Source organism: Echiichthys vipera, assembly GCF_963691815.1.
Source record: "Echiichthys vipera genome assembly, chromosome: 14".
Lineage (NCBI taxonomy): Eukaryota > Metazoa > Chordata > Actinopteri > Perciformes > Trachinidae > Echiichthys > Echiichthys vipera.
The window spans coordinates 9,025,320-9,169,498 of record NC_139839.1 but is presented as its reverse complement, the minus strand read 5'-3'; the positions used below and the strand labels follow the sequence as shown (position 1 = coordinate 9,169,498).

Below are 144,179 nucleotides of genomic sequence, written 5' to 3'. Positions count from 1 at the left end.
TGAGGTTTCCAAACTTACCTTTTCTGCTAGCGACAAAACAGTGCTAGCCTGAATAATGGCCACTTGCTCTTCATTTCTTAAGTTCTATTCAAAAGCAGTAAAACACTTTGATTAATAATGTGGGCATTTTAGCATTGTGTGTTAATATGTCAAACTCCAAATGAATTACCCCGTTGTCTCCCAGGATGTCTAGAAGTTTGATGAGGTCTGGTACACACACATCCTGTAAAGAAAACACACCAGAAGCATACTCATAAAAGGCATCTCCCTTCATTTATTTTTTTTACTTTTCATTTAGACTTATTTCCACTGTAAAATGTTCAGATTTTAAACTTTTACTTAAAACAAAAGAAACTGCGGACTCTTATAAAAGGGATTTCAGAAGCGTGGATCTTCAAAGTTCCAATGGGTCCCGAGGATTCAGATGAACGGTTCATGAGATATGCAAATTACACACACCAACGCACATACGCACACACACGCACGCACACACACACACACACACACACACACACACACACACACACACACACACAGTGAACCCTCTCTTTGTAATTAGATTAAAGCAGAGTAGCCCTTCTCGTCGCCTACCTTGACCCCCTCCTTCATACAGTAGATCTGCAGTGCACTGACTCCCTCCGAGAAGGGATGCATCCTCAGGTGGTTGAATGGAGGTGACCTCCTCTCACGCTCCTACGACAACAGAAGTACACATTTCATGATACAAAAGGACAGTACTGTAACTAAAACTCTCGTCATGAGTCCTTCTTTACTCCGTATTGGACCTGGATGAAACAGTATTTTCCCTTTTAGTGGCTTTTAGACTCCTCAGACACCTTCAAATCAATATTGACATTAGGAGCTGCACAAAATTCCCTGAATCAATCCTTGTCTGCACTTATGTCAGTTTTGTTCAGCCATGAAAATGCTGACTACTCATATTTCAGACAGTCTCTACCACTGCTGCTGCCATCTGAACATGCATCAGACAAACGCCTGATAGCATTAATATAAGCCTTTAAAATAAAATGATTTTGATGTTGCATCAGTTCATTTCAATACCGCACTGAGCAAATTGGAACGATCTGTTCTCCTCTCTGCTCACTAGGTGGCAGATTGGGCCCTTATAAGCTGCTGTCAATACTGCAGCAGGGAGGTACAGTTATCAGCCTGACAGAATGGGTGGGCAGCCTGTCTACATGACTGAATGAATAACTTGACAGGATTTCAACATGGCTTCTTTTAAAACCTTTTGTGACTCACCTCCAGCTCCAGTATCCTAAACTCTAACAGCTCATTCTGGTCTTTGGAGTCTTGCAGCTCCTGCTGCGCCCGACTGCACTCTGACTCTATCTTTTCCACCTGGACACCAGAGAGAGTCAGAATTAATAAGGAGACACAAGAGGTAGTCGTCCACGAGACTGTAGCTACAGTATGTTATTGAATATGATGGGGATATAACTGTAGACAGAACTGAAGGAAACCACCACAAGGATATAAGGCTTTTAGCAATGCTTATTACCAAATGTGCCATTGGTGACATGTGCTATCAAACAAATCAAATAAAAGAGTCTAATGTTAATCTTTAAAAAAAAAAAAACAGAAAGAAACTAGAAAGAAAGTAACTAATAACAAACCTTGAACTTTAACAGTGCAATCCACACAATCGCAAACATTTTAGGAAATACTGAAGCTGTCTGATTATTAGAAAAGGTCTAACCTTGTCTAATAGCTCCTGATTCCTTCGTAAGAAGAGCTGCTTCTCCTCCACCCATTTGCAATCCTGATGGAGCGCAGAGACACATTTAATGCATTAAATCAAAGCTAAAAAATAAAACTAGGATTTCACACATTTTATCAAGAGATATCCCTTGTTAAGCGAAAAAAAGACAGAGAAACTGCAAATGCAGTGATGGCATGGCAGTGAAGAAACTTGTTACGCAGATGACAGGACAGTAGGAATCCCAAGATGTTGATCGAGGGAAGTCATTGGGATAGCTATCCATGTGTGAATTTGTTAATTAAATACAGCATATTTCCCTTAAGTCGGCTCAAAAAATAAGTTATTATATCCTTTGGTTTGATATTCTAGTAAACTGCACACGGAAGATGTCCACACACATGCATGTACACACACTCAATAACTTGAATTGATAAAACTCATCTGCCTTCTTTCATGCATGCGCTTGTGTGTCCTACCTGTCCCTTAAGGTTCAGCTCCTTCTCCAAGTCCTCTATTTTGGCTTTATACCTGAGAACTTCTGCTTGGAGCTGCTCCTGAGCCTGAAACACGAGACAAACAACGACACTCATTAGAAAACACTAGCGCACTGTTTCTCACGTGGGGGTCTGAAAGACCTAGGAGGAAGTGACACCAGAGACCTGACAAATATAATGAGTTTAAAAAACATTTCATTATCAGAGCGCAAAAGACAGTCAGTTTGTTTCTAACTTTATTTCCTAAAGGCCGACAACGGTAAGACAAGCCTGATGCTGAGCCTCCAAATCAACTATGCTGGCTACGTCATTAACTACTCATCCAGGAAGATAGCCTTCGAGAAGCTTTCTTAAACTTACATTAAACACTTAAATTACTTTTACTTGTTGTTTTACGTGTTGCAAGGACTAGCAAAGTCGGCCACCAGCTGATTAAATCAGATTGTATAGTTACAAAGCTTATCTGGGAGTTATTCACTTATTGTTATCACTCTGACATCTTCATTAGCCCAGCACACAACCTACTGTTGCAATGGCTTAAAACCAAACTCTCTCTCTTCTCTCTCTGCCTCATTAGCCAACTGTTTTCTGAAACATAAGTAAAGATTCTTTTCTTCATATTGGAACCATGATAATTGTCCACTTATACAGAGCCTAAATGGATGCTTTGTAAAGTGTGGGCCGTTACTCTCCCACTGAATGCATGCAGCTACATTATGTTTGGGCTTTGCTGTGTCTCTGTCATATCTCTGTCATAGCTTCTTGTGCTTGTTGTATTTTATTAATTTTTGTTTGGGCTGCAAATATATCTGTAACTGAATTAGATCCATCTCTCTTGCTCTCTCTCCCACCTTCATAGTAGAAGCAATGATAAATGCCTCACCTTAACCATCTAACTTTAACCATTCGCGGTCATTGGCTAAACTTAACCATATTATGAGACTTTCACAAATCTTGTGTTTCATTCCAGAGTCACAAACTCAAAAATAGTTAAGAATAACTGCCCAGTCTAATAGGATAAATATGTCAATGTGTTTAAATTTCACATGTTCCCACACACTTACAGCAGCCATATGACCCAACCATGAATGTTCCATCGACCTACCCTAAACACAAGACTTTTTATACATTTGCTTTCACTGGATTGCTAAACTGAGTGATAGTGATCAAATGCCTCTGCCACTGATACGACCTCTTCAAATGGGTTTGTCATGGTAACTTTAAAGTTTCAAAGCCGTTAGCAATTTCATTAAGTACAAGTAGTGCTTAAATACACAGAGAATAATAAGAAATTGAAAATCAGAAAACCATAGATCCAATCTAAATCAGATTTATTTCATCATTTCATAATTGTATCTTTATTAGAACAGAAACAAAAGTTAAGCCTATTTGAGTGCACAAATAGATTGGACATTTTTTTTCTCCATTGTGCATTGTGCATGTACCTTGGCTTCCATCTCAGCATCCAGAATGCCTCCTTTTTGTTCCTGCAGCAGGGCATAGGCTCGTTGTAAGGCCTGATACTCCCTGGTGAGCTGACGGAAACGCAGCTCAGACTCCTCATTGGCTAGGCCCTAGTTTGACACACACAGGTCAGAGGTCAAGGTCTATGGCTGAATTGGGTTACAGTATATCCTTATTCAAGTGCAACTGAATGGATTTTATCATGAATTCAACCAGCATGGTCTAAAACAGAACACATTCAGGTGACTGACTTAATTGTAAATGTAGTGATTTTGACACTCGTGAACTTTCTTGGTGACTTGACAGAAAAGAGGCAAGTTCTCACCTCCTCCAGGTCCTCATCGGGAGTAGCAGGAGTTCTGTCCATCCGAAACGAAGCCACTGAAGACGTCTCCGAGTCCATAGACTCTTCATCGTACCCAAAGAAGGTGTCTACTACAATGTGCCTCTGCAGAGGTGGAAGATGAATGATTTACAGTTCTGAACATCTCTAATGGTAAATGTCCAATGAACAATATGCCTTGTTAACACGACCTCAGAATCTCCAGAGATGTCTCACCCTGGGGTGTCCCCGAAAGCTTTTTCCTTTCCTTTTCTTTTACATTTTTGTAGCTAAACACACCCCTATGGCTCTATCATTTACTCCAGAAACAGATGTGAGAGCAGGTTTAAACTAAGCGGCAGTTTTGAATAAAGTTGTTTCATCACAGAAAAAATAATTGTTGTAATGGATTTTTACAAAAGATGCCCCATACTGTAACTTCTCAAGAATACCTTTTTTTTTTAAGTGATGAAAGATACACTGAAAAGAAACGTTTGGTTTTATAACATAGTAGGTAATCTTAGGACACTTTAAGATAAATGGCTCAAAACCAATTTTAATTTCCTCCACCTTTATTGGCCTCGAACTTCTTTTATGCCTTTTCTTTCTTAGTAGTTTTTCTCGGTCCTGGGAAAACAGACATATGGAAAGAAGAAAACACACCACTGTAAGATTAAATTCAGTGAATAGAAAAATGAATCAATGACAGCACAACACTGAAAAATAACTCTTTCACACAGTTCACTGAGGATGTTAGAATTCACAGGATGTTGAGGGAGTTTCACATGTTAATAGCTCATGGTGACCTCATGGTTTTTGAACCTGAACTCCACATTTGCAGTCTGATCATTAGGTATCTTGCAATATCATGTTTTTTAAATAAATTACACAGAGTGCCTGGTGACATGTTTTTCAGTTGGTGCAGCTTCATACCTTTAGGATGATAAGGGATCTGAAAATCTTAAATTCCTACACTTTTATCAAACATAAAACATGCGAAAAAGATGTCTCACATTATGTGTGTGTATGTTTTAAAAGTTGTTCTTATAATAAGAGTACAGGAGCATCCCGTTTACACATTAACTACATGGGTCAGCCCCCATGACTCAAACTGCCAACTCTGCAAATGACTGAAAACATCTGCTGATTTGCACCCTTGTTATATATTAAAAAAAACATACTCTTGTCAGCTCATCAATCATGCTTTGCTGCTCCAGGACTTGAAGCTTGAGAAAGGCTATTTCCTGGTCATCGTGTGCCTGGTCCAGGTCATTGAGAGACTTCAGTTTTTTCAGTGGAGGATGGGAGCTGATCTTTTCCTTCTGAAGACACAGAACACACAGAGAGGAAAGTCCTCTGAGATCACAATATTCACATGCAAATCAGTCCGTCCCTCTAGCCAAAAAAACTTGTGTGACTTTGTGCTGACCATCTCGTGGTTCTCCTTGGCCAGGTTCTTGAGTTTCTCCTCCAGCTTCTGGATAGTCTGAGTCAAATCATCATTCCTCTTACTAAGCAGCTTGTTCTTGTCCAGCATTGGCTTACATTGCTTCTCTGACTCTCGAACTCGCTTCAGCTGGCGGGGTGAAAGAGACACAAAGTCATATTAAATTGTGACTTACGAAGGTGGACAGCGGGAGATAGAAGCTGGGAAGGAAGAGAGAGCAGAACATCCATCTTTATCTGATTCATTTGGTCATACCAGTTCATTCCTCTCATCCCCCAACAGTGAGTTACGGTCCTCTAATTTCCGTATAGTCGAGTTGAGATCGGAAATGCGCCTCTGGTTTCTTCTCAAGTCCTGAAACAAACAAACAGAAAAACAACTATATCATTCCACTAATCCAATCACTAGCCAGGTGTAGGGACAATTAGAATTACACTTGTTGTTGTATGCCACCCCCAATAAGTCTACATCCATGTCCGCTGGGACTCGTATATAAGTGAAGACTGAAGGAATTTAATAAAAAGTATTAAGTGTATTCTTTGGCGAAATGGAAGTTACCACTGTATTAACATGGTCGATTCCAGTGAATCATTTCCAGTGAGCAACAACAGCAAAACCTATGAGCTTATTGTGGACTACCGGAGGAACAGGATAGAACACAAAGTTAAAGCCAGGGCAGTAGACAATGCCTCAAACATGGATGTTGCTGCAAAGAAGCGAAACATTCTTTAACATGGACACGTCTAGGACATTTCTCACCGAAACCAAAAGAAAAGAAACCCCACATGCTTAAGAAGAAAGTAGATTTAAACAAGAACTAAAAACCAAAATGTCTAACTGAAGAGACAATGATGTTGCCAAAACAAATTTCCACAATACGTCTGAGTATGTCCCGTAAGTGAAAACACATCTGACAAGCACAACCTCCTGCTGTGAGCTACATATGCGAAAGTGAAATTCCAGACTTTGTCTACAATCTGATTCTCCTGATGGAGTTTGAGTCCAAGTGGACGCTTTGCCAAACTTGAAGAAATTCCCTCCAGGCATTTCTGAGAAGGGGATGGACGGACAACCAGAAAACCTAATGTACGTCATTAAATAATTCAATTAACACCACCCCATTAAGTTAGAGCTCAGTATTACCAGCATATTGCAAGAAGTGAAGTGCAACTGCATGGAAATGAGGTCTAAATAGCATGGGTTTTCATATTAGCTACACATTAGCCATGATCAGTTTGTGGGTTAACACACTTTAATCGTGACAATTAATAGATTTCAGTTCTTTTGCTATTTTGATCTGATCATGGGACTTCCTGATGAATCGCTGCCTCACATCTCTTATGCCTCAGATTTGAAGGTTGACCCAATCGTCTACATTCCAAATCAGCTCTTTCAGTTTTCTCCAGGTGTTTGGCATCCACTGAGCACTTGAGATTGCAACGATATTTTACAAGCAAGCTGCAACAGGACGAACCCACATCCGGACATCAAAAGTTGGCAGCATTATGACGCTTTGATGATGCTGTTCTCTCCGTATGAGTTTGAGCTTGGGGGATTCACACTGCCAAAAGTGATTGCGATCGCCTTAGATCATTATGAGAATCCCTACTGCGGGCTCAAATGTGGTTACACAAGTCCTCTCGCAGGCTCAGATCATGAGTTACAAAACCTGTAATGACACTTTGGCACTTAAGCTACAAAGCGGTATTGAAAGGCTAAAGAACTTTGAGATTGTTGAATGTAAAGTGCAAAACAAATAAAATGTATTATTATTATTATTAATGTGAGGAGGAGAGAATGGGGTAGATGAGGTTGGAAGGCTCCCAGTTTCTTTCAAAAGAATAGGTTGGTAGTAATGTTTGACATGACTGAGCGGAGCATGGAAGATTCCTCTCTACTTACTGGGCTACCACAGTGCTCAGCTCCATCTCCCGCTCTGCCCGGAATCTCTCTTTTTGGGCTTCCCAGGCCGCACTCTGCCTCCTTGACGAGGAACAGTTGCTCGTCCAGGGCGTCCTTTTGAAGCTGCAGCCTCTGTAAGAAACCACTTGTTGACTCCAGTTCCTTCTCCAGAGCAAAGATGGTGCGGTCTTTAGATTTGATTTCATCCACCTATAGTAAGGGAGAAGAACATAATGGTGTACTTCAGAAATGGCTGAGAGGATATCAAATACTTCTGTTTTATTCCAGTGTGACTCAGTAGCAGCACCATTCAAGTGATTCAAGAGAGTAAAATCAGAATTATAATGTGGTTCCTGTTCTTCCTTTTTCAGTGTCTTGTTATCGGGAAATAATATTTCAATACATTTTATCGAGTAAAATACTAGCTAATTCAGTTGATTCACTGGGAAATGGTTTTGCTAGATTAATTTTTGAATGAAATAATACTGACAGAACTGTTTGCAGGGCTCTCAAGTTTTGAAGACAGGCAGGAGTGACATTCTCCCGTTGACAGGTGGGGGTATGGGTCGGGGGAATGGGGGTGTTTAACTCAACATTGAAAAGCTGCTGCTAATTATCTGCCACATTCTCTAACAGCACTCGAGTTGTCATTGTTCAAGTTGTTAATTTGTTGTAATGTAACATTAAAACAGGACATGACTACCTCTGTGTTCAAAGTTATGCCCGGACCTCCAAGATGTTTGCAGTAGAATCACGTGAATAATTTGAGGTGAATAAAACTATGCTTTTTCTCCCATTGGTTGTGTTGGTTGGTGTTCTTACCAAGATACAATACTACTACTTTCTGATTGGCTTTGTGTGGCCCCTCTCGTTTTTTGATTTGCTGGTGTCACCATGACTGAACCAGACTGAACTCCAAGAGAGACGTGCTTGATTCCTGCCGGTTCCATAGTGAGAGTGGCGCTACTGCACTGCAGCGTATTATAAAATGTTTTTCTGCGTGAGAAATACAAAGTGTGGCTGGAGTGCGTGACCAAAGACCGAAAAGAGTGACTATCACGCTCCGTGCGAGCCGTGTGTTGGATAACTGATTAGTTTTAGCCCTCATTTCAACAGATGTAGCTGCACGAACATTTATGTTTATTTCTGGAAACCTACAACATCCTTTAAAAGTATATATCAGGAACAAAAGAAAGTAATAAATAAGGTTTCCCTGTAGCTCTACAATTGTATTCTAGTAGCAGGGAATGTGCCTACCAGTCTGCGGATGTCTCTCTCACTGTCCCACTTGATCTTAGAGATCTGCTCCTGGTGCTGCTGGTGCTCCACCCGCAGGTCACCGGCCTTCATCTTGTCAGACTGGATCATGTTGCTGAGAGCCTCGTCGGTCTGCTTCTTAAGTGACTTCAGTTCCATTATCTCCTGCAGGAGCTTCACTCTCTCCTGGTCAAAGAAGCGCCGTGCATCCTCCTTGGCTTCCAGGGTCAGTGCTGTGCGCACCTAAAGAAGCAGGGGGGAGAAAGAGGCAGGGTTTTGATGTGGTTGTGGCAGGATTTGAATTTTTAGATTATCGGGGGAAAAGGAAATATGAATAATGATCATTTTTTTTGTAGTGCTTCCCCCAATCTGGAGATATTTCTCAGAAGTGAAGGTGACTGTCCTGTGCCAAGCCCCTCTGTCCTGCTTTTGGGATACGAAAAATGAAAACCCACTCCCCGTTCTTAAACGCACCTTCTCTCCACTGCCATCGCGCATGGCGTTCAGTGCGGCTTTGAGCCTCTGGTTCTCTTGGTCTTTGATTTTGGCGTGGCGGGCCAGCTCCTGCTCATGCTGCCTTGTCAAGTTTTCCCTGAGGGCCTGGAGCTCCTTTTGCTTTTCCTCGTGCCACTTGGCCCGCTGCTCTGTCAACATGGCAGTGTGACGGTGCTGCTCCTGCTCTCGCACCCGCTTCACCTCCTGAAGCTTGTCGCGTTCCAGTTTGCTCACCTTTGGGAGCGACAGAGGAAGAGGATTAAGGAATTAGGTCATTTTACATACCTACTGTTGTACTCCGAGTAGGCAACAGTCATTGCTTTTTCAACATTTGACTCCCCGGTTTATCTTCCTGGATTTAGTTTGATTGATTTAGTTGAGGTTAAAATGTAAATATAGTCTTGTGTTTTTGACAACCAACCTTTACACGAAGGGTGTAGCAATAATGTAGTGGTAGGGTGGAATTTAATTAAAAGTTCTTCAACCAAAAAAAAAAAGTGAATGGTATTTTCTACAATTAAATACATTTCAAGGGAATCTAGGGCATAACTAATTACCGCTATAATTAACTTGTTCATAGTTCTATGGAAAACGCTGCATTAACCATTTAGTTACATGTAGTGTTCCTGATCTGATACTTCATGATAAATGATGAATTACCTGTACTACAAAGAGCATGACCTTTTACTACCCTATCTTTGACTGAAGTTAATTTGCAATTTTATTTTTTTCAGGATTTTAACTGCAAATAAAACTCATACGGAAATATATTTTTAAACACATTTTGCCCTTAGCATTGCCTGCTGTTTTCCTCTCAGGCTGCGTGTACTGTCCCCACAACCTCCACAAATAATGCTGAATCCAAATGTCCAATCCCCCGCGACTTGTGCACCGAACCCTTCTATCATACTGTATGTACCGTAATATGTTCACATTGATACGTTAACAATTATTATTATTTTCTTTTATGTCGTAACATCTGTATTGGTCTAGAGTTTAGGTATTCTTCCAAACATCCAGGACTTTGGATAGCTCTTAGCACTCACAGACTTCCCAATGTGTTGAGATCCAGATATTCCGACTTGGGACTTACCTGATAAAATGAAAGTTTACATAAAAATAAAACACATAAATTTAGATTCAGCCAAAGATAGAACAGCCTAAATGTAGCATGAACGGGGATAACCGGGGCAAAAAAGGGCCATAGATCTTTGAGGGCTTCATTCCCCCTGAGGATGGGAGAGATGCCCCCCCCCTATGCCCTTCCTCTTGAATCAAAGAACATGATGATGATGAAATTGTAACAAAGGGAAATGAGATGTCTTCTTATAAGTGGAGGAAAATCATCCACTTGTCCTCACCTTCATGTGACCAGTTTTCTACATGGAACACACAGCTAACTAGGTAAAACATGCTGTTGTGTACAACATCAACATTTAACCTGATCGGCCAGCTGTAAAGGGCATAAAGACAAATATTAACATGTGTTACATGTGTTGTGGCTGTGTATTAACTCCTTTGGTAATATGATAGTTTGCTGTATGAATGCACAGCGTATAATGCAGTACAAGTGTAGTGCAGCATTTTACCATTAACTGAACATATGCCAAATAGACAGGACACTTAAACATAAGAATAACACATGTGGGGTCATGTCACAAGATGTACAGTATATGCACTTTTAAGACCTAGGTCAATCCTTTGCATCCTGGAGTGGCCAAAGGTTGCTGTAAAGGTTTACTTATGCATGTTGAAGTTGTACCGTACCTTGCATTTTTCTTGGTGTAGCTCTATCTGAATGTCGGTTAGCTTGGACCTAAGATCTTCATTGGCTGCCTGGAGGGCAGAGATGAGCGCCTCAGGCTTCTCGCTCTTTGTACGCCCTTTCTTGGCCATTGAGTCAAATACTAGAGGGGCTCTTTTAATGCTTTCATTGAGACTTCACAGAAACTTTCCAAGGCACTCCAAATGTTTCCAGTTCCTCCTCTTCCTCATTCTCCTATCAGAAAAAAGGGCTTGGGTGTGGAGGAGAGACAAAGAGAGATATATTGAGACATAGTACAGACTGCAAAAGTGACATAAATGAGACACATGCTCAAATTGTTAGCATGCTGGTGTTTAGCAGGTATAATGTTCGCCATGTTTACTGTCTTAGTTTAGCATGTTAGCATGATCCTCGTCTCTGCTTGGAGCTAGAGGCTCAAGGCCACATTAGTCGCTACCAGCCAGTGACGTGCAGTCAGGGGAGGCAGGTGAGGCTGTGCCTCCCCTGTCATCATGAGAGGAAAAAGAAACGAAATAATAAAATAACAAAAGTATTACTATTTGTCCTCTGGACTATGATTTTGGTGTGGTTCTTAATGTATTTTGACCATTTTTATAGTAAAAATCGCAGAAAAGTCTGTATTTCCTGCATAAATAAACGGAGTCTCTTCGGAGACGAGAGGTGAGGCACGGACAGCTGAGCCTCCCTCCAGATTGCGCAATCACTCACAAACTGGATTGAGCGTGTGCCAATGGCGCGTGCTTGTTCCCATTTCTGTGTATGTTTCCAATATGATGGTTGAGGACACTTTTATGTAATAAAAGCTTACGTCTTCTTTTCCATGGTGTTCAGTAATGTATTTTACATATGTGTGTAATATTTACACCTTATTGATATGACATAATAAGGTGGGGAATAGGTACTGTATTTCATAATACACCCAAATCTCTGACTGAATTGTCAGCAGTTGGGCTGCAGAGGCACCAGGGTTTGATGAGGAAGAAGAATGCATGGAATATAAAATACACTGACTCTGGTTCTGCTGCATTAATTTTGATCTCTTTCCAAAAAACTGTCCATTTTGAGGCCAACAAAGTTTCTTTAAGTACAATGCTAAATCAGTGCAGCGTTCCTTTGAGGGCTCACCAAAGAAATACAATTTATTCTGTAGGGAACATGAATATCTGAACCAAATTTCATGCAGTAACCTCATGGTACTGCTAGAGGAAAAGTCAGGGATCACCTTAGCCTTCGCCCTCTGGAGGCCATACAGTAAACTTGATTTGACCCAAATTTCATGGCAATTCACCCAACCGTTGCTGATATATTTATGTGTTGACGAAAGTGGTGGCCCATAACTGACAAACATTACCAACCCTAGAACCATTCTGCTAGCTTGGCCGATAAAATGTAATGTTAAAAAATTATAAATTGAATGAATCGTGAAAGAGGGAGAAGAACACATTTTGAATTAGAATTTTGTCCAGAAAAAAAGAATACAAAAGTATACAAAATTTAATTAGTTTAACAAATAAGAGAGAAAAAATCCAACAAAAAAACCTGTAACAACATATATACAATAAATTCTGTCTGAAAAGGAGTAGGAAGAAGTTTTCACTTATTTAATCCTACCCCATATTCACAATTGAGTCATTGCTGTAATCTGTATCTTTTATCCACTATAGGTACAATTTGTAAATCTAACTATACAATAATCAATATTTCAACGTTTTATAAATAACATTTAATATATATAAAGTAACATAATATAATACAATGTTTTCAAGACTGTGGTGCGGGGCCTGCAGAATCAGAAACCTGATTTTCCTCAGAATGTGCTTGTATTTGATGAATGGATGGAGACACAAAAAGCATAACTTAATTTTCCAGATCAAATTCTATATTGCCATATCATTCTGTTGCTAGGTATTTAATATGGGTGACAATAATCAACAGGAGTTAAGAGTCAGGAAAAGACATCACATGTACATCATCCGAGTATCCCGGAGGAAATGGTTACAGATGGTATTAACTAGATCAAACGACTGTCATGCTTTTTTAGTTAATATTATAAGAATGGTAGATGATTCCATGGCAACAAAAAGATAAAATCTACAAAAATATGTCAGTTCACCAACACACAACATTGTATAATAGGAAAAAATGAGTGATATTGATCCAACTTTGTGTGTGTGTGCCTTTTGATACTGTATATCTGTCTGTGCTTTGTCTTGGATATAGAAGATTACTTTATCAGAATAAGTCTGCACACAAGTACAGAGTGTACTTGAAACCCTATGAGGAAATTACAACTTGTGAATTCAAATGTGATTATGACATCATGATACTATAGTCGTTTAAGTAAAGTTCCACTGGAAACTCTTGACAACTCTGCAGCAATAAAACACTGTTTAATGGCACTTCCTGAAACCGTACATGGAACCGTAGACGTGTACTTCCAATGTGATATAATGTGTCACAGCTGCTGTGGATTTTAAAAAAACTTCTAATTGCATCTACATGAAATACTATCTGTTGTGTTCAGTGTTCAGGACAATGAGATTAAAGTCAAGGCTATTTAGGGAATAACGAGAACCGACGATTCCTAAATGAAAGAAGCTATTATGGTAGTTGGAATTTTACATAACCCTGCTCTGCCCTGTAAAACTAACGGAGATTTTCCTTTATCAACTTTGCAACAAAAACAGAACAAAAAAGCGGCAGCTGCTGCATGATGTCACCAAGCTTACAACACCACCTGTCTGGGCTTATTACAAAAAGCAAAATTTATCCGTGCATCCTCCCCAAAGTACAAGGCCAACAGGTCCTTGCAAAAAAACGAAGAGAAACATAATGTTTTAGATAGGATGCCAAATGACTGCAGTAGTGGAGAACCCCAATGTGCTATTCATTCATTCATTCATCTTCAACCACTCGTCCCATGTGAAATTTTATTTTAAATAGAAAGAGTGGCCAATAATAATAACACATTCTGATGTTGAAGCCAGTCACCTAAGAAATCTCATTGTGTTATTAAGGCCTGAATAAAAACAGATGCTATTGCAATGGTAATGATCGGTAATAAAGTTAGGCTGTAAGAGAGTTCTCTTGGGACCCTAATGGATATGGATCAGAACAGTGTTTTTTCGGAACACCTTTTTCTTGAATCATCAGAGGTTTGTTTCAGAGAACCATCTGTATGAAATATCCGTCTTTCCAAGTCTCCCCAAAGTCAGTTTAGAGAAGAGCAAAAACATGTTTTCCATCTAGAAAAGCCTTTAATGTCGTTCTCTTCTCTCAATGAAGAAAAACTCCCCGGTTCTGACAAAACTGATGCTATTTTAGTTGTTGTTTTGAACAAGTGGTGGGCTCTCTTGTCGTTGTCACGCCCTGACATTTTTAAGTGTTTTAAATCTTTTTACGTGTTTTTTTCCCCAATGCTTTTAATGTTTTATGTAAAGCACTTTGAATTACCTTGTTGTTGAATTGTGCTATACAAATAAACTTGCTGGCTGAATGACTTCTAGCTGAAACACACATGCATTACTTTGAGCCTGACAAGATGGATTTATTTTTGGGACAAATTATCTGCTGAATTATTGCCGCTTTGTTTGTGACCTGCTAACAGATTTACAAAATTCCACTGGAACAACTTGCAATGTAATGTGGTTACAGACAACAGATTATTTGATATGAAATCCCCACTGTTTCCAAGAAAGGAATGATATGAGTGTAATTTCAAGGGTGGAGTTCCTAGAAATGACTGTCATTTGATTCTATGACTGCAGGAGAAAGGTCTATAAATAAGATTACTTCAAAGGAATTATTCTGGGAATTAACATCTGCTCTATCCAGCTATGGAAGTACTAAATGAAAATTCCCTGGTTATTTCTTCAAAACTCAAATTATACAACGCGTGTGCACCATCTCAATATATGATAATTTCCCTACCAAAGGCCATAGTGAAATAATATCACGGTTACATCATACTACTTAGTGCTTGCTTAAAAAGACTGCATTTGGCATTTGCTGTGATTAGGGTCAGTTAATTGATTCAATTTACATGATTGACTGTGATGCTGTGACTGCTACTGGCAGACTGTCTAAATGTCGTATCTAAAAGACTTCTCTTGTGGCAAAACTGTCTACATTCAACCATTTGAACTCTGTGATAAGGTCGCTGGAATCCAAAGACAAAAATACAGTGTGTTCTTGTTGATTTCAGATGTTTATATGATTGTATTAAACTTGCTGTCATATTAAAATGTTAATAAATTACAGAAAAATGATTGCATTGTACACGCAAAAGTTTGGTTTTTACATGTTGATGGGTTTCAATACTGTTTACTAATGATTAACTAACTACCCACAATAGTGCACATGCATATGAACGTGCACACCATCCTGCACAGCCGTGATGACTCAGGAGAAGTTGGACGGTGTTCGTTATAATCTAAAGGGATGACATAACATCGCTTAAAAGATTTGCAGATTAGAGATGAAGCAGTCATGAACATCACGTTTAGTCTGCATGGGCTCATCACGTTGCCATGTCATGGCACCTTTGTTGTTAAAGTGCTGCTGCTATTTTGAAGTATCTCTTATGGAGGTTGTTTAAGGAAACATTGATGAAAACCACTGGACCAGTAACTGTACACAAGTTGTTGCATATGTCAGCACATTATGCACATGATTTGCAATGTGGAAAGGTTCAAACTTCAATATTGGGCAGCTTTTACCAGCTAAAAGCCTATTCAGTGTGAACTGGTGAGGTTTAGAAAATGTTGAACTATGTTATATTATCATTTGGGATTTGTGTGCTAATATAGGACGTGCAATCTTGGTGTGCTGATAATTAGATCATACTTCCTCGAGATTGTCCTTTCTCTGAACTCAGTGATCGTTGATTCAAACTCATGATCAAACTCAGTGGAATATCTATTTTAACATCACAATAAAATGTTGAAATTGCATAGGATTATAGACTTAGAGACTCAGCTTAAAAATTGAAATCATTACTGACACTGTCACAGCACTTCTCGCATTGCTGCAGTAGGTTTGCATTGCACAAAGGATAAGAAATACTGACATAGGCATGTATACTCTATGGAATGCATTTCATAGTTACTTCCATTGTTGAATAAAATGCTGGCTCATCATTTAGCCTACTGGGACAAACAAGTCCGGCTCACAGATGCCCATGTACAGTAGTGTATGACGAAAACCATGGCTACATTGAATAAGCTACAGATGATTAGAAATGAATCAATAACAATGAAACAATAAAGTTAAATATGTATTAAAGGCTACATGTTAAGGAATAATGGGTAAAAAAGGAACTCTATAGAGTAAACTCAACTCTCAGGAAACGGATGCACAAAAATCAAAATTCGGCGAGGGCGGGTCATGGCAGAAGTGCATTGTGAAAAAAAAGATGCTACCTGCTACTTCCGTACCTATGAGTTGGCGGAGTTGTTCAGAAGTGACACAGAGGAAGAAGAGTTCATTGGATTTACTGATTAGGCGTGACGGATTGTTTGGTAAACGTTTAGCATGTTCTTTATGTTATATTATTTGAATGACTCTTACCGTAATATGTTACGTTAACATACCAGGCACGTTCTCAGGTCGTTGTTTATGCGTCATATAATGTACACTTATTCAGCCTGTTGTTCTCTATTCTATTTTTATTTTAAATTGCCTTTCAAGATGAAATGTCTGTTCTTGGTATTGGATTTTATCAAATAAATTTCCCCAAAAAAATGCGACTTATACTCGAGTGCGACTTTAATCCCAAAAATACGGTAAACCTTATGGACTTGTAAAAAAAATGAATTATCATAAGGTAAAGAAAGTGATGATTCACTGATGATGACTTATATATAACCATCCCACTCCAGCCGAATACATCACCATCATGTGAGGCCACCCACAACTCACCGTGACGACTAATACTGTATTAACCTACAAACCATCCCCAGCAGCCAGGTACTGTTGTGAAGGGGTAGACTAGATATGAATATGCTGTGAGCCTACTCAATCTGATTACTGTCATTTTCCATTTTCAGACTGCACTGAGAAATAATCCGCTGGCTCGTCAAATGAACATGACACCACCCCAGACAGGCATCATAGGCAGTACGGGCCATGCACTGGATGTTGCCTCAACTGTCTAACCTATTTTGACTCCCATTTCTATTCTTAAATGTTAAATTGCATAAATGTTAGTTTCACTGCATTGTCCTTTTGTTGTTGAGTTTCACAAATAGCAGGAATCCTTATTCATTTCTATTTCTCCCAGGAATATGCAAGCTTACTCAGCACTCCGTTCTGTCCACAGGTCAGGCTGTGCATAGCTTTAATATTTAAAAACAGGAAGTCATAGCAGGAGATATCTCTTGTTTTTAAACAAAGGAAAACCCAAAGGATTTAAAGCAACAGGTTTGTTACGTACTAGGTCATATTTAACTGAGCTTGATCAACCTTAGAGGCATCTTAGTCACACTGCAATGTTGTGATCTTCATCTCACAGACACAATGGTTGTCATATACTGACTCACAGCAATATACAGTATTTTAATAGTTCTTTCTCTAAAGTTTAGAAGTAGTCTAGTGGTTCCAAACCATTTTGCAACTAAAGCTTTCTAGCAAACATAATAACAAACTCTGGACCAAGATACAATGACAGGGAGAATTGTTGAATGCACAAATTTAGAAAAAGTGAAGAATACAAATACAGCATATCTCCAGAAGCATCATCATGAGTCAACATCAATGCAGGACTTAAGAAATGAGAAACAATATCAAAAAGAATAAACATGTTACCTTTCACAGCACTCCTTTTAAAACAGATGAGGACATGTAACAGCTAGTGTGGAGTTCGCACTTCCTCTGACAAGAAATGGCAAAGAACAAAACTGAGGACCAATTTATAAGGACTTTGAAGAAAGCTCTGAGACTGAAACAAGTTAATGAAACTGCTACTGTCATGCCAGGAAGGGTTTAAGGAAGTGAATCTTGCAAAAGCTGGTTACAGCATTCCTCTAAGAAGAAAGTTGTTCCAGTTAATGCATTCATTACCTAAAGGATTTTCAGGAATCATGCAGAGACTTAAATGTTGAACTATTCGGAGTTACACACTGCATCGTGGATAAAGCAGAATGCCTATGGTCGAACACACATGGTGCATATGTGTACACTTTTGTTCCTAGACTGTTGTCTATGCATCTGTAGCGATGTTTTCATTGACATAAGTTTATGCACATGTTAAAGTAATGTCACGTGTGTGTGTGTGTGTGTGTGTGTGTGTGACCCTTGGTCATGTTGAAAACAATTCAGCCAACTGACAACTTTGACAGTTTGATCGGAGTTCACAAGCATCGATTGACACTGTGTTAGAGACTGAGAGACTTCCTTTAGGCGCAGTGGAGTCATGCAGATGCTATTAGGAGCAAAGGAAAGCTCCCCCACCCCCCACCCCTTTCTATCTTGTGTTCAACCAACTGAACCTTTAAATAAGGTATTTGTTTTGTGCCAGAGACTTTCAAAATTATTTTCTATTTACAGTACCCACATGCTGTTGTTTTTTCCCTTTTCTGTCGTGTCCAAGCAGTTATGTGTGTTTGTGTTCAAAAGAGGAATAAAAAGAAATCATGGTGCTAACTTTCCCAGGACCAACGGTAGTTGAACAGAATACTGTTTGTTATTCTGTCCCGGTCTCCATTAACTTCTGAGAAAAGAATATTTGGGTGTTGTATGCTATTTAGTGAGCAGGTAGCATACAGTCAGAGGGTTTATCAGAGCTTTTCACTGAAAAAGATGTCTGTTGTTGGAAAGGAGGTTGTGAACAGGGAACTTGCAGACTGTAAAAGCAAAACAATAAGCTCAAAGATGTAGAAATGAATGATACATTTATTTTACATGGAGCACACTGGCACCATTACCCACTTTCAACTCCTCAGGTATCAACTTAGAGTGTTGGTTGTGGATTTTCCAGACATTGTACTGGGATACTCACAGAAAGGCAAGCCTCGCTGCTGCCTGTCAGCTTAAGTCTGATGGCCCTCTGGGATCTCATGGTAAAAGCCATATGTAAACAGTTTTTGTTGAGTTTTAAGGACATACTTTTGCCCTTTTTAAAGACTTCCAACATTATTTAACATTAATTCCAACTGCATGCCAACACTCCATTTTGCTATAACAGTTTTGCCACTGCTCTTCCAATTGTATAGATCATAGGAGAATGAAATGAAATGTTTTGCAATGTTTCAATTTGCATCAATATCAGGCTATTAACATTTAGAAATGTAATTCGACATAGGTGGGCTTGTGAACAAAGTGCTAAACGTAGTGTTCTGTAATGCTTTAATTTACAAAATAAATCCTTTTTGGATTCTACCTAGTCTTATGCCAAGTGTTGAGAAAAAAAAAGCCCAAAAGGCAAAGCATCTCTTAATATGTACAGTAATCTATTTATGATTGATGCATTTGATTTATTACATAACAACTGAAAACTCTGGCAGATATTACATAGAGGTAATGAATCCCGCTGTATTTGCAAAGGACTTAATATGATGCATACATAGAGACAGACAAACACTCACATTCATACCTACGGGCAATTTAGACTCATCAATTAACGGTAGCATGTCTGAACCCTCTTGCTGTGAGGCGACAGTGCTAACCACCACACTACCGTGCCGCCATTATACGATATACAGTACAGTCTTTATGTCATGTTTGACTGTATGACTGGAACCAGCTAAGTTTTAAATTCTATACTTCCGCCAGCTTGTCTGTTTGTTCGTCAAATAATCTTGAATCTTGAACTGCTCAACCATATATTTCTGCTGTGGTGTTTTGTGTGTGTGTCTCCCCCACAAACAAAGTTTTACAATTCTGTTTACTAATCCAGGTTATGCAAGCCGAAGCAGCAAAAGTTAAAGCAACTTAAATCTAATCAGCCAGGGGTCTAGTTGTGACGTAAGTTGTTAAAATAGTGTAATGCATCGGCCGTGGTTTAGTTTAAGCCAAAAATGACTTTTAATGCATCAACCTAAGGTCAACCGTGTACCAACCGTGTATGAACAGAGCTCTACTAATACTAGAAAAAAGCAAAGTGCATCAAAATGGTCTTTATTTTAATAATTTGCATGATCCAACAACGCTCCAGAGATGTTCTGCTTGAGACTGTGTTTATGCAGTTGAGTCAGCAAAAGTTATTCAAACTGAAGATACGAGCGATGCTCCAATGTCAATGAGCAACTCAAGTTCAATGGGTCTCAGGCTGGTTGTGACATAAGTTGGTTCAAAGTGTCATCAAGCAGCACTCTCCTGTTTAATTTTGGATTACATTTGACTTCTTCCTAGTACCCGAAAAAATTATACTTATAATCCATTGATCAAGCCCACTGAGCAATGTGACGTCGGAGTGACTTATTTTCTATGTCATGATTGGATGTCCAATTCCGGACCAATGAAGGTGTTGTTTTTTTAACGCGATGTCAGCAGCTGTAGCAACAGGTTGTTTCCTGCTAGCAGAGGCGCTAACTTTAGCTTGTTGCTCCTTAACCTGCATTTTCGTATTTGCCTGTTGAAGAGTTCTGTCATAGTAAGGTGGATAGGCTACCATGAAATTTTCCGCAAATTGCAATTACAAATAAAAAAAACAGATAAATGCAAGAATACATATAAGCATAAATTAATAACTTGATTACTCAAAATAAACCAGTTTAAGAAAAACACACACACATCATGTATATTCCCTACACCTGTAAAAGACGTCCAAAAGACGTCCAAAAAATTGTACCTCATTCAAGGGTCAAATGTTGAACGGCAATATGACGTCCAAGTTGGGTCATGGTTGGACGTCAGAATAGTGGACCTAGTTTGGACATCTCAGAGATGTTCAGAATTGGCCATGGACTGACGGAAACAATATGGACATGATCTACACGTCTATCCAACGTCCAATGTTTAGCGGGAGGTGAAAATACCAACAGTGTATGAACAGAGCTCTACTCAAGCTGGACAAAGTGCAGGAAAGTGCATCACATGTAACTCTGATTACATGAATAAGATTGTCCACTGATGGTAGATGATCAACTCATGGAGGGCAAACTATGATATTATATAACAATATACTGCAGTACAACAAGACTTGTAGACACGTCCTGGACACTGTCACCTCTGCTCACCTGGCTCTGAGTATCAGAAGGCCCCTTACAGATCAATGTCACATTCCAAAATCTAATCAAATTGTGATTTGTGACAAATGTGGAGAGTAATATTAATATGGCAGCACTAATTTAAAGGCAGAGAAGCATCATGTCCACATATATATCATACTCCCTCACTGTATCAGGTGAATTACCATGACAGAGCTCACAACCCCTCAAGAAGTGATTAATCTGACTTTATTCTGGTCATTTTTATTTAATCCTCTGACTTGCTCCATCAATATATGCTATTGAGCGGCCCCTCTTTTGCAAGTCAATCTATAAACTATTAACTTGTGGGCGGTCGCTAGCCTACATCTGTGCTGACCCTGAAACAATAGTGTGACAAATGCTATCCCAGCAGGGGTGATGTTTGTTAAATCAGGCCAGTGTAACATCCTGAGGCAGTTGGAGGCTGCAGACTGTGTGCGCCTCACAGTCTGGAGGCCCCGCCACTCAACTGTGGACTATAGCATCCTCTTGCAACATCACTGCAGCATCCTTTCAAAAACATACCCAGTTAATGTGGGATGACTTGTCCAGGAGAAAAATGCACATACTGCATGCAAACCGTACGTGCTCAATTATGTTTAGAAGAGCAATGCGCATCTGGCTTTAGGACATCTGAGGCACAATCACGAACAGCTGGGAGGCTTTACTGCACAACGAGTACGGCTATAGCGAAAGTCCAAGCAGCCTGCACCCTACCACACACAGATGATGCTCGATGCAGCGTGAGCATCCGTCCTGTGTAAGATGGCTCTGAAAAATCCCCACAAGCTCAACCCTCGTCATCTTCGAGGGGCTCGCTAGTGCAGGCCGAGCTCTGCCACTTCCGACATGCACGCCGAGCCGCGTCTGCACGCTCTAATAAGACTCGTTCTTTTACACGATGACGGCCATCATTGTTGCAATGTTACCTATTTTTTGCTTCAGTGACATTCAAACGAGTCCAATGAGTATCTGAGACGATCAACATGACTCAAACCAGCAGGCCCGCTAGTCCCAGTAACTCCCAGTTCAGACGATGTCACACCGAACACCAAACAGTATAAACAAACAGCTGTCCTTAGCTTACCTCGTAATCGATTCTCATCGTTTGTGGAGTCCTAATCTGCTTGAAACTGTGTCCATGACATGCTCTCTTTTTTTTTTTTCTTGCAAAGGAAATCGCCCCGTCCGCTACGGTCTCAGCAGCATCAGCAGCAGCCCCGTACAATGAAGCAGTGATGGCCGGTGGTGATGATGCTGGGAGCCCCGCCCTCCTCTCCATGCAGCCAGAATGAGCTCACTGGTTTCCAGCTCCGCCGCGGCTCCAGTGCCGCCGCAGTGAGTCCGCCAGCACCGTAGACTGTACAAATGATACACAGTACAGTCTATGGCCTCCATGTTCACATAATGACATGAACGCTCATTTAGACAAACTGTCCATAACCTATCGTAAAGTTCTGCAAATGCTGTGGCATATGCAACGTGTCGAATATTAATAAATAATAAATAAATCAATCAATCAATAAATACATACGTGATTAAATGAATCAAAATAATTTTAAATTATTGAATTTAATGTATAAGATTTTCCTGAAATTACCATTGGTTTTTGTTGTTTTGTAAAAAAAATTATAAAAAAACTTCTTGGGAGATTGCCCCTGTAACATTGTTCATCATAGGCTGGTGAATGCTTATAGTTGCCTGATAGTTTTAGTTTTTGTCATTCCTAATTAGCATCTTTCCAGACAAGTGTATAGGCTACAAGTGTGGAATGACCTGGCTGTATTATTTATGTTTTTTCTTCTTAATAACTGTTTAAACAGGGATACAAACAATAGGCTATAATTCAGGCACCAAATGGGTGAATCAGGTCCGTTTTTGAATTTCCACCAAGTGAAAGCTTTCTATCCATACAAAAAAAGCCTAACACATGAGATATTACATAGTGAATATGTTACTTATCTATTTAAGAAGGAAAGGTTGTATCATATTCCAAGGAGGAGTGGCACAGGCCTAGGTTTTGTGTAAACTGGCCCAAAACCTTTTTTCTTGTTTTATAACCTTCAAATGTTTTGGACAGCATCTTTATTGATTTAGTGTAGTGTAATATCTCATCTCATCTCATCTCATCTTCATCCGCTTATCCGTGGTCGGGTCACGGGGCAGCAGCTTTAGCAGGGGACCCCAAACTTCCCTTTCACGGGCCACATTAACCAGCTCTAACTGGGGGATCCCGAGGCGTTCCCAGGCGAGTTCAGAGATATAATCTCTCCACCTAGTCCTGGGTCTTCCCCGAGGCCTCCTCCCAGCTGGACGTGCCTGGAACACCTCCCTAGGAAGGCACCCAGGGAGCATCCGTACCAGATGCCCAAACCACCTCAACTGGCTCCTTTCAACACAAAGGAGCAGCGGCTCTACTCCGAGTTCCTCACGGATGGCTGAACTTCTCCCCCTCTCTCTAAGGGAGACTCCAGCCACCCTCCTGAGAAAACCCATTTCGGCCGCAATTTAATTCATACTTTATCATTTCACATGCACAATCCCTTTTCATGTGCATCATTATGAATTAAAACTCCATGTTCTGTTGAACTGCATTACTGAAAGTTTTAAAATCCATCCACAATTCATAGCTCCATTATAAAGCTGTCTCTCCCCACGGTCACCACAACCCCCTCGCTTGCTTAATTCCTCTACTTTTTGATTTTTTTTTTAAATTAATAACTTGCTGTTTGTTTGTTCTATCCTGTGCTCCCTTTTGTTGTAATCCTGCATTTCTCTTGTCACTACAAATAGACTACAGCCTACTGATGCTCACACAGGTGCTGTTACACCTGTGTGAGCATCAGTAGGCTGTAGTCTATTTGTAGTGTAATGAATAGATGTTGCTAGATTTTTTTATTGTGTCCTTTCACCTGCCCACAGAATTGTGCTAGGGATTGGTTAAGAGGGTTAACCTTAGTGTTATGTGTGGCTTATTAGGGTAGACCTGGTGTGATGTGAAAACATTAAAAAAGACTTAGACTTATACTTAGACTTAGACTTCTCTTTATTGATCCCTTTGGAATGACTCCCGCAAGGAACTTTAATTTCCAGCAGCTTAAAAAAACACGAGGGGGGTATAAAAAAAAAATACAGTATAGGATATCCAATAAACTCTTAGCTAAATAGATACAGAAAGTATGCAGTATATACAGTAAACGATAAACTCTTGGTCAGATATAGATGAGGTAGATGTAAGAATACAGGTAAAATAAAATTCACGGAAAATTAAATTTAAATAAGTTAAATGTAGAGGAAATGTGTAAGATAAAATATGTATGACTGTATACGACAGAAATGAGCAGTACGATTAATTTATTGCACTTAAGTGGTGGATAAAGTTGTTGCACAAAGAAAAGAAGAGAAGTGTCCAGGTATGTAAGAGTAGATTAGTAATTGCACAGTGAGTGGCTCCCACTCCTTCCCTTCTATCCTCTTTATTATAAAACGTCAACTGGTTCTGCACACAGGAAGAGTTTGGAACCATTTACACACAATGGCTCTCTAAGGTTGATCATTTTCTCCCTTAGCAAAGCCTTTTACCACTGTCACCCATAGGCCTTATCCTGCTGACACACTGCGTGAATATGATAAAATAAAATCAACCTAATTCCAAAAACAGGGTACAAGCTGCCGAAATGGGTTTTCTCAAGAGGGTGGCTGGAGTCTCCCTTAGATATAGGGTGAGAAGTTCAGCCATCTGTGAGGAACTCGTAGTAGAGCCGCTGCTCCTTTGCATTGAAAGGAGCCAGTTGAGGTGGTTCAGGATCATCTGGTAAGGATGCCCCCTGGGCGCCTCCCTAGGGAGTCGTTCCAGGCACGTCCAGCTGGGAGGAGGCCTCGGGGAAGACCCAGGACTAGGTGGAGAGATATATATCTCTGAACTCGCCTGGGAACGCCTCGGGATCCCCCAGTTGGAGCTGGTTAATGTGGCCCGAGAAAGGGAAGTTTGCTATTTTCACGTTTCCTGGTTTCGTTGTAGCAGTACATTGTATCCATGGCCATTATATTACCTATGGCAATTGTATCACTTCATGATGAAAACTAGCTTGTGTCATTTTCCCTCACCCCATGCGTTTCGGGGTAAACTCCCTGTTTGAAGCATGCCTCGCCCTCCTACGTGATGTCACACAAATGGGGGCATGTCATTTTTGATTTTGTGGTTTCACAGCCGGGAAAAAGATTACCAATAAGAAATGTTTTTTAGAACTGTTTTAAAAGAAATGTAACAATATAGCCCACTTTTTAATTTGATTTCTTTGTATGTACCTTTTTTGGCCTTGTGCATTATTTATTTATTTTCTCTTTTATGCCTTTTCATTTTATTGTGTAGCTAAGACTCTTACTTATGTTTTGTCATTATAATTTAAAATTGTGTTGTTTATTGAAAGGAGAATTGACTGCCTTTACTGTATATACATTGCTCTCTTTGTCAAGTATGATGCCAATTGTTCTATGTTTGTATATTTGTGATAATATACAAATAAAGTAAAAGAAAAACACGAATGTTAACAATAAATAAATAAAATGTATGGTTAGAATATAATGATTAAGATTTTAGCCGATGTAGCCAGTAGTTTTCCAGAGAAGCATTCGTGACACTCCATCATGATTGAACCAGAATGGTGCAATTAGGCTCTAAACATATTGGGAAACCATTTTTCTCTGGGCCCTCTGCAGTCTATTCAGTGCTTAGATGTAAGAATATGTTCAAACTTTGATTTGTCAGTCCATATACCTTATTCTCTGACCCACCTCCAGTAGTGCTAACATAACTATGCCCTATTTTTATTGTGAGGTTTTAAGAACAGCTTTGCTAAAGCAATACACCTGTTAACTCCAGCTTGTCATAGGCAATATTGTGTATTTGACACTGAAACAGGAACCTGCTCCTATTTAAGTCTGCACAGATTTGGATGCTAAAGTCTAGATTATTTTACCAATGGTAATTCCTAATATTCTTATAAATGAACTTTTGTTGCAGAGGTCTCTTTCTGACATTTCATTTGTCAGTCAGGTTCAACCATTGCACAGCGGGTTGTCCTCCATGTACAAAACATTCGGTTTTTACAACCCCTCCATACAAAATAAACAGGCTTTTTGTATTTGTCATGATTATTTTCAATAAAAAACATTAAAGCATTAAAGCATTCAAACATATTGTGTAGTCCTCTCAGCCATCTGTCTATACCAACCCAAGTATTGGTACCTGGCCATTCCAAATGTTTGAACTGTATATGCAACATATACAGTATATCTATATAAAAAAGAATAAATTAAGTGTCCTATTCAAGAAGTGAGGATCATATTGGTTCCCATACTGGAGGCCATCAAAGAATGATTTTCATTTTTGCTTTGTTTTATTTATAACAATCAGTAGAGTCTGAATGGTTGCACTGAATATGTTTTGTATTTCTCTATCATTGATAGCAGTGTCCAAATCAAGTGTGCCAAGTCCAGAATCAGTAGCAGATAGATAGATAGATAGAAAGATAGATAACTTTATTTATTCCCGAGGGGAAATTAGGTCATCGTAGCAGCGGTACAAAGCAACCAGAAGTACTAAAAATAAGATAAAATATAAAATACAAAATATGAACAACAATAAAATAAAAAGTACAGTATCACAGATAAATAGATTGGGGTCTCATTTTCAAGAGAGACCTGAGTACATAGAAAGACATAAAGCATCTATTTAAAATGTGCAGTACCGATGGTGATAGTTGCAGTAGTACAATAAAAGAAAAATGAATATAATACAATAAAAAGTCAATAAAAACATGTTTTAGAAAAAGGTCACAGCTAAAATCAACCAGGCTTTTGACTCCAGTTCTGAAATGCCCCCTGGATCCATAGTATCCAACTTCAGCCACTGAGTTGTAACATAATAACCCTGACCCCATTTAAAAACAACTTCAATGACAATTTTTCAAAAGTTGCAATTTGTCCAACCTAAGTAATCCACTCATGAGCAAGAGGTGTTTTACAGTTATTGGCAGTAAGTCAACGTCCCACTATCAATATAGTTTGACTCCACTCTGCATTAAAGGGAGCCTCGTATTTGGCGAGGGATCTGATGCTGTGGAAGAAAACATGATTGAGACAGTGAATAACAGGACAAGGTCACAGTGTAATGGGGACATAGGCCTGATAAGCACACATTCTGTTCAGAGGATAATAGAACTAGATTTGGGCATGATGACATCTGGACACAACATAGACTCTACTGATTGTAAATGTACGAGCGTGTATTGGAAAGACCTGATGGGGCATGTAAACGTTGTTGACACACGGACCTCCGTATAAGAGGGGAAGTTCTGTTAAGAGACACTTGGAATTTAGGTACTTAGGATTTGAAATCTTGGAATTTGTGTTAGCCTTGATTCAACAAATTCCCCTGGATTGCTGTGAGACTTCTCTGCTGACTCCTTCTTGTAGACCTTTCTACTTCAATAACACATTGTTCTACCATAATGCTAATGCAGTTTTATATTATATGGTGTTGTTCGATGTGCCAGCCATAGGGTGCAGATTAAATGTAGCATTCACTCTAAGACCACCAAAGCTTGCCAATAATACACGCACAGAGGATTGTTTTTATGTGTGGATGATGCAGCACAAACTGAGTGAGAGGTAGTGCCACCTAACGGTCGCTCGCAGAATTGTCCGTGAGAGTCCTTCCAGTGGCTGAACACAGATGGACTACTCATCAAATTTGAATATGTGTCATATGTGTACATGCATGCAAAGATATAAGAAAACAGATAAAACACATCCACAGATGTGTTGCAATAATGTTTTCGGATCCATCGGACATTATAATTTTTCTCCCGTGAATGGGCAAGCTCTTATTTAGCACATATTTTTGGAATATTCATTAATTTTTATTTCCTGATGTATCTAGGAAAAAATTACACCTTTTCGTAATTTTTTCCCCCAAAAAGTCACGTTTATTTTCCAAGTAACACTGTGTTTTCCGATATACATTGTCCGTTTAGTGTATACATTGAATATTTTCCCCTTTAAAAGTTAATGTGCCAACTTTTAAAACATTTTAGTAACAATTGATCAGCTACTTTCTTTCATATTTTGCACACAAAGGTTTTAAAAAGGGAAAAAAACCCTAAACAGCAGTTGTGCACATCATTTTATTAACGCTAGACACAAATAATAATATATGAATAAACAAAGAGCTATTAACATTAACATTTTCAACACACATGACAGAGGCCTGTCCATCCTGGCACATCCTGCATCAGCCTTTCACTAACAGGATAGGGAAGATGTTAATCCCATCATATCTCAAACCATCCACAGGCCTGGGGACCTTTGGCTGTTCGATTACTCTTGGTATTCAATAGCCATCCTAGGGCAGCATCCAACATAAAGTCCTTGTATTGCTGCATCACGCCAGTGGCAAACCATGCCTTATCAACAGCCAGAAAATGCCCCATGTGAGTGTTGTACTCAGACACAATGAGGGCAAGGCAGACTTATCGTATGCTTTTCTTCTTAAGAATTATGTCTAACTTGGCCAACAGGGTTGACAGAAGCACAGGAACTCACCAAAGGGACAGTTTTGTTGTCTGCCCATTTGACCATAGCGAGCTTTCCATTGTTGTCGACATTGAAGTCAAAGCTGTCTCTTCCTCTTCGTAGGAGGTCTCGATCTTCTTCCAATCTACAACCCATCAAGCCATTCTTTCGAAGGGTATCCAAACTTCAGAGGACTCCAACTCTTTAAAAGGATTTGTTTGATGAATGGTTTTGCACTGAATATGTTTTGTATTTCTCTATCATTAATAGCAGTGTCCAAATCAAGTGTGCCAAGTCCAGAATCAGTAGCAGATAGATAGATAGATAGAAAGATAGATAACTTTATTATCTGTCTTTATTATCTGTCTGCTTTAAGTACTTTATAGTATTGCTGTAACCTGCACTATATTATTATAGTAGCCCTAAATTGGGTGGCAATGTGAACAAGAATGTTGTTTGAGGTAGAAAACTACAAACAATACACCGTCAATAAAATACAGTAATTGTCAGAGGTTGAAACAACAATGAATGTATTTTGTGAAGAAGTGTAAAACTGAAGTCATGGACATTTTATAGCACTTTTGTTATTATGGAGAGGATGGAAGAGCTTTGTCAATGGCCTATGTTCCTAGGGGAATTTAAAGGCTTAACTAACTTGTTATTATGGGAACTGACTGACATTCAGGGAAAGGTATGTTTAAGCACTCTTTTGAAAATTTTGATAAAGAGGCAATCTGAAGGATGAACAGAATTTCGTGTCTTCATGCACTTTATTTTACAGATTCTTCCTTTGGTTGATATGGTAACAATTTGCAGCACTCCTCTAATCATTATGTACACATCCTTCCTAGTTTAGTCAGGGTTGCACCTGAGTTACCATACAAATTGCCACCGCTGCTGTTGCCATTATGGATGGTTGCCATCCTTACATTGTTCCTCTGTATACAGCTAGTCTTCCTCGTCTTCCTCCCTGGTTCCCTCCTCTGAGTCTGATGAAGCATCAAGTGGCAAAACTACAGACTTTACTCTCCCTTTCTTGAACTGTATAAACTGCTGACAGAAAATTCCTGAAAACGTGTACACTGGTGAATTAATAATAATAACAATAATATAATATACACACTTTAGAGTAAAATAAAGAGTAATCCATATTTCACACCTTAAGGCCTACATTATTGATTATCAGTGAAGTATATGCCCCAGAAGAGTAAGTATATCTGTGAGTCATTATCTCTGTTAAATAGCCTTATCTGCACTATGACTCCTCCAGGATACACACATTCAATGATTATTCAATAAGATTATGAAAGTTGTGAAATGGTCTGCACGTTTCCAAGTTTCCTTTAGGTCTTCTCAATAGAATCCAATCCCCTCCCATTGCACATCTACATATCTGCAGCGTATATACAGTAGTCTCAGCCTTTGCCATTCTCACTGACAGACCTACCAGAACTAATAGAGCAGCTAACACAACTGTGCTTACTTACAAAAAAAAAAATTTCAACACGTATCTACGACCTCACGTGATGCGCATGAGGTCTGTGTCAACAGGCAGTGTTAGAGGTTTTGGCCAGAACGCACGAAATCTCGGGAAGAAAGTTCTTTAGGAGCCTCGGTTAAGTGGTCAGTGAGAAGGTAGAGCCATTTGCAGGAGGGACGGATGGACATGAAGAAGAAGAATGGCACCTGCGCAGTTTCTGTGCCAAACGAACACCCATCGACGCCAAAGGAGTTGAAGGCACGGGGGAATTGGAGTAACAAAGCCGAGTTCATCCTGACTGTGATGGGCGCTATCATTGGACCAGGCAACGTATGGAGGTTCCCTTATCTGTGCTACAGAAACGGCGGAGGTGAGTGAGTTGACACTATCGCACCTTCGCTCACTTTTCGTGTTTTAATCTGAGGGACTAATCTTTTTTTTTACCGTTACATTAGATGGTTAAGATCCTCTGTCTCTTTTTTTTGCAGGTGTGTTCTTCATCCCATACATCTTGTTCATGCTTGCATGCGGAATACCCTTATTCTTCCTTGAGACTGCCTTGGGACAGTACACCAGCCAGGGCAGTATAACGTGTTGGAGAAGGATTTGTCCGCTTTTCGAAGGTAAATAAAATGGCTTATTTCTTTTTTAATTTCCTTTGCAAGTGTTGTCGTCATATGTTTCACCAGACTTGGGATGTGGGCTAGACGGCGCGCGTAATTACGCACAAAGAATATCCTTTTCTCCATATCACAGTTGAACATCTAGTGGTTTTGCAGCAGATACTTTCTGCTTTGTCTTTACTCGTTGCCATGGGTGCTGGCAAGAATTTCGGGCCCCGTGAAAAGATATCATATTAGGCTCAACGCCATGAGCCTGCTGACTCTGCTGTTACCACACCTCCAGAAGTTTTCGTTTATGAATTATTCACTTTTTGCGCAGGTCACTGTACCCAATATTATCTGTGTGCCACCCTCACCTGTACCCAATATTATCTGTGTGCCACCCTCACCTGTACCCAATATTATATGTGTGCCACCCTCACCTGTACCCAATATTATCTGTGTGCCACCCTCACCTGTACCCAATATTATATGTGTGCCACCCTCACCTGTACCCAATATTATCTGTGTGCCACCCTCACCTGTACCCAATATTATCTGTGTGCCACCCTCACCTGTACCCAATATTATCTGTGTGCCACCCTCACCTGTACCCAATATTATCTGTGTGCCACCCTCACCTGTACCCAATATTATCTGTGTGCCACCCTCACCTGTACCCAATATTATATGTGTGCCACCCTCACCTGTACCCAATATTATCTGTGTGCCACCCTCACCTGTACCCAATATTATCTGTGTGCCACCCTCACCTGTACCCAATATTATCTGTGTGCCACCCTCACCTGTACCCAATATTATCTGTGTGCCACCCTCACCTGTATTTTCCTTTTTTTATTATCTTATTTCAGGCATGGGCTATGCCAATCACTTAATCATTGCATTCAGTGCCACCTCCTATATCATCATCATTGCATGGGCGTTCTTTTTCCTGTTCTCATCCTTCAGTGCAGATTTGCCCTGGGCCACATGCGGTCATGACTGGAACACAGGTAGGCTGCTTTTGACGTGTGCTTAGGAAGATTTTAGGTTTAAAATATTTGCTATATATAATAAAACCAAACACTTGCTACAATACTTTCTTTTTAGGTGAGATAGTGAAAGATAGGATTTGATCACTAATTTCACTTCAATATAGGTAAAAAACCTACAGGTGCTGTGTGCAATACTGAGACTTTCATGTTTGACTGTTCGAGTGGTAGGACAAAGCAATGAAGTAATTACTGCTGTTTTACAGGAAATGCAATGTTTTCATTCAAATATATCATTTGCATACTATTATGTGTTGGGGGATGTGACAAAGCATTTTTAAGATCCCCTATTACAGTTTTTCTCAATTGCTAAGTCATGCTAAATGAAATTAGGATCAACTTGATCTTCATCATCACTTTCTAAGCACAGCAGAAGCTTGCCCTTGCACTTGTTAAGACCTTTTTATTAGTTGCACACATTTTCACAACTTTTTCAAAACAGTTCAGACAGATCGAAAGACCTAGAACACTATTGGATGAACAAAATGAAAGCATCTTTTCACAGATTACATACATTAATCTTTAAATCATGAAGCTACTGTATAATTTATGTTTTTAAAAGTTAGAAATGTACAGTACGGGTCCTCAGCAATCATAAACTGCCAGGTTCATATGTTAGACATAATTAGCAATGATTAGCATAATCACCTATATGGTCAGTATTTCAGCAACTGCTTGACTGATTTGGACACTAATGGAGTGGTTTTGGGGGTTATTGAGAATGCTGAATACATTTCTTTTTTTAATGTCCATATGGCTGTTTTAACCAGAGCTGGACACATTTCAGCGGACTGATTTTGATTATTTTGATTGAATCTCTCAGTTTAGGTCTCTGTGTGAACTGTTTTGAAAACCAATTTTTTTTTTAATGGACATATGTGTTCAATCAAATGAGAAAACCTTTTTATATTCAGTGTTTTTCTTATACTAGACTCGTGTGTGGACTTGAGCCATCCAAACCTGAGCCTCAGCATGACATCGAGACTGAACACCACCCTTCCCGTTGTGGAGTTTTGGGAGTAAGCAAACTCACAAAAGTTAAAATAAAAATGCACATATCTTTTTCAGTCCTTATGTAGGTTTCCACTGGATGAAACCTTAGCTTGATTCTTGACCCCCGCCCCCCTGTCAATATTTTTTGCTCTCCCTCAAACCCCCACCATTGCTCCTTTTCTCTCTCCAGGCGCCGAGTTTTGAAAATATCTGGTGGCATTGAAGAGGTCGGTAACTTGAGATGGGAATTGGCCTTGTGTCTCATCCTGACATGGGTCATCTGCTACTTTTGTGTTTGGAAGGGCATCAAGTCAACAGGGAAGGTTAGCTTAACCCCTAGTGTCTTCACTTTCAGAAAGCTCTGGTATCCCTCGGGTCACATTTATTTCAATTTAAAACAATAGAGATAACATATATGATTAATGGAATGTGTGTGCATGTCTGTGTGTGTTTGTGTATGTGTGTGTGGCCATTTTTCTGCGTTTCTCTGTGTGGGTCTGGGTCAGACCTGAAGACTATATGAAGGATGTAAATGTGTGGGGGATAGTAACATGGGTGCTCTATTATTATGTTTTTCTGTGGGAACATGTTTATCACATAAAACAAGCTAAGGGTTACCATTTTTCTTCTTGTAAAAACTTGAAACTGGTCAATTTGACCCAAATACTGTACAACGGTTGAAGACTGAACATTCATAAATGTTTCCTACATTTTAAAAAATCACCCTAAAACATTTGTCCAAATTAACTTTTTACGTTTTTGACTTAACCCATACTTATGTTCACGATAACCCCCTTAGAACCATTTCCAAGCCTTCAGTGCCGTTCTCCTCTGTCATGAAAAAAAACTCTTCAGTTCTGATTTATGATAATGATTATGTATATGCTGCTGTAGAAATAACGTTCAGAGCAAAGAAGGAGATCAGGTGACGTATGTGGAGCACTAAAATCTCCATAGGGAGGAAGACATGATCCAGAAACACGTAACGTAGTTTTGGTACAGTCACCTCCATTTCACTGCGTAAAATAGAATATCATATTTTGTAAGATATCATACGACCCTCTGTCTGTCATGTTTCGTAAAATATCATATAAACCTGTTTCGTTCATATTGCGTAATATATCATACAAACTTGTTTCACAGCGTTAATAGAATGTCATATTTAGTAAGATATCATCCAAGCCTGTTGATGAGAAAATGTTGGTTTTGGCCAGAGCCGGCAGGTGATTTTGTGATTCTGTAACTGTCAGCACGACAGGAAGTGTCTGAGGAATTCATCATCATCCACACTTGAAATGTTTAGCTCTCAATATCCCCAAAGCAATTTCAGTCAAAAGCAACTGGAATTGGTTATTTGTCAACGAAGACGTTTCACCTCTCATCCAAGATGTTTCATCAGTTTATGTACGCGTGAACCTGTCCAGAACCAAGTCCAGTTGCTTTTGACTGAAATTGCTTTGGGGATAACGATGACCTGGACAAATGAGAACAATCACAGGCTTAGCTCTCAATAATAGAAGCTATTATCTGGCTACCATTATGTCCACCTTTTAAATGTAGTACTATTACTATTCATTTACTATTACTACAACTATTAAGTCCCACACAGAAGGCTAGTCCAGGCTCTAATTTCCTGTTATCATCGCAGCTAGGTGTTTTAGACTCAGGGTGAGTTCAATTTAAGTTATAGTGGTTGTTGTTGGCAATAGTCAATGTTGTTTCACCTCTAATTATGACATGAATTGTCACGAACCGTTACGGGGAAAACACAGAGGATTGGACCCAGATGCAGACACAAACTTGGGAGTCAGTTTTAACAGATTTAATGAAACTTATATAACACAAAGGGTGCACAGAGAACAAGGGGAAAACACAGAGAGGACTGGGAAAACTGTTCACGGGGAATGAGCACAGGAGGGGGGTACGCTGGGAGACAGGCTGGCAGGTAAGCAAGCAGGCTGGCAGGCAGGTCAACAGGGAGACGGGCATCTGGAGCAAAAAAACACTAGGAATAGTCACTGGTTGACAGGGAAACGGGCAACAGGAGCAAAAAACACAAGGCACAGTCACAAATAGGTCCATGGAGGAGTGAGAGGAGAAACATCGACACAAGGACGAAGCCAGCCCTGCTACGCGCTACCGCTCCTGCTACTGAGAAATCTGGAATATCTGCAATAACGATTCGGCCCCGAATGAGACTCAGGACCGGCTTAATATACAGGGTGGCAGGTGATTAGTGCCAACGAGAAACACCTGGATCAGCCTGCCCGGATAACCAGCTCACAAAAACACAGAGAGGAAAGCACATATAGAAAAACACAGACAGGGGGAGACAAAAACACAGAGACTAAAAAGGAGAGAAGGGCTGCCCTGATGTAATCATGACATGAATAGTATTTGAGATGTTTAGATTACCCTCCAGCTGAGTTCACTTCAAACTATGTTTGGGTTGTGGTTAGAGGAAAGGTTAAGATTTTTAGGGTTCGGCCTATTGAAGGAACACAGTCAATACAGGCTCCCCACAAAGATAACAAGGCAAGGCTGTTCAGAGTTATCTTAGGTTTCCTCTGGCTCCACACAGGTCAGTTTGGCAGCCAGGATAATAATATTAAAGTGAACTGCTGATCCAGATCACATCAAAACAATCCTATAAACATACAGTAGGCCTTCAAGTTTAATTTAAATCTGATCAGTGTTGTTAAAGTGGCTGCAGCTAATATTCAGTCCAGTAATCCAATTGGTGCTACGTTGCTACGGTGCTTTAGATTTGCAAATAATCAATTTTTTCAAAATCAGATGCTATATCATTAACTATAAGATTTAACTAGACTTGAGTTCATGCTTATTCATATGTTGAAGAGTGATTATTAAATTTTGAAGCAAACTGGCAATAACTTGCTTGGCTGTTTCTTTCCTTTCAGGCCGCTTTCTTCACAGCCACCTTCCCCTTCGGTATGCTGTTGGTTTTGCTCATACGTGGTGTTACCCTACCGGGGGCAATGGACGGGATCTCTTACTACCTCTACCCTGATGTCTCTCGCCTTTCAGATCCCCAAGTAAGAGCACACATACAGTATGATCTTTGGAGGAGAACTGCAACAAACAGTGTTTCCTGTAAACAGTACAGAGTCATGTACATGCATGTGTTTGTTTGACCCTTTCAGGTGTGGATGGATGCTGGCACTCAGATCTTCTTCTCCTATGCCATTGGCCTTGGATTCCTAACCTCTCTTGGGAGTTACAATGCTTACACAAATGACTGTTACAGGTAAGCATAGGCCTATTCTATCAAAACTATATCGGACCCTTTCTTGTTCTTTATCATTAGGCTACTATACAGACTTTTATGTGGTATATGTGGATGTCATATCCTTCTTCTTAATGTGTTCTGAGCAAAATTGACTAATTACGTCTTTCTTCTGTCATTAATATGGTATATTTCACCTGACTGAAGGCTTCATGTATTCCTCCATGCTAGGCATTTGAACATATAAGATGAATGATAACCACTTTCATTGAATTTTTAATGTTTTTATTCAATTTGTATGCATCTGTGGTGTTTCAGGTCAAAGATGATATTGGACATGAATGTGTGGGACTATAAATCAACAGATGTAAAACTTGCCTTTACACCCCCCACACCACATCTGAACGTCTCCTTATCCATTTTTTTGTCTATGTTTTTAAATAGATTAACCTTTAGAAATAAGTTCTGGCTGTTCTTTCTGAATAAAATCATGTATCTAATGGCAGCCACTGAATTGGACTTTTTTAGATGGTTTTGAAATAGGATGCTTTCTAACGAGGCACTAGTCTCATGATCCCTCGATATGCTTTCCTCTGGTCTTAACTATGGTTAAAAATGTAAAATGTACCTATTTTACCTTGAGTTTTATTATTTCACATTAGCACACCATAAATTCAACTTCAAAATAATAATGACTAACTATAAAAACCTTAATGAGTTGGGATGGGGTAGGGTAAAAGATTGCAAATGCCATCTGGTAATGATTTGTGCTCCATGTTTACTTTAGCCAAGAAGAAAACAAAGGATTTCTCATCTGAGAACCAGGGTAATCTGCCAAAGTCATATTTTATTTGCCCTAGGTTCCCTCCCATTCACACAGATTTCCACCAAACCTTGCCAGAGCCCGATCAATCAGAACAGCTTATGTCATATGGAGTTGTTTTAGCGGATGAATGAGCATTATGGTTGAACAAAGTTACTGAATGGCGCAATTTACCAGGCTCACGAAAAGGTCAAACTAGGTGGTGCAGATTCTTTTTCTGTTATGTTTTTTTTGCCTAAAGTTTTTTCAGAAACACATTTCAGTGTACTGTTTAGCTGTAATCCATCCATCCACCCACTCCTTATACATGTCTACAACTGTATTCATTTGCTTTCAGGGACTGTTTCTACTTGTGTCTACTGAACAGTGCCACCAGCATTGTTTCAGGCTTCGCCATTTTCTCGGTTTTGGGTTTCATGACCAATGAACAAGGAGTGGATATTTCTGAAGTAGCCAAATCAGGCAAGTACTGACTCAGATAAGTTCAACTTTATAGTAAGCTGTAGAGTAACAAACTGTTTATTAGACAACAGTTAGTTCCTACAAGGCTTTTGGACCCTAGCCTGGGAATGTTCTCATGTGTCCAGGTCATCGTTATCCTCAAAGCAATTTCAGTCAAAAGCAACTGGACTTGGTTATTTGTCTAGGAAGACGTTTCACCTCTCATCCAAGAGGCTTCATCAGTTCATGTATGCATCTGACCAGGCTGGGACTGGACCAACTAACTGGTGTGAAGATCTAGGTATTTAACCTCTCACAAGGCCGATGATGTCACTGAGACCCTTTGTTCTCCAAGTACCAACGACCGTCGTTAGAGTGGCAGTCGTTGGAAGTTGGTTTCGACTTTGTTAGTGCTCTATTGAGTCTTGACGACAGTCGTTGGAGTCACAGGAGGCCGTGTGTGAACAGTTGTTAGATTGTTGAATCTCCTGGGAAGGGATGAGAGGGCCGCATTGTAAAAGGGAGATAAGTGGTGTCTCAGACCTCCTCCTCTGTTTAGCGGTTGTTTCTCTACTTTTGCATAGATGGCTTCTTTTACTCCTCTTTCAAACCATCTGTCCTCTCTGTCCAAGATTTGGACATTGTTGTCATCAAAGGAGTGGGCTTTCTCCTTGAGAGGAGAGGAGAGTCCAGGCCTGAGGAGTTAGCTCTCCTGTGTTGGGCAATGCATTTATGCAGTGGTTGTTTTGTTTTTTCAATGTAGAGATCTTTGCATTCCTTGTTGCATTGAACAGCATAAACCAAATTGCTTTTGTGGGTGTGTTGTGTTCTGTCCTTGGGATGTACTAGTCTCTGTCTGAGTGTGTTACTGGGTTTGAAATACACAGAGATGCAGTGTTTGTTGAAGATCCTCCTGAGTTTCTCTGATACCCCAGCCACATATGAAATGACTGTGTTGTTTCTTGTCTCTCAGGTCCTTGCTTTCTTCCCCTTAGGCCTGTGAGCTGGGGAGTACGTTATCAGCTCTGTGTGGCATTGTTCTGATGACTTCAAACTTGTTTTCCAGGGGGTGGTGAGAGTCAAACAGTATTGATCTGTGTGAGTGGGTTTTCTGTATACCCCAATGTGGATACTCCTGTCATTCTCCATATGGACGCCACAGTCTAAGAAAGGAAAACTATTGTCCTTGACCTCTTCTCTGGTGAACTTGATGTTTCTGTCCACAGAGTTTATATGTTTGGTGAAAGTTTGCACCTCTTTGGATTTGATTTACATTTGCAACAATAGGGGATACTAGTGAACCCTTGGCACAGCTGTGTTTTTGTCTGTCAAAATATGTGGTGTTCAGGCACAAATCCAGAAGTTGGCAAATGTGGTCTGGTTTGAGATTTGTTTGGTTGTGTAATGAGTTGTCCTGTGTGAGCCGCTCTCTTATTGTGGCCAAAGCCTCCATGGTTGGAATACAGGTGAACAAGGAAGTCACGTCGTAGGATACCATGGTTTCATCTGGATCCATTTTTAAGTCTCGGACTTTGTTCACAAAGTCTATGGAGTTTTGGATGTGGTGTGAGGTGTTGCCCACCAGTGGTGCCAGAATATTGGCAACGTGCTTGGCAATGTTATAAGTGACCAAGTTTATGCTGCTGACAATGGGCCTGAGCGGGGCCCCTTCTTTATGGATTTTTGCGAGTCCATATAAGCAGGGGGTTGAGTCCTGGGGGTAGAGCCTGTAATATTGTGATTTGCCAATGACTCCTTCTTTTTGTAGTTGCTGTAGACATTCTATCACCTTCTTTTTTAGTAACCGCTGGTAGGGTCTCATTTCAGAGTTTCATAAGTGTTAGAGTCACTGAGTAGTGCAGATATCTTTGCCTGGTAATCAGTTTTATTGAGAACAACTGTGCATCTACCCTTGTCTACTGGAATGATTATGTTGCTGTGGTCTTTGCTCATTGCTGTTACTGCTTTTCTCTCCTCAGTGGTGAGGTTGGATGGGGCGACCTTAGCTTGGGACAACGCTGCTGACACTTTCAACCTTTGCTGTTCAGCCTAAGTTCCAGTAAGGTTGTTTTTATTTATAGCCGATTCTATAGCTGTAATCAACTCCACTATGGGTACCTCTTTTGGTGTCATGGCAAAGTTCAAGCCCTTGGCTAAGACCTCCATCTCTGTTTTGGTTTGGTTTGGTAAGATGTCTGTCCGACAAATTCTTGACCCATCTATTTTGTGTTTGTTCCTGTGCTGGAGTGTCAGTTTTTTGCCTCCAAGTGAGTATTTCTGTGTTTCCAATATCCCAGGATCGTAAATTATGAAATTTCTTTGTTTGTCTTTCTTTGTTCTTGATGCGTTGAGATAGTTGGGCTTTCTGGGTGAAATCCACAACTTTTCCCATGATAGAAACGGATAAGATTGATGTCAGTTTCTGTAGTGAGAGGTCCGCTTTCTCTTTAAGTCCTTCAATAGTACAATTTACCTGTCTTATTCACTCACTGAGGAGTTGGTCTTGAGCCTTTTCTATGATTTTCTCCACTCTATGCCCTCTCATAGTGGAATTCAAGCATAGGCTAGTTGGTGTAAGCCTTTGTTGTTTGCATTTCAGACTAAACCGTAGGTGGTTTCTGTAATCTGCAATTTTCCGGGCCAACCAGTTCATGCGTACATGAACTGATGAAGCCTCTTGGATGAGAGGTCTTCCTATACAAATAATCAAGTCCAGTTGCTTTTGACTGAAATTGCTTTGAGGATTGTGGACCCTAGATGTGCCCTTTGTGTGGATCACTGTTTGGAAATGTGAAAGGGCTCTCTTGAGAGTGAGACTCTCGATCCCCGGCTCCTCCGGTCCGCATGTCGTATCGCCTCTGGGCAAGACACTGAACGCTGAATTGCTCCCCGTGCTGCACATGGCTGTGTGAATGTGGTGTGAATGATTAGATTAGATGGTATGTAGATTTCCTCTGCAAACAGTGTGAATGTCTGTGTCAACAAGTACAACTACAATTTATTTACCATGTTATATGTTGTTTCATTCTGTGCGCGCGCGTTTAGGTCCAGGGTTGGCATTCATTGTCTACCCACGTGCTGTAGCCATGATGCCCATGCCTCAGGTGTGGTCTGTGTGTTTCTTCATCATGATCATTCTGCTTGGACTGGACAGTCAGGTACCAGTTATACCTTTCTGAATAAATAAATGATGATCGAATGAATGAATGCATGAATGAATGAATGAAGCCCTGAATCTTTTTCCTTCCACTGGTTCCTTCCAGTTTGTTGGTCTGGAGTGTCTGATGACATCACTGACGGATTTGTTCCCTACTTACCTGCGGAAAGGCTTTAGGCGGGAGCTGGTCCTCCTGGCTATCTGCAGTACCTGCTGCTTGCTGGGACTGTCCCTGGTCACTGAGGTTCGTACAGTACACTCAGAGCTCAGAATATTATGAATGTCACAATAAAATGTTTTAGAAAGATATTACAGAAATTAAAGCAGAGAAAGCCACTTTTAAAAGCAACTAAAATGAACAAAGTAAGTTAATCCAAGTAACAAACTGAGACTTACAAACAGGGAAACGGAAAGCCCGACTGTCTGACAGTAACAAAATCGACCCTCCAGTACCTTATTTCACTGCTTCAGTCATAAAAATAAAAGTAAAAAGTATAGAAATCACAGGTCGATCCAACATGGTGTGTATGGCCCTCGCCTGCCTGTATGCACTTAGGAAAGCGTCTTGGCATGCTCCCGATGAGTTGGTGGATGGTGTCCTGGGGGATCTCCTCCCACACCTGGATCAGGGCATCCTGTGAGCTCCTGGACAGTCTCTGGTGGCACTGGCGTCAGATGCACCAATACAGGTGCTCAATTTGTATGCAACATGTTTTAAAGAAGTTAGGACACTGAGAACTAAACATTGTGAAAGTTGTGAAATGCAAAAGAAAACACCTTGTGGAACGTATCACAATTAATTAGGTTAACTGGCAACAGAGTCCATAGAGTCCACAGATTCATCTGGCATCGTGACATGAAACTGCGGCTTTTCAGTTAAAACCACACACATACTAATGAGCATTGCGGGGGGACTAACGATTAGCCAATCAGCGTCATGAACAGACTAACGCTGTGGTCATGCTGTGTGTTTACTTCACTGGTCTATCACAAGCAAGTTAGGTAAACATGCTTACGTCATACGCCCCGCCGTGCTCGTCCGTAGACTACGCCATCACTACAGCTACAGTCTATGGTCACAATTGTTGGGGCTGTGACATCAAGCAAGAATGGGAAAACATTACACTTTCAAAATTACAGCAATTGGTCTCCTCAGTTCCCAAATGTTTACCGAGTATGACCTGCATTATGCATTAACAAAGAGCAGTGGCACAGCTGTCAAAGGAGCTCAGATTGTAAAAATACTATAGGCTGATAGGACGAAGCAGTTTTAGTTGATGTTACTTTTGTCCTTGTTTCTAGGGAGGGATATACCTACTCCAGCTGTTGGACCATCATGTCTGCAGCGGCACCACCCTGCTTTTCTTCTCCCTCTGCCAGTCTGTTAGCATTGCCTGGGTGTACGGTAAGCCATTGACAATACAACCAACCACGCCGAGACTATATCCTCTTGACAAAACTCTTCCTCAGATTATGAGAGACTTGCTGTTACAATTTATTTTAACCGGGGAAAACTACTGCATGCACGTTTGGTATGTCAATACATTTATCACTCTAATATCTCTCCTTCCCATAGGTGCTGAACGTTTCTATGGCAACATCACAGACATGATAGGTTATCGTCCGTACCCATTGATGAAGTACTGCTGGAGATACATCACTCCCCTCTTTTGTTTTGTAAGGACTTAATCCCATTCCTGTTTCGATTTGATGTATGATACCATACAAATGTGCACATACATTCATGTGAGAAAAGGAGGAACAAGCTCTGAGAGAATTATGTGCAGATCAGTCACAGATGTCATATGTGGTGAATGTATTGGATGTATAGCACTTGTTTTACCTCTTCCCCTTAAGATCATTTCAGGCCACTTGCGATCCCTCCCAGCAGAACTGTACACCAGTTTATTTCCTAACTGTGTGCATAAAACTTCAACATTTTGGCTCCTTTTATTCTCAAGGATTAGGCTATGTAATTAGTATAATAATATAAAAAGTGAAAAGGGCAATGGTCCATCAGACCCCCTACTTCCAGCGTCCCTGCTTCACTCCCAAAACACCCAACTTTAACTACTACCATTGCAAGTTAAAGATAATACATATGACAAAGTGAATGTCTGTCAGATCCACGAGAGGAATCATATTTATGTTCTATTTATATTCATTTCCCCTTGGTTCTATAGGACTCGTGGGGTTAGAGTTCATTTAGATGGCTGTCTTTCATTTTAAGTTTCACAGTTACGTATTAACATACTGTAACTCTCAACATTAATCCTTTTTGTCTCCTCTTATCACAGGGCACCTTCATCTTTTCCATTGTCAAATACTCCCCGCTGAAGTTCAATAACACTTATGTTTATCCACTCTGGGCTAACATATTGGGTTGGTTCATTGCCACGGTCTCCCTCTCCCTCATCCCACTGTTTATGTTATTCAAATTAAAGCAGGGAAAAGGAACCCTTCGACAGGTGAGCATCGTTTCCATCTTTTCCATCTGAACGGCAAAAATACTGTTTTTTAGATTTTGCTCCAAATCCACAGAGGGTTACAAGCTCAGGATCTAGCAAAAAATGACTGACTGATAACTCAAATTTTCAACATCTAATACACATAGATTATGTTCATGTTCTGCTTACTGGAAGTTACAATCCAGCTGTCGTGCAGTGAGGGATACATGCCTGTTTTAAGTTTTGTAAGTTATTTGAGGTCAGTGTCACTATTCATTAAGATCTCTGTGATATGTGTGCACTCAAATCCCTGCTGTACATTATTGTGTATACAGTCTCTTGGCCTTTCTCCAGCATACACAACAGGGCCTCTTCTATATTAACACTTTGCAGAGGCTGCTTGTGTGATAAGATTAAATGTATATGAACTTTTACCTTTGAACGTAAGCAGTCATTCATCGCTTATAGGATTAATCTGGCAGTGGTGGTACTTTTTACTTCTACTTCCCTACAAGAAGGAGTTATTTTTACTCCACTAAATTAATTTGATATTTGAAGTTACTTGTTACCTTCTCATAATGAGTCCTTCGACTTTTGGTAGTCAGCATCTGATCATGGTGGTACTGCTACTTATACAAGATCCTAGTAAATCTTTCATCACCAAAGTCTGATGTTATTCTAAATTATTCTAATTAACTTATCGCATAAAAAACATCAAAACCAACAATGAATTAATGCTCTTTTTGAAGATGTAAATACTCAGCTATACACCAAATCAGACTGAAAGTAGTCCCCAGTGCAACAAATCATAGTCTTGATTAAAAGTGCTATAAAAATTGCTGTGTTTCCCCCTCCGCAGCCACTGAACTTAATAGCACTTCACTCTTGTGTCTTTTTTCCCCAGCGATTCTTGCTGCTCTGCCAGCCTGTGGATCTCCCCTTGGATCAAAAATTGCCTTCGCTGGGAGCCAATGCCTACACAGAGATCAAACTTTTATCCTTAAATGTGGATATCCCAACACAAACAGGAGTTCATCCTGAGTAACACTAGTTTGTGAAGTCATTCCAAAACATGCTTCTCTTAACTAACTTTGTCAAAAGACATTTGACATGCTTTAATTCTTAAGTTTGAGAGCAGGAGTAAAGTGAAATCATTCTGACTATTATATTTCATTTTAATCCAAAATGTCACTTTAAACTTTGAGGGGATAAGGAGATAAATATTACATTTATTCTAAGGAATATGGACAAGCAGTTTGCTTATCACTGTCTGATGTGATGCATTTCAATGTGTTTTTAAAAAAAAGAAAAAGATTTTACTCCTGTTTTTGTAATTTGAGCAATAGATTGATGAAAATAATATTATGCTGTACACAATACATTAACCCATTTTGTATTTAAAAACATTGAAAATGTCAGTAATGTTGGCAACCTTGTCCTGCGTAGTGCTACATTATTTTTATGTCTGCATACCACACATGAATATGCACTCCGTACATCTTTATGTAACCTTGTATATCTCTTAAAACTATAATATGTGCCTAACGATATATTCAGGTTAGATCACTTTGATATAAAGTAGTCTAATGTAACTGTCTTTACACCTAGAGCATAGAACATTTACACAGCTACATGGTTCTTTGTCTTGTGTTTTTTAAAAGTTATGTATTTTGTGTACTGTATTATTATCGATGCAAACGATGGATAAAAAATTATACACATACAAGATGAAACAGATTCATTTCTACAATGTTCAAGTATCTTTGCTATCGACGAGTGCATTAACCTCATGACTCGTCACAGCAGGAAAAGCATAAGTGTCACTGAGCCTTAACAATAGCTTAGTTCTATTCAGATGCCCCAGTAAGCCAGGACATGGTGAGAGGGAGTCATTTCCTGTGACATGTCAAAATTAGTTGGGAGTCGGAGCCCAAAGACACTTTGAGGACAAGAGGTCACCATTGAATCTCCAAACCTGTGGCTTGTCTCACCATTATCATTTTTAATGTGTATGTGTATTTGTAATGTTTAATGTATTTAAACCTAAAACATAGAGCATTTACACGTCTTGTGTTTTTTAAATGTTATGTATTTTGTGTACTGTATTATGTATGCAAACTATGGATTAAAAAAAAAAAAAAAAAAAAATATATATATATATATATATATCTCACACAACCCATTTCCTGGCTGTCCTGTAAAATAAAGGATTGGAAAACTGCCAAAAAAAGTAAGTTTCTTGCAGGCAAAATCTCTTGGTTTGTGACCTGAAGAAAAACCACCATCTTGCTCCACAGGAGAAAAAAAGATAATAACACCCCCTCCGCCTTTATCTTCTCCATTGGTGCACCCCGTGCTGCTCATAACCATATGTTAAGCTGTTGCTTAATCATGTCCTAATGTCACATTCCAGTTCCAGTAATTCTATATTTTAAGCCAAACCCACAGTCCCTGAGCAAAGCAGTTAAATAAATAAGTAACACAAAAACATTTCAATAAAAGACACTGTTTATTGACATGCTTATTTGCCATCTTGTAGAAAGAATACAAAATGTAACCGTGTAATAATTTAAACACTATATAAATAAAAACATTGGGATCATGATTTGGAGGAAAGATGCATCACTGTCAGGTTTGAAGAAAATTCAGTAATAGTCCAATCAAGGTATTAGAAATGAAGATACAGAGAAAGGTTGTTTAAATCAACCTCTATAGAGCCAATACCAGCCCTTAGCTTTACTTACCAAGGTGTTTTTGTAAGCTCACACAAACTTGCTAAACAAATTGAACATGTGTTCACATTGTAGCATTAGGTAATAGACAACTGCTAAATTAATAAGCGTGTCTCTGTAACACCACTAACGCTAATGCTCTCACTTTGAAAACTCAAAAGTCTCTTCTAACTGTGTAAAGACAGCGCTTAGTGGAACAGTCAAAACACACAAGTGTTAGTTATTGACATCAGTAGGGATAGAAATTCTTTGACAGAGGACTCACACATTTGGATCGACCAGAAATCTAGATTTGATTTAATAATAATGGGTGTATGCTGGAAAACAAATATAGCACTGATAGAGCTTTGGTTGAGTGAGTTCATTACACATTTGTATTAAGTCCTTGTCCTAATTCACTTATTTAATTAAGTGGGCGTGGTGTTTGGATGCAAGCCGGTATCTTCTGGTAAAGAAATAGCCAAGAAATGATCCAGTAAGATCCCACAGCAGTGTCACAATTTAACACTATCAACGTGTCACTGAGTTACGTCATTGCTAGAATGAAGGCACTACTGAAGACGTGTGGATGTTTGTTTTTGCATGTTGCTTAGGTGTGGGTCAAACTTCAGTCCACTTCTGTCAGACCACAGGGTCTCCGGAACTCTTGGCCTCGCTCGTGGATCCACTTGTTTGAGACTGTCAAAACAGAAAAACATCAGGACCAAAAACAGCCAAGCCAGTTAAAGCTAAAGTCTGTAACTCTTTATGAAAAATATATTTTATTTTTTAATATTTACTGCCTGCCACGATATCATCTTCTGTTTATGACTACTCACATAGCTATCCCTGAGTCTCTGACAGTGTCAATGACCGCTCTGAGCTCCGATCCAACTGGGAAACTAGGCAGCGCTGATCAAGTATGAATCAAGATTCTGTTACTGTGTTGCCTGTTTCTCGCATAAAGTGTTTTCAGAAACATAGCTGTAAAAAAGTTTGTGACCAAACAAAACCAAGCCCCGCCCGCCAGCCGGCATGGACTGTCACCTTGACTGTCGGAATATAGTGAGTTTCAGCAAATATGGAAAAAACATATCATTTTTTTTTTACAAAAAGTTACCAACTTCAGCTTTAATTAATGCCTTTGCTATAGAATTCACCACGTCAGCATTGTGAAAATCTTGGTAACACACCTACTAAAATAATACATAGCAATACTATCATAATTAATTGCAGCGTTTCACAGTTTTCCTCGTTCAAGTGGAGTGATTCAGTCTGGACGCCATAAACTGGGCTGCAACATAATTAAACAGAGCATCTGCAAACCAACAATTTACATCAACTAAAAGTATTTTGTTTTCTTTAGACCAGATGGTCCGCAAGTACCCTACTAACTCTGGATACACTGCTGCGCCTTGAGGACCCGATGGTCTGATGGCTATGAAGTTATCTTGCAGTGTATTGGGCATTATTAGGATACGCTTAACAATACTCTCCCTCTCTGAAGTTCTACTCTGAGCATGTCACGGAAATACATGGGGAAATAGGGTCCAGGTTAAAAAATACAGTAATTCCCCTTTATGCCACTTAGCAAGATCTGAGCCTCTCAGACAGCACTGTGTACTCATCTTGCCTCCTTCAAGTAGACTGACAGTCTGTGTCAACAACACTGTGAACCCTAATGACCTCTAATGCCCCTTTTCCACTGCATGGTATCAGCTTAACTCGCCTCGACTCTACTCTACTCTACTCGCCTTTTTTGCCTTCCATTTCCAAAACTTGGTACCTGTTACTGTTTCTGGAATCACCTATTGTCGAGGTTCCAAGTGAGCCGATTCTAAAAGGTGACGTCAAAAGACTGCTGGCCACTGATCGGCCAGAGTGTGTCGTGACTGGAAAAGTCATGAGCGAGACGTCCAAGTCCGACCACGTCCACATTGAAGAGGTACTATGAAAAACTCAATTGAATTGGAAAATAAAATGCCTGGTTCCAAAACTAAGTCGAGCTACACTTTGTAATGGAAAAGAGGTATTGGTCATTCTAAAAAGTGCAAAAATATATTTGCTCTGTCTATGCCGAAAAGAAAAAACAATAAGAAAAATCAAAAGAAAATATACAAACTATACATATTCATTAATATCCTCTCCACATCAAAGATCACAAGTCAAACAAGGACACCATGGATGCCAGATATGTGCTGCAAAGGCCATAACGTTATTGAATAATACTAGGAGCATTTCTTTCCTGGAGAGTGGGCAGAAACAGATAAACAACAACATCTTGCCTGGGCTGGCATCGATGATGAAATCAACTTCATCAAAGGTTTCCCTCCCTGGTCTGTTTTAACCTTCTCTCTCAACTATGTCTGTAACAAACATGGTTAGCGATAAATGAGAAACATGGTGTTCCTGAATCCCAGAGTGCATATTTCAGGACTGACAGGACAGAACATTTATCGGTTTTTATGTGTTATACTTAAACCACATGAAAATTAAATAGAATGACTGCATTGTAGTTGTATGCCCCGCAAAACAGTCAAGTTTAAGTTTATGTCCAAACTGTCCAGACTGAAAAGATGTTGAGACTTTTAGGCATATTTTTAATTTCTGATTAACCACACACACACACACACAGACACACACACACACACACACACACACACACACACACACACACACACACACACACACACACACACACACACACACACACACACACACACACACACACACACACACACACACACACACACACACGTTATCGCAGTAAAGTCAAAATTTGGATATAAATTCTATCACTGCCTCATCTTATCCCATTAGACATTTGTGTGAAATGTTGTCATGATTAGTGTTGGAATTCTTGAGTTATTATGCATTTTGTGAGGTCACAGTGACCTTGGCCTTTGACCTTCAAAATCGTATCCATTCATGCTTCCGTCCAAGTGGACATTTGTGCCAAATTTAAATAAAATCACTCAATGGGTTCCTGATATACAGTGTTCACAAGACTGGGACAGATGAGTCACAATGCTGCCCACCATATAAACACAAGAATATAATGACAGTAATGTTGCCATCAAATCCATCAATACTTAATCACGATGAATCTAAACTTTGACTCACCCCATTTACTTCCTACTAAGACAGGACAGGCTGCATGCCTGGTTCTGTAGTCTCCCTCCCCGCTCTTGAACAGATTGTACCAGAACACTGCTGTCCCCTGTGGAGAATATGAAAAATATTTAACATCCAATCTGTACATGAGAGAAGGAACATGAGAAGTCGCTGGTTTAAAGAACACCTGGTGTACAAGTGTGCCTGTGGTTCTTTGCGTCAATATGACCCAAGAGTTCCTCGAGCAGACTTTTGTATGTTATTGATTGAGAAAATGGCAAAAAGCGGAGATTGTGTGTGTGAAGTAATCCACGAACATCCCAGGCCAGTTGTAGGTTGTTTTCAAAGCTACAACGCAAAACAAAGTGCTTTGTGCTGCCTCACAGAGCAAGAAAATTAAGTGAATGACTGAAGGAGATTCCACGATGTCTTAGTACAAGGAAGTAAAGAAACAGCTTCATGATAGAAGGACTCATTCTTCTTCCCTTTTTGACAACCGCAAGCTGCAAAAGATGGATGGAGTTCAAAGTCAACTTAGAGATTCAAGTGAAGGAAAGCAGAAAGTTCTAAAGTTGTTAAGGTTAAGAACAAATGTTTGGCAGACCTTATGTGACAGACCTCTCCCTTTTCGCTCATGGAATGTGTCTTATGTTAATGAAGATTGTTGCTTATATTTTGTGTTGGAAGTAAGGTTGCAACAGTATGAGATTTTCACAACATTAAACAATAATTATGATTATCCGTTACAATGACGCTTACATGAATGAAAACACAAGTTGACAATATGTGGACCACTGCTGCTATAGCTTTGTAGGTTGGCTAATGAAAAAAAATCTTACTATATCAACATGTTAGAGTAAGGGGCGGCAGTAGATCAGTCCATAGGTGACTTGGCTGGGAACCGTAGGGTCGCTGGTTCAAGTCCCTGTGTGGACCATGTATGGAGCGTGGACTGGTGGCTGGAGAGGAGCCAATTCATCTCCTGGGCACTGCCGAGGTGCTGTTGAGCAAGGCACCGAACCCCCAACTGCTCGGGGCGCCGGTCACTGGCAGCCCCCTTGCTCTAACATCTCTCCTTAATTGCATGTATAGGTCCTGTTTGTACATGTGTGTATTTCGGGCCTGTGTGTGTAACATGATTAAGAGTAAAAAAAATTAAATTTCCCCGTTGTGGGATAAATAAAGTAATTCTTCTTCTTCTTATACTAAGGGCAAAAAGTTCTGATATGCTGTATAGGCTCTATAGGTAAATGAAACACATTACATCTTGCATCAAGTAATGTTGTCATATTGCCAGGCAAAACAGAATACTGTACAGGGGGGCTCACAGTGCGATCAATCATTCTGTCAGGAGCTGCAGTCGCAACACATAAATCTTTAAACTGACAGCAACACCGGATTAGATAAGTTTCCTGCTGGGGCAGTTTACACACTCAACACATTATGAATTGGTATTTATTCTTATGTGTCTTCACAAATGCGTGCACAAGGAACACACACTCTGTTGTCATCACCTTTCTAGGAAAGATTGCTGCTCCGAAGTCAGGGAAGACTGTGGCACCTCCCGCCTCGACATCACTCATCTGCGAAAAGACAATAAACTTGTTGAAAACTTTCTCTGTATTTTCCCCTAAAGGACATGCTCTGACGTCCAACAATCCTCAAAGGATGCATGTGGCTTGAACATAATACATTGTTTTTACTTTTCAGAGCAACATATAACAAGTTTGTATGCACAGTATATGTTGCTATTTAATGTAATAAAGTAACGTTACATATTGTTTGTTATAAAATTGCAAATACAGGGTTTGTACACCTTTTCCAAGGTCAAATTCAAACACTTTTCAAGCACTTTCAAGGTCAATTTTCAAGCTTTTCCAGCACCTTACAGTTGAGGTAAATTACATAGTTCTACAAATACACTGAAAATGATTATTTCACTTTATTTTTTCATTCAAAAATCACGTAAAAAGATATGGTCTTATGTATGTATATAACAACTAAAATGGTTTCGTAATTCCATAAGGATAAGAAATGAAATGATAGCTCTATTCTATAATTATTTATTATGAAAGAAACAGGATACAATTTCAAGCATTCTCAAGTACTTCATACAAAATTCAAGCCCTTTTCAAACATTGAAAATACATCAATAAAATTCAAACATTTTCTAGGATTTCAAGCACCAGTAAGAACCCTGGAATAAAAGGTTTTTTAGTATGCGTCCAAAAATCCAGGCGGATGCTTATTAACTGAAAAATTAAATGTTTTCATGTCATTTAATTAAAAAGAAATATACAAATTATTGCTTGATGAGTGGTATGTGATAAAAAACAAGATCCTGTTAAGGTCTTGCAAGAAAAAAGGTGCACACAATTACAAGTCACACAAATTTACACAACAATGACATGTAAGGAAGTTGCACTACAGCGAGGGAAGACTAGAAAGACTAAAGACATACTTGTTCCAGAGCAAAAGAAAGAGAAAATATGGTCTACCTTCAAACTGACCGAACAGTTGTTCCATGCACCATTTCATCACATTCTTTGATTAGGAAATCTATACCTTGTTACTTAGCTGTGATGATGAGTTGTGTCTAACAACAATCTATTTCCTAAAAGTCAAACATGCTGATCTGAAGTGATGGTCTGTTATCTAAAATATGCACTGTAACTTATTGCGGTGTTCCCATTGTACCACATGTTTAAGTGTCATACAAAATATTATCTGGATCGTTCTTGAACAGTGGAACTGTTGAGAAGTTAACTGGTTTCTTATTATTTGTACAATGTTTTGACACAAGAACCACTTTATTTTTTGTGTAGTATCTGCTCCTAGAGTACCTGCTTACAATTTTCCTGCAGGAGTCCCTCTATTCTGTCCTGTTTTAATGTTATATCCTGTCTATCAACTTCATTTAGAGAAGTTATATATATATATATATATATATGATATAGATTAATAATGCACTGAAGCACTTCCACATCATGTATCAGAGTGAATTTCAAACAATCACTTGGAAAAAAATAGTCCACACCTCATTCAATTACTTTTTTTCTCTTTCTCTCTTGGGGTCCAACTCAGTGTTAGCAAGGTTAAAAGGCTTCTACATCAGCATGTTAATGGGGGATGGGCAACAAACCTCTCCACAATATGTACTGGAACTGATTGACAGAAAAACTTATTCCTTAGATTTTTGTCTACAACGCTTCTTAGTCATCCAGGTGATGGGATATTTATCCAACACCATTCTTTATCTGTATCATCTCCCCCAAATCACTAGAAATATTACAGCCGCCTGCCCCATTACATCAAGTACCTCTAGATTTTGAACTCCACAATTGTAAAGCCAAACTACAGGCCAAATGATAGTCAATCAATCCAAGTACAAGATTGAACCAGAGCTTATGCATTTCCTGATGTTACTACATCAAAAGGAGGATGGAGCGTAGATTTCAGAGGTATGCCACGACCGGCCTTCAATCAACGGCGACTGGACGCACGTACTTACGTAGTTCAAAAAAGTTGCCACGCGATTTCCAGTGCCTAATCTTTTGAAAGCATCAGGCTCATCTTTCTACAAAGATAAAATTAAAAAGTGAAAATACATGAAAACACTGCTCGCTCACCCATGTGTACTTACATAGTTTAGGAAGGTAGCAAGTCTATTTCCGTCACGCTGCAAGTTGCTGTCAAAAGGACGCTGCAACAGATGGTTAGATAGAACGTTTAACCCATCACCATAAAGATGGTCTGCCACTAAGGGCACTAACTACGCACATCAGATAAAATCTACTCTATTTTCTGCTAGATACATTATACAAATTAAATCACAACTGAATTTTATTTTGTACATTTCAAAATAGCTTCAAATGATATGCTTTAAAGAACATAATGCACTTAAGAACATAAAAATAACATGGGGCACTTCATCACTGGATTAGAAGATGCATTCAAAATCCAGTTTCAAGGTGTATCTACAGAAGACAATTGCCATTACTCGTCTCAGTTTTGTACGGTCTTAACCTCATATAATGACAAAAGAACATTTGTTTTCAATTCACAGATGGTTGCCAGATCAACACAAAGGGAACATACCTCAGATATCCAAAGTATAAACATCAGGGAGATTGTAAAGATATAAGGTTTTTCATTTTGTACAGATACAAGAGATACACTGTTCTACTCGCAGAATAGATGTTTTGGTAAAATTAAAACAGACCTACAGAAATGAAGTGATGGAACCGAGTGTGATATTTTTTTGGAAACCCACACATATAGATGCACACCTTTTAAAGTCACAACAAATGCACACTTATACAACAGTGAAACCCCTTAAGTAGCACAGAAATGAAAACAAAAGGAGTGGGATCAAGCACAGATTAAAGGAAATGCGGCAGAAGTAGTAGGAGGACGAGAGAGTGTGGTGGTGGTTCTATTGAATTCAAAGAAAAGACTGAGAAATGAGAGGCACAGGAAGAGGCGGGAAAAGAGGTGGCAATAATATTCAGATTAGGATTTGATTAGGGATGAAATGGTATGACAATTTCATATCACTGTGGTCACTATCAATTATAGTGGCCAAGATTATCTGTAGTAAGTTTTATATTGAAAACCACAAATAAAATTAGTAGCACTGTGCAACTTTTACTTGAATAAACATTACAATAATTGCAGTGAGTGTCAAAGTTTACCTTAAGCACTCTTAGAAAAAAAGAAATATGACTACACTTCAGACTTAGATTCTCTTAGAAGGCTGAACAATCTCCAGAGTGCTGCCACTGCCTTTTGCCATGTTTTTCTTTGATTCAAAACAGTAAGAAAGCATAGAAGAAAAGAAAAATTTGTGATAATTCAAATATGAAACAGTGATATAACTTAGTTCAATGAACCGGTAACCATTCCATCCCTAGATTGGGTCATATAGGACGAAAGAGCACAGTATATGAAATAGGAAACCACAATGCAGAAGGGTGTGACTTTTGTGAATAAGAAGAAACTTTCAGTGATGATTAATTGTCAAAGATATGAAGGTGAAAGAAGAGACCTGAGACAGAAATTAAATCAAACTTTGCAAAGACGTTAAGGAGAGGAATGTTACATATTTGTGTTTCACTATCTGCGGAGAACAAAAAATCTGATTGAGAGGATATGATAGTTTTGTGTTCCTGGTTTGGAGGGAACAGGTAACGTGGACCAAAATGAGAGTGGGACATACCAATCTGAACAAAACACATAACATTTTGGGGTAAGCACCCGACCCAGGTTATGCAAGAGGCTAGAGACAGTACAGTTTAAGTACTTCTGTGTATGTGTTATGTAGGAGGAATTGATGCTTTATCATGGTTTGGTATCTACTAAGGCCTCATCCCTTTACACTTGGCGTCCTTTATATGAGGAGCCTTAGGGTGTCCATAACTAAAGATAACATGAGAATTTTGTAGATGTTCCAGACTCCCATGATAAATATTCTGAACTAACATTCTGAAACAACATACTAAAGTTATGAGATTCTGCTGTACAGACTTTAAAGCCCCCTGATGCTCCTTCAATTGAGCCGACTTGAAGCATTTTGCCAACTTGCCTTTTTTATGTAGCTGTCCTTCATGGCACAGGTGTGTATTGAATTACAAGTGTGTTCTGTCCGTTGCTAAAACAGCACATTTATCTCACTATATCAGTAACAATAAACTTAGATTTATTATTGACACATGTAGTCAAGCGTACCCAAAAGCAGCAGTCTGTTAGCATATATGAAGTTGTTTTAGGAGAGCAGAAGAGATATGACAGTGTTTGAACAGAGAGGTTGACGAGGATTCATGAGTTTGAGAAAAGTTTGAAGAATGGATCTCTGTCATTGATGTATTTCACCATCTTAAACTGTGAAAGTTAAGCATGGACACATGAAGGTAAGGAGGATAATGTTCCTATATATGGCCTTCAGTTTAAGACAATGAGATTGTGGCTATACAACATATTTTTTATTTATTTATTTATTTTTAAGAAGAAGTAAAAAAACACATATTTTGAGCTACAGTGAGATGGCATAGTCATAATGTACTCCTCTTAATAAAGAGTGCCAGACACTGGACTTAAACATTAAAAAAAGTGATCACATCTATTTACAGTAATCTCAATAAGCCACTTCTTAAAATGTCCCACACTTACTCACACTCTTTCATCCACAAATGAACTCACCCTTGAGAAGTCATAATGTGGCTCGTACTGTCCTCCAACTCCATAGTTAGCGACCTGGTCAGCATTGACAAAAATTGGTTTATATATGTGTCTGTGTGCATGTGTGTGTGTGTGTGTGTGTGTGTGTGTGTGTGTGTGTGTGTGTGTGTGTGTGTGTGTGTGTAAGACTAAATCAAAAAAACCATTGGTGAACTACAATGCATGTGCATGTATCTGATACTATGCATATTGTTTTAAATTATTTAGGGATCTCCAAATTAGGCAAAATATTACCCGATAACAATATTATTCCCATGGTTCATTGTCATAGTTGTAACCTAACATAAACTAGGTAATACATTGAGAATAACTACTGCATACCTTGTTACAATTCCCAGCAAATAGGGACTATTTCTTTAGAAGAAAGTAGATCCAGTGAGTGTTGATGTTTGCTAATGTCATCTGTACATGCTTTGAACAAAAATACGGTTCTGCTTTATTATACGTGGGTGGGGATCTCACAAGAGAAGTGAGAAAACATGAGCTTTTGTTAATCATGTTCTTACTGAAAGGTCAGAATGTGTTTTTTGCTTTACAGTCCGAAAATCAAACCAAATCGTTTCGTCTTATTCTGTGATATTCTGTGTTTGTGGTGTCCATTTTTACCAATTTTCATGCCTTTTTGTCCACTGTTGTACTTATTGTGCTCTACTTAGCATAGTATTGCGTGTTACCAATACTTTCATTATTGAGTGTGAATATCTTCATATTGTCTTAAAAGTAGATGAGTAAATATAAGATTTCTGTGTAAAGAAACTGTGCGGCATGATAATAAAGTAATTAATGATACTATAGTATGCATTACATTACCTGTAGTAACTCTGCTGTGTCTACTGTAAGGCCTGTGATATCTTCTATTCTCTGGTTGACTCTGTCAATAACAGGGTCATCCTCTTCATCCAACCATGCACTGCAGAAACACAACAGAAATGTGAACATGTATAGAAGCACATAGTACCACGCACACACGCACACGCACACACACACACACACACACACACACACACACACACACACACACACACACACACACACACACACACACACACACACACACACACACACACACACACACACACACACACACACACACACTTTGTGGAATGAATGGAAAAGTCATCGAGTGTTTAGCATGGAGATTAGAGATTGGATTTTTACTTTCTGTCACTGCTCACCTGCTCCTCGTCAGAAATCAGTCCTAGTATTCAAGACTTTGTAACAAGTCAACAACAAGTACGTTTCTTTACTGGTGTAATTACTTGTCAGAAACATGGTGACACCCAAAGCCAACTTGTTAATACCACTGTTACTGAAACTATCAATTGTATAAGCCTCCTCATTCTTAATTTTTACAACATGATATGCTGAAAGAACACTCAGAAATGGTCACATTTTCTGCTCTTAGAACACAAGTTTTCATAGCAGTTTACAGTGGACGCCCTTGTCAACCCATAAATAATAATGACCTCTCACCCTTAATGACTGAAATCCATAATACGGAACCCAAAGAACCTTTCTCCTGAATGAGTTACCTTTTTGATACTCTGTAGTTGGCTGTGGTCAGGACGCCTGTTTTGGGGTCACGGACAGTTGCTCTGGCAAGCTTAAAAAGCAACACACAGAAATAAATTAAGAAATTGTCATTGTGAACATTACACATCACTTTTCATTTATTATGTTTGTAGATTCAGTTACTTTTCTCTATGAGAACAGCTTTTATACGTTCTGAATGTGAGAGGGATTGCTCTGTACAACTTATTTTGAAAGTTTCTTTAATACAAGGAAACTGAACTTTATCAGCACCACTTCCTGTGCCTGATAATATAAACTCATGGCCAAAGGATTTTCTTCTCTCTATTGGTCTTGTTTAGCTTCTAAAAAATGTCATATTTTGTATCTTAGAGGGGTCAGGCACAATGCTGTGATTACATTTATAGTAGATATTCAGAAGATGGTTATTAACAATAGATCTGCATTTTGTTCTGCACTATTTGCACAGAGAAGATACATTTTAAAGCCAGCATTTCCACATGCATATAAAACCTGAGGGGGAGAGAGTCACAAAATGTATGATAAAAAGAGGAAATTAAGAACTATTTTATAACTGAGCTTCCAAGTCCACTTTACTGTTGTAGGTACAGCAGGCTATGTTTGACGTAGTACTACGATTACCGGTAATAATGAGCCATTATCTAACAGAGTAATTTTAAAAACCAGGCCATCCATAAGGAAATTTTAGTATCGGTATTGATTAACTTTATAAGAACTATCATCTGATTTTGTTTTATCACTTAAGTTAAGTGCAGAAATAATATTACTTATTGCTTCTCGTCTCACCCTGGGTTTAGCCAGCTCCTTAATCTTCTCAGTCTCCATGTGTGACAGGACGTCCAAGTAGCGTACGATGTGGGGGCTGTCCCACTCATCCTCCTCCTTCATTGGCTTCAGCAGGAGACGAGGGTTCCTCTTCCCATCCTGGTAGCGACAGAACAAACGGCTGCGCCTTGCATCGTTCTGGTAAAACATGCAGATTAAATGGAAGATGATAATATATTAAGGGAGGCTTGATTTAGAGGGACTGGATCCTGAAAGTTTCTTCTAGAAGCTTCTTGCACGGTGCTTCTTTAATATCATAAACATTACTTAATTCATTGTTTAAGCTCTAATCTAACATGAAATGATCCATCTACCTAATTAAAATTAATGTGTTTTAAAAAAATAAACCACTTAATCACTTACAGCAGAAGATCATACTATCAGTTACTTTACAATTGAATGTAATAAAATGTTAACACTTCACACTGTATGTAATGTATGAGTTATGTGTATTTTCACTGCCTTTCTGCTGTAGGTCTTTACATTACAGACTATTACAGTACTTCATATGCCTTTATTATTTCTCTTGATGCCTCACCATTTGGAGCCCCTCTCCTCTGCAGAGAGCCTCATAGGCCTCTCTCTCTGGGAGATGGTCTTTAGGTCTACGGTAGGTTCCCAGCTGAATGGGCTCCTCAGAGGCAGGCTGGTAGTCCTGATTCAGCTCATTAAGCTGTTTGGACAGTAACCGCTCAAAATAACGCAGGTTTCCTCCTGCCCTCTGGTGGCTGGAGTCTGTCAGTACAAGGAAAATAGAGTAAGTAGATCGAATCTCAACTGAAAAGTGGAATGACATGTAGAGCTGTGGAAAAAACTGCATTAAATGTTTAACAAAATAACTCATTTAAAAAAGCATCGTGCCATTAATGTCTGCTGACACCATATGTGCAAATACAAGTTATTACCTCTACTCAACATTAACTATTTAAAAAAAAAAACAACATACAGTACTGTATGGTTTAAGACAAAACAATTAACTATGATAGCAGCTGCCATATACAGAATCAGTTGTTTTAACACCTTTTAACCCAGCTTCAATGTCCTCCACAGTGGTGGAAAGTACCTTTACCTCAATTTTTTTGTAAATGAGTATTTAAATTTTAAGATGCTTAATATTTCTTCTCCACCTTAAATATTGTATCTTTTACTCCACTACTTTTATTCAGCAGCTATAGTTACTTTATAAATTAATTTAAATGTATTTGAGTAAAAACATAAATGCAGGACTCTGGCTTGTACTGGATCATTTTATGTTGTGGTGGTGCTATGTTCACTTACCTAAACAATCTTAATACTTCCAGTACAGCTTATCTCTCTCTCTCTCATGTCCTTTGTTTAGTGTTTGAGGTACTAAAGCAATTACATAGGGAAAAGTAGAGCAGTGGAATAGTGCCATACTGTGCCCCCGGGTCATTTTCATGTAGGTGCAAAGCTGCATCATGAACCAAAATTACAGGAACACCAACAGTAGTGCATCCTAATTATTGACTTGTTAAGGTTCTTGCAAAAAGCAAATATTACAGTACAAAAGTTCTCGGGAGGTAATTGCATTTCAGCAGTCAAACTCCCTTGTTTCAGACTATGTAAGTTCTTTTCCATCATTGCTACTTATGCAGACCTGCTATAGAAAACCATCAAGAACTTGGATTGAAAGGATGCAACTGGCACTAGATGCAACAATATTCTTGTGGGTGACAAAATCTTTTTTTAACTGTTTATTCTTTTTTCTTGATTTCATACATTATCTAACTTGCATTATCTAACCTAGCAGTTTGGTATACTGTACCATTAATGTATTTGTACATCTATTACGTACATCTTTTCTTTACTGAATGTCTTTGAGTTGTGTCTATGAGTCGTTATATGTAAATGCTCATTGAACTTTCATGTTTTTTGTCACATGAAATTGTACACAGCACAACATTGTGAAACTGGCCATCTGTATTTACCCATCCTAAGCATTAGGAGCAGTGGGCGCTTTGAGGGCAACTTGGGTTTAGTGTATCGCTCGAGGACACTTCAACATGAGGACAGGATCAAACCGCTAACCTTGTGGTTAAAGGACCACCGGTCTACCTCCTGAGCACCACCCCACCCTTACTTTTGTAGCAGTAAATGGTCTAAGTCTGCTCTACTTCAATTCATTTCACTTTATATGTGAACAAGCCTATCTAAAAAGATGGCCTGCAGTTGTCAACACAGCCTTTAATGCAGAGATCGAAATAACAGTTGCAAACCGTAGGTTATTACTATGGATGGACAACACCCTGCTGAGCACCACTGCAGTGAGAGAAGAGGTTGTAAAACAGTAAGACAACCCATCAATTACCCCACAGTAGAGGGCTGCCGCTGTATTGGTCAGCTAACTGGGGTCTTTGTGGGAGTCAGCAGTGCTCCTTAAATACAAGTGCTATTTTAAATTTGAGACCATGAACCCAGTCACCCATCCTTTATGCTTGTAAGAAAGTCTGAGATGTGTGTGATGTGCATTTGTGTGCACACTGTTTTGAGCTTATATCTTTTGTCTGTACACTTGCGTATGTTGCACCTTACCAATAGCCACCAGGCGTCGCGTCAACTCGACCGCTCGAGGTAGGTCTCCCATTTGGTAAACAGAATAGCTGAGGTAGTCCAAAATGTCTGACTTGGAAACCACAGCTTCCTCCCCGCTATCCAGCTGCTTCAAGGACTGCTGCATCCACAGCACAGCGTGGTAATAGTCAGCATCATTATAAGCCGTCTTTCCCATATCGAAGCAGTCATCCACCGTCAGTATGGCATTGGAGTGAATACCTGGGGCAAGATTCAATACATTTAAATAATGACCATACTGTACTGTAATATCACCTACCAAAATATTATACTTACATGACATATTTATCACATTTTATTCATGATTGGTGGATCATGTTTGAAGTGTTTCGATTTCATTCAAGCTCTCAAGTTCCAATCCAACTATAGTTACTATTTTTATGATGTACCTTTCTGTCAAGTTGTAAAGATTCATTGTGGATATCATTTGGATTTTCTTGATACATTAAGTATTTTAGCGTAGTTTACGAACGGTAACTTTAACTTGAGCCCTAACCCTTGAGGACAAGTCCAAAACGCAAACTGTATTTCACAACGACAGTAGTATAAACTCACACAAGCACATTTCTAATGGGTAGGTCCAGTTTGCCTTCGTCTTTCTTTCAGCATAGACACTACTCTACCCCTTCTAATATATTCATGTTTACTCCGCGGTTACCTGGCAGCTTTCCTTTGGAGAAAGCCTCAGAATCCAGTTGGTACGTGTCCTGAAGACGCATCAATGCCTTTGCTGCACCCGTCTCATCCTCTTCATCTGGGAAGTACTGTCTGTGTGAGGACATGTTGGAAACGAAGCCTGTAAGAACATTGGGAAGGACAGGATGGAAGTCAATCAATGACTCACCAAATTAAGTATGACACCGAACATGTTTGTGTTGAACTTTGCAATGACTTGACTACTGGAGCTGAACAAAATTCACTGATAATGAGACAAAACACTAGTGATAAAATGTGCCAGCTGAATCTATAAACAACCAAAGCCACGTTTAAATATAATGCATGTACACAGAGGTGTCTTGGAAGGGAAAGTCATGGAAATAGACTTGATGTGAGAACATGCATACCAGCATTTAATGCCTCTGATTGATTTCATTGTATATAATTTTGGCTTTTGTCAGCTTTGTAGTTCTCCTCTTTCATCCTGTCTCCATGTGTTTGCAGAAAAAATAATAATAATGAAAATAAAGGTAACAATGGCTACTGCCAATATCTTTGATGTTTTCAGGTTTATAACTCATGGACAGTACAAACTTTTCTAATGCTCTGTGAATACTTTTTGCACATAATCAGAGCCTCTGTTCTTCAATATTATCTTTGTCATACTGCCTATACCAATTCATCAAATGTAGCTGTCTTGTGTGTTGCTTATGGTGACAACTAACAAGAACAAGGTTTTGGAGGATTAGAAATTAGAATAACTTATTGTGTGGTACTCCATGTCACTCTTATTTTATCAGTACATATCAAAGATCACCATCTGCTGCTCAGTCAATTCTGAGAAACCATGAATTAATTTTTGACGAGGGCTGATGTAACATTTTCAATAACGATTTTTGTTAATGTGTACATGCTCGGTGGTATTCAGCTGAGACACCTGTAATCTAAATAAATGAGCTGCTGTTAATCGTGTATGATAAGCAAAGCTCCAAATTGTTTCCAAATTACAAACAATAAGCTTTTTCAGCATATGCTGTAAATCGTGTATGATAAGCAAAGCTCCAAATTGTTTCCAAATTACGAACAATAAGCTTTTTCAATTAGCAAGTACTGTTTCTTCTATCTACTTTAAGATTTAAATCCAGTCTCTCTATTTGCACTCTTTCCCTCTCTGACTCATGGCCACGTATACAGATTCACTTGTAACACACACACAAACAAACACGCACACACGCACACACACACACACACACACACACACACACACACACACACACACACACACACACACACACACACACACACACACACACACACACACACACACACACACACACACACACACACACACACACACACACACACACACACACACACACACACACAAAGACAGAGAGAGGACATGACCAAAATATGCAGAGATTAGTAACAGCTGTAGCTGAAACATGACAGCTCCTTTCTCTGTGTTCATTTGGGGAGCAGAGTATTTGAGCAGTTTGGCAAAAAATTCCACACTGCAGTCAAAGCTGTAATCACTCTGCTTACACCTACTCTGGATTTTATATTTCTCTCTGCTTGTACTGAGAGAAGCCCCATAGAAAAAGCGGTGAACCCCCCCCCCTTCAGACTTGGTTTGAATACATACAATGTCAATGGAAAGGCAAGAATGAACAGATGCAGCATAAACTGATGCAAAAACGTATCATTCTGATCTGGTTGAAATTGTTTCAAGTTAACAGTAATATCTAGATGCATCACTTATAAATTCAGAGAGTAAGAAACAGGAACTTCTCTGTTTTTGCTCGGTAAGCTTTGGACTGAGCTGTTATAGAGTCCAAAAAACACAAACTCCAGGTGTAGTAAATCAATAAAGCATGGCCAACTTTTTTTTCTTGCCCCATCTGAATTCAGCTTGCTAATAAGATGGAATGACTATTCACACAGAGAACATCACTACCCCAAAGTCAGACCACACTCCTCCAGTTCTACTCCTCCTCCCTTCCTTCTTTCTTCTCCTTACCATCAGAGGGGTTCTGAAGCACCAGAGTCTCCAGTTCAGACCACTCTGTGTTGAGTCTCTTCATCAGTTTGTAGGCGTTTACTGGGTGGGCCAGGTAGCCCTCTGGGTCAGAGGTGGACACTCTGGTCAGAGCATCAAGCTTCTTGGCCCAGCTAAAAGACAGACAAAGTGTTGTCACTACAGTAAAAGCTCATACACCAACACACTATAAAGACATTATGAACATGGTAGGGTAATACAAGGTAGAAATGGTCAAGGACTACTAATGTAAACTTTGTTGATTGTTGCTAGAGCAGATATACATGTTTTCTTTAATTTGCTAGTGTTGCCTAATTCACAAGAAGGGATATATTTTTTTAAGATTATTACGATGGTATCTATGTTTTAAGACATAACACAATAAAGCATAATATAGACAGCAGTTAGCAGTTACAGGATTAAAAAAAAAAGTCTTGTATTCTACTTGAGTGAAAGTATAAAAGTTTATCAACACTATATTTAATTCAGCAGTAAAAAATAAAAGTCATAAATATATATTTTCAATATTACATTTACGCACAGGTCGTTTAGTGCTGTGATTCGAGCCCCTCCAAAGGGTCACAGACTAAAGCTGATGGGTCAGGAGATGATTAAGGGGATAGGGAAGCATTTATGTTAGTCTTCTTTATCTGACTTCTTCTCTAATTTTTGCTTTTTAGGTCAAATAATGGATGCTTATACCTTTTTGGACCTTTACTGGACAGTTACTGAAATGAAAATCATCTGAGAAGTTTGGAGGGGAAATGTCTCTTTGGTGTAACTGCTAATGACTCAAACATCTAAAACTTGACAATGAGCCCCAAGTAGACACTCCTCTTGGGGGCCACACACCCAAAGGGCCACACACCCAAAAAGGTTGGAATACACTGGTTATTATTATTATTATTATTATTATTATATTTTGTTAATTAAATCTTAATCTGGAAAGTAACTAGTTGTTGTAATGTCAGATAACTGTAGTGTATTATAAATTGTATTTCCCTGTAGTAGTGATGTAGAAGCATACAACAGCATACAATGAAGTTCATTCATTCATTCATCTTCAACCGCTTATCCCTATGTTGGGGTCGCGGGGGGCTGGAGCCAATCGAAGTAAATTACAATCATCATAAAATTGCACTCAGAGTACTTCAGTAAGGTTAGTTCACAGTTGGGTTGTACTTAAGTCACAGGGTCTAAAGGTACCTTTTGACAGCAGCAAGCTTGGTCTCCTCTGCTTTTATGTATTCCCTCAGAGACTGGACCAACTCTTTTTCTGTGTAGATCAGGTCTGTCATTTGGCCTACAGAGAGGGATAGATGGACAGACAGATGCTGAGGAAGAATGAGAGGTGTCACAGAAGAGTAAAAATATATAATATATCAAAAATATATCATCTTTGTCACTTAAAAGATGGTGGGGCTCTGTTTGTACAGAATTGCTCTACAAATTCCAGCAGGGCGATCATCCATGAGCCTGTGAGCCGACAGTGGGAGTGTAGCGTGCATCTGAGACAACTCCATGGAAACGCTCAGCCATTATACATTCACAGGGTTTGCCAGGAAAAAGTAATAATGAAACACGTCCATTGTTTCCGCATGCAACCAGCATAACTAACCAGCCGAATGTAGTAAATCAAGATAATTTAAGTGACTCATCAACTCCTGTGATGTGATGCATCCAAAGCGGATTTTGTAAATTAGTGATCCTCTTCTCACATATTAGATGAAGAAAGGTAATTGAAAAAGAGGGATTTTTTGTTGTTTCTTCTAACATGAGGTCAAAAGACAAAACAACATTCTTTTCATTTACAAATTCTATTGAAGGAATCAGCTGACCACAATTGTTTCTCTTAAAATTTGCCTTAAATAAACTCAGACTTAACTGCCGTCTTTACCACTTCCTCGGTTTAAAACCTTTTTTTAATGGCGAAAGGAAAGACAGAGAGCATTCCTGAGGTCAAACATGTTCTCCACTATATGTGGCACTTTGCTGATGCTCCTATTCAGTGCATTTCCACAGTATGACAGTAAAACTAGCTTCTCAGTTGAGGTTTTGACTCATGGAGCAGTTTTATTCATAAGTGAGTCTTGTCCTGTGTACAGGCTGAGGACTAATGTGCGGTGATGAAGAAAATTTGTACTATTCGATGATCCTTCCAGATGATGAATTAAGAAGTAACTCCAGAGCCTCAATTGTCCTTACAAGAATATATGGTTTAATAACTGCAACCATTTCAAGGACCAAGGTCCTGTTATCTGTTATGGCGCCAGCATAAAAAAACAAACTCTTGTGCACACATTGAAGAGGAGACAGCCATCTTTCCACTCATACATGTAAACCCACATATTTAAGATATCATAGCATATTATATTTTTCTCCACCATGCTGTGAGTGTGTGAGTAGGGCGATACACAGTCCTGCGAATGGTTCCCATCATTCGACTGACCTAGACATAGTGGTAATGCACCAAGAAATGCACCATTGCACCAACAAATGCAGGGAAGAAGAAGACAGTTACATGAAAAGCCTGTCTACGTTTCGCCAGTGTTCTCCATCAGTGAAAAAAAAAAATAGTTTATTGTAGCTTACAAGGGAACATTCAAGGTATTAACACTGTATTAAGAACCTTCAATATACAGTACATAGTAATTAGAGATGCACCGATCCATTTTCTTCCGATCAAATCTGATACCGATACCTGGGCTGAGCGTATCAGCCGATACAAATAAAGTGGCAGCAAAAAGAAATAAATAACACTGACTTCCATGTGTAGTCCACTGCAAACAGATATTTTAAAATGTAATAAATAAATAAATAAAAAATATAGCAGCTAAAACCCAACAAACAATGGCTTAATTAACTTGCTGTGTATGATATTAATAAAAAAGAAATGACTGGATCGGAATGCTGGATCGGCCTCATTCATCCGATATCCTCATCTCATCTTATCTTCATCCGCTTATCCGGGGTTTGGGTTGTGGGGGCAGCAGCTTTAGCAGGGGACCCCAAACTTCCCTTTCCCGGGCCACATTAACCATCTCTAACTGGTCTCCTCCCAGCTGGACGTGCCTGGAACACCTCCCTAGGGGGGCGCCAAGGGGGCATCCTTACTAGATGCCTGAACCACCTCAACTGGCTCCTTTCAACGCAAAGGAGCAGCGGCTCTACTCCGAGTTCCTCACGGACGGCTGAACTTCTCACCATATCTCTAAGGGAGACTCCAGCCACCCTCCTGAGAAAACCCATTTCGGCCGCTTGTACCCGCGACCTTGTTCTTTCGGTCATGATCATCCGATATCCGACCCAGCTAATTAGTCAATATCGGAGTTGATATCCGATCCGATACCCTATTAGCAACATAATAGCTAAATATTGGCCTCAAAGTAACTTTTGATGTGTGAAGAAAGAATGTATCAAAGGGGGTCATGACAAACAGTCGAGAAACTCTCACAATGGGCCAAATGAAAGCTCAAGGAAGGAGAACAATTGTGTTAGTTTTTATGTAACAAAAATAACAAGGGTAGGGAAAAAAAGAGTTTGCATAACTCTTTAAACCTACTTATGGAAGTGAAGATCTCTCCCTGCGTTGTCTGGCAGCAGCAGAGCAGAGCCCAGAGGATAAAAGACAGGGACTTCCTCATACTGTCTCTTTCAATACCCTGCAAGGACAAACATAACCATATCATGTCACAATAGATTTGAAACAATCTGGGCTCATTTTCATGTTACGCCTGAAAAGTTGAACAGTATTTTTTACCCTTTGCTGTCTGAATAAAGTTTTGCATATTGTCTTGTTCTTCACTATCACCATAAGCTGAGGAAAACTTCAGCTAATCTCTGATTTAATATCCCGTCCATCCTTAATTGACACTGTGCTTTGCTTTCCTAATGGCCACTAAAATCTGACAAAGTCTATTTGGTCACAAAATGATCTTCTTATTCTTGAACCACACACATAAATAAACTGGCAGTTTGCATTACCCTGGGTCAACAGTTTATGGAATGAAAGTGTGTTTCCATGCTAAATTAGATGAAGTTCTAACAATATTCAAATTTTCCAGTATGTTTCCTATAAATGAGTCATTAATCCTCCTGGGAGGCATGCTGTCATAATAGCTTCAATGCCCAGTTCTCATTGAGAGAGGAAGGAAGGACAATGTGGAAAAAGAATAGTGTTTCTTTCTAATATACGTGCCTACAAAATATATGGAGTATATATGTAATTTTCACATCACAGACACAGGAACAAAATATATAATAACACAAAGAACAATTCCCAAACATCTGGTTTATGTAAGGTCACACTTCCGTTCATTTTCCTTTTCTTTATTCCACTCTGGAGTTAAACGTGGCCACCACATGCCTAATGAATAATGTTTATTGAGTGAGGCCTGAACATAGCTTAGTGTCCTTTGTGATAGAATTATAAACCAAAGCAGCGCAGAAACTCACACACTTTTAAAACGATAACTTCAAATCAAGTACAACAGGGTATGTCCTTCACATACTGAACAAAAATTGTAATGTTTATTTGACTAGAGCGATGATGATTAAATTGTCAATAAATATGTTTGGCCAACAGAAACAAGATGTGAACAAAACATTGACATACCATCCCTTCTTTCAGTTGATATAGCGAACATAATAGCAAACAGTTACCTTTTTATGCATCCAGTAGCTAATTAGCTCTCTTTAGCTAATAAATGCTCCTCTATGTTCACCAGCTAGTTGCTAACTGTGTGTAAAATGGCAAATATACACTAAACATTAAGTTAGATTGATATTATTGATCTTCCCTGGAGTTGTTTGTACTTTGTCGTCTCGCAGGTCTCTGCTGATCGTGGCGGTGCCTGCTGCCGTGGTCCTGCATGACGCTTCCTGCTGCTCTTATAATCTATAACCTTAGCTGTGATTGTTTCTACTATTCTGCTGTATTAACTGCCATAACATATAATTCATATTCACATTATTATAGATATTATTAAAGTTACTGGAAGTGTGTTTGTCTCTGTCTTTGTGTCTGTCTTTGTCTCTCTCTGTCCATCTGTTCGTCTTTTCTCTCTTTCTCTCTCCTTTTCTTCCTCTCTCCAGTGCAGACAGATGGCTGTCCTCCATAGAGCTGGGTCTGTCTGACGTTCCTGCCTGTAATAGGGAAGGTTTTCTTTGCCACCGTACTCTACGGGGGAATTGTTGGGTCTATGTAAATCATAAATAAGTCATAGAGTGTGGTCTTTACCTAGTTTGTAAAGTGTCCTGAGATAACTTTTGTTACGATTTGACACTATAGATAAAATTGAATTGAATTGAATTGAATATTACTAAGCAGCTGTGTATCGATTTAAAGTTTATTATAATTCATAGTTACCACATACCCGTGAGCAATATTTGAAAATATAAAGTTGTCAAGACCAAAGCAACATGAGGTGTGTGGACTTTGAGCTACTGTAGAGCCGACAACGGAGCTGAAGTTCAAGAAACGGGGCTAAACAATGATGTATCACTTGGCAGGAAGTCCAGCACTTAGACCAGCTTTGTTTGTGATCTGGGGTGAAACTGCTCCACTTTCTCCTCTGGGATAATCTAGCTCTGTTTTACCACATCTCTCTGTGATGAGTGTTTACTATTGCCTGTGTAAAACATGCACATCCATACTTCATACACATACCTCTGTCTTCACCACTAATCAAAGGCTTATTGAGACAGAGGTCCTGAGGCAGAAAAGTGGCATGCTACCTGTTGGTGTGGAAATAATCTGCTCCAGGTGAAAAAACAAATCGTTTCACTTAGATGACACCTGCTGACAAAGTACAACTTGACTTTCTATTGTTGCTAAAATAAGTCATGACAAAGTGAATGCATTAAGTAGAAAGAGAGTTAAAGCCTTAAGCCAAAAGACACAAGTGTCATGTCCACATAAGATTATGCCCTCGACACCTACAACATAATTCCGGGATAAAATGTCAGTTTACACAGTTTAAGAAAAAACTGCTGTGGTTTGTAAAGTAGTTTGTAAAACAAACAATGATGGAAGGTAGAATTTGGCTTATTTGTGACAAATGGGTCCTCTTAATGAGGCAAACACCAAGACGACCATGCCATATGTCACTAACCAACAGCAGGGGTTATTGGTGAAGGGTTGTGAAATGGCTTTAAAATCTACAACAAGTCACTGTGAATTTGCCATGGCTGAAATCGAACTGATTCCGGACTAAAATACTAAAAAACTGCTGGATGAATCTTAAGAAGAAAGAAAAAGGCAGAGAACTGAAACTCAGTTTTAGCATATATAATTATAGCTATTTTGCTGGAATGTACCATATTGGGTGTAAGTATACAGTTCAGTATTTATATCAAACAGAATAGGACTGCACCAAAACTCTCAGAGCAACACATATTTGGTTTTACTTTTTGGCTTAGGATACATCTTTGGCATAAGTCGTTGTGTCTCCTACATGAGGAAGGAGAGCTGCAGAGCTGTCCTAACTTGTTTGGAGTTGCCAGCAGGTGGGGAACATACTGACATGCATCTGCTTACATATTTAACATTTTAAAATGAAATCAATATTTTTTTGTGTATTAAATGTTGTAAAAAAAAAAAAAGATCACACCAATCACTCAAATGAAAAAATAACTGTAAACACCAAAAATAACTTAAATCTAAGGGAAGTGTATTACTGGTGGTAATTTAGTGTTATCAAAGAGTGCTTCTGGTTTACGTAATGAGTGCCAGCCCAGATACTATTGCCACAGTCCTAAACTACAAATGAAAGGACCCAAATCTCTGCCCTTGTAATTTACAACCTCTATGGTTGCTCAGCCCAAACAGTTTGGTCTGTTGTTGCAGGCTGTAACACCCATGTCACATTCCTGGAAACAGGCCTGTTACATTCACTAAACCCACGCTCAGGACTCCGGACCCTTGCCTGGCATTTCTGGCAAATGTAGTGAATAACATGGAGGACAGGATATGATATGACAGGTCATGAGAGGACAGGAACTTGGACACATGCAGAGCACCATGTTGTCCTGTGCTGCAGACCTGTGTTCTATGTATTTAAAAAAAAAGCTTGTAGACAACAATAATCTATCTACTTCCTACTAAACTATTAGGTTTAAATGTATCCAGGCTTTTACTGTTTTACATGAAGGGGGGGGGCTCCAGATAAGAGATAAGAAACCACAGTGGCACACTCTCTGGCAAAGCAGTCAGAGGATCCAAGGTCTGCAATGGGGCAGGGGTTTCTTTGGAGAAAACATTTACTCAGACAGGAACATTTCCCACCTCTGCAGTTAGCAGCATGGTTCTCTTTTCTGTTTATTTTCTCACTTGACAACAAATCCACAAAAACAGCTGTCTTGGGCCACACAAGTGCTGGAGAAGTTACTATAACATTCTGTTTTCCGATTTGTTGGAAAGTAGCCTAAAACATAGAGATCTGAAAACTGATTCAATATAAAACTGATCTTTTTTCATAATTTTTTCCTGGATAGTTTGAAAAATATGACTTCATAACAACAAGAGCCAACGCCAAAAGTACTGGGCTGATATGCTGACCTGTCCATCTGAAAGTGGTTCCCAGAGCAAAATATGGAACTATTTAACTCACAGCACTGACAAAGCCAGGCTTTTAAATTGAACCATGTTGCTCTTTGCAAAAGTTGTTTAAAAGTTTTTCAGGTCAAGTGTGAGAACACCCTGCTTGGGTTCTTTTCTTGCTTGTAGAGATATCACGGCATATCACAGTACATTAAAAAAAAAATTCTAGTATTTTAATTAAACTAGTCAGGACCAAGAAAAAAAAAGTAATCTATGTGACAAAAGAAAAGAGAGCTGAATGCCGGAAAATTGAAGCCCTCACAGGATAGACAGGATGCTTGCCAACTGTCTCCACCCTGTGGCGCCTGTATCGCATGTACTGTGATAAACACCAAATGGTTGATGCTACACAGGTATTTTTCTGACTGATGTTAATCAGTAAGCAGGACTGGCATTTACCCCACAGACACACACGCAGGCATAGACAAAATCGTGGCACACAGTCATGCTAACAACACACGTGTGCAGAGTAAAACACAATGTTACATAATACGCTGCATACATGCACACGCTGTATCCACAGGCTGTGAGCATGCTCAGACAACTATTTCAGATTCAAACTTGAAACGTGTCACTGGTGTTGCTCTGTGTATTTCAATTTACAGAGTGGAATAGTTGCTCAGTACTTAACCTAGATTAACATAAAACTGTTACAGATAATGTGATATTCAAGATCTTTGGCTTTGCTGAAAGGATGGTGAAGTTTTGATCAATTATTTGATAAGACAACAGATGTCCTAAATGGTTGGTTTCTGCTTAGTATCAGTGGTGATCGCTAGATTCACTCTAATCTAAACACATTCAACTCTTTCTCTCTCTAGCAGAGTCGAACTAAGTGCACATGCATCTGCTTTGACTTCCACTTAACATGATGAGAGGTGAATAATAAACATCATTTTTAGTTTGGTAGCAATTTCGAAACTTCATACAGACAGTCAATCAATAATAACACTGTTTGGCTTATCATCTCTCCCTACTCCCTAGACAATCGCTTTGCTGTCTGCTAAGTTAATGTAATATGATGTTTCCTTATCAGGGAGGACAGTGTAGAAAATCTCTGAATATGAAATGGTTGAAACGTGTTCCAAGTGCAAGATCATTTCTGCTGACAATATGTGGTTGACATTAATGAAAATTTGTTTCAGATGCAATGGGAGTGGAAAATAACTGCAGCCATATTGCAACTAAAAATAGGTCAAATCTATTTTACTTTGAGGGACAAAGATGTTCTTCTGAGCCCCTGACCATGACTAAACATCCCAACGTGGCAGCACCGGTAATCTATTACCATATCGCTGTGTTATACGTACATTCATCTCTATCTGGTAGAAGAGCTAATTCGTTCAATGGGGTCACTGTTTACTCATTTTAAGCCACGTATTAACATAAAGTGACAGACAAGCTCAGGGTTGCATGAATTAGTTTACATAAGCCACAAACACACACATTTTTTATGTGCAAAAGTACACAAACTCACCATTCACTTACAAAAGTTCTTCTGGTATGTAAACACTGAATTCTCATATGAATAATGTTTATTAAAAGACACTAACATTGTATTTCACTTCACACAACACAAATCTCCCAGGCATTTACATAATCATTGGTTCAATATCTAAGATAAAGAGACACAACAAGACTTGAACACAGCGACTTACTTGATAGGAGCCGAAAATAGACATAGAAAAGGGCAGCTCATCAAACAGAGACTCCCATAACTTAATAACGTAGTTCTCTTGTTTCAGATGCATCTGGCAAGACATCACCCTCTTAAGAGTGCGTGTCACCCTTCTTACAGCCCAATTACAGCTGACATTTACAGCGTATCTCCATTTGTCGCCTTGTATTTATACATCAATCCAATGACTGCCACAGCCAACTGTTACCATGTTGTACTACATATAAATCACTGCAGGGCACTAGTCACCTGGTGTGCATACAGCCCTTTATTCTGGGACTGTGTGTACATTGATATTGTGTATTATTTGCCAAGGGTGGGCACAGCTGCACAGCTTTATCTAAGGACTATTTCTTTGGTAGAAAGTAGTTCCAGTAAAAGAGTTTTCATTCTTTCTAAGTATTATGAGTGAACCGACTCTTTGATAAAAATAAAAAAAACACTTATAGTGAAATATATAAACAGCACTAAAACGGTCGGGAAAGGATTTGGCCCTGCATCGGCCCTTGCATTGCAGACCCAGAGTCTGCTCATCATCTTGAGCTGGATAGTAGCCGGTGACGTCAGACAGTTGTTTCTAGAACTTCCCTGCACTTCAGCTCTTTCGGTTCTGTGAATGTCCATACACCCTTTTGCTGCGGACCACATGTGGAGACATTTATATTTTGCTTCAAAAAAAACTCACGTCACCGTCCACTTTTCAATAATGCGCGTAGTAAACAATGTCATGCAAGCAACGCCGCGAGAGTTCTGCCACAAAAAGTTCGCGCAGAGTATCGAAACTTTCTCCCTTTTTGTGGCGAAACATTGTAACCCGACAGCCTCGCGGACTCTTACAATGTAACAAACATGTCGTAAATGAACACAGACCTCACGAAAAAGAGCGAGCCGTGTTTACTTTACAGTCTCGGTACCACGGTGTTTTACGAGTCTGGTATCACGCTCCCCTCCGAGGAAAAATACCTGTTGGACCCAGTTATTGACAACCATCCCAGCATGTTCGGTAGGCACGCGAACTCGACCATTCAGCCCCCTTTCAGTGGTGTCAAGAAGGGCTTAGAAACCATATTTAACGGTATCTTACCTTGAGTCTTATCGTCACTATTTGGTATATGGACGCAATTTCCCTTGGCACCCCGGGGTTACGAATAGGACAGCGAGGGGTTTTCGGTGTAGACGCTGCCACGTACAGAACCTCTCAGAGAGCTGACCTTAATACTGCAAATAAACGCGCAGGAACATTCTTCCTCGCGTGCACCTCGTAAACTCCAATTTCTGTGCTCTTTGGGGTTGGGGATCTGACATTACGTTACAATAGGTTTGTGTTATGCTTTATTAAGAATTAATAATACCAGGATACCAGCCAGCCAGTGGTGGAAGAAGTAGGTACTCAGATCCTTTAAAAAAAGCCAGTGTAAGAAATAGTCCATTAAGCCCTGCACTAAAAAAACTACAGTCAGCTACTCATTAAGCAGACTTGTCGATTCCAGAAGTCTGCTTAATATAATATAATATAATATAATATAATATAATATAGTATAAAATAATATAATATAATACAATGTAATATAATATAATATAATATAATATAATATAATATAATATAATATAATATAATATAATATAATACAATATAATATAATACAATGTAATGTAATATAACACAATATAAAATACTATAATAGAATAGAATAGAATACTATGTAATGTAATATAACACAATATAATATAATATAATATAATATAATAAAATACAATATATACATTATATTATATGTAAAATATGAACCTGCAAATATCATAACTAAAACGGCGAAAATAATTGTTGAGTAAAATATTAAAATAATTCCCTCTGAAAAATAGAGAATTGTTTGAAATTACATTTAGATAATGTATGTTTTTTTATCATCCTGCAGGGTCCAGCAATATTTATGTGTAGTGAACAAAACATAGCGAAAAAAGACTTTATTTTACTTTTATATGGACCTACGTTTATTCCCAGTCCTTATATGTCATGTGTTATTATCACTTAAACCCTCTCACAGAAAGCAGAGAATATTAAAGTGACAGAGAGAATTCAAAAGCCTTTTTGACACTACAGTTGAATCTTTTACGGTGTTTACGGTAATGTAATCCATGCAGTCCGTCACGTTTACAGTTTGGATCTTGGTTCCCAGACTTGTTCTCTGGATGTGCTCAACACCATGTGGAGAAAAGAAACACTTGGACATGGTTTTTCAATCATCTCCTGTTCTTGGGAGTTTCTGGGCTTTGTGCTGTCCCCGTCTGTCATGTTTCCATGTTCTGTGCAAGTGGGACCAATGGGAGGAATGGGACATAACACCAAATCAAATTGAAGACACCATAATTGAAGCTAGTAGAATTGTAAGGAGAGGGGAGGACCTAATGCCTTGCTTAGCAACGCACTGTTGGAGGCTACAGATGTGACAGGCTGAAGCACATCTGATGAAACACTCACAGGCATAATCTCTGCAGAGCAAGGGCATTTTGGTCAGTGAGAGCTTATTAATGTGATATTTTTTCTATTTTAAGCATAATAATGCACAATTTGACACTTTATAGTATGCTGCCCTAGTTCATCATTAGAAATATAATATGTTATTATATATTGTTTAAGATATAATGTTTATGATTGTTGTAAAGCTGCTGCCCCCGCGACCCGACCCCGGATAAGCGAATGAAGATGAGATGAGATGAGATGAGATGTTCAGTAATAGATTTATAATACCAAAAAATGTGTGCACTCTTGGAACGGAGTTTGGCCAGCATGTGTCACTGTGGTTCAACACAAGATATTTGAGAAATGTCAATTCAATTAGCATTCATATAGAGAAGCATTCACTTCATCTCTGCTTGATGTCCAATATTTATAGCTGTGCACTCATGACATTTCCATAATGTGAAGTTACATTCCCCTTCTTGCAACCCATGACCCAATTCTCTAGGGGCTTGAATGTTCTTGCGTCATCTCTTCCACATCATTACTCGTCATTATTCATAAGGAGAGGAGGCTGATTGTGTTTGACGAATAAGAGCAGCAGACACTGCTAATATGGTGTACACAAATATGTTGGTGGATTTACTTTACCAAACAGTTTAATATGAGCACTGATCTGCTTTTTAATTTTTAATGCTGTTTTAATTTGTTGATTTATATTTTGTTAAGTTGTGTGTCATGTTTAGTTAGTGTGTTGTTTTGGTTTTAAATGTGATACTTGTACGTTTATGCTGCTGTCTCGGCCAGGACTCCCTTGGAAAAGAGATTTTAAATATTTTTAAGAATATTCCTGGTTAATTAAAGGGTAATGAAAAATGAAAAAAATATAAACCTTACCTAACCTGTCCTGGGGACCGTGGGCCATATTTAAAATTTATTTGATTTATTTGATTAATACTTTGAACTCCGTAACTAATCCTAGCTTTATGAGAATTGCTTATGACCATGATTTTGAACTGATGTGTCAGAAGTCTGCTGTACACGATGAAGCAATACTTTTGTTTGGGACCCCAGATGAAAAACAATGGATTTGAATTGAGAGCAACTTTTAATTTTTGGTGGCATTGGCAGAGTTACTGACACAATAACTAGGTTTTTAAGCATGAATCAAATGTTTTGGGAGAGTAACTATTATTACACGTATAGTTTAGAGACTGCTGCTAAAGAACGATAGCTGCACTGTTCACTAGTGTCCACTACGTGTCAGCAGTATTCAGTGGATAAATATGTGACATAGCTTGTGCTCGGATTCTGTATAATATGCAAAATAATGTGTTTTTTCAAAACAAGTTGCTGGTTTTGCTTATAACATCTTATGCTCCATGCTTTTGAGGGATTTTTTCTAGTTGCCTTTTTCACAGTGCGTGACTATTTACTAGCTGGGGTTGACTGATATGGGTTTACCACCCTGGGGGTCAAGGCGGTCCCAAGATACATCTGAGGCACAATGATAAGCAGAATGGAAAGCAATTCAATTCAATTTTTCAATTTTATTTTATTTATAGTGCCAAATCATAACAAAAGTTATCTCAGGACACTTTACAGAGTATGTAAAGACCACACAGAATACGGTTGCAACGAAAACCTTCCCTTTAACAGGCAGGACCGTCGGACAGACCCAGCTCTATGGAGGACGGACATCTGTCTGCACCGGTTGGGGAGGAAGAAAAGAAGAGAGAAAGAGAGAAAAGACAGATGGATGGACAGAGAGAGACAAAGACAGACAAATATTGCTAAAGCAATGTGAATATGACTTACAAGTTATGGCAGTTCATACAGCAGAACAGCAAGAAACAGGCACAGCCAGGGTGACAGAATATGGCAATGATAATAATTATGGTGGCAAACATGGAGTTGAATTAGTGAGCATTGATGAGAAGGAGAAGCAGAAAAAGACAAACATGTCTGCAGCCTAAACCTATGTTTTCTTATGTTCAACCCCCTCTTTTGATCTTCTCTTTTTTTTTTCTTGTGAAATACAACGTAATTTATTTCATTCCTAGTCACAGGTAAAACGATGTTTGGGATACCCCTGGTTTATAATATGTAAGAGAGTGACCCACAACCGGTTGTCATGTTGTTTATGCTTTGGCCCCCAGGTGTCACTCTTTGCCCACCTCATACTGTGGTGACTTATAGTGCATTGAATGGTATCACTATCTCACATCATTTATATTTTACATACATTACATCCAATAGAGAACAGGAGAAACAGCATATCTGTTTGTGTTGCATTTCTGCGGTTGTAGTAAGCCACCTTTCCCGCAACCACCACAATGAAACAGGAGGAATGAAACCTATCATAAATCTGGCCTTGTTGACTGAACAGGGCGTCTCTGTTGAGCTACACACAAAGGTATTTTGTTTGCCATGCTGTCAAGGTTGAGGAACAGCACACCAACCATCAGGTCATTTTCACACCTGAGCAGAGCTTTAAAAAAAAAAAACGGTGAAACTATGATTTCATAATTACATGGAGAACTGAATGTCTGGCATGTCACAAATCCTTATGTACGAAAACCAGTCAGAGAGTAGAAAACACGTCATAAATCAAGGTTGAGGAATGTGTCGTCCATGTTTAATGTATAGTGTCAGATACATTGTCTGGCGAACGTGACATCAGTGCACAAAGTATGTTTTCTGTCTCCGTCTGGAATCAGCGGCATCGCGAGTGTCACACGATGACAAAATGACTACAGAAAACCAAGCATGGACTTCCACCCATTCATTTAGTCAAGGTTAAGGTTTTCCAGATGTTTCAAGTGCGTCCGTGCATTAAGCCTCATCCTGTGCTTGGCTCAGTCTGGTAAATGGGAAAGGTCACAAGGTCAAAGATGCTCCCTTGTTTTGCAGAGATGATTTAAAGAGGACACACACAGGACAGACAATGTAGTATACGTACGTGGGCTGTACTATCTGAGCTTTTGCATGTGTGCAAGCCTGAGTGAATGAAAGCGAACACACACGGAGCAGGTTTGGGGTTTCAGCCACTTTAATCAAACCTCATCAGCTGAACTCAGGGGCTTGACAGCGGACTCCAGCCTTAGTGCCATTTATTCCACCCTGGTGGGAGTTAAACAACACAGTAAGAGACAGAGAAAGCAATTCAGAGTGTCTGTGTGTGTGTGTGTGTCTGGTCCAGTGACTCCAGCCAGGTAATGAGGCAGGAAAAAGACGTTAAAAGCACAAAGGACAAATCATGCAGTCTGCTTTGTGAGAGGGAGCCTTCCCATGAGGGGGTGTTTTTGTTCTATCAGGTAAAGACACAGCTGTTTGTTCCAACCTTCATGTCCTTAAACCGGTAGTGGCTTGAAATAAAGCATTAACATTTTTGTATAGCACACATGTTTTTCTGTGGTGTGTGTGTGTGTGTTCTGTAACTCCAGCGCAGTAGTAATGACTCAGGGCTGGCTGCAGTACCTGAGGATTGGGTTACATGAGCTGTCTGTCAGCGCAGACAAAATGAGCCCCCTCGGGACAGAAGAGACAAAGTGTTGTTCACACCACACTGATGTCTAGTACTATTTAAAAGTAATCCTTCACATTTGTTTTAGGGAGGTTGGACTCCCAAATGGGCTGTGTTTGACACCAGATACCCTTTAGAAATCACAGGAATGTATTGTGAAGTATGTTTGATTTGTGTGTTATTGACAACTCTGCTGACAGCATGTGAATCCATCCATTTTCTATACCCACTTATTGCGTTCAGGGTCACAGGAAGCACATATGAGCAAGAGTTCCACTCTGGACAGATCACCCTGGTCTATCATAGGGCTGAAACATACACACAGACAACCATTCACATTCATATTCACAGCTACGGGCCATTTAGAGTCACAAGTCCTCTACCTTTCTTTATAATTTGCATGTCGGTGGACTGTGCACTGAGTCATCATGCCTTCTAGTCTGAGAATGATGGAAATTGAGCTTCAAGCTTTGCCAATGGTTGAAAAATAAAGGCTGATGGATTAAGCCTGAAAAGCCAAAAGAAACAGAATAGTCTGAAAAGTACCCCTAAAAGTTTGGAATAACATTAAAAACTGAAAATAAATCAGAAAAGTCATAAATAACGTCTTATATAATCAGGAAAGTAATAAACCTATAAAATCATTCTTTCATTAGTGGGTCATATGATCAATCACCATTGTTTTAACTCACTCTTTCCCAGATACAGTAGTAATTTAACAGACAATTAACTAGATGAAGAGCTTACAGATAATATCTTTAATGAATAGCATAATATTGAACTTCTACATATTTCTCCCACCCTGTTTCTTTTTATTGCAGCATATCCCCTTCTTTCTCTGTGTACAAACATGTAAGTACACGTGTGTGTTTGTGAGTGATTGCGCGGAAGTGTATCTGTTTGCACACACCTCACGCTCCTGTCACCGAGGCATTATCTAACCATTCAACGTATCAGTGAGTTACGACTTCATCAATATTGACACAGCTCTTTGTAGTGAAAGAGTGGGCAGATGCACAAACAGGTCACAGCCTATTATGGTTGTGAAATACAGAAGGAAGGACGCACGGGTGAGGCTCGTCCCTGACCTTCCAGGCTCGCGCTGGTCATTTGTCTTAAAGAAAGTTTGGAACATATCCCTCCCTCGATGATGCATTTGAAGCTGGGCTTTTTCAGGAGGGGGTCTTAAAAAGACAGGCGCTATAACGGAGCATTTTAGATGGAGGGTGTATACAGGTAAATTCAGAAAGACCGTATGAGAAAAATGGGTTTTTTTTACACTAAAGCATGTTAACATGTTCAAAAAGCACTCCAAAATCCAAGTATGAACATGAAAATTAGCACAATATGTCCCTTTAAAGGTTTACAGTAGACATGTATAAAACCCATAGATAAAAACAAGAATGATTATATTTTTGATTCGTTTTTTAGCAGATGACAATACACCAATAGCTTGTTTCTAATGTTGCTCTGTAGAATATTTGCATAGCTGAAATTTAAAAAATAAATATTTAAAGTGACGTTATTGTTAATAATTGTATGACATTTTTAGGCCGGGTCAAAAAAAAACAACCAAATCATCAGTCATCAATCAAATACGAAAAAGAATCACTTGGCTCAAATATTTGTAATACAAAAAAATTAGATGACCTGCCAATTCAGCTTTTAGCGTTAATCTTCACCTGAAGTACTGAAGAGTTCTCTGTCCAGGATCACTGACAAGGTCACCTCCACCTATACATCATCTATTATGATCTGAGAGACACTAAAACCAACACACCCTGCTCTCCAAGAACTGGTCCCAAGTCGGTTTATAACACAAACAAGACAGCTGTCGCTCGAGGGGAAGACCGAGCGAGTGCAACAACCTTTACAAACACAACCCTGGAGGTTGCGTCTCCAGAGAGAGCTACTCTTGGTCCAGAGAGGCCCATGGTGGTTGTGGACTTCATACCGCACAAGGATTGGAAATCTCACTCCTGTTTGCTATTTCAGTGGTTCCCACAGCAATAAAGGATACGAATGAGAAAGGCAGATTAGCAGATGCTGGTGGTGAGGGATGGATGGTGCTTTATTTTCAATACGTTGTACGTCTTTTCGTGTTTTATAATGTGAGAACTATAAAGTCCTATGAGACCACCACCTTCTATGATTTAGGGCTACACACCTGAACCCGACTCACAGCTTTGCAGTCAGAAGGGTCCCAGTCAGGAAGTAGGTCAAATCATCTTCCCTGTGTAAATGATATGCCCACCAAATCCACAAAAACATAGTTTTTGCATGACCTTTGGCTTGTAGTACTGCTGTTGCATTGACGTCCAGAGCACTTTGTTCTCAATTGGAGATGGTGGTTGACTGGTAACAGCACAGGGAGGCATAGAAAAATACACTCCCTCTGACATGTGCTGAAGCAATCAAGGAGCCGAGGGAGGATGGTAACCTTTCAAATAGGAGCTTAAACAGAGTGAGAGAGAGAGTGCAGCCTTCCTTGTCTTCTCCCCATTACATACTGAATCACACTTGATCACTTCAGGCCAAAAACCGCATGCATGTCAAAACCACAGCCTGTTAAAGGAAGCAAGGCCGATTCCTGGGAGAATGACACAGACAGAGAAAGAGAAAAGAAAACAAAAGACTTCAAACTACACCAATCAGATACAGCGGTGTGCATTCAGGCAGTCCAGGTACTTTCTATTGATCTGATAACATACGTCTGCACCCCTTCAAAATAAAACTGAAAATATAATGTCTATTCTTGTTCATGTTTTTTCAGGATTACTTAAAACATATCCAGACCAGACATGATGTCACTGGCATCAGCAGAGCCATCTCAAGAAGCTAAAGAAAATTGAACCCCCCCAAAGGGCAAACATTTATGCACCTGTAATAGAATTAGTTCTTCAAGGTAAAGGGATCGGAGATTCAGTAACTTGATTATGTCTCGGCAGAAGCCTGGCTAGTGAATGTAATGGGCCCAGAGTCGCCCGCTTGTTGAAGTACAGCTACTGAGAGGTTTGCAGAACATTTTGAGTCTGTGTACTGTGGGCATCTCTGTATAATGTGTTTATTTCTGTCCTTGTTCTTGTTTGAAGAACTTACTTAAAAAATTAAAGTCCATTGGAAATACGTTTGAATTGACTGGAGTTGACCTAAATTTGAGAAACTTGGTCTCTACTGGGAGCCAGTGCAATGAAAATATGTTGTTACTCTTGGCAGGTGGGGATCCACCACAAAAGCCAAACTCAGCTGACCCATTTTAGCTCCTGACAAAACGCTGACCTTTTCAGTGGAAAGGAAACAAATCCTGCACCCTATAAATTTTACTACCCCTGAATTTTAATCTGAAAATCTATCCATCCATAACTTAATAGCGCAGAGGGCTGAACATTTTCATATCTTAACTCACAGATTTTTGTGTCACTAATCCAGGGGGAGCAACTTCATTTCTGGACTTGACTTTTTATATCAGAAAACAGCCGATTCCAGTTGAACAATGTGAATTTAGGTTTTTAGTAAGTATTCACTTTCTCATAAGATTCAAATCCTTATGCCCTTTTCTGCTTCGATAACTTTGTACTTCACGTTTTCATTGAAATATTTGTCTGTGTTTTGTTGAGCCACAGTTTAATATATTTAATATTACCAATAAAAGTTGGATTGATGTCTCATTTGGGCCCAGTATTTTTTTTGTCTGAGATATAAATCAGTCAAACCTTTAATCCATGCCATAAAAAGTTAGTTTCACAGCAGGATAAACCTGATGATGGACTAATGTGATGGTCTGGAAGTCATCAGGCAAACAAGGTTGAACTCTCCCTGTTTTAGTCCCCCTAAAGCCACTGAAGTCCTTGAATCCCCCGGAAGGCTGTAAACAGGTCTAAAAGCATTCTTCAGGGTTGTCTCAGAAATATTCAGCACCCCTCATGCAAAACAACATTCACAAACACACCCACACCGACAAACACACACACACACACACACACAGACAAACACACACACAGACAAACACACACACACACACACAGCTGGTAATAGTGAAAAAAAACGGGATGAAACCAATCTGTTTTTCATTGTATTTGATGGCTTTAATTGTACTCATCACACAATAATTGTGGCTTAAAAACACTTTTACTACATGATGAAAGTAAAGCTCTAGATAGAGAATGATCTAAAATGAAGTTCATCCAAACACATTTCTGTCTATTTTCCCCAACTGTGCCTGGCAGAAATCATTTATAATTGTTGCATCAGGTAACACTAGACGCAGATTGCACCCCCAGTTGAGCCAATAAATCCACCGCAAGGTGTGTAGGACATTTTTCACACTGATGCTTTTGGTGCAAAGAGAGGAAAGCAGATAAACAAGCTTTCAAGAAATGAAATGAAACAAAAGCCAGACACAGGGTAATTTCCTGAGAGTAGTGAGTGGGTGGCTATAGAAGTTTGTATGAGTAGGTGTGTGTCTGTGTGTCTGTGTGTGTGTGTGTGTGTGTACTGTTTGGTAGACTCTTTTATGTTTCTTTCTCACAAGTGCTGTTTGACATTCCTGTACAGGGCTAGACCAAAGTATTTTGTAAGGATGAGAAGAAACAGGAGGGATAGGGAGTAGAAAAAGGGAAAAAAATAGAATTGTTTATGCAACCATATTTATATAAACCTTCAACTTGTGTCTTCCAAAACCTCACAAATGCTTCATTTTTTTTCTTTTTACATGTTTTGGTTGGGCTGGTTTTAAGGGGAATCAAAACTTCTTAAGTGTGGCAGCATTATACTCTATCTAAACAAGGACTCCCACGGTGTTTTAATTGGTCTGCTCGTCAGTGTGTGTTTGTTTGTGTGTGTGTGTGTGTAAGGTTTTGTTTAACAGCAGCTGCTGACCAGTAGCTGTAATTCATCCCGCGTTCCAGTGCTCCTCAGAGGAACACTGTGATCTTAAAATGTGGACACTGCCCCTGCTGAACGTACCAGTGAGTGCACGCACGTTAATACAGTAATTTACGAGTCTTGGGGGAAACACACACTGGTCCACTACAGACCCAAAAAAGGTTATACTAGAGTTCAGTTTCAGGCACACAGACAGGGCTACACTTATTGTGTCTGTGAAAAGGAGAAGAAAAACAACCGATGAGTCTTAAACACAAAAGTAAAACTGTGATCCCAGATTCAGGCAGTCGTATTTATCCTGCTTGAATTACTTTTTTGTCTCAGCGCTCCCTTTAGCTGTGCATTATCATTGCCTTGTATGGATGAAATGAACTCACGTGGACTCACCTTTTAGGGACTTCCCCTTTGGTTTATGATGTGTAATCTCTTAGCTCTGCTTCAAAACACCTGCTCCTCATGGGAGGCCTTTGATGATTGAAGATTGAAGATTTTTGATGATTTGTGATCGCCTTTGAAGCGAGGCGAAGTGAAACACTGATGTGGTTTTAACTAAGAATGCACGCTTTTAAACACCAGAAAACAAACCCTACTCCTTTTCTTTAAGTTCTTTATTTTGAAGTAAACATGCTGCACACTTATTTAGAATTCTGCAGTTTTACAGGCAAATGAGAATCCCCACTATACAGTACAAAGCTACGGAGTGAGCTCTGTAACATTCCCATAACAAATAAAGAAGTTTCCAATTACTTACCACAATTAATAGACAGAGGGATCACAGAGCATTGAGCTCGTTAAATCCACTAAGACTCATTTACTACCTAGGATCGCAAGCACACAGCTACTGTTAAAGACCTCACTCAAAGACACCAATACAGCATGCAGTCATGGAAGCAGTGTTCGAGTGAAAATAGCAACTCAAAAACAACTAAAAGTCCTGCATTAAAGTGAAGTCAGTCTATCTCAACACATACACACAGATGGAGGGTGACTTTCTCTGCTCAGGGTGCCTGGTCACATGGTGAGTGTGAAACAAAGCTTTTGGTCATTGTTCTTTGGGTGTGAACAAGTCCTAGAAGTAAAAGTATGGAAGTATTAGCAGCCGATGCATCAATGATGTATTTGGTTCAGCTTATACTATTGGATGGTTAAACGTTCACCAATGCAAAGGGCAGTATTTCCCTTTGAAATGAAAGTGCAGGTACCTCAAATCTCGACACTGGATGGAATTCTGCATGATTTGTTTGATAAATATTGTATCAAGTCCAGGATTTGAGTCCCTCTAATTACCTCTTTGGTTGGGTTTAAACCTTTGGCTTGTGAACAAACTCATGAGCCAATGTCCTTGCTTTATCAACATGCAAACTTTCTATCAAAATATAGGCAACAAAACACAGTTGAGTCATTGATTTGAATTCATTTGTTCTTGTTTTTCCCCCGTAGATTTTGTTTTGTTGTTTTATGTTATATATGGCTATGTATACTATATGTATCAACAATAGATGGCTTACCAAATATGGATATAGACAGACAGGCAATCACAGACCTAAGCCTACTAGCTGGCATGAATAATGGTGGCCTTAAACTCTGTAGTATTGTACACCGACTGTAAACATCAGTGAATGTGCTGAGCCCAGTTGTCAACAGCTAACATGTGAACACGTGGGAATCGTTTGTTTGTCTTTCCCAGGTCAGAAACATCCAGCACATCAGGACAAGGAATGCATTGTTACAGTGCTGATCTGGTGTAATGTGTGTGTGTGTGTGTGTGTGTGTGTGTGAGTGTGTGTGAGTGTGGGTGTGTGTTTGGGTGTGGGCGTGTGTGAGTGTGGGTGTGTCCTGGGTTATTGCCTGGTCGTGTCACAGTGGGCCAAAGTTCCTGCAACCCCCCGAAACACACACAGAGTGAGTTAAATCACCCCATGAACAGCAGTGCATGAATCACACACACGCACAGCAGTATGCCAAGTGCCACAATGTGTGTGAGTGTGTGTGTGTGTGTGTGTATATGTGTGTGTGTGTCTGTGTGTATATGTGTGTGTGTGTGTGTGTGTATGTGTGTGAATCTAATTCAGTCATCAGCACTGATTGAATTAGATCTTAATTGAGATCAGGTTATTTATAGCCAAACTCAAGGCCTGGAGCGTTATTATCCTTCATTTCGCTCATCTTCTCCAGGAGAGGTTCAGTTCCTGTTATTAAAACTGTTTGTTTCTATTCTATTCTGTGAAACAAACAGGGATATGCGCCTAAAGTCATTTTTTTCATGAGGCAGGCACAGATGTAATCCCAACCATCTCGTCAGAGCACTCAGCCACGATAATACACAAGCAAAAACATCCGGAATTAAGTCAACTTAAAAATGGCATACATCAAACTAAAGTAATGGGGATAAACTTGAGTGGTGATGTAGAGGCAGCAATATCCATTACCATAATTCCAATTACATTTATTATGGTTTCCTTTGATCTCAATATCTATTTATTCACTGTGTGAGAGCTGATGTAGCTCAGGCAGCAGGTTTGGTAAAAGAAAGAAGTTGTGTGTTCTCATCCTTTCTGGATTTATTTGAAAAAAAACCTCCATGTTCTCGTGCAAACATGGAGTCATTCTAACCATTAACTGTAATTGTGACTATAATTATACTGTCATGAGCACATACAGAGAGAAAAATACATACATCTAGTGTTGTTCAACAAGCCCCTGGATATTTTATTTAATCTAATTAGCTTCCCCATACATTCTACTTGCCGATCCTGTTGCTGTGGGCTTGTCCAATGATTGCTCTTGTTACCTGGATTGTTTAAAAGAGAGTACCACACTGCCTGAGTACTAGTTTAAAGGCTTCGTCAAGGCATCAGAGTGTCTCATTCTCAGTATAATGAGGGGGTTTGGTGTCAATTAGGGTTTTTGTTTGTGACTCTGGAGAGGAGTTCTATATAGGTTGTTTAGGTTTAAATGGATGGTTTGGTGGAAATTGTATGATGATTCATCCTGGTGAGCTTAATTATATACTCTGTGTGAAAGAAAAAATTGGAAAGAGAGAGTGTGTGTAAGAGAGGGGGAGAGAAGTGGGACGAAAAGCGTGAGAAAGGAAGAAAGCGCTGTTTCCCTGCAAATAAAATCAGTAGAAGCAGTTGCACACAAATGCCAATAAAGGTGCATTTAAGGTGCATTAGGAGTATGTGTGCCCCCCAATCTGCATCAGTGCAGTCTGTAAGTGCTGGGTTAGGGTTTAGGACTATAAAGAGCAAGTCAGGCAATCATTTGTTGGTGCCTTACAAAACTGTTACAAATCACTGTTGGAAAAAACATTTCATTTTATGATGTGGCAACACTAGGGTTAAAGTTTGGTTAGGTTTTTTAGACACATACATGATGGAAAGATCATGGTTTTGGTTAAAATTACTACTTTATTAATGTTAGGGGACCTTTGTTGTGATGGTTACAGTAGCCTTGCATTGCCAGGCGATTATACCTTAGCGTAGTTTAACATTCTGGAGCTGTTTTGACTGATGAACCCCGGACGATGTCAGGAGAATCAGGTCCGGAGTTTCTCTTTGACACATGCAGCGCACAAAAGGAGATAGTTCGTCTCGGGCACGTTCTCACTTACTGGAAAGTAAGTACTAGGGAGCTGGGAGGGTAAACTCTGTCCGATTGAATCAGACATTTGCGTTCTCACTTACAGCCCTGCCGGGTAATGTCTAGATAATTTCAGGTTTGCAGTGCATGTGTAACATATGTTTGTATTTCTTTAAACCAACCACAATCGTCTTGGACAGCACTAAGCACCGGATGCAGCAATGGTGCACATGCAAAACACAGAGGGGACGGCAGAAGGCGATCATACCCGCCTCTCTATATCCGGTAATCCAGACTATGGTTATAGTTATAACTGCTTGTTAAGGTAGGAGAACGACATGGTTGGGAAAAACCAACATTGACTGTTAGAAAGAAGGAAGAAAGAAAGAAGAAAGAAATCTGTCGTCTGTGTTTTAGTCCGACTTTTTGTTTTTGGATGTACAACACTGTCACTACTTCCTCCTTTTGCTCCCAAAGGACAGCGTCATAATTGCTTTGACTGCTAAAACGTTTTCACTTGAATGTGAACACTTTTAAGGCATTTGCTGGCATGACTGATGCTGTCGTTTTTCTTGGGAGGACAACAAAAAAAAGGGCTACAAGTTCAGTACTGTTAACTCTTAAAGCTAAAGGTTAGCACTTAAACCTCAGCCACTGTTTAGTAGTTAAAACAATGTGTTGGAATACAGAACCAACACAGCAGAAAATATGTAGGCCTTGATATACTTATGGACTGAAGTATATACTGTATTAAGAATGTAAATCAGATTGATTCAGGTCCGGTTTGAACACAAGACACAAGATTATGAAGCTGCCTTGTGATGTGCCTATTCAGGTTTGCCTAATGAGATGTGACATGGATAAAACTACATAATAGAACATTTTAGGCACAAGCTGACAACACGTCTCTGCATACCACCTGCAATACCATGCCTCTTTACGATGAGCACGTGTCTGGAATTCTTTAGCAGTGTTATCGGAAAAATCCGTTATCAAAACCCTAATGAGCAGATCTGGTTCCTGTTCTTCCGGCCTGAGAGGGATCAGTCTATGTCTGTGATCGTTTTGCAATTTAATTTGTGACCACTGTTTCAGTCAGTTGTCAGATGCTGAATACGAAAAGCTCACTGTTAAATTATGGGCCCAAGCATGTGCAAAAAGGGCAAATTCAATCATAAAAAAATGTATCACATTAAGGCATCAAATAATTTAGCAATAATATTTCATAAAACGCAATGAAATACAAGTATTTTGCCATTTAACTCAAGGGCGGTTTGGTTAACTACACAGCCAAGTCTCTCTGACTTTCATGTGAACACACTGCCTCAACAGTGAGTGAATACAGTATTCATATTAGACTGTATCTCATATTTATGGACTGCACTTGAAGAGCCATTCACATCTGTTTGGTATTCAACAACAGTAAGGCTTCAGCACCACATTAAATATTCATTGCCAGCATCTGGTCAGTGTGCATGTGTGGTCGGGAAACATAGCCATTCAATTACACGCCTGATGATGGATAACTGTATTATGGATTGTTTTTAGGCTTAGCAAACTAAAACATTGGCTTTTATGAAGCAATTACTTTCGGTCAGAAAATAACTAAAATTAATAAATTTGTTTTCATTTTCAGTTTAATTTCATTACAGCTTCCATCCTGACATTTACTGAGCATACAGAGACGTTTGAGCCAATCTAGTGTATGTTCATACACTACCTGGGCTTCATGTGTAGGAGCTGCTGCCATTTAGCAGCTTAACTGGAACATTTAGGGTCCTATTTAGAGATTACTGTGAAAGAAGTGGACGCATACTCTTCAGATAAAGATGACTATTTCCTCCGGTATCAATTGTTCTTTTCGATCAATTATTTATAATCACATCAACTTGCAGATGGTTAGTGTGTAACTCTTTAGCATTCTTATGGGATTGCTTTGGGCCTGTGGTGGTCTTATGCTATGAAATCATCTGTTTTTCATTTGTGACTCAGCAATATTGCAACCACATAAATTAAGCTTCATGATTTCCCTACAACTATTTACTTCCCCATGGGGTGCTCCAGGCACATCTTTCTAAGTGGCACCATTGTTTCCAGCCTGTGCCATTTAGCAACAACTATCCATTTTCATTGCAGGGGACATTAAGCTACCAAATGTCGTGTGAGCCCAAAAAAAAAAACGGTGAAGAAGCTTTGTCGTTTTGTTAATGCAGCAAAGATGTTACCAATCAGGAGTTATTTCTGCTGCTAGATTTGCCTTCAGCAGACTTTTGGACGTCACTCAAAGTCATGGTAGTGGCCCTGCATCTGCTGGGATCCCAGTACTAAAGCATTGTCATACTGTATTATCATCATATCGTGGCAAAGGTTTTAGTTATTTACACATATTTGTCGACACATTAGAATTCATTTTGACAAGTTCAATATTACTGGCCATTGTGTGACGACATTAATAATTATTAGACTGTATTCACTACGGGCGAAACAGCTGAGAAGTCAATGATTGTGCAACACTTTAGATGACATCACTCTCCCAGACATCTGAAATAATCCAGACTGGAGGCAGACAGCTTATGATTACAACACCACTCATCTTACCTGCTTCCCCTCAGGTTCTTCTCGTCTAACGTAACACAGAGGCGCAATCAGAAAGTAAATAGATTTGTAAGATTTAGAACCACTTCTTAGACACTGCCAATGAATGATGACCATCCGGGGAAAAAGAACACAGGGATGGCTCTCTGTAGTTAGACTCAGATTTATTGGGAACAGGCTTTGAAGAAAACACATATCCAAAACGTCAGCCTGTTCATCTGCTCAATAAATCTCCGGAGCAGACTTCAGCCCTCTCATCCTTTCTTGTTCATTGGTTAGTCATCCTTTGATGTACTCTGGGTAACAAGTGAAGGAGCAGTCTGTAAATACTGTTGGATCACACAACATGCTTATTTGCTTTGTTTACATACAAATTGCTGTATGGGCATTATTGTTGTTTTTGTTTTTAACTCTTAAATGTTCTTCTTTAAAATGAACAATCAGCATGTGATTATGTCATTTTTGATTTGTGTTTAAATACAAAGTCCAGAGAGGGTCCTGGGTTTGTGTACACTGAATTATTGACTTTGGAGAGACATCATGTGACTCATATTCTCTCTCATTTGTTTTCTTTTGTTGAATCAATCACACGGCGTGCATCATTTCATCATTACAGTTCTTACTTTGTCAGCATGTTACGCATGCTCTGTTACGTCACAGCAGCTAATTTTCCAAGTTTATACTAGACTTTGGAAACAGTGTGCATTGATGATGATACCTGATGTTGAGATCCAGTCGGTTTGACATCAGTGCCACTGTTTTTACACAGTAACTGGGCTAGGTTGATGTCTGACTCAGATTGACTCAGACCTTCAGACAGAGCTCCACATGCCTGTCGTTGTCTGCAAAGCAGATTCCCAGGAATGTCTATGAGATCATTCCCTCTGCTGTAGAATATCGTACTCAAGCTCAGTGACTCACTCTGCAATCGGCTGGGGAAATGAAAGAATCAAGAAGTCGTGCAGAGAGGATACTATGATATCCACTGACAAATGGGAGAAGTCTTTTCTGCCAGTGAGCCGTCCAAATTACAGCACAACATCTTCATTGTTAAAGATGATACTCAGGTCTTAGGGCTTTTTGCTTAAGACCCTGATCAGTGAGTTATTTCCTGGCTGTATTTTTAAGTGTATGTCCAGATTATCTGACAAGCTCCAGCATCGAGGATAATTACGTTTTCATTTCTGTTGAGTAACGCTAGCATCGTGGCTGTACGTGAATTTATGTGAAATGTCTTGACAACTGTTGGCCATGAGAATGTTACAGATATTCATGTCCTCCATAGGCGAATTGTAACAACTTTGGGGATCCAGACTTTTCATGTGGCACCATCCTCAGGTTGAAATTTAAATTTGTCCCTTACTTTAGTTTATGAACAAGCTCCTGCAAAATGAATGGCATTCCAAACAGCCTCAGCTGCGCATTGAGACCATTCTGTTTAAAATAAAATATGGTCACCAATAGGTTTCTGAAGCACCAAAATGATTATTCTCAGTGGCTCTGGCCATTGCCATCTTGGTATTGCCCTAACTACTGGCTAACCCAAAACTGGACAAACAGGTGGAGGGTGGATGGAACTGAGGTGGGCTGAATGAAGCCTACAGTCAATGCTAGTCACCTGTCACTCAAAGCAGCAAAGCGCTTAATTATTTAAAACTTTAAGCCTTGATATAATTTAAAAGGGTGAGTTACAAAAGAAAATCATTCCCTGTACAGTCGCCATGAGCGATAGAGTCCAAAACTTTTTGTTATTTGTATCAGGCTGTAAACATGTTTATTTCTGCTGTAAAGTTGGGCCTTTTAATGGGAGTCAATGGGGATTGACTCGCTTTTAGTTCCAGCCTCAAGTGGCCATTCGGGGAACTGCTGTTTTTTTTGGCACTACCACTTTGGCTCAATTGAATATCCTATTATATATAATTTGCGGCTTTATTAATATTCTGAATATTGAGTACAGTGCCTTCATAGGTAGGCTACAAGTTTTCATCCAAATTAAAGATGAGTTCCCCTGACCAAAACTCAGCGCATTTTTGTTAACCTGAAACTTCCAAATTAATGACCTGTCACATGTATAAAACTTCAGGCAATCATGCATAGAGCAATCATGAAGGTATAACAAAAGCTATGGATAAATGCTTTTTCATGAGATAGTTCAATTACTGACCAGTAGACCTAAAAAAGGCTACTGTAAACTACTCATCAGGATTAAAAGCCATTCATTTGACCTTTTAAATTGGCAGTTTCAATACACAGGATAAAAAACACTAAATCTTTATATTATATTGTATTGCTGCATAAATAGAGCTGATAGCTTTAGTCAATATTAACGTTATATAAAGTTCCCCTGTATGATTTGCTTATTTCCATTGAAGTTTCAGTTTCCAATGATGTGATTAGTTAGTAACTTATTCACTTTTATTGTAGGCTAACACAGATCAGAGATTAACAGGGTAAAGTCAATAAATCTTACCTGTGTGGCTTTGTTTACTGGTGGTGCAGCCAGCAAGAAGGGGAACTGACAGAAAATGAAATGAATGAGGAGAAATAAATAGGAAACACATAAAAACACACACACCACCCATCTCATCATCTGCTGATGGGATAGCCTGTATGTTGAATATATCTAACCCCTACAGTAGTGTTGAAAGAAACGCAGATTTTAACTCAGAGTTGACATGTGACAGCACACACTGTTGGCTCGCTTTCCCCCCTGTGCTCCGTCCCCTCCCACTCCTTATAGTCCGGGTGAAGGCGGGTAGGAGAGCCCGTCATCTCACGTCAGAGGCGGCTTGTGTTATTTAAACTTGAATCAAAGAGAGGAGGAGAGTCTTTCGCAGACGGACACCGTTGCCTAGCAGCTGGGCAGACAGGGGACTCTTGCTACTTCACGTTGCTTTTTTTTGAGTGTTAGCCGACACTTTTATCGAGGAACCGCGGATATTTCTCTCTTTCGGTCTGCCCGGCAACTTTCTGTTTCCCTCTCGCAGTCTATATTCCCAAACAATGACCCAGACCGTGACACTAAAGGGACCCTCTCCTTGGGGTTTTCGACTGGTGGGTGGACGGGACTTCAGCACACCGTTAACCATCTCCAGGGTAGGTAGACACTTCGTTGCCCGCTGTGTATCCATCCGTTGAGCCGTGCGCAAAGTGGAGTTTTCTTTCTACGTTGGAAACCGTTTTAATCAACTCAATTAACAAAAAGTTCAACACTGAATGACGCTAATTCGCAGTTTGAGGTTTTGACGACTACTTTGCCCAATTAAATCTTAAATGAGACGTCGCCAAGGTGTGTTCTCCCTAATAGCAATGTAAACAAGAGCTTTACTCTAAAAGCTGACAGACGGCGCCGGCTAATTCCTGGCATACTAAAGTTGCAAGTGCAATTTGTATTAGTGAGTCATTGCAATTGGCCATTAGCTATTAGCGTCAGTAGAAGCGTGAGAGAGAAAAATACACACTAGTGGTCTTTTTTTTTGGTGTTCCTAATTTGAAAACCTCATATTAATATATGAGGTAATGTAGGTATATAGGTAAATACATTGAATAGCCTGCATAGGGTACTTGTAATGTATAAATAATGCCATTTAAAGTTATATTTGCAAACATTTGATTTATTTAGCACATGTTTAAAAACAACAACAAGGTGACATTTAAGAGGCATTAAGTAAAAAAAATAGGACGTTAAAAAGAATGCCTGAAATCCCACAAGGGGCTTGGCATGTTGGACTATCGACAATTATTCATCAATATACAACATGAAAGAATGCATACATCATATATATGATCAAATAAACGATAAAGGACAAAAGAAATGGACCAACAAATAAGGCTAGGAAAAGTTCAACAAACAAAGGAAAGGTAATCATAACAAGACAAAATGATATTAGGCTGTTGTGTCTGATGTGTCAGTAAGTGAACTCAGGTTGTAGGCTCTTTTTAAACAGATGCAGGAAATGTCATTATGAGGTGAGCCTTATTACTTTATTATTGTTTAATCGTTGTTAATATTATACTGTTGGACATGGTGAGCAACCTGGAAGTAAAAGTAGTGGTAGTAGTATTCATGAACTTTCCTGACCCCTCAGAATATGGGTCAAGAGCCCGTGTGCTGGCAGTGGATCTGGCAGTAGTCAATAGTTCATCCTGACCAGGGTAAACACAGCCCGGTCCTGCTGCAGGGCTTGCAAAAGGAGGGAGGGGGGGGACGGGTGCTGACATTTGTTTTTCATCAGAGCTCATTGGTGCTGCTGAGGGATTCCAGGTGTTGTGCTCAGCTGTATCACCAGCCCCAAACCGACCATTTAACTACAGGGCCCTAGCACTTCAAACTAGAGGTGTAATTTTTAGATTTACGGCGGGCTATTAACGACTTTGAGAGAAGCAGACGATCCCCTGAAGGTCACCTGAAGTGCTCTCTGTTTTTAAACCTACCATTCTCTCACTAAAAAGAGATGTGATGCAACGGTGAGGCATATTTTGACTCGCAGTGTGTGCAGAGAGTCAAAGGTCTTAACAGTTGTCCATCTGTGGTTTCAACACTTCAAAGAGTCACTTGCCTGCCTATAGTTCTTTTGCTTCTCCAAATCACAGTGGAATGTAACTGAATTTCGCAACTAAGTCCATGCTTGACCTTAATGTCTGGTTTTTCCTGGAGTAAAGTTTCCAGCAGGGACCATCCCCAAGACCAGAATTCATTTGGAAAAAAAGGAAAAAATCGACACTATTCATGTTGAATTTATAGTCAAAATGCTGGCAAGTCCAGCTTCAGGGTATCTCAGGTTCTTCTCAACATCTTTTAATTAATATCTGTAAGGCAGGCAAGTTGCAGTATCAATATCAGCGATTTTACAATTTCTGAATTTTGCCATTACAGTGTGTACATAGTACGTGCACGACTGCGAATTTTGTGTTTGCATTGTGAACATTGCGTTAGTCAGTAATGATGGCATCAGTGGAAATAACTACAGGTTACACTTTACAGACAGTTATGTAGCAAAGATGGCAATAAAACCCAACGCTGACATGGAATAGCTGCTTGCAAGAGGGAGTTTCGGCTAATTCCTAAATCTTGGCTAGAAAAGTTGAGAAGGAAGCAGCTGGTGAGATTCAAGCGTATTTATCAAAATATGTAATGTCAGAGGCATAATACATACACACAGTGTGCTTTCTACATGCCATTACAGAGAAGGTCAATGTCCACGTCACATGCTCTACAACGTCAGCTGACACAAAATGTGTTTTATTGGCAGAAATTGATAATGGTTTATTCTGGTGTCTAACACACTGGCTTTATGAACAAATCACAATTTTATTGAGAAGTGATACAATAAAAATGTAAATGTTGGGAAAGGAGTCCTCTCCCCTCACCTCAAGGGAGGCGGTTGCTTTCTGAGTTTGAAGCATGCTGTGATTCATTGCTGCTGATACACTGGAGTATCTCCTAAACTTGCTATTTATCACATGCTTGCAACATTCTTGCTGTGCAGTGCATGCCCAAGACAGCAATTACAATGTGTTGAATGGTGGCGCAGAAAGAGATACATGGAGGGAGAGGAAGAGTGTTTCAGAGAAGCATGGGTTATGTTGCAAAGTATCCAAAATGTCTCTTTGGGGGGCTTTTTCGTGTACTTATACATGCCAGAACTCTCTGAAAGTTGCAACAGGGTCTGCTGGCTCTGAAGATAAGGACCTTAATGCTAGTCCTCATGGTTGTTTAGAAGTATTTTACGTGATCCTTACAATCCTCTACGAATACCTCTACACACGATTGACAGATCTCCTCCCCTCTTCCTCCACCTCCTTCTGCATAAATACAAGTGAATGGCATGAAACACCTGCACTTGGAGACAGTGAAAGTTGTAAATACCAGAAAACAAGTTCTGATGGCGGCAGCTGTTTTTTCCCTTAAGGTGATAATGTCCCAGCATAAGCCCATTAGTCCCCTGCCAGCCCATTAAGACCTTAGCCAGTTAATGACGTGTCTACTTGACTCTGGAAACATTTGCCCTGTGTGTGTGTGTGTGTGTGTGTGTGTGTGTGTGTGTGTGTGTGTGTGTGTGTGTGTGTGTGTGTGTGTGTGTGTGTGTGTGTGTGTGTGTGTGTGTGTGTGTGTGTGTGTGTGTGTGTGTGTGTGTGTGTGTGTGTGTGTGTGTGTGTGTGTGTGTGTGTGTGTGTGTGTGTGTGTGTGTGTGTGTGTGTGTGTGTGTGTGTGTGTGTGTGTGTGTGTGTGTGTGTGTGTGTGTGTGTGTGTGTGTGTGTGTGTGTGTGTGTGTGTGTGTGTGTGGTTCTAAGTTGTTGGAAGAGAAACAGAAATGTAATAAAATCCTTAGTGTAACTGCTGAAGCATTTAGAGAGGATACGTTGAAAATGGCAGCTGGGGTGTAAGCCCTTTTGTAAATCTGTGTCAAACCGACATCCAGGCAGAAGGTGACGCAGGATGCTTGTCAGTCCTGCCAACCGGCAGTCATCTGCTTGACGGGAATTCACAATTGAGTGTTGGGTAAATAATGACCAGAGCAGTGCACAGAATCACTGTCCAGCTTCCCTTCAGACACCTTTTAAACTATTTTGTGGTCTGTCTCGTCTATTCCATGCAAGATGGGAAATAGTTTGCGCAGCTTACAGACAGCTACTGCTATTACAGTAGAGGGTTTGTTTTTCAAAGGCAAAAAAGTAATTTTTTGTGATTATTTGATTCACCATTTCACCAAGTGTCGAAGCAAAGTGAAAAATATCATTCTTATATTCTGAACTTTAAGGTGTTTTTTAAAATTGCTTGTCTTGTTTGAGACATAGTCAAAAATAATAATCTATCTATAAAACAATCAATGACTAATCGTTGTAGAGCTAGTCAGATTTTTTTTGAAATGGGAAGACATTTGACTTTGCTAATATATAAACCCTACCTACCACAAAAATCATAGTCAATTTAGCATACCTTGAAACTTATTCTTCATAACGATCCGTATAGCAACTGTTTTATTACACCATCTGTAGCTTGTTGAAGTAATCAGCTTATATTATCTATCTTTCTGCTTTCTCTATGGTTTCCTTTGTTTCCATCTGAACGGGATCAAAATCTAACCTTAGACAGACTGATACATCATCAGAGTAGGATGAACATGAATCTGTTTTAAAACAATACTGACATGCCCATACGCACATTTATGGCGTTGTTAGTCGCTCTAAAAATTCCTCTCTTACCCATACTGGCCGCAGAGAAATCCTTGCTTTAAGTGATTTCAGTGTAAGTTATGGGAGACAATAATAAAGGGACCTCTTCCCACCCAGTATGGACAGGAGAAAAGATTAGAGACAAAACATTATTTCCATATGGGCATGTGAGCATTTTTTTAAGACAAGCTTGAGGAAAATGTAAACCTATCCTCTGATGAGTAAATAAGAAAGAAATATAGAGAAACTCAGAGTCCTTTAGAATCTGTGAAATTGTTGTCATCTGTCATAGTCTTGTGGTTGTGGAACTTCAGGAATTTGATAGAGTAAAGAGAAAAACCTCAGCTCATATCAAAAGCTCATGTTTGGTAAGCTGATTTTACAAGGGCATTGGAATGACAGCGCATGCACTAATAACAAATATAACTCAGATCATATCAGTAGTTATTCATCCAATGAACTTGGTGTCCTTTGTACCCGTTAATCTCTCAGTGCAAGTCTGACCAATTCCACCACATACCAGAGGCAGGACATGTGACCTTAAGCCACATGGGTTGTTTCTCTGACGCTGCTGGTTATAATAGTCAGCATTAGGCCACTCTTTTCTCCAGGCTAGAATTACCGATCCTATGAGCTACATCTCCACAACAAACTGAGCAAAAGATAACAGCTGGTACTCTCGAAGAATTTCCTGTTGTCAGTGAAGCTGCGGAGGTTCTGAAACCGTATGGGCAGGAGAACAGTATTTCCTGCTCATCTGGTTATCTGATGTAGGAAACTGAGTCTGTGATTGATGTTTATATGGAAATGTACAATAAATGCCATTAGGATGAGCAGATATTTGGTCTTTTAAGTGTCATAAATACTGTTTTATGGATAAACTTGCTTCAACATCAAGATCAAATGGAACACAGCAATTTCTTTGTGTAGTTATTACACTTAATTAACCACCCTGCCATTCAACTCTTTATTCTTTTGTTGTATGAAGTGAGTTTTGAATTATGTGCTTTTCCTTTTTATATCCTCTTAGTCCATTGTATTGCCACAAATGCATGTTTTTTTATGTATTTGCTGCAAGTACTGCCAAGTATCTGAGACATTATTCTAGGGTTGGGATATGCGATCATATCAAACAACATAATGAAGCATGACATGGCGAGAAAGACATACAGGAAACTCTTCATAAGCTGATTCCATGTGCAAGAAACAGTCAGAAGTATTACTAAGCTAGTCCGACTCACTGCATGCACACTGTTGGGATATAGCCTGCTATTGGCCGCCTATTTCAGTCGCATTCTCGATTTTGCAAGGCAACTTTTGCTGCAACTGGGGCCTTGTGCTGCATAAGACTATTGTGATTGGTTTAAAGACATACAAACAAGCCAGAATTCTTCCCCTATCCCAAAATGATAACTCATGCAGCCAGACTAGCGAGACTATTAGCTATCTGATTACAAAGGTTTGCTACACACTTTTTGATGACTACTATTAATGACTAATATCAGGCCTATCCTAGACATACACAAATGCATTACAGACTGTTATTAATTCAAGGTGACTCCCCGGGTTTCCTTACCCTTTGTCCCATGTATTTAATCATCAGCTGCAGGATTTCTTATTGGTCTTGGCAGGTTCAGTCTCTTTGTTTTAGTGTGATAATCACACAGCAGTCAGAACCTCACACCCCAGGCTATGTAATGGCTTTCCAGAGAGTCACCAAGGTCATATCCATGGTTATGGTTATTGCAGGTCCAACAAGCAAACAAAGGCTTCTGACACGTCGCCAGCAATTATTCTCTGTGTTACTGAGACATGTTCCTCAGCACACACACCCAGCAGATAGATCTCTGTGGGGTTCACACATAAGTAAAACATTTGAAAGTGACAGTTTTCCTTGCATAAAGCTTATAAATAACTAACCAGTAAGTGTTGATTTTTTTGTAGTTTGATGGTCAAAAGACATCTAGATGTTACTCAGGACTGCTGTTTCAGCTGACAGAATACTTGCCCTGAGACGAAGTGTCAGTACATCTTTATCACGTACAGTGCACACACACACACACACACACACACACACACACACAAACATTCATAGACATTAATCGTTTTCTTTGCCGTCTCATTGTGTTTCATGCTCAAACAAACAGAAAAACATGAGTTCCCACAGTGAAACCACACTGCAGCACACATTCATCTGGCCTCATCTTTGCTACATGATGACTCTGTATGACATGAGGCTGTCATATGTTAACCGCTCTATCTGTTAGCAATTAACTATGTCACTGTTGGTGGAGCAGCCCCTTATGGAAACAATGTGACTGTTTAGATTGCCCAACAACCAGTGGAGTTGCTTTCTGCACCATCACCATCAAATCCAACCGGGTCACATATTATGTGACCTAATCACAATTGAGTACACTGAAATTCATTTTCTGTTAGCAGCCAGATTAATCTATAGAATTTTAACTCTCAGTTTGTCAGGGTAACAGAACACATCCTGTTTAGTTTATTGTAATATCTGCTGCCAATGAAAGAGCATTTATTGGGTGAAAATTAGATTGAATTCATATTGTATGATTTTAAGCTGCTGTTTCTACCATTTAAAAAAAAATGTATTGTCTTTCTTTCTTGAAACAGTTCTAGAAACCATTTCATTATTCACAAGTTTCTCTTCCATCCTCTCCCTCGGCATAGATACTTTATTATCTGCAGTCACGCACAGCATTTGTTCTTAGACTGTCGTCGCTCATTTTTGAGCTGTATTCTTATTTTAAACAACATGAAACTAGTAGAGGTGGATCACACAGAGAACGTTTCTACAAGTGGTTTCATATGAGTAAGAAGAGAAAAAACACCCATTAGATGGTTAAAAAAAGAAATGTTTGTATGGTCTTCAAAGCCACTTGCCCATGCCATAGAGTAAAAACCAAATTAGAAAAGTACATTCATCTTTAAAGCTCTGTAGATTAAAGCCTTTATGTCACACTCCATCCGCAGTGCAAATATAGCAGATTATGATTATGTCTGAACCACGGTACTCTATACTACCCTCCTTACATTTCCTTGCAGACGGGAATGTTTCTCCTCTAGTCATGACATTGTGGCACTTGGCATACCGCTGTGTGTGTGTGTGTGATTCATGCACTGCTGTTCATGGGGTGATTTAACTCACTCTGTGTGTGTTTCGGGGGGTTGCATGAACTTTGGCCCACTGTGACACAGACCAGGGAATAACCCAAGAAACACACACACACACACACACACACACACACACACACACACACACACACACACACACACACACCAAAGCACACACACACACATATTTTAAACGCATTCTCACCATGGATGTTGGGCTGAATAGTTTGGGTTTACTATGACCTCCAGTTAGTGACTGTCGACGAATTGCTTGTGTTCATAACTGCCTCTTTTAAAAGACTCAACATTTAACTTACCTTGGATTACAAAAGTGAGTTTACTTTCCCGGAGACTCACACATATTTACACATTTCCCACAGAGCCCCCGACCCCTCAGTTTACCGGAACTGAGTCAGGGACATTGAGGCGGTCAGAGGCTGTAAATTAGGCATTCCACATCTGAACCACACGACTCAGCTATTAGTGCTTCATGGAGCGTGAACTTGTATTCCTTTGCTCTTAAAATGCTCTTCCCAGTTAGTGAGGCTGCTTCTTTTGCGCAAGCAGAGCCTTCCTCTGTTCTATTCTTTATTCCGAACTTTTAGATAACCATACATTAAGTTTATTTTGGATTAGATTACAAATGTCTGTAAGAGAAATGTAATTTCAACGCAAGGTTTCACTATTCCAAAATCAACACATCATAATGCTGCAGCTGTCAAGATAAAATGCCTTACAAGATTTCATAGGGTCAGACAGTAGGTGCTCAAAGAGGGGTATCCACTTAAATATTGGATGACAGGACAAAGATTAATCACAGACACTTGAAATGCAATGGGTTCCTTAATAGGAAAATCACCCTACAGCTTCTGTTCCCTGTGAATTTATGGATACAGGTAGTCATTTTAGCCTTTAACCTCTCAATTCCAGCACTTTGTAACATGCCTGAAACACCTGGCCGGTTCAGATTTGTGAAAAAAAAGCGGCTCTTTTCTCTGTTTTATTCTTTGGGTGATGGACTTTTGGCTGAACAAAACAAACGGTCTGAAGATGTCATTTTAGGCTCTGGGAAGTTGTGATGGACATTTCTCACCATTTAATAGACGGAGCGTTAAATGAAATGAAAATAATTGCTGCCGCCCTTCTCTTGTCTTGTCTTTGCACTTTCAGCCAGTTGCTGTTGCCAGCTACAAACAGCTGTTGCTGCTGCTAAATTATACTCAAGGCAATGTGTTTATAGTAAAGCACGAATAGTAAATCAATATTTAGTCACTGCAGTGCTTTGTTTTTAGGAAATAGATCTGCATCAGAGTTGCAGATCTATTTCCTATTTAGGCAAATTGAAAATGTCAGATTATTTCTTAAAATTCCTCCAAAAACTGTGTAATTATAGCAATCACATCCAGCTGACTCACATTTAATAGTTGGAAAAATACAGTCAAAGTAATACTCACACATGTCACAGCTTATTGACAGCACATGGAGCGCACAATGAAGACCGGAGACATGATGACAATTATTCGCATTTCATTCGATTTTTGTTTCATTGCTGGTTTGAAAGTATTTTTCCTCTGCAGCTTGCTGCCACATGATAGGGACTGTTATACTGTGGATGTATTGGTTTGATGATGGAAAGATTTGATTGGTAGTTTTTCTTCTTATTGATGTCAGCCAAAACCATATGACCGGTCAGAAACGGGTCTGGAAATAGCAGGGACATTTGTGTGTATGTGTCATAATGGAAAATTGTTATCATATGTTACTTAGTGTGTCTGTGAAGGTGAAACATATGCACTGAGAGACTCACCTCCCCCTTTCTCCTCAGCTCCTCACCCCTCTGCCTCACTTTGGCGCTCAAATGTCCACAGACCGCTGTGTGTCCGGGATAAGGGATCACAGGGGAACCGGCTCACGTTCCAGAAACTCAAAGATAATTTTAAAAATGAAAGCGATGTGAACATGTTTTACAAGATCAAAACAGTCCAATTTAGAAAAAGAACATATTGAGCAGATGTTTGCCATTGAATCTAACATTACGCAGAGACAGTTGTTAAGGTTCAAGGTTAATATGCAAACTGTTCCAAGTAGCTTACTCCTGCACTTATTATCCAAAGAGGGTTTAGGCTGGTGCAATTGCTGAGTGATCATAAAATCACGCATTGTTAATTTTTTTTTTTTTTATACCGAATTTTAAAAGGCTAGGCGTGTTAAAATGTTCCAGTTCATTTTGAATATTTCACCACCTCCAAAGATCTTTGTGGCCTTTCACTTCCCACTGTTGTTGTTGCTGGCTTTTCAAAGTGTAAACCTAGAGTGCTGCCCAAGGCAATATTGCATCAATCAAAAGAGAACTGCTTTTGTTGAATTTGGCCTCCGTGTTGACACTCCCATGCTAATACTCTTTTCTAGTTTTCTTTTTGTCTTTCTTCTCTTCACTGACAGTTTGACACCACTTATAACAGCTCTTTCTTTTCTTCTCTTGGGTGTGCTTGCGTGTGTGTGTGTGTGTGTGTGTGTGTGTGTGTTTTCTTCAGGTAACACCAGGCAGCAAGGCGGCCCAAGGTGACCTCTGTCCAGGCGACACCATCTTGGCTATCAATGGCGACAGCACAGAGCTCATGACACACATGGAGGCTCAGAACAGGATCAAAACCTGCACTCAGCAGCTCACACTCAACATCAGCAGGTATGGAAACATGAGACTGTCCTAACACTAGCCTGGCCTTACCAGACTTATTAGCAAATGGGTATTTCTCTGGAATCTCTCAGTTTTCAATTTCCAAGCGGAGTTATCAACAGTGAAGACTAAAATGCCCCTGGACACAATTGGATAGACCTACAACCAATCAGAGCAATGAAATTGGACCAACCACCAATCACAGCATGTTTGTGTGGTGCTTCCCCTGTTTTGAAGCAGGGCAAAAGCAGTCGGCACACAAACGTTCTCAAATTACAGCTTAAAAGTACACTAAAATGTGTTTCTGAAAACATTTAAGAGAGAAATAGGCAACACAGTAACAGAATCTGGATTCATATTTGATCAGCTTTGCCTAATTTGACAGTTTGATCATAGTTTTGTGCATTTATGCTCTACATAAGATACGCATATAGATACGGACAGAGCCTTCTGTCCGTATCTAAACGCATTCTCACCATGGATGTTGGGCACGCACATGCACACACACACGCACACGAACACAGGAAAAAGCCAAAACGCTTATGTACTGAATTTGTTTATACTCATGAGATATCCATCATTAGAATGTAGTTTACGGTTTCTTTTAATTGCCTGCAGATACTTCATGAGCGCTTGTTTCTTCGGAATATGTGAAAAACTGTGATGAATGATGATGACTGAGGATGAATGATGGCAAGTATGACGTATATGAGGAAATGATACAAACATTAGTCACTTGCTAATCAGTCGTCACTGCTTAGACCCTCAGCTGTGGCTGCTCATAGTTTTTGCTCTTTGGCTCATTAAGTGAATTGAATTGAAAAATATCTCTGTTTCTTTGATTTTGTCATTTACTGCCTTTCGTCCAGGAATACACATTGTTTCTATTTTTGGTGGTTCTGTTCAGCTTGGCAAAATCCAGTAATACAGAAGCGTGACAGTTTTACGCCAGTTTAAATGATTGGCTCTGCGCTCATAGTGAGCTATCAAAGCCAATGAGGCTTGTACATACATACAGTGAGGCGGACAGTGACCTTTTGAAATGGACTCCACAGCTCGATGTAGTGCCTTTTTACCAGTTCATGAGGTGGAAAATTAGCTTCAACTTATCAGCATCATTTTAAGGCCGAGAATGTGAGGAGGATGGATGGTTTGGCCTAAAGCGGAGGACAGGAGCAACATGTTCCTGTCAGCATAGCCAAGGGGAAATCATCCATCCAAACAGTTAATGACAGAGAGAGAGGGGGGCGGGGGGTATGATAACCAAGGAAAAACTGAAATGTCAGTTGCTTTCCACATTTCTATTAGATGGTTACTGAGGGTTAATAGAGGACTGGAAATTGCAGAGTGAATCTGGCAACCTCTGAATCCCGACCTCTCAGATGAAGAACACTGTGTGGTTTCATCCTCAGTTACAAGTGACAACTGCCAACTGGTGCTTCAGCTCTCTCCTTTTAGGGAAGCAGACAACACAATCTCTCTCCTGTAAGGGGGTTGGAGCATGAAGTTGACTTTCAAATGCAATGGAATGGAAATAAGCATCGCTCTCGAAGTAATCAGACCCGTCAGTTAAGCAAAGATTCACACATGCAAGAACTCAAACTTCAGACAGAAAAAGCATGTTTTCTTCTCTCTCTCTCTCTTTGCACTCTGTGTGTTTTATAGTATGCACTCTAGCATGCAACAGCCCTCCCTTTCCCCGCAGCCTGTAGTAGAAGCCATCCATCCATATATCAAGCTGAGCGGCTGAGCGTTAAGTGGTTTGTCCACATAGGGATAGTAAATTTATTTAAGGATACATAAAGTAGTATTCAGCGCAAAGACCATGGGAGCTCCTCTGCAGCTGCAGGAGCACAAAAAACAACACTTCCTCACTTACACTTGCTGCCAATGTACCCAAACTCCGCTTAAATGTCCCTTTTAAGTAGGCAAATTGTTGAACACATTAGAGAATGTAATTTAGTGTGATTAAAAAGCAAGAGTGCTTTATAGTGATGGATATGGGATCTTATCAGCAGGTGTTTTGCTCCACATGAATTCTTTCCTGCATGTTCTGCCACTTCATTGGAGCTCTATCACATTTATGCAGTCAAACCTAAGATACCATGTTCTTATAACGTATAATGGAAGAGTCCTTGTGCATCATTTTTTCACACATTTCCCATGCAAATTTTAGGTAGACATATTTGGGGTTTTAGGAAACAGATTCAGTGACTCTAGGCCTGCTACCTAAACATGTGAAGGTAAAAAGGAGGTAGACAAAATGTAAAGCAATCTAAATCTGATTTTGTTTTATTAATAAGTTGAATTATATGTGTTGACATCATGTCAACATCATGTTTGGTTTAAATTGATTCCTCTAAATTATAACTACAACCACAAGGCATGGTCATGCTGATCAAATATCCACCTTAAATTTCCATTGGAACTGACAAGATAGCGACATAGCAAAGGGCAGAACAAGGCGTGCCGCTGGTGTGTGACCTTTCGGCAGTATATTGATTGACTAATTACAGTCTGAACTGCCCTGCTGCTAGAAAGGAGCAGAGTAAGGCATGTCTTCATGCACCTTTGGCTTCACAGCACAGAGCTAAAATGAACTGCTGGTTAAGGGCAGAGTAGAAGCAAGAGAAGTTCAAGCAGAACAAAAAACAGAATTTAGAAATGGATATGAAAGTGGAGGATTATTTGGTTAAAAAAAACACAGCGCACATATAAAAGTCTTAAAAAGGGGACGAAAGAGAACAAGAACAATGGTGGAAAGAGAGAAAGACTGAGAGAAAGACGGAGAGAGGGATGCTGAAGCCGAGTAGAGGAGTGGTGGATCAGAGAGACGTGAGAAGTGAGAAATCCACATGGGTCTCAATTGCTGTTTTACAGCCAACTTTTTTTGCTGGGCGCTTTGCTGGAAATTCAATTATGCAGACAACACAGTGTAGCTCAGAGTTGAGTTTCTCTCCCTGAGATAGAGGACATGTCACCTTTAGTTTCCAAAATAATCCTTCAATATTCCTGCTGGGAATTGTGGGAAAAAAGGAGAAGAAGGGACAAGACCCACACTCTTTCAAGTCAAATGTAAATCAAGGTTTGGTATGGGTAAAGTCCCATACCCATATTTTCCAATTCTTTTCAACCTTTTAGTGATTAAAACACTACATTTGGTGTCCCAAACACAGAGTGGGAGGTAGCTATTTCCCAAGAAAAATGCTGCACAGGAAGTTGTGTTAATAAACAGCAACGGTCACTACGTCTGCACGGACAAACAAAAGAAAGCCTTGCACATGAGCTCAAACTTCATCAACAGGATGAAATAGGTCACAGTTTTGGCTTCCGCTAATTTACCAAAGATAAATGAAAATAGTGAAATGCATAAGTATACAAGGCACAATACAAAGCCACTCGGGAGGATTCAACATTTCTCAAAACCTGGAGAAGGTTAGCTTAGAAATAACATGGTAGTCTGTTCTCTGGTTGGTGAATAATGTCCAAGCCCTATGTTATTTATTATCCAGACAAAGGATATGTCATGTTCATATGTACAATAAAATGTGAAAAATGGGATTTTGAGTTTATTGGAGACACTCAGTTGTGGCCTACAGGAATAACTGAGGATTATTAAATTGCAACCATTGATTCTGGAGTCGAAAATAAAGTCGAAAAAAAATTGGCTTGACTGGAAGAACTCGCGCTGACTCAATAGAAGATAATATTTTAGAGGACACCAGTTCTCAACTCTCATTAAATGACTATGCCATAAAATACAGTCACAGAGTCATAGAGGGAAAAACCGAAGACCTGTAATTTTGTGTTGCTGCTGATGGACAAATATATGAGTCTACACGTCTGCTGTGAACCAAAATTATAGTAGCCTACACTGGGTGCATGTGAACTTTAGGTCTTGAGTAACACAAGAATGTTTCTTTGTAATGTCTCCACATTTATTACTTTCCTAAACCCCTTTTTTTTTCATGATTCCTATTATGGAGCATTTTCCTTGGAAGCTTGTGAAGAAATAAATAAAGAGGCTTCAGGAAAATTTGGGCCGGCAGCTGTAGTTGTTATTTCCTCAAGGAAGCAAGAATGCTGTCATTAAATGAAAATTCAACCTTCAGATGCTCATGTAATTTTAGATGTTTTTTTGTGATTAACTGCTTTGCCTGGTCTGCTTTTACTGCAAGATAGCTCCAATAGTTCCAAAATATCTTTCAGTAACTCATTGGAAAATCTGTCTGAGCTACCGACACTCAGTGAGTTTTATGTCAAATTCTGTACAGACATGAATGCTTGCCTCACAATGATTCCTAGTGATCTTGGTGATGCCCTCACCTTTCCCTCAAATGCCACCATGATATTGACATTTGCTGTTTTGAGTAAAATATATCGACGACTAATGGATGAATTGCTGTGAAAATTGGCACATACATTTGTGTCTTCCTTGGGACAAATTGTATCAACTTTGGTGATCCTCAAGCACCATTAGAAGGCTCATCTTTTAATTTGACCAAATGCTAAAACTAACCAAAACTAATGACAATTAGAACAATGACTGCAGGGATGAACACGATTCTTCTGAAACAACGCCTCATCTGGCGTTCCCATAATAATGGCAAGGAGTGATGTTCAGTTGTGTTGATATATGATTCACATCCTCTTCATACTTGGCCCCGTGCCTGTCAAGCATCTTCATTCAGTGTGTTTTTACGTCATCATCATTGGTTCCGATTTTTCCACTAATTTTCCAGTAACACCTGCCGTAAATACTGCCGTAGACCAAAACTGATGCAGAAATGTCACACAGAACATTACCAAAAATGCCGTGTTGCGCTGTTCTTGGGTGGATTTTTTGTTTTCAAGGTGAAAGATAAGAGAATAAAGGAAGCAAATGAATTGGTGAGAAAAAAGTGAGAGCCTGAAAGAGAAAAGAAAGAAAGCAAGGCAAGGATAAGGAAACAGAAAAAAAAGTTCTCTTAGGTCACCACTTTACCACAGCTTTCCATTTTCCATCAGGCCTCCCTACTGATGCAGGCCTGTCAACGCTCCACTGTGAGGTGAAACACCCTTGCTCGTTTCTATTAGTTCCTGGCATCGGTGATCAAATGGAGCTGTGTCATCTCGCTGAGAAGGAAAAAATGGCCGCCACCCCCGCCACACACATGGTCCAAGTTCACTGTAATGTCAGAAGACCTGGACAGACACACACGGCCCATATTCGAGTGTGTCATGTCTGTTTTGCTTGGCTTTATATCCTTAGACCTAAACAGAGTCTTTGAATACATGAAGCAGCTGTGGAGGAAACCATTTTCTCCTCCTTCTTCTTTTCATCCTCTTCCTTTGACCTCTTCATCGTCCCTGACCTCCATGTACCATTCTGCCATCTCCTTCTCCAGACCCAATTCCCACTCCACTCGTCCATTATTTCTTCTTTTTATATCTCCTCCACATCTGTCTCTTTTCCACCCCGCCTTCTCCTCCCTGCAGTTTTCCTCCTTCGGCCAGGGCTTATTGAAAAAAAGCCATGTGGTCGCAGAAGCCTGAGAGACATATGATGGTGGTTTGGACGTGTGTTTCCACCGCTGTTCAGGCTGTTCGGAAAGAGTCCTGCTGGGGTGGCAAGTTAAATGTGCTGAGAAATGAGTCATGATGCCTGGGCTGATTGTGTTACTCTGACTGTGTTTCTTGTTCTTGTATTCTTGTGAAGTAAGGACACCCTGCTGTCCTGTTTCAATTTTACTTACTGTTGAAAAGAAAATTTAGGATTATGTTTGGCTGGAAGGAAGCCTGTGCTGCAGATGGTTTAGAGTTTAAAGGGTCAGTTCACAAGAAATGACACAAAAACATGTTTAAACATACATACAGTTTCGGTTTTGATCTCTCTCTGGAGTCTTTGGTTCTACTCCAGTACAATGGAAGTGAATAACATTGCATTTGTGACACTTAACGTTGACAAATGACATTTAGAAAACAGCAGTTTTCAGTACTAATGCCTTGGATAGTCAGGATAATTCGCAGACCTCACTTTAAAGCGTTTGCATTGGAACTTAACTTTCTGCTGATGAAATAGAGCATCATAAATTATAATTACAATAACAATTTTATTAGGGTCAATAAAATTGGGTCAGCAATACGCAGGGCAGAGGATTCAGGGGGAATCAGAGAAAACCGGCTCAGAAAAGACACTGCTCCATTGAAGGATTTGCCCCTGCTGCCTCACTTTGACTCGAGGACTTGTGACTCACATCTGAGGAATTATGCACAAGGCTGCATGGGACCAAAGGGACACAGGACTCCAGCTGGGGCAAAGACAAAAAAACCCTTACACACACACACGCCCCTCCACTACCAATACCACTGCCTGCTCCTTCATCCCTTCATTGCATCATTCCTGTCATGCTCTCCCAAGGTCTCTTTTTTGTGGTGGTCATAAACGCAACATCAAACGTAAACCTAAACGAGGCTGTGTTTCAGAAAGGGAGGATGGTGGAGACCACAAACCTCCCTCTCCCTTTTGCTCTCTTGCATTGATGATTGAAGGATGAAAATCTTTGTGACCACCCTCAGGTCTGCAGATGAAGCCCCCCCAGAAAGGTGACCACCTCCTTTTACTCTCCAAGAAGAAAGCATTTAAACGCCTCTCACAATAATGGACTTCTCCACGGGTGTCTGATGTATCATATGGCTGAGAAATGTCCTTTTTCTGATGGGTTTGACAGAGCGAGGCAATGAGGCACGACTCTTCACTGAACCCTAAAATGTTCCGTGATCTGCTGCATCTTAATTTGAGGGCTCTTGGTTGTCAGCCGTCTGTCTCATGCTCCTCCTCAAACATGGTCATTCTGTGCGGACAAAGTAAACTCATCCACCACCCCAAAAACCAGATCTCCCCAATCAGAAAATTAAACCTGGCAGGGGGAGGTCAGACAATGGAAAAAATGACCAAAGGAAAGAATAGGAAAGCTGTCTTGATGACCTGAGACTTTTTTCTTTCTCTTCTGTTTTTGCATGTGTTGTCCTTTCCTTTCGTGTGCAGTCTTCTGTTGCTGGCTTGTGTTTTTTTTTCCTTTCATGCGCTTTCCTTTTAGAATTCTACCAGTACTTTGAATGCCTGCGCTGTCACTATGATTTATATAATTCTCTTGTTTTTTTAAGTTCCTTACGAATACACAAATTGCGGCCATTTGAAAACCAAAACTAAGTAACTTCAGATATTGGTTAACAAAACGAGAACATGTGGCTCCTCTGTATTTCAGAAATCTTTTCTCTCTTGACTATTCTTTTTCTTGCACTTTTCTTTCCATTTGTCTGTATTCAATCGTGTTTGACATTGATATATGCTGTTAAGAGCAGAGGGGGAGTTGGTAGGTGAAAATCAAAGACAACACTCAAAGAATCATCCTGGAACTATTCACCCCTATCCTATTCATCACTGGGAATCTGTATTAAGAAAGTGCACAGATCTGTCCTCTCAAGGCACTCTTGGCATAGCAGCTAGACAGAGGAGGTACAAGTAAAGAAGAGATAAAGCCGCTCAGTCTGCAGCGAGATGATCTGGTTAATATATCATTCAATTTGAAAAGGTATTTCCAGGCTAGGAGGGAGTTTTATGGCTCAGGCTAGATTTTACCTTGGACCAGGCAGAAAGACAGACAGACGAAATAGGAAAGTAGAACAAGGAGAGAAAGCAGAGGCCGAGAAAAGCAAAAAAAACTTAGCAGCAGGTTGATATATCTGTAGCAATCCTGATCCTTCATACTTCCGGAGGACACGCTAAAAGGAACAGAAGATAACAATACAGTTCATTGTCCCTGACCAAACTTGTGTGCAGCAGATTGTTTCTGTCTGCTGTGCTGCTCCTCTTCTTACAAAACAATTTCCTTTTTTGAATAAACCACAACTGGATTTTGTCTATTGCTCAATATTTGAAGTGTGAGGTTTCATCCAGTTGTATGCATGAAACCTGAAAAGAAGTCATGATTGCAATATATTTGAAATTTCAAGTACATTGCTGACATCCCTCTTCAGACGAACCCACAGAAGAATAGAAAGTGTGATGCTATAAATCTCCAGCTGGTCTGCCTCTCACATTTTCCACTTATGCCTCGGCATTCACATCTGCATTAATATGGATGAATGCTAACTTCTGTGTTTCTGTTTCGCACTTCCAAAATGCCAATTCAAATAGGCTAGTTCAAACTGATCTTTCACTCATTTCAATAGGCTGTTTGTGCGGTAACCATCGAAACCAAACAATCTGAAAACATGAAGGCTTTCTTTCCCAGAATCAAGTGTGAGGGGGGGGGGGGGGGGATCATCCTACGCAGTATCTGTTGCTAGTAAACCAGACACTTGCCGCCTCATAAGAGCGTCCTTGATAGCAACACCTCCGTGGTTCATATCTGAAGCATTGCCTCAGCTCAGCCAACGTGCCAGCTGTAGCCGGATGACCTCAACTCTTTAGACGTCAACACAGTGGGGTCAACAGATCCATGCACTACACTTGCAGTTAATAGTCATGTCTCTGTGGATGGAGGTGTGAAAGAAAATAGAGGGTGCTGTAGATGGGTTAAGAGAAGCATACACACAAAGACACGCAGTGTCCTTGACCTACTCTGCTTGATGTCCTAGTGTTACCCTTTTGAAAGTTGGATGCTTTCCCACCATACAGCCAACGCCATGGCAACAAAAACCCCAACCTGATGAACCAGTGAATACGTGTGTGACATGCAAACTGCCACTACTTCAACGAATCACTTGAAAGTGAAAGAGAAATGAAAGAGAGCCACTGAGTGATGCCATAGTGGACTATTCATGATGTTCATATCAGCCTGAGAAACAAGTCGCACATCATTAACTTCCCCAAAACATTTCATTATCTGGAAATAAATGGTGTGAAACCCTGCTTGATGCATGCACAGTAGACCTGTTCAGCTGTGAAATAAATAATGTTTTTTGCTGCCAGTAAGTCATGTACCTTTTTAATTTTTTTTTTTAAGGAAATGCAACTGGAGTCAATTACTGGTTATCTAAGGAGGGGGGAAGCCTCAGATACCAGTAATTCAGTTAGCACTACTTTGGAAAAATCTATGGCCCACAATGCAATTGTTTTTTTTTCCAAACCTGGATAGTTCAGTACAGTGGAATTATGATGTGATGATGACTTTATCGTCGTACCGGCGGGAGGAGGCCAGTATCTCATTCCTAACCTGCCAAACGTACAAATCCACATCCTCACATACATGCATACACTTATGACGCTTACAGTAAAGTATATGATTTGTTAACTGCATATTTGGCACCAAGACGGGACAGCAGTTAGTGGGGATATCATGTGACGCTAAAGTTGTCAGGATTTAAAGTGTGGAGTATTTAAGTGAATAGCTTTCACTTTTTTTCAGCTTCTTTTCAAACATTCCAACTCAAAAATAATTACACTTCATATACTGGATCTTCTGTGGAAAACCTGTCAGCAAAGAAAAAAAATCATACTTCTCAGCAGAATCGACTGCATGCTTCAACACTTGGGTATCTGATGCCGCAAGTTTCTGACTCCCTCTCTCTCTCTTTCTCTCATGGGTATTGTCTTTCAGGTCGGGATCGGGAGACAGAGTGTGGTCGCCAACAGTTAGTGAAGATGGCAAGACAAGCCCTTACATGGAGCCTGACTCACAGGTAACCACCGTTTACTCTGGATTTACTGAAGCACAAGTAACAAGGGCTTCTTTAGGTTTAAATTCACACCCACTGGGATGCTGTCAGAACAGATCTTATTGAATTCTCATACTGCCTACACAGAGTTTCAGTGCTTAAATTTCCAGTCGGGCCTTGTCTGAAAAGACAGTCTTATAAGTACTTACCCTTATCAGATCGCAAGTAAGAGAAAGATCTAACCTGTGAAGCCTGTGAAAGTTCATATATTATATTTCATATGATATATTTCATATGATTTTCTAACTCTTGCCTGGTGGTGCTGTTGTCAAAAACTGTTTTAATTCACATTTTAAAATGTTTCTTTAACGGATATTCTTAGTTACTTAGCAGAGGGACCTGCCTCTCCTTGATATTGGAATGATCCCATAGGTTTATGTTATGACCACAGTTTTAATTATTACAACTTTGCTCCTGAGAATTCACGTTTTTGTCTAAATATGACAATACAGATGAACCTCAGACAGCATTGCTATGCAAAAGCTAGTCAGCTGTTGCAAAAAATGAAAATTGTGAACAAATCTGTGAATTGAAAAACAGAGTCGATAGTTTTCTAAACTTTGGCTTCCATCCGCAGCTCCAGTAGCAAAGCACATAGCAAAAGTTTGCCTTTTCGGAAGCGCTCCAACTTGTATGAAACATGTCTATGGGAAAATAAATGGGACTTTTACTTACAAAACCAGGGAAACCTAAAATAACTCCTCCCTCCTTGCAGCCTTAGAATTTAATCTTGTGGTTTTATACGTTTTAAACCCAATCAGATCAGTGAGTGTTTAGTTAACTCTTAATGAGACGTCAGGTACAGCAAATTCAAATTCAAAGTTTTTGACTTAACTACGCGTATTAATGGTGTAGACAAGCACTTCTACAAGTCACCTCAATAAACAAGATTCCTGTTGGGGTTGACCCAGCAGCACGTTTCTGTGGTTTGATATATTTTAAGCTTTTAAACTTTGAAATCTGCTTCTTTGGACTGCTTTGGTCCTTTGCTACCTACCACATGAGCCACAAGAGAGGATCATTCACATCTGGGGTCATAACTTTAAAGTACAGTTTTCTGGGTGTGAGACCCAATCTGTTTATATCTTAAACAGAATCCATGGAAACGGGCACAACACTTGATCCCTAAATTGCATGTACACTATCATTCACATGATGATAATAAATGAGATAATGCATCTCTCTGTTCACTGGATTTTGAAATAGTATCTTGATTGTTCTCCAATGGTATGAGCTGCCAAACAGACATTCAAGCCATGATGAACTCCAGCAGATGATTTTTTTTCAAGTTTTCCAGTGCTGGGAAGCCACCAGGTTTCTGAGCATAGAGGTGTGTGTGTGTGTGTGTGTGTGTGTGTGTGTGTGTGTGTGTGTGTGTGTGTGTGGGTGTGTGTGTGTGTGTGTGATACAATGGGCATATTGTGGCTCAGAAATGTGAGTGTCCCATTTGTCAAGTATTGTGTTGTGGTAGTCGTGAAGTAAGGACTGAGATGTGGCCGGGTCTCCTTGTCTAAAAAAAAAAGGGGGGGGACAAACACACAAAGAGCTGAAGTGAAATCTATCTGTCAGCTCATCAATGGGAGTTTTTGAAGCCTTACAGGAAAGTATTGATTTCAGTGGTAGAGACTAAAGTGAAAGAGACTTTGGCGTGAGTAATTCATGTGGGTTGTTCGTGGGCGTGGTATCAAAATTCTCATCAAATTATTTCTGTCTCTGACATTAAGGATATCAGCAGCTTCCCAGGGGACTTTTATTCTAAAAAAGTATTCTAGTGTATTTTATACCATGGACACAGAAATGACTTGTTTCTGACTGGCTGTCAGGTGACCAGTAAAATCTGAATCTTAAGGACATCTCAAACAAAGATGCGGTGTGCAGTTTAACCACTATTCTACCACCACAAGATTATCAAACATACATTAAAAGAACACCACAACACAAAACAATACTGTTTGTCTTGCCTTGATTAACACAAGGTAACACCAAGTCTGAGGGAGAGAGGAACCATCAGTAACAACTGTTTTGCTGTCAGGCTTTGCGCATGGGTAATACGTACAGAACAAACCTGTCTCTCTCATGTTCCTCTCTCTCAGGGTCCCGTCATATAACAACTTATCCAGTGCTTCCTCTCTCCCTCACTGAAGTCTAAAAATGTTCCCTGGCGTCTCTTTTAATGAAACGAACCTGGACAGCTGGAAACTGCCAACTCAGGGTCACATTGTCGTCACGCTCAGGTGGATCCTTCTGAGCATGAAAAGAGGAGACATCCGCTCCCTGGGGTCACATAAAAGACCAAGGCTCTCTCTTTCTTTCTCTACTTTGAAACATAACAATGTCAATTGTTCCACAGTGGAAACAATATATGTACCGGGGTGCCTCTCGCACACCATTTGAACCACGTCCAAACTGAACTATGTGATACTGTTGGCCCACAGTTACTCCAATGATGAGCCAGTTTGGAAAGCATGAGGAAATATTTATAGATTCAAATTGCTGGATGAGGCTGATAACACAATTTTTGATTGCGCTAGCAAAGATTCAAAGCAGTGTCTGTTAATCACAAAGTTCTTACGGTTATTTGATGTGACCTGCACCATTAGGATTCAAGGCTGAAGCAGTAGGATTTGGCTAGCAGGGTGAGAACTGAGCCATACCAGCATCAACACTTCTGCTCATGTATAAGAAAAAAATCCCTCTGGAAAATGACCATATATTTGTCTGGCCTACAAAGGCATTCATTGGTGGTTTTACTCTGCAGATTGACTCCATCGAATAAGAATATTTAAATATTTTTTATTGGAGAAATTCTATCACTTGAGTCCAATAGAAGGTCATCGAGTAGTTATGAACCCAATGAATGCATTCTGTATTTAGCATTTCCCTTTTTATCCATGGACTCCTTATTCTTGACCAACTGGCTACGTTGGAAATTCCAGTCCCGCTTGTGGGAATTAGCTTCTGAGCAGGAAGTGACACATGGAAGCCATGAGGTGTTTCCTTTCACTTTGGGAACACAGGAGACACACAAATGAGCAAAATGAGGAAATGTTGTATTGTTGGGTATAAGTAACTGCATGACTTGATACTGTTGATGGGACTCTTTTTGAGTCTTTCCATGATTCGTTTGGGGAATTCTGTGGAACTGTAAGATGTATTTCCAAAGATCAGATCATACAACTTTCTGAAATATAAATAATTTAATAACAAGGGGTGGCAGGGATGAGATAATGATGAGGTGGCATACAGTAAGTAAAACAGCACGTTGTATGTGTAGGTTTGACAACCATGTTTTAACTTAAGCTCCACTGTATAGTTTTGGGTAGACAAATGAGTTGTAATCACATGCTTTCAGATTTCATGCAAAATAATAGGATGCACTTGAGAGAGAGGAAGGCAATATGAAGCTAAAATAAGTGTACTGAATGATCTAATCATCAGGCTATTCATGATCTGAACTCTCCTTCATGGGGACCGAAAGGCACGTAAAGTACAGGAGTCATGCCCATCTTTAGAAGCTGAAAAAAATTCATTCACCCTTTTTTTAAATTGCGCCAACCTTGGTTACTGTTTTGGCAAGCTTGTGAGAGATATGCCAAAGGAATTAAAAGGAAATTTCTGCAATAATAGTTGTGAAATAATAGAGAGAGGTAGACTGAAAGCACTACAGAAGTGTCAGGCACCCCAAGTCTTTACAAGGAAGGTGAGGAACAACAATGTTCTTGTACAGGAGGGTAAGTCAATGTATTGTTTCATCTTAAGCTGACGTTTAGTTATGACAACAACGGAATCTTCTAGCAATACACTGTTAACAACATCTGCTAAAGATAGCTACAGTGTAACACAATAAGCTAGCGAGCTAATGTGGAGTCAATCACACCATAGCAAGTGCAAATAAAATGGCAGAGCTGGAAGACCTGCTTGCGTATTCTGGGAGAAAGTATGTTTCCCTCAAAACATAAAGGAGAATGTAGTTTGGTTGCATGGGAACAATTTTTTTTGGCGACCAGGCAACTTTATTACAGCCTTTAAAATGCTGTCACACTTGCATGTTCAATATGCAAACCGTTCACTTGCTCTGAAGGTTTCATAGGCTTCTACGGTTGCTAACGTAGTATTGGACAGTGGCCATCCTTCGCAAAGGATCAATTCCCCCTTGCATACACTGATTACTGAGTATTTGGGAAACCTGTGACAAAAACCTGCAGTTGAACTTCATTGATGTAAGTTGTCTTTAGTGGAACTACATAGTCAGTGACAACAAATCTTTGGTTATTTGAATCAGCATTGTGATCCACCTCTACTCTTTTGGAAAAAAAGAGACCAAACACCCTCTAGAAGACCAGATGGCTGAATACGTTTTCAGAATTGCACATCAGCAGGGTCATTCCAGAGCTGTATCCCTTCCTTTGCTATGAGAGGTTTAGCATGCCATCACTTAGTTGCTCCTGACCTCGTCTGATCCAGATTGTTCATCTGATATTTTCATCAGCAGTCTTAAAGTGTTAGCGGTCAAATCAGTGAATTATCACTTCACGATGGAAATTACATCAGGTTTTACAAGATGTCCTTCGATGAAATAATGTCTAGTGGCTTTACCATAGATGCTGCTGAAACATAATCTCTTGCAAAAACTTCAAAATCTCATCACATATTGAAACTGAACCTTTTTTCCAATGAGAAAGACAGTTTTAGAGGGAAAATTCCTCTCTGCTTTGTAAATGGTTATCTCATTGTACATCTGTCAGTCCTACTCTTGGCACAGTTGTATGCAGAAGTAAACAGATACCATCAGTTACTGACATTTTAGGTTTTTAAAATTCCTTTCCTTAAATTACACAGTGGCAGCTTCAAGTAGGTGGGAATGGCCTATTGATCCATGTTTAAGCCAAACAGTAATTTCTTGGCAAGTAAAACCAGAATGCCATTCATGGCGGCTACGCTATTATTAAATTGATAGCTATTGTGGCCGAGCACTATGGCCTTGTGGAAAGAATGAGCCCTCACAATGCGGAAGCTGAGAGGTCTGGATCACACGTCACCGGGGCTTCCAGGAGCTGGCAGCTGAAGGCAAATTCTCTAAGCTAACATTAATAGGAGCTGACAGACCGAGTCCTTGCATGACTTACAGACCGTAATTCCTCCTGTGCTTGGAATTAAATTTTACTTTTAAGAATATCCATTTGCATTATGAAAATATGTTTTCTGATTAGAACAAGGCAGTTGCTTTCCAACATCTGTCATTAAGAATAAGTTGCCTTCTAAAAACACAAAACAGTAATAAGTTGAAAACTTGATAGAGTTCAAGAGTTGTAAGTTTAACTTGTCAAAGATGCATATTTAAGCTGAGGGGTGATGAACAGTGAACCAGTTTGAAAGAAATACTTTGTGCAAAAAATGAATAAACATTTATACCATTAAGACCCTCAATATGAAACAATATGGGGTCATTATAGAGTTTAGAGTATTTGCAAACTGTAGGTTGCCAAAATATGCTTACTGAGTCCTCTGCAACTTAATCCCCTGCCAGGGAATCTTAGACCAGTTTTGGATTTCCCGGTAGTGTTTAGCAATTCTACATTCATTCACACAGCAAGCCTTTTAGATCACAGACCTCTGACCCCGCTCATTTAGTTGTTTGTGTTCACTAATCAGCCAGTAATCCCCAGAAATGTCCAAATCTGTCTTTTGGTTTTTCTAACGGAGTCCTCCATTAAAAAAGCTCCGCATGGCTGTCAGCATGCCGGGGAGTGGACGGGGTCATTGAGAACACTCTGCTGGGGTAAGAAGGCCCAGAGAGACTGCAGCCGCCCAGACTAATTTCCATTTAGAAGATTTTAAAATAACCGTCTTTTCTCTACTGAATTTTTAGAGGACTGAGAGAGAGAAAATGTAAAATGGGGGAAGCTGTGGTTTTGCACCATCCACTTTTTTTTAACCTTCCTCTGTTAAATACTGCTCCACAAAAGACAAAACATTTATGAGACAGGAGTCAAAGGTACAAATATATATTTTGAATTAAACTCTGTGAAATTGTTGGCATTAGCAACCAAGCTTACTTGACACTTGACTATTATTATAAATGTTTTAAAACATTCAGGCTATATTATAATGCTGTATTGGCCACATTACAAAGAATTTAAGTCAACCCTGTGGTGACTTGGCACAGTCTGTATGGAAGTAACCATTCTTAACACCTGTTTGTTGCTGTTGTTTAATAGAGGAAATTGATCAAATGTATCTTATTTTAAATGGATTCTAAGGCCACATCCATTTTCCCTAGAGCATTCCTTCCCTCTCAGACAAGCTCATGGCCAGAAAAAGCCCTAAAAACTCTATTATCTTCCGGTCTTTCTTCTCCCCCATCTCTGCTTTCTACTACCTTCTCTCTAGCCCGTCTGTCTGTCCTCCCAGAGAGGCACCCAGGACCAGGCCCAGGGAGCCATAAAGGGATGGTTTGTGTTTGGTTAGTGGTGCAGAGAGCCATGTGAAAAGCTTAATTTCGAAGGTCCAGGGGGATTAAACCACGCAGGAGGCAGAAAAGAAGGAGGTGGTTTGCATGTGTGCTTGTGTGTTATCATCATGAATTTGTGTATGTGTGTCTGGTAAGGCAGGCAGGCTGAAGTCTCGGTCCTCATATGATTTCAATTAAGGTCCTCCACCTTTTCCTGCTCTGCAACCCCTCCTCCTCTCGTCTGTCTACCCCTCCCTGACGACTGAGGTACCAGAGCTGAAACTGCAGTCTTTTCCCATTTAAGCCCTTATTAATCAAAGTAACTTTTAGTCAGGTTGATGAATGGAGAACTGGAGGAGCCCCTTGGCTGAATTCACCTCAGTTAAACATGCTGTTTATAAGAACGTATACAGTGGTACATGAACATGCACCCAAAAACAAACTTTCTTCCTGTCTTTCTTTGTGCATGTCTTTCCTTCCTTGGCATCCTGTCATCCTGAACCATTAGCTATGCTCCGTTGCCATTACAAAACAGGTCAGTGCAATGATGGCAGCCTGGATTTATGTGCATACGAGTAGACAATGCCGGTTCTCATAAATAGTCACTGTGTTTGGATCCCTTTCTCTTTCTTTTTCGTTCTTCTTTTCTCCTTTCGAAGTTTCTCTTCTTCCGAGCCAGGGGGAATGCAGTCAAGATTTGAGAGAAAATGAACGAGTAGCCATGCTTATGAGAGAGAAATGAGGAAATAGATGATCTCACAGATGGCCTTTTTCAACAGTCTTGTTATGTTGAGTTTCTGTTGGATATAAAACTTAGGCTGCTCATATTAACTGTAAACTGCTTTGACTACATTGGGAAAACAAGATATGATTTTCAGCGGAATTGAGGTGATAAGGCATTCACCAGATGAACATGACTGTCACCTTAAGACAACATCTCCATTAAACCTCTATGCACCGTAGTCCATCTGTGAAAAGGTAGAATAGATTATCTGTCTAGCTTACAGTGGATTTGTTTGTAATAAAAGCAAACCAAGTCACATACCTTCAGAACAACTTGAAAGCACTTACAGGTTCTGAATGTTACCAAACTGGCATTTTTATAAGGGAAGCACCAGATGTGCTGCCTTATAAATCTGCCTTCCACCCAAAGCAAATATCTTTGCAATAGTCATGTGAGGCCAGAGAGGAAGGAGTGTTGTGAGAAAGAAAGACAAAAGGAATGGTCGGGGAGCAGGGTTCAGTTCAGCTGAGTTAGAGGGAGTCACAGCATGTCAGGCAGGAGCGTGAGGCTGAAAATGAGTTAACATGTACTTGCTGCTGACAGCAGGAAAATATACCTACAAGAGTTTTTAAGGGCTATATTGGTTCCAAGTATGCACACAATAACTTTTCCTGGATTCTTTTTTTCCTGTTGTATGTTTATTTTCTGTACATTTTTCTTATCCAAATCAATTGTGGAAGGAAGCTTTTGTCTTACTTGCCCATATATGACTAATTTGTGATTTGGGACTATGTCATTAAAACGGAAAAGAATGGTATGTTTTTGTGATCTTGTCCTTACATCACCATCTATGCAATGTATCCGTATACAACAGTTTCAAAACGAATCAAAACGTATTATTGTTATCATACAAATGTCCAGCAACACAAGTCATTAGTGAGCCTGTGCAAGCCCCTGCAGCGCTGCTGTCGTCTGCACTGTGCCGACCACAAGAAGCATAAAACAGGCACGAGAGGCAACGCTGCACATCCTACCTCTCAATTTATATACAAATTAAATAATGCACACATTTTCATAGTTATAAGTACAAACAGTTAAATGCCTGACATGTTAGCATGTGATCACCTGTCCTCCTTTGCATGTTATGTTTGCACAGATTAGGAGTCATAAATGTGATGTCTTTACTGTCATGCCACTGTAGGAGCTTGTAACATAATACCTTCTCAGGGATTTTCCTCCACTTCCCGCCTTTATTCTCTTAACACAGGCATGAATAAGCTCGCCTGACATTCATACTGTCGTTGTACTGATTGTTATCTGCAGATTAAGCCCTTGTCTAAATATGAGAAATGAATAATGGTTTCTCATTAAAACTAAAAACACATGTTAGGACAGTGAACTTCCCCCTTCCAGCTCAGGAAATGAAAGACGTATGATTAATCGAGCCGTGAAATAAAAGACAGTTGGGTACAAAAGGGCATGTTCAAGAAAGGCAGCAGAACATTAAAATCCATCCATGCATTCAGACATGTTCTTTTTTTAAAAATAACGGGTGGAGATGTTTTGGGCGACCGGTCGGTACCGAAAGTAGTGAGATAATCAGTACCAAACAGAATGTGAATCTAAACCAGCATAAGGGCCCCATCTTCAGTCGACCTTTCACTCTGTCATAGTGGGGATAGGAGGAGGAAAAAGGTATCAAAAATATATTAATCATAAGATTTTAATCTAGGGGATGTGTTTTTGTTACGGTGGAAAAGCGATTCTATCAAACGTCGTAGAGGTTCAGGGAACCTTTTATTTCAAATAACATGAGGTCCACCATCTGTGCAAATAGGGCTAAAGATAACGAGTAGGATCTGGTTTGGCGCGTTCGGCCCTGCGGTGAGCACCAGGCTTCAGAGTGTCTGGTTTACTTGGAGAGGTAGCCACAGAGAGCTGGGTGTTTCTGACATCCTGCCCAAACAGGGTTTGGCTCTGGGAGAGAAGCTGCATCGAGTGCTGACTCCCCTGTCTTCTTCTCTACACTTTAACCATGAATGGCTATCTGCTAGCATTTTGCTCAGAGGGTTTCTTGATTCATCCATCTTCACTGTCCAAGGTTTTGGGGAGAGTAGGAAGAGGTGGTTTTAAATTTCTCAAAAGTCATCTGTCTTAACTACAGAAGGCAGGGCAATGACAGAGTCGCTTTTACCAAGTTGTGGGCTTGTTGGTATAGAGGAGAGGAAGACTGAAAAGTGCTGATTACAGAAGACGTGTGTTTGTGTGTGCCAGTACTTGTGTGCGTGTGTGTGTGTGTGTGTGTGTGTGTGTGTGTGTGTGTGTGTGTGTGTGTGTGTGTGTGTGTGTGTGTGTGTGTGTGTGTGTGTGTGTGTGTGTGTGTGTGTGTGTGTGTGTGTGTGTGTGTGTGTGTGTGTGTGTGTGTGTGTGGTCCAGGCAAGGGCCGAGGACAGGATGACATCCAGCAGACCCATGTGTTGAAATGACAGGGGTCCTGTCTGGAGAAGCTGTGAACCTCCATCTCCTGTGGCTAAGGCACTTTAAACTTGCCCAAAATACACAGTCACACACATGCAAGCACACTCATTCCAGTGGCGCATAGTTACAACACTCTGACTGTCTCCCATCCTACTGCATTGCTAAACTTGTAAACAAGACACTTTGTTTCAGCTAAAATGTTTATAGTCTGAAGTTATGATAATGTGCAGTTTTAATGTGTGTTTAGCCTTTCAAAAGTGCTGGTTATCTCTGAAATTCAAAGCACTAAAACACTATCAGAGGTGGTGACATCATTGGAAGCCACGTAATAAAACTTTATCTGTAAAGTTCAGTCTGTGAGACGGACGAGCCAGGCTGGCAATGAGTGTTATCACTGAAATGTGCTGATAGCTGTGGTAAACACTGAGAGGCTCAGTGATGTCACTGGGGAGTTTGTGCGCATGCATGAAAAGGGCGTTGACCTTGGCCTGGTGTTAGTGTAGGTGTCTATGCATCTGTACTGCATTAGTCCAGCAGAGCATCTATGTGGCAAAAACAATGTAGAAAGTCTGCTACAGCACGTCATGAAAATAACAATTTCATCTTTAAAAGTATCTCAGTTCTGTCAGCTCTTATAAACTCTTCACTCAATAGAAGAAGCACATGGGGAGAAAAACACAACAGTTTTTTCAATATTTACACCACACAAGTTAATTTGTTTTGACAGAAACATCTGCAGGAAATCTAACGCAAGCTCCTTCTTAATAAGCTTTAAGAGGGAAAAGCAGGAATAAAGTGGAAAAAGATTTTCTCAAAATCCTCACCGCAGCAAAGCCTCATTTAGGAACAACCCTTCTTTTCGCTTTTGAAGAATTGTGGTTTTCTCCTAAAGGCACCACTGGACTTGTTTTCTCTTTTAAATCTCATTTCTTGAACCAAAGCATAATGGCGCATTCTATAATGAGTCCATTAACCATTTTTCATCCCAACATTATTAATTATTTTTCAGATGTATCATACTCTTTCTCTTTCACCATTATTTGTCTGGTTTCACATTATTTCCATACTATTAACAGGAAATCTTGTGAAGTTTTCGTTGGCTTCTTCTTCTTCTTCTTTTTACAATGTTTGAATGTTTTTGTTTGTTTTCTTTCTTTGTAGAATTTCCGTCCCATCACCAGTGGATATGGCGGCTCCAGTCGTAAACCTTCATATACCCCTGAACCCCAGTACCCGCAGTCTCCCCAGTACCCTCAAGCTCCCCAGTACCCACAGTCTCCCCAGTACCCGCAGTCTCCCCAGTACCCGCAGTCTCCCCAGTACCCGCAGTCTCCCCAGTACCCGCAGTCTCCCCAGTACCCACAAGTTCCTCAGTCCCCACAGGCTCCCCAGCCCACTCACCTGAATAACGGACATTCAAGACCCAACAACGGACACAGCTATGGATATGGGAATGGAACCGGGCACCCTCAGTACAACAACCCTGCAGGACTTTATCATAATGGCAGCAATGGAGACAGATCTCTGCCAAACAAGATGGGAGGCCTTAGCCTTAGTGCCACACACAGGTGAGTCGATCAAAGTGTGTGCTGCAAGGGAATGCAGAGATAGTAAAATGTAAACAAATGGGCCCTAAATCCCACCAATTTAGTTCAATTCAATTCAATTTTATTTATAGTGCCAAATCATAACAAAAGTTATCTCAGGACACTTTACAGACTAGGTATAGACCACACTCTATGACTTATTTATGATTTACATAGACCCAACAATTCCCCCATAGAGTACGGTGGCAACGAAAACCTTCCCTATAACAGGCAGGAACGTCAGACAGACCTAGCTCTGTTGAGGACTGACATCTCGTCTTGACTGGTTGGGGATGAAGGTTACTCAGTTTTGTCACCATTCAACTGATTTGTTTAATGCACTGTCCCAGGTAGTCCAATAACCTGTATTTATTGCATATATATATATATATATATATATATATATACACACACACACACACAGTATATTTGTGTGTCATCTGCATACATACATTTTTAAGATTTCAGCTAACTGGAGTTTGTAACAAAGGTCTAAGATATGACCCTTGTGGAACTCCACGTTGCTGGAAATATATCCGTTTTCAAGAAGTTCTTAGTTACACTTGTTATCACTGTCTTCTTCTTGGACAAAACACAACTTAACCAATAATAACTTAGGAGATCCTCATCATTTCTTCTGTGAAAAGGAAAAACAGTGAACCTTATCTATGCAGTGGTTGTTAACAGTAGAAACTGTTTACACATTGCGACATGGTTGTCATGACACACCAAAGAAATGAGACTCACATGTCTGCATTGACTTTTCCATTGTAATACTGTATGTAGAAAATGCAGACATATACAGTATATTTTGATACTTCACAGATGCATGTGTTCATGTGTTGACTCCCCTAACAGATGTTAACACAGAAACAGACACACTTTGGCTGTCTCTTGACACACATGCACAGATGGCTATGTGGACTGGAGATACGATTTGTTGTGATGCATCCCCTCAAGCGGGCAATAAATGTGTGTGTTTAGTCTCCCAGTGAACATCCTCTCCAGCACTCCCAGGACTGGATTGTTAAACCTGACTAGGCCCACACACACACACACACAAACACACACACACATTTAAACAGCAACACTGCTGAATGCTCACTTTACCTAACTCATTCATTACACAATTTCTCCATCGTCATCTCTTTCTTTCTTTCTTTCTTCCTGTCTCTTACTCAGTCTTGCTTTAATCAGCTCAGGCTTTCTCTGCTATTCACACACACACACACACACACACACACACACACACACACACACACACACACACTCGTACTGCAGTGAAGCGCTTCCTTCAGACTCCTAGAAAGGGAGTCCGGAGACAAACATGCAGTTAAGTGTATCAGTATTTGAACACAGCACATCTGTCCGCAACTCTGCTCATCTCCCAGAGGTTTGAATGTTTAAATGTTTAAATGTATCAAATGAACAGGATCCATCCTGTAAGCTATAGGAATAACTTGATGGATGAACGAACATGCAGATCCATAGCAGAGAGTTGTTGTGATTAAGACTTCATGCCTGTGGAATCACATGTAGAATGTAACGTATACACCTCCGTTTTCCATCTCTCTGTTTGTCAAGTTTACTTTTCTTCCTTTGGTGGTCTGGCAACTGTCATCTGCTCTTTTAACGTTTTTGTTTAGGCGAGTTCACTTTTCATTCCTTTCTTGCTCAAAAAATCACATCAGGACACCACCTGATAAAAGACCAAAAGAATATAATAGCCATATTTGATACCTGGAAAAAAAGACAAAACCCAATAAACTCCAATTTAGTAGATTTACTTCAGTTAGAAAACTTGGTTCCTTTGTTGTCTTGACTTATTCCTAAAATAAATTTGCCTTTTTTTGTCGCTTACAGTACAATAACACTGTGTCTTCACTAACTTGTCTCCTTCAGCCCAGAGCCTCCCTCACACTCTCCTGGGGGCGGTAATGGTTTCGACCCACAATCAGACGTCTACAAGATGCTGCAGGACTACGAGGAGCCTGTCTCTGCACCCAAACAGTCAGGCTCCTTCAAATACCTCCAGGGAATTTTGGAGGCTGAGGATGGAGGTAGGGACATCTGTGTGAATTCTTACGTGTGTGTGTGTGTGTGATGGTAGAGAAAAAAAAAACATGTGCACTGCAACCTATGAGCTACATTTCCCAGTAACAGTAAAGTTAATGTATCCAACATTTAAGGATGCTATCTTGGGCTTTGGGAAACATTTTATAGACCAAACAGCCAGTCCAATAATGTTGAAATTAATTGACAGATTTATCAGTGGCAATGAAAATAATTGTTAGTTTCCATCTTAATCGATTCAACTATTCACATTTTAGATGCTGTTGGTCTTTGGCATTTACAGTATGCTTTAAAATTGACTTTGAAATGGGTTCATGAAATGGTTTGTTTTTCTCAATAATTCAGCTCTACTGTGCATGCAGAAGTTCAATGACATTATTCTTTTTTGATGAGGTTTAGAGGGCTGAGAAAGGCTGCATATTTTTACTGTACTTATTCATCTGAGTATGCCTGCGTGCATCTATGCAATACTAATAAAAAATAATAACTATGGATGCTCGAAGTTTCCGAGGAAATATTTCCTCCTACGATTCCAGCCAGAGGAACATCTTGCATTGCTCGGGCAGCTCCTCTTTCACTGGTTTTAGCTGTTCTGTCTTACTGGCATAGTTTTCCTTTTATAGGAAGACACAGACAGTAAGGTTAGGGGATGGAGATGAGAGGGAAGAGCGAAAGAGAGAGAGAGCACAAGACAGAAAGAGAGAAAACAAAAGGAAAGAGGGAGCAGGAGAAAGATGAAGTGCTTTAAATAGCTCACACAGGGTTGAACGAGGAAGGGAAGTTTTGGTTTGGCGATTTACTGCAAAAACAACTTCACAAAGGACAATAAAGAGAGAAATATGGTTTTCCTGTCTGCCTTCTGACCACTCTGCATTCCAGCTTATGAGGAGTCATGTGATGCTGACAGCAGCAGAGGAGGGCTTATCCTATAAACTAAAACATTCTTTTCAGGTTTCATGTTGACCACTAAAGCGGGTCAAAAGCTGTGAAAGTCATAGTTGTATGTAAGTGTTGGTATGTTAAAGCGGAAATAGCCTGGACCTCAGAGAATCGGGCTTATGACCCATTAGCATGGATTGTCTATGGTTAATGTTTTTCTCAACCTCATTAACTGACACTGAGGCATCCTTGAGAAGAGTCTCTTAATCCTTTTTACTATTAGAGGAGTGTTACCAGCTGTGTTTGTATGAATCTGCAGTGTCAGAGCCAGCATGTATTCTCAGTAAATTTTGTCATACAGTCATTTATGTGAACTCTTAATCCTGGGTTTTTAATGTTGTTGTTTTTTCATGTAACAAAACAACAATTACTTGTAGTTAATGTGTCCTGGTAATTACTTTGGCAGTGGAGAAAATATAGAAAATATAGAAATATTTTTTCAGCCCAAATACAAGATGGCCCTTTCTCTGTGTGTCTTTTTATATATCCGATAATTTGAAGCATCCTCATGTTGAATTTGGGCGCTCCTGTGGACAAAACTGGTAGTGTTCCCATGAGCACAACAGCCTCGTGTCGTAAAGACCTTTGTTTTGGAAATGAGTGGAAGAAAGACGCCACCTATTTTTAATACTATTTTTCTTTTTTAAAACACAGCTTTAACACGATGCAGACAAGGTAATGCATCTATTTGTGGCTATGTAGGATTAATAACTGTAATATGAAGTTGTTGTAGCCACTAATGATGATTCAAAAACTATTCATAATCAATCACTGATTTTATTTCCGTAAAGTATTATTATCTCAGGGCAACAGTGAAAACTTCCTGCTTGGTCAAATCTCTGGGTCTACCTTTTATGTGACAGAGGACCGTGTAATCCACAGCACAAGGAACAACGCCGACTGCTCCTGCAGCAAGGCCTGGAACAGAGCCAGAACATACTGTTTCCTTAATTTAGCACCTACTATTACACTCTAAGCAATGAGAAAGAGGGAGAGCTGAAGAAAGAGACAGAATGGAGAGAGAGAGAAACACTACTGATGGATTAAAGAGATTTTAAGGGGACTCTTTCAGTCTCCTGTCAGTGGTCTTTCTGCTTGGGAGACTGACAGGTTGATTGACAGGCTAAGCCCTTGATGAAAGAGCGAGACCCCTAGGTTTACATTGGGATCATTTTAAAAGCTACCTGTCTCTGTTGATGTTTGGCGCTGTCATTTAATCTGTGTGAGAGTGTGAAGTCCTCCCACAATTGTTGCTAAAGTCTGTTCCTGGGTTGTTGTTTTTAATGGCCCAATAAAGAAGAAACAAGTCAAATTAAAAATGGAACACATTCACGTTCAAGTTAAAGTTAAATCATCCTGTTTTTGAATGCATACCTTGCTGTCAGGCTTTTAAATCACAGTAGTTGGTCCCTTTTTGAAGGTGAAAGCCCCTGCAGAGGCCATGTTGACTTTCAGGGGCTTTTAAAGTTAAAGCAAACAAGAGTGTCAGTTTACCCAGAATTCCTCAGGCTCTGCCATGATAGGATTGCAGTGTGGATGAAAGAGGGGTGGAGTGAAAGTAAAATACTGGTGTTAAGTTAGGGTATTGGAAGCAATATTACCTAAGGTTGATAGATCAGAGAAAGTATACCAATATGAGGGTTTGTTTTTACATGTTATGGTAAATGTAATGGTATTACTGAGTCATATAAGCCGTTACAGACAGAACAGTTTCTGAATGTTTAACAGAGATTGAATGTGAAGGCTTGGGGTTTTAATGAGGACGGACAGGAGACAACGTGATGGGTGAGTGTTTCTCTACCAGTTGGAAAAAGAAATAAACAAAATTCCAGTGACCTCTCTGAAACCTCACCCAACGTTATTTGTTTAAAGAAAATTCAGAAAAATATATCTTCTACTGATCCTTACATTATGTATTTTCAGAAAAGTGGCTTTATAGTACACCGTTTTGCTGAGGTTATTTTTTTTAAGCAGGTCAGAGCAGTGATGAATGATAACAACAAAACCCATTTTCAGTTCATGGAAAGTGCACAGGAGGGAAGCAGGCTGTGTCCTTTTGAAGTATTTAGACATCCATCAGCATCACTGCTATGCAGAGAAGGAAAGTTATACTTAACACTGTACAACACTGGTTCAGTTAATGATTGTCTTCTGGATTATAACACGTAAACACAGTAATATTTGTCACTTGCATCTTACTTTGCCCCAAAAGTTATGTGGTAAGCTAAATGAATCGCAGTAGACCAACTTGGGTTTGATTTGAACACTGTGATTAGAATTGTCTGTATTTGTGACAGTCAGCTCAGATCGTTAAAGGTGAACATTACATCAGTCATGCCAACCCTTCAAACACACTGCAGAGTAATTCAATTCTGGATGTGTTTCAAGGAAAAGGAGAGGCAGCATTCCAGTCAGATTAATATACCACAGGGATCAAGACAGAGCTGAAAGATGCAAGATTAAAAGCCAGAGGAAGATGTCTAGTCCGGTGGGGATCAACATCTTACGTGCTTAACCCCTTAACTAAATATTTTTCTCACAAAACTATATTCTATATTTAGCCTATAAATGTTGAAAATTCACCCGTCATTATCTCCCAGTGCCTAAAGTGAAGTTTATTTGTGTGAACTACAGTGGAAGAACTTTGAAGTACACAGTTTAAAGTGGTAGGACACAAACTCAAGCAGAGAGAAATCCCTCATGATAAGTCGATTTGTCACTGATGAATCATCATGTCAGTGCTTTCTAACATGTTTTACAACATGTGTCTTTCTCACGTGATAGCATTTTCCTATCATTGACTGCATGTTGGCTCAAGAGATTAAAAAGATTGTCTTTATGACACATGTAAGATGAAGTATTTGCAGCATGGTCAGGAACAAATCGAGGTTTTTTGACTTCCTCGAAAAGTTGATAAAAGGTCGCACAAAAGCTGTCTGAAATGATATTATTGCAGCTGTTTATTTATCTTTGGACATTCTGACTCCCTTTGCCTTAAATCCCCTGTTGCTTCACATTCTGCACTTGACAGGTGTGAGTTAGGATGGGGGCTGTTTTACAGTATGTCTGGTGGATATTAGTCACAGTGTAGGACACACATTGTGCCGTGAATGTTGGGGTGAGATATCTGTTGTATTCGTCCAGCTTGTCACTGTCTGTCAAATAAAATATGGCGTCTGTCTGCATTTGGCAACAAAATATACGGGGGCCTGAGTAATCTGGCTGTATAAAAAATGTAGAAGTAAGACTAAACAAGCACTGAATCATTCTGCTTTCCGTATCTATTCCTGACTGTGGTCTATGAACTTTTATTAGTCAACCTACCCCTTTGTGAGAAAGTCACAAGAGTGAGGCACTTAAAAAAAAAGGTTTTCCATTAGAGTGCATCATTAGGCAATAGAGACATTAATCCCAGAAATAACATACCCAGCTCCTGTCAGCTCTTAAACACATCATGGAGCAGTCACAAGCTAACTGTTGCTGAGGGATGGAAAGTACTTTGAGTCAGGTGCCAGATGCGAGATAATTAGACTGCGGTCAGTGACAGGGATAACTGGTCCCTTGGTCTGCTGGCACATCATCAGTAAAGGGAGGTCATAGTGCAGGTCATGGCTGTGCCCCACTGATCAAACCTGGTGCACTTGTAAAAGCTGGATGGGCTCCAGATATCCAGTATTAAGTATTCCCCTTTCATGCATTCCAGTCAGGCGTAACTAAAGTCCTGATGACTGGATTTGATCGATCTTTATAAAAAAAAAATGCCATCCGTGGGAAGGCAGCAACCCTTGTCTGCCTCCAGAATTACCAGCCTTAATCTCTTATTATAGTTTCTTATAACTATATGTAGCATTCTTGTAACATTAATGAGCATTACAGTTGGTGTAGCTGAGTGAGTTGGTGTCTCCAAGGAAATGGGTTTTGTGTAGTTGCAGACAACTTTTTTCTCAACAAGAAAGAAAGAAAGACATGGTGTGTGTGTTAAATTTGAAAGAAAATCCCTTTGTGTTGTCGTTTTACATTATTAGTTTTTTTTCTTTAGCAAAATGTTGACTGGTAAGCAGTGATGCAGTGTTAATGTCTAGGGGTTTAATTTTGAAAGGTAAGAATGGAAGTATTGCAGTGACAGCGAGGCTGATAGGGAGCCAGTCTTAACGCCAATGGTGTCATTATTCTATAGCCATTACATTGTGCAATCGACATTTACTTCATAAGTTAGAGCAAAAACATATCTATGGGCACTTTAATGCATCTAACTGTTCTTTCTATTGAGATGAGGATGTCATCACAGCTCACCTAGTGTCATTCACAGATATCTTATGATTGTAGCATATTGGTGTGATGGTTAAAGATTGACTCTGTAACATGGGATATCTTCTCCGTAGCCAGGTTGACTGATGAATTCTTACTAGGAAATGCCTCTCCAGACACTTGAATGGATCACACAGGAAGAGAGACACAGAGAGGTCAAAGAGAGGGGAAGGCGTACGAGAGAGAATAAAAAAAGAAATTAATTTACCCCCAATCTGAAGGGAGAGTGCAAGCGGAAGAAAAACGTTGAGGACAAGAGGTAACTTCTTATGAGTTAACAGATATTTCACATCATTGAATCATTACCGTATTCATTTTGAGACCACAATGAAGAGTGATAGCCTACAGTATTTTGCCTTGGGTACTGGGTTGTATTTGATGATATTTGAAAGTGAAAGCACAAACAACACAAGGTTGCGGAAGAGGAAAAATGGCTACATCCTGTTTGTGAAGGCAAATAAGACAAATGACAAATGTGATCTTAACTTACAGAAACACTAACCATGTTATGACCTTTGACATGAGATGGACCACCATTTGTCCTGTGCATGATACAATATTGAAGGCAAAGGAATAGTAAAAAAACAATATAAATTGCTACCATTAGCACTGTGGACTTTGCTGCTGGCGCAAAACATGCTTGAATCAGGTTATTGTATGCCTCAAGTGGTTTGTAGGACAATTGTAAATTATTTCTGTGTGGTGGCTAGGGTGTTACTAGGTTGATGCTAGACAGTGGCTTTGGTTATCAGGGTGTTAAGTAGGGTGTTCATAGTTACTAGAGTGCACTATGATTCTGAAGCCATTTGCAGGTGGTTGCTAGGATGTTTTGCACTGCAAGGTCACTAAGGCAGGACTAGGTAGTTGCTAGGGTGTTCTGTGTGGCTAGGGAGTTTACTAGATTTTTGCTAGATGGTGAGTATTCTTCATATTCCTTGGCAGCCTACTACATACAGCCCAAGCGGTGTAGTAAAGCCAACATGGAAGAAAAAACTGCAGTTCCTCAAATTGCCATTGAGGTTGTCTCCAAAACGAGTCAATCCCCAAAGACCAACATGTTAAAATCCCCAACTTTAAAGCATAAATACAGACCTGAAAACCACCATGCTCTTGTCTTTCAGTACTACCAGGAACTTAGAGGGAAATTCCTGTAGAGTGCAAACACAAACACACACTCTCATGACCCTGTATGGCTTTTTCCCTGGGCACTACCTGGAATCGACAGTAGTGGCCTATACGCAAACACAGACACACACACATACCGTATAAACAGGGTTACCTGAGTTACCAGAGGCCCACATAGGAAATGTTCATAGTATATGAGCACCCGGGATACTGTTGTACATTAATAGTATGCTTATTTGTAAGATCTGTCCTCTGAATGGGGCAGTTTCCAAAGTTCCCATACTTATTCTGTGGTTGTTCTTTTTATTTTTTCTAGGTGTGTCCCCAACAGACAGAATGAGACACTTAAAATCTCCAGTCAGGTCTCCAATCCCCAAACTGGGAAGCCCCATCCCAAGCCCCATGTCTGGTCTTCAGAAGCTGCCCCAGTGCACACGCTGCTGTAATGGCATTGTGTAAGTATTGTACAGATCCTGGTTTAATTTTAAGTGTGAAGATCACTCAATAGAAATGTTCAGTTTAGAAAAGTTTCAGTTTACAGATTTTAACACTAAGGTATATATCACTAACCTGACTCTCGCCAGATGAATTTCGTTCCGCCTTGCTTCCACCTAGCTCCACTCTTTCATCTGGGATCACTTCATAGGAGAGGGATTCAGGGACCAGTGAAAAATGGTCGAGCCAATCAGGTTCAGCAGGCGGGATTTTTATCGATGTGACGTAGCGGAACAATAGCAGCTTGCATCGAGGAAGTTTGCTGTGCAAAGTTGATTTTTTATCTGCAAACTCTTCTTGCACAGACGACATTGATCAATTAACAGACATTGCGCTGATTGCTTTGCTGCTATATTTAAGATGTCGGCTGTTCTGTTTTGGTTTTCCCTGCGTCACTCTCATCAGTGCCACGGGTTGGTTTCGATGTGAGTGGTCGAAGTAGCATGTCACTGAAGATGTCGGACCAGTGGTTTATCCAATAATATGAAAGAATTTTTGATAAGGCCCAGTCTTTCTAAAACACCTCTCCTATGGAGCGATCCCAGATGGATGAGTGGAGCTAGGTGGAAGCTAGGCGGAACGAAATTCATCTGGCAAGAGTCAGGTTAATATATCACAGCATAACACTTATATTATGGTGACTGTGGTGTACAATTACAGACTGCTGAAGATGCAGTAATTAAATACATACATACAAATATGAATGATTTTCTATCAGATTTGCTGTTAAATCTATTTTAATCGCCATCTGGAAATGGTACGTCCCTGTCTGGTTTTATCACTCCAACTGTTCTCATAAAGTTTAAAAGATGAGCTACGTGAGGTGATTGAAAGTTCTTCTCTGACTGTGAAATAAAGAGGACTCATACAGGTCTACCTGCACCAGCAGGCCTTTCACAAGTACTCAGGAAAACCTATTCCCATTTATCATTTTAATGATTAAACCATCCTCCACGCCCTTTCCCACGCACATACAACATAGATGGATATAAACAAAACATTAAGTCCAAGCACATGCACATACACACCTTTCCGCACAAAGTCACCACATGCACCGGTAATCCCCCCTCTTTAAAAGCAGCTGCAGGTAAGCAGTGATGTCATCAGCTTACTTTACCCGTTAACAAGAGGGCATTGTAGGAGCTTGCAGGGCTCAATAACACTGTTATGACCTGGGAGCATTTTACAGCTTTTTAAACAAGTGTAGAGCACTGTGTCAAGAGTTTATACTGCAAGTCGTGTAGTTAAATGGGGAAGGCTGTTAAAAAAAAAAAAAAGCAGGCTTATGACTGAATGGGTGCTGGCCTGATCCCCGGCACAGAAAGGAACAGTGAATGAACAACGCCCTTAACAACTGCCATCACTGTGTGACTGAGTGAACCTCCAAACGCACCACGATTGATCAGCAGCCAGCCAGCAGGATACAATGTACTATTAACCCGTCCTGAACCTCAAGGTGTTCTTTGAAAATTTCCTTGAAATATGACATATAATGAAATATATTGAGATACTTGCATGATATAGTCACATCCTGTTGTTGGACGGGGGGATTACAGACAGGGAAACTATCATACAATAGTATTAAAAACAAAGATTAATCAAAACCCTGATATGGCTTAAAATGAACTTATTTTAATCTAAAGAAAAAAATATATTTTAGCGTCACCTAAACCTTTAGAATTTCAGCAAAGACTAAAAACATATACGTGTGTAACATTACTGAACTTACTGACCACCAAATCAGTCTGTTGCATGTATCACTGTCTTACTGGACTGTTTTTCATTTAGCAGTCATTCTCTACTGCGTCTCCATCATTTCTACATGTGTTAAAGTCTAACACTTTTTATCTCCCTTCATCTGCCCATCCAGTGGCACCATCGTGAAGGCCAGGGACAAGCTCTACCACCCCGAGTGCTTTACGTGCGATGACTGCGGCATCAACCTCAAGCAAAGAGGCTACTTCTTCATCGAGGAAAATCTGTACTGTGAGACCCACGCCAAGGCACGCGTTCAGCCCCCAGAGGGCTACGATGTCGTTGCTGTTTACCCCAACTCCAAAGTGGAGCTTGTCTGAGACGGAGATGGAGCTGGCTAAACTGTAATATAACTGGGAAATTAAAATCTGGTGGAATGGGGCTACAGGGTATCCTGGCCTACATTTATCTGGCTCTGTCAGGCAGCAATGCAGATCTTGGATCAGTTTTTCCTTTGGAGTCCTATGAAATATGTTTCAGAGATCCAAGATCGGCATTTCTACACAGACGGTCTTGATAAATGCCATGTATATTGAAATCTGTTGACAGAGTAATGCTTGGATCCGATGAGTATCCCAAAACTTAAACCCATTAGAAATTAGACACTGTATGTCCCCACCTCACAACCCTCATCTCTCAATCAATCAGTGTGTGTACATTGAATTCTACATTCAAGAAAAAATATTGAAACAGTTAAGGTCATATTTGGAAAAGATAGCGAGCAGATCACCAGAATATTCAAGAAATAACCACGAAAAGGAATATACAGAGGTCAAAAATCTGCAGATAAAAGAATGACGTGTTTGAAAAATGCTACACCAGCATAATCCAGCTATCTGCTTTTCTAACGATCAGTACATAACTTTATTACCAGCATCATATCTAATGTCTTATGACAGCCCTCACTCAAGCCTTAAAATTACAACACTACTATGCGTGTGTGTGTGTGGTATGGTTTATCACAGGATCATTTTGATTGGTGTTTGCTGTGCAGATGAGTTGGTAGTTTTTCTGCCTTCTGACTAACTTTTGCATTTAGGCATTATAACTACAGTTTCCCATGCAGCTACAAAATGTCAGTCTGTGTTTTGCAGAGTCATATAAGATATATTTCTAAGGAGTTTAAAGGTTTCAGTGTCTTTTTAACTATGTTACATTTACAGATTATACTCCTGTTGCGGATAGACTTTTGCATTCTCTAACTTACTTCTATGCAGTTTATTTTTCAGACTTTCTATGTTATAAAACTGGGGGACATCTCTGTTTGATGGGTGCTGCTTTTTCTGCTTACTTTTCAGTTATGTGAAACAATAAGCAAAATTCATTATAAGTAGACCTCTAACAAGTATAATTGTGAGTGCCAGGAATGTGTTTCAGCATGCTTTGGTGGATGGGTTTACCAAACTATAACCTATGCCTCCGTATGCAGCTATCCAAGCACCACCCTCTGAAATGTAAATAAATCCCTGCAGGAGACATCCTCTGAGTTCTGTGAGGAACTATTTCAACTTCAGGTCAGTGGAAAATCCAGAATTTCTCCCAGATGTGATCACAACAACCTCAGTTTATAAACAACAAATTGCAAGAAATTAGATTTTAATGATGAAGTAGTCTAGCCTAATGCAGTGTGTGCGTGCAATGATGACATTTTAAACATGATACACATTCACAGAAGATTGTAACTTAAGTGCTCTTAAGCACCTGGCTGTGAGAGGAATTTCAACTTTCACTCATGCTCACTAAAGAATTCAAGTTCATAAAAACTAGAGCACAGAGTTCACTGGGTATGATTATTAAAAACCCTCCATTTTGACACAAATATGCTCTCCATCTATCATGACAACTTTTAAAAAATTGTCCTCAGCTTATAACATGTGGGAGCAATAGCCACCTTGTTTAGTTTTTTTGGACCCACAACATGGATACATTACAGTTTCTCTTTGGAAGAGGGGGAAAGACAGAGATCAGAAGGGTGCATACTTGCATTCCCTTCCTACTATGAATCCAAATGTCTGTTCACAGCCAAGTCAAAGAAGCAAATTAAACATACTTTGATATTTCCTCTGAGAGAGGGGGAACAGGAAGGGAGGGAGATGGGAAATGAGCGGGTGGCATGGATTTTCTTTTCTTTGATAGAAATTCTCTGCAAGAAGAAAGAAGTGTGTCATTGTGACTCCAGTGTGTCCATCGGTTTTGGCTTATTGTGAAAAGTGAAGTAAACTGGGGGGAGAAGAGTTATCTTGTTCTTAATTTTAGAAGTGTTTCTAACAAAACTACTTTTTTATTTGACACGAGAAAAATGAATTTTGCAGTGCTGATGTCCATCGTTTTTTCTAGATATCAACAGTGATGTGTAGCTGCTGGTATGCAATCTATAATAATTATCTTGTAAATTATGTGAAAGTTCTATTGCTACCACATTGTTTCTTTGTTTTGTACATATTTGTTTTTATCATGATTGCTTTAACATACTGTGTGTAACATGTCACTCAAGTGCCTTTGCATACCAGGTGTCTTTTTAAATAATTTCTTTGACACAAATTCTTCTTGTGTTTAACTTATTGTTCTACCAACACGTTTTTGCTCTGGAGCTTCTTATTTACTTGTTGTATTTTCTAGGATCTGAATAAAAATGAGAAGTGCATTACCATGACATGATCGTTCACATTCTTCACTGGTCTTAACTGCAGGATTTCCCACAAAACAAAAATGAGAGCTGCACTCTGAGAACCACAAGGGGTTCTGTTTATGTTGTAATGGCAGTTTTTCCATAACATAAGACCACCATACTGCAATATGGGTGTCTTACAACCTAAATCTGCAGACATTCAAGTCACAGGGACCTTAAGCCTGAGCGTAAAATCATCGGCACACAAAACCTGCTCTTGTGTTTAATGCTTTATTGCCTGCATTTTGGATCAGCAGAGCAGCCACACGGCTAAAACCATTCTCTCAAAATTCAGATTGCGAGTTAAAACGTACAAAGTCTGTTCCCGATCATAAAAGTAGAACTAATAGGACCTGTTTCTGGACAGAGTAGACATCCGACCAGGTATTTAGAGTAGTTAATCCTTGTTTCAAAAGTGGTTTCCTGTAACACATCTGAAACACATTGTTCTGAAAGTAGTAACTTTATTGTGGAGTCCTGGAGATTAGATTGATTGCATTCATCTGTTTTAGTGCTCATTTGTGAGAGTATTGTATGTGCACACAGCACTGGCCTAATCAAACTCAGAAAATCTACATGGCATCATTAAACTAAAAGGCCCGAGACGTGATTGAAACAGCCGAGTGAAACCTGACAAAGTGGAATTAAGAAAATGTTCAGAAGCAGAACACCAAAATCCATATAATAGTGATCAACCTCATTACAGAAACTTCCTAAGTCCGAAATCCTGTCTTATCTCAGTTCAGGATGACATTGAGGATTTTTGATGTTACAGAAACATCTTCCCTAACTGGGCAGCATGGTTGTGTAGTGGTTATTACTGTCGCCTCAAAGCAAGAGCGTTCCAGATTCGAATCTGGGTCTTCTGTGTGGCGTTTGCATGTTCTCCCTGTGTCTGCGTGAGTACTCTCTGGGTTCTCCGGCTTCCTCCCACAGTCCAAAGACATGCATGTGTTAATTGACTCTGTTTGTCTCTATATGCCCTGCGATAGACTGGCGTCCTGTCCAGGGTGTACCCCAACTTATGCCCCCTGTCAGCTGGGATTGACTCCGAAAAGGTGTGCTTTCTTCTCATCCACCGAAACAATTAGTGCCTCTGATTCCCAATAACTAAAACTGGGACTTGTCCATCTCTAGTAGCTTAACAGTTCATCATGAACATCGATGCAGGCATGGGAGGACGTAACCCATTGGCAAATTGATTTAAGGGATATAGTTAGGATTTCTAGATAGGACAGGACGCAGTCATGAGTTGAGGCATGGTTCTGTAATAGGAAAATAAGATTTTTCTTATCTTTGAAACTTAGGTTAAGATAGAAAAGAGTGGAGAAAAGACTGTATATACCAATTGTTAAGCTCCTATCAATCAAGTACTCGTGCAGTCAGGGGTTCCTGTAGGTCTTGATCTGAAATTAAATCTGTATTGTTGGAGGTATAAGTAAGCCCTCATTTAGTCCTGTGGTAAGTCAAGCCTTTCTCCAGGAACATTAATTCATTTATATACGACTCTATTTTATGTGATACTGTTACAACCCATATCAGAAAAAGCCAATTTGAGCTTATGTGATTTAAAAGGGCAATTTAACCAAGAAGTAGGCTTTATGCCTGTCTGGGAAATGGGCCAGTGGTGATTGTAGTATAGGGATGCTTTATGGCACTGTAAATGTGTTGAATTTCATCACGTTTGTGGCTTCTCATGTTGCTGTAAGTGCAGAATGTCAGATCTGTGATACATGCAGTTGCAGAAACATGGCACACATTCAAGGGGGTTCTTGAAACCAAAACCAGGAGGCGAGGGGCCACCTCGTACCCCATTAAATGACTTTGCACCTTCAGTAATAACTCATTCAACAACCGTAGTGAATGCCTGCAGATTATAAATAAACAAAGCGCTGGTGTCTGAGTCAGAAGTGTTTTTGTGTAATCAGCATTACTCACATTTGCTAAAGTTTACTCACGTGTATTTGTTTGGGGATGTCAGTCCATTACTCGTAGAGTGGGTAGAAAATACATTAATTACATACTTACATGTGACGAGTGTGCAGTCGTTATTATTGTGCCACAGGTAAAATCCAGAAATCCATTTTTAGGAGATTTCCATTCAATGAACATTAAAGAGTGAATTTATACGTGCCAGTGCTAGGGTTTGGATGCGTTTACGGCAAGGACTTTTATTCTTATTTCCCTCATAAGAAATGGTAGTCTGCATTCCTTCCTTAAAAGTCTGTAAAGTAAATATGAAATGACCTAAAAAATCTTGTGTGGAAGGATTTCACAGTGAAGTGTAACCAAAACAGAGGCAGTGAGAGATACAGGGAGAGAGAGAAAGAGAGTGATACTGCTCATGCTGCATGGAAAGAATTCTGCTTCTGTCACATCTATAAACATTTAGTCCACTTTAAGGATAAACACTTCGAGCGGCTCAGAGGATCAAGATGAATATGTATAAATGTCACTTTGCCAGGCCTGCCACTAAAGAAAACACTACGTATACAGACACATTCGATTAGATTCAATAGGTTTACGAGAGCGCAAAAATACCTTTTGAAAAATAGGATATGGAATCCTATTGAATAAAAGATGTATTGTTATTCAATCAGAAAGTCAGATATATCCAATATCCCAACTCTATATTTTTTTGCAGGTTTCGGTAGCTATGCTTTAAAAAGCATTCAAAGACAAATAAATTCTCCCCATCATTCGTCATTCTTCTGCACCACCTACTTTCTGCACTCACTTCTTGCAGTCAACGATGAATTTCTATCATGATGTTTCTGTTAACCAATCGAAAACTATAATAATTCATTTCCTCATTTCTTTGTATCTAATGACAACCATATCTGATCTCTCTGTTTTCTCTGTTCGTGCACCTCTTATCTTTATGGAGCATGCTGTTCATTCCTGTTCCCTTGGCCCATACGGTACCAACCTGTTGTCTGTGACAGTCCTGATTTGTAGAGTCTTACTGGACGAGTGCCGTTATATAAGAGACTCTTCGTACTTCAGAGCAGCATTCTAGCCATTCCTGCTCAGATGTAAATTGAAGACATGTACCATAACTCAAAAGACCCATAGCATAAGCAAGACACGCAACTTTAATTTATTACAGTAAAGGTTCTTAGGAGGGTATAATATGGAGCGTCTGGTCAATGATGAAAGAGTCTGGAGATAATCTTCTGTTCAGCTTTATAATAACACTGGCAATTTAGTGCATATCAGGGCTGACAGTGACAAAGTCCCATTCTAATGGCTGTGGTTTATTGAAGCAGTTTTGCTGTGATGGCTTCACATGTTACCAAAACAGGGGGGGAGAAGATTATGATCTTGCTGTATTCTAGGAACCATAAAGAGTGTGTGAGTGTAGCTCGTCTGAGATATGGAGTGTGTAACATTGCTGGGTCTGTCTTTCTGTATAAAAGATGGTCAGTTCCCACACTGGTGAGAAAAAGTCGACTCCCTTCAAGACTTCTACAGATAGAGCCACAAGACTAGGCGATGCATTAGAACATTTTTCTTAAGCTAGGGTCACGCAATTATTACAAAGTACTTTGTTTGTGAATAGTCTGCAGACGTTTCTTCAGAGTTACAGATTTTTGAGAGGAAAAAGCAGCATTTAAAGCATAATTCCCTTGCCTCTCATGTTAGGAGATCACGTAGTTTGCCAAATCTGTTTTGCCAAATCTTCACATTTTACAGCCTTATAAGGTTGATGGAATGTGGCTGCTTTTACTTACAATATGAACCACGTAGAAAATGTTATGGAGGGTTACTAAGTCCGACATATGCAGAGAACGAGAACGACTCACACAGAAAAGTGACTCCAGGTTCTTTCAATCAAATACTGGCAGAGTTATAATGGCCTAAAGTCTGAAGGGGGTTGTGTTTTGTCTTTATTTACGGATGTGTGTGTGCGTGTGCGTGTGTGTGTGTGTGTGTGTGTGTGTGTGTGTGTCTGTGTGTGTGTGTGTATGTGTTCTCGTATTTCTTCGATGAGGACAAAATCTACGTTTGTGTACAGTACCCTCATGGTTTGTTTGCAAGGATTTGTGTGTATATCCCTGATGCCGCTTGATCCTCCTAATGTTTTGTTTGGCATTGTGAGGGGATGAAGCTTTGATTGAGCTTTGCTTTGATTCTCATTTAAAGGGGATTTAGAAAGAGACAGTCACCGATCTTGAGATACCCACAGGATGACCTCAGAGTTGCTCAACTCTCAAAGGAGCAATAAATTCTTGACGGTGGTCCTGAATAGGTTGGTGGAAAGAAAAGGAAACGATGCTGCCACAGTGAGGCGTTCAATGTCTTTGGGGCTCTGTAAACCTGTGCAAAATCAGTACGGTATGGAAAAACTATAGCTATATATAGCAAGTGGATCCAACCGGGGGTCTGACTGGCTATTTTTGTTTTACTTGAAAGGTCTTTTTACAACATAAACTGATCCAACCTGAGCTATTTTAATGTTCACCAATTTTAGTCCAAATCGTCTGATTTAGCTGGATATCATAAAGTTGTGTCGACATATTTCAATAAAACATGGGGGAATGTAAAATCGCGGCCAAAGGAACAAGGAATTCACTTTGAATACTTCTGCTATTTTCCCACAAACTAACTTGAATGGAAAACAATCAGGATCCATCCATGTTTTGATGCCAAGATGAAACATATAAAAATATTTTTCTACTATTAAAATACAGTAATGACACATTTATGCTGTGTGTGATGTCTTGACAGAAGTATGCGTTCTGTGAGTAATTTCTATTCCGCTGCCTCACCCTGAACTTAAGCTGTGAGCTTACAGATACACATGAAAACAGTACAAAGTTGCGAGTCCATTGTGCTGTGAAGAAATATAATGTGCTCAGAAATTGTGTTGCCAACACACCATCTAAGTTTCAATGTTTGTGCCAATTCGATCGGACCGTGACGAAATCCATATGGCAAAAGATGCACAAAGCGGGACTGACGTGATGTAAGCTGTTGCTGGAAAAGATTTACAAGGTCGGTTCGTCAGAAGACTAATATCACTCTACTGTCAATATTTATTCATAATGACATGTTAAAGATGTACAGAACATACATTCTATGTAAAGCAGTGAAGGAATCCCCTCTGAGGCCTTGTGTTTACTCTAAAGAGTCGAAAAAGGCCATTATCCAATCAGCAGAGAGAACACACTACAGTATCCATTTGTTTTCTTCACATCTCTGTCCTCTCTAGTCTGTTTAAATAAAAGTGGATGTAAAAAGTGAACAGATGGTTCATGTTTTAGAGGCATGTCTGCTGTCCCCGAAACCTACCTCTGGATAAGTTCAATTGAATTGAAAGTGATGATAGGTTTTATGCAATGGATGAATTTTCAAATAAAAAGCAGAGTAAAAATATTAATAAGTATTTCTGAAAAGACTTCAAATATCAGAGTTATCTCCATTTCTATAATTACATTAAAAACATTACACCCACTATTACTAAGCATGAAGTTGATACATTACAACTTCCACATGTAAATATCTGCAGACACACTTTATACTGTAAAGGTTGTCAGCTCCTCTACAGCGAGTATATTGGGGATTTGAACTTCCAACAGTACCTCAAATTAAATTATATACCAGACTGACCCCTCTCCGGCAAGTCCGAGCCTCTTTTAAGAAACCCAGTCCTAGTCAGGGCTCTTCATTTAGGGCATTTAGGCAAGGTTAGAGGGATAGGGACAGGGAACTGGAAAGCCCAATTGAAATCTCAACAAGCCAATACCAAAACAGTAGAATGTCTGTCTGTCTGGCTTTCTTTTCCACCCATTCAACATTCTTCTTTATACTTCCTTTGCTTCTCTTCATTTCTTCCTGGCTGCACTTTTAACACTGTTTTAAATGACACAACTGAAGCACGCACATTCACACACTGTTCTTCACATAGCCCCTGTCTACCCTGACAAGAGCCCAACAAGAAGTAGCTGTTTCAGTGGGTACTATAGTAACTGTATGAAAAGTTCCGCAGGAGCTGGTGCTATAGGACAAACACTGCAAGATGCCAGTGCCAGCTCGTTCTTTCTCTTTCTTCCCAGGCATCTATAACTGAATAAAAAAGGCCTTACAGTGTACAATCATCAAGATACAATCGTCTGAGAGTATGCAAAGACTCATATTATATCAGAGAGAGAGAGAGAGAGAGAGAGAGAGAGAGAGAGAGAGAGAGAGAGAGAGAGAGAGAGAGAGAGAGAGAGAGAGAGAGAGAGAGAGAGAGAGAGAGAGAGAGAGAGAGAGAGAGAGAGAGAGAGAGAGAGAGAGAGAGAGAGAGAGAGAGAGAGAGAGAGAGAGAGAGAGAGAGAGAGAGAGAGAGAGAGAGAGAGAGAGAGAGAGAGAGAGAGAGAGAGAGAGAGAGAGAGAGAGAGAGAGAGAGAGAGGAGAGAGAGAGAGAGAGAGAGAGAGAGAGAGAGAGAGAGAGAGAGAGAGAGAGAGAGTGTTTTGTATTGCTGGTTATGGCCATACAGTATATGAATCTCACAAACACTCACAGCCAGGACAACATATTCATCTCTTGACAACAGTTTAAAAAAAACAATAAAATCCTGCTCCTGGGTTTGTTTGGGAAACTTTTTGTTTATGTTTTGAGAAACTCCAATGCCATCTCACAGTGTCACTGCATATTTTTTTTCTCTCTTGTCATCCCTCTGAGGCACACAAACATAAACAGCAAGAGGTCAGTGCATAAGGGCAGCCAGAAGCCTGAGACCAGATGGATTGTGGCTTGGTGCCTCCAACTAACATGCAGCTAAAATCAACAAACAGGTTTTTGACCAAATAAAGCGGCGTGGTAATTTTATAAAAACAGAAATATCATGCCACACTAAATATAACTGGACCTTATCATACAGTATTTTGGCTTTTTTTTGTGCTGCACTGCTTTCTACAGCTTTTAGCAGAGAATGTTAGCCTGGCTGGGGTTGGACAGCAGATCCTCAAACTCACAGGACATCATTTTATTCAAGTTTTCACTGAGGATATTTACCATGCAGGTGGATAAATGCTTTTATCACAATGTAACACCACTGCTGACGATTGAGACTGTTGCAAAAGAATGCAGTATCAACAGAAGGATGAGATGTCATGAGATCCACCGTTCAAGAATGTGTTGTTCTTATGTTAAAATCCCTTTTAGAGCGTGGTCGACATACATTCACTTTAAATTAGATTTGCACAGTGAATTACAGGCCTCAACTCATGTATTACATTTCAAGTCTGACATACATTATGCTCGCGTGAATAATGTAAAATATCTCTTAAAAAATGTGCAATGCGTGCAATTTTTTTTCATCTTTTGATTGATGACTCTAAAATTGCCCGTAGGTGTGAATGGTTGTCTGTCTCTGTTTGTCTCTATGTGCCCTGTGATAGACTGGCGTCCTGTCCAGGGTGTACCCCGCCTCATGCCGGATTTCAGCTGGGATCGGCTCCAGCCCCAGCCGCGACCCCGACCCCGGGATAAGCGGTTGAAGATGAATGAATGAATGAATTTTTCTACATGTTTTATGTATCAGTAAAAATGTTGCTTTCCATAATTTTAAAAAGGTTTACAAATCGAGTTACAGCTTCAGTTAACTAGAAGATTGAGTAGAGCCCGAAAACAGAGCTCAAATAGAGTCAGTATTGGGCTCACAAACCTCCAAAATGAATGAGAATGTTCACTTTATGATAGATCAAAAACAGGGTACAGAAGAAACTACAGACATATCTTAATTTGCTGATAAAGAGTCATCAAATAGGCTCATAAAACCTGATGAAAGTGTGGTTTTTAAATGTTAACAGTTCATAAAAAGAAGTACACTGAGAACACCAAAACCATCCACTTGCACACACTAAGTTTACAGTAAACCAACTCTGTGGAAATGATAGGGATTGTGTAATTATAGTTGTGTTAATATGACATAATGTTCGATCCACCCACAGA

General features: G+C 39.8%; 4 protein-coding genes across 6 annotated transcripts in view; 2 read left to right on the top strand and 2 right to left on the bottom strand.

Annotated features, from left to right (window-relative positions):
* jakmip2 (janus kinase and microtubule interacting protein 2) overlaps positions 1-11,000 on the bottom strand; it is a gene marked incomplete at its 5' end in the record, with an annotated part of 15,277 nt that extends 4,277 nt beyond the window's left edge. The window contains 16 exons of the mRNA XM_083926594.1: positions 19-84; positions 170-223; positions 592-693; positions 1,264-1,362; positions 1,721-1,783; positions 2,200-2,283; positions 3,663-3,791; positions 4,007-4,129; positions 4,574-4,630; positions 5,185-5,325; positions 5,433-5,579; positions 5,706-5,804; positions 7,353-7,562; positions 8,610-8,852; positions 9,084-9,338; positions 10,872-11,000. Coding sequence (XP_083782720.1) covers positions 19-84; positions 170-223; positions 592-693; positions 1,264-1,362; positions 1,721-1,783; positions 2,200-2,283; positions 3,663-3,791; positions 4,007-4,129; positions 4,574-4,630; positions 5,185-5,325; positions 5,433-5,579; positions 5,706-5,804; positions 7,353-7,562; positions 8,610-8,852; positions 9,084-9,338; positions 10,872-11,000 — 2,001 coding nt within the window. The remainder of the gene's footprint in view (positions 1-18; positions 85-169; positions 224-591; positions 694-1,263; positions 1,363-1,720; positions 1,784-2,199; positions 2,284-3,662; positions 3,792-4,006; positions 4,130-4,573; positions 4,631-5,184; positions 5,326-5,432; positions 5,580-5,705; positions 5,805-7,352; positions 7,563-8,609; positions 8,853-9,083; positions 9,339-10,871) is intronic.
* Positions 11,001-30,262: 19,262 nt separating this feature from the next.
* LOC310956319 (sodium- and chloride-dependent GABA transporter 2-like) lies at positions 30,263-44,605 on the top strand. The gene is made up of 14 exons (XM_083926515.1): positions 30,263-30,502; positions 30,621-30,755; positions 31,607-31,747; positions 32,718-32,805; positions 32,970-33,102; positions 35,701-35,835; positions 35,944-36,047; positions 37,187-37,311; positions 40,336-40,448; positions 40,554-40,691; positions 41,750-41,852; positions 42,024-42,124; positions 42,745-42,915; positions 43,799-44,605. Exons 1-14 carry the CDS (start codon positions 30,313-30,315, stop codon positions 43,937-43,939), a joined length of 1,818 nt encoding a protein of 605 aa, XP_083782641.1. The 5' UTR covers positions 30,263-30,312; the 3' UTR covers positions 43,940-44,605.
* A 786-nt stretch (positions 44,606-45,391) lies between these two features.
* On the bottom strand, positions 45,392-73,081 carry p4ha2 (procollagen-proline, 2-oxoglutarate 4-dioxygenase (proline 4-hydroxylase), alpha polypeptide 2). 3 transcript variants are annotated; one of them, XM_083926916.1, is made up of 15 exons: positions 72,982-73,081; positions 66,182-66,281; positions 63,826-63,922; positions 62,602-62,753; positions 60,583-60,720; positions 59,886-60,125; positions 57,871-58,067; positions 57,294-57,470; positions 56,489-56,559; positions 55,767-55,866; positions 54,918-54,971; positions 52,363-52,422; positions 50,234-50,302; positions 48,729-48,825; positions 45,392-46,304 (listed from the first exon to the last, which is right to left on the bottom strand). In XM_083926916.1, exons 2-15 carry the CDS (start codon positions 66,261-66,263, stop codon positions 46,234-46,236), a joined length of 1,605 nt encoding a protein of 534 aa, XP_083783042.1. In that variant the 5' UTR covers positions 66,264-66,281; positions 72,982-73,081; the 3' UTR covers positions 45,392-46,233. The 3 variants fall into 3 exon arrangements, 2 of the variants coding, with proteins under 2 accessions (XP_083783042.1, XP_083783041.1); XM_083926915.1 differs by lacking the exon at positions 52,363-52,422 and adding an exon at positions 52,231-52,296; XR_014593487.1 differs by lacking the exons at positions 45,392-46,304; positions 48,729-48,825 and having other exon boundaries at positions 50,250-50,302; positions 52,231-52,422.
* Positions 73,082-91,791: 18,710 nt separating this feature from the next.
* On the top strand, positions 91,792-136,200 carry pdlim4 (PDZ and LIM domain 4). Its single transcript, XM_083926947.1, has 7 exons — positions 91,792-92,038; positions 101,791-101,942; positions 111,518-111,599; positions 122,450-122,856; positions 124,777-124,934; positions 131,636-131,774; positions 133,685-136,200. Exons 1-7 carry the CDS (start codon positions 91,946-91,948, stop codon positions 133,887-133,889), a joined length of 1,236 nt encoding a protein of 411 aa, XP_083783073.1. The 5' UTR covers positions 91,792-91,945; the 3' UTR covers positions 133,890-136,200.
* The last annotated feature ends 7,979 nt before the right edge of the window (positions 136,201-144,179 follow it).

Coding starts and splice junctions, on each gene's coding strand:
- LOC310956319 (XM_083926515.1), top strand. CDS start 30,313: ATGGACATGAAGAAGAAGAATGGCACCTGCGCAGTTTCTGTGCCAAAC. Junction 36,048..37,186: donor TACACAAATGACTGTTACAG/GTAAGCATAGGC, acceptor ATTTGCTTTCAG/GGACTGTTTCTACTTGTGTC. Junction 42,125..42,744: donor TCACTCCCCTCTTTTGTTTT/GTAAGGACTTAA, acceptor CTCTTATCACAG/GGCACCTTCATCTTTTCCAT.
- p4ha2 (XM_083926915.1), bottom strand. CDS start 66,263: ATGAGGAAGTCCCTGTCTTTTATCCTCTGGGCTCTGCTCTGCTGCTGC. Junction 58,068..59,885: donor GCGACGCCTGGTGGCTATTG/GTAAGGTGCAAC, acceptor TTGTACTGACAG/ACTCCAGCCACCAGAGGGCA. Junction 52,297..54,917: donor CACATTATGACTTCTCAAGG/GTGAGTTCATTT, acceptor TTATCTTTGTAG/AAAGATGAGCCTGATGCTTT.
- pdlim4 (XM_083926947.1), top strand. CDS start 91,946: ATGACCCAGACCGTGACACTAAAGGGACCCTCTCCTTGGGGTTTTCGA. Junction 101,943..111,517: donor CTCACACTCAACATCAGCAG/GTATGGAAACAT, acceptor ATTGTCTTTCAG/GTCGGGATCGGGAGACAGAG. Junction 111,600..122,449: donor ACATGGAGCCTGACTCACAG/GTAACCACCGTT, acceptor CTTTCTTTGTAG/AATTTCCGTCCCATCACCAG.